The 144,179-nt window shown below is 41.9% G+C and overlaps 3 protein-coding genes across 3 annotated transcripts; 1 reads left to right on the top strand and 2 right to left on the bottom strand.

Annotated features, from left to right (window-relative positions):
• Positions 1-29,150: 29,150 nt before the first annotated feature.
• Positions 29,151-77,756, top strand: lmo3 (LIM domain only 3; the record flags this gene model as incomplete). The annotated part of the gene is made up of 4 exons (XM_083999939.1): positions 29,151-29,214; positions 32,964-33,177; positions 67,740-67,865; positions 77,651-77,756. The coding sequence occupies 4 exons, from the start codon at positions 29,151-29,153 to the stop codon at positions 77,754-77,756; spliced, it is 510 nt and encodes a 169-aa protein (XP_083856065.1).
• A 47,141-nt stretch (positions 77,757-124,897) lies between these two features.
• LOC311006864 (microsomal glutathione S-transferase 1-like) lies at positions 124,898-128,053 on the bottom strand. Its single transcript, XM_083999867.1, has 4 exons — positions 127,987-128,053; positions 127,015-127,145; positions 126,806-126,897; positions 124,898-126,236 (listed from the first exon to the last, which is right to left on the bottom strand). Exons 2-4 carry the CDS (start codon positions 127,138-127,140, stop codon positions 125,996-125,998), a joined length of 459 nt encoding a protein of 152 aa, XP_083855993.1. The 5' UTR covers positions 127,141-127,145; positions 127,987-128,053; the 3' UTR covers positions 124,898-125,995.
• A 773-nt stretch (positions 128,054-128,826) lies between these two features.
• Positions 128,827-132,492, bottom strand: mgst1.2 (microsomal glutathione S-transferase 1.2). The gene is made up of 4 exons (XM_083999868.1): positions 132,420-132,492; positions 131,776-131,913; positions 130,601-130,692; positions 128,827-129,249 (listed from the first exon to the last, which is right to left on the bottom strand). The coding sequence occupies exons 2-4, from the start codon at positions 131,890-131,892 to the stop codon at positions 129,003-129,005; spliced, it is 456 nt and encodes a 151-aa protein (XP_083855994.1). The 5' UTR covers positions 131,893-131,913; positions 132,420-132,492; the 3' UTR covers positions 128,827-129,002.
• Between the last annotated feature and the right edge of the window lie 11,687 nt (positions 132,493-144,179).

The following is a 144,179-nucleotide window of genomic DNA, read 5'->3' as shown; positions in this document are numbered from 1 at the left end:
ACATGGCATAACCTTTTTGCCAACTATTATATTTCTGTTGTATTTTTTTTTCTTCTTCTTGTAACCAGGACATGCTTATTGTTAGAACACGCAAACCTTATGAAACCTTTGTCCAAACGGCACCAACATGTGTCACGGCCAATTAAAGCATTTCTTCCAGCCTACAGTAGCTTACTAGGCTCTCCCTGTCAAGGTCTAATCAGACAAATTCCATCAGTAGCAGGTTATTGTGCCCTGGAACTGCAGAATTTAAAGGCCTGTCCTCAGCATATACTGCCCCTCCGCCCGTTATTTTCTCACCATTACTGCAGATCAGTAATGTTAGAAATTTACAGCTTGTTTTTATCATGTCACTGATACCAAACAACAGATGCTGGGAAGAAGAGTGACAGAGCCTGCAGCCGTTGTGAAATGAAGTGATTAGCCATCTTAATTAGCTGTCGTCTTTGGCCCTGGCCTTCTCTGCATGATGGAAAGTTGTGCTCTGGGGATCAATAGGGAGTAAAACAACAGCCACCCACAAGCCTCTTCTTAATCAACCGTTCCTCTTCTTGGAAACTGAAAAAAAAGAGGAGAAAGCGAGGGTAGGCAGGCTGTTTAGGATAGAGGACACAGTGTGCCCTCTCTATTGGCATGTGCTCACCTCATTATTCATCCAGTCAATACGTGCTACCCTTCCTGCTTCTTACATCAACTATTGTTGAACTCAACACCTTTGACCCCCTCACTATGAATCAATATGAAAGGAAACTATTCTGTAATGGGTTGATCCCCTTTTACCGACCCCACCTAACCTAATACCACCGCCAGGCCACCAGTTCCCCTCAATGCAACGTTTACCAGTCATATAGGCAGACGCCGTGGAAGCTGCTCACTTCATTCGCGCTCCTTTGAGAGATAAACACATTTAAAGGGATACGCCAACATTTATTTTTTCATGTTTTGCCTCACTCCCGAGTCCATGACAAGCAGATAGACACCATCCTTTCGACTGTGCGTGCAGTAACAAGGGAGATAGAGCCGTATCGCCCGTAATTAGCTTAGCTCAAACACTGGAAGTGTATAGGTAGTGTTAGCCTGCCTCCTACCCGAGCTGAAATCAGCAGTCAGAAGCTGATTTCATTTTAGCTCTAAACTCTGTAAATATATCACTTCATCAACATTTAGGCGAGAAAGTAGCCGTTTAGATCAGCAGTGTGTCGTTAATTTGTCTAAATACCAGCTGTTTACAATTTTGTTCGGACGAATTTGGCGCTACTCAAGCTAGCCATTGTGACCAACGCACTTGCGTTTACTTTCACAAAATAAAACACCCGTTGCCCTTTACATACAGAAAACCATGACGATAGAATTAGTGCTTTTACTTTGAAATAGGAAGCTAACCTACCCTTGATGTAGCTAGCTTGAACCAAATTAAACCGTCTTTGCTTGAATCCTCCATTTTGACCGATCTCGTCCTGTTACCGGCATTTGACCGCTCAAGATGCCTTACCGGAGAGTTTTGTCAGCTCTGAGACGAAGATCGGCCCGCCGGTTTCCGTTTAGAGTTGCTGAAGAGTTTCTCTGATGACTTTAGGTGGAGGCAGGCTAACACTACCTATACACTTCCAGCGTTTGAGCTAAGCTAATTATGGGCGATACGGGCTCTATCTCCCTTGTTACTGCACGCACAGTCGAAAGGATGGTGTCTATCTGCTTGTCATGGACTCGGGAGTGAGGCAAGACACATAAAGAAAATGTTGGCATATCCCTTTAAATCAACAGACTGCAAAGTCATGCGGTCAAATATCAGTACAAACAAAGTGTAGTGAGTGTAAAAGGGAATCAGTTTTACTAAGCAATTAAGCTGTTCATTTAATTAAGGCACAATAAGGTTTCCAGCGCGTGCCACAGGCTGCGGCAGTAAAAGAAGGTAATGCTGATGAGCTTAAAGTTGTAAATAAAGTTGCACAGAGTTGTAAATTGTAATTTGGTACTAGTCTCCAGACACCAATACCAATTACTGACTGGTGTCAAAAATAATGAGTCATAGTTTCTCTCCAAAAGATTGCTTGAAGACTGACATCTACTGAGAGTACTTACCTAAAGCTCTCTCTCTCTCTCTCTCTCTCTCTCTCTCTCTCTCTCTCTCTCTGTTTTCTTGAGCCTTTAACAAAAATGTCATTTGCCACTTACTCCATACACCTCCAAGGCTTGTGGCACTCGTGTCAAGAGGGATGTGGGACTGCATGTTGAAGCAGACGGCTCTTTGATGTGGCGTGTCTTGGATTGTGATTAATTTGTGTGTTGCTTTGAAGAAAAGCTTCTTCCAAATTAATTAATGTAAAATTGAAATATAAACATTAAACAATGGACTAATTGACTAATAATTCATATTCAGTAACTGAGGATAACATAAAGGAGGAGTTGGTCAAAAACAAGTAACCCCCCATCACTATTAGGCCTACTATTTATATAATACTCGTACTTGTTTCTTTACAGTGATGGGGGGCAATGTGAGGATGAAGGGGGTATAATGTATTGCTTGTGCATTTGTAGGCTATACCATGTTGAACTTTTCTGGTCAGCTAACCATAGGATGACACTAATTCTGAAGGTTTGTGTGCTGTAGTCAAATTACAGCAGAACTGCATGAATCATATTTTTTCAGCTTTGCAAGATAATGTGATTTTTGTGTGTGTGTGAATGTTCTGCCCATGGCTTGGAATAATGCCATGGAAAATTATCACATAATAAGTTTTTTCTATTTTGTCATAATGTAATTTTAGCAAATTGCATGTTCCAAAGAACAAGTGTTGTTTAACTCTTGCTTCAAATTGTAGTCATGCTGTTATTAATCTGGTAAAGATTGATTTTACAGCCAATTACCGCCTATTGCTCCATAAAAAGCTGTTCCACTCATGCAGTTCATGCTACCTACCTGCAGAAAGTGTGAGTTTGACATTGTTTTGCTGCCACTGCAGTTTCTCTGTTGGGGTCAGTTGTGCACAGTCTCTCAGGAATTGTTGGCCACTCTGCTAAAGTCGTATAGGTCTGATGCACTATTTAAGGCAAGTTTTAGATCTATATATTGCAGAGGTGACACCAGAGAGACTGGGGCTGAAAGCTCAGTTTGTGAAAATTCTGATGCTAATTGCAAATTTGTTCAGTGCATTAGCATGCTAACTACATAACTTAAACATCTTCTGAGTAGGGTCACATGTTTGGTGCTATTGTCTAAAAACAAAGGCTGAAACTACCTTGATATTATATTATATTAGCTTTTGATTGCTAACAGGTCAACCTTTGTTCTCATTATCAGGGCATGGATTTGAATGGATGTGAGAAGCTAATGAAAGGTTGCGATTCAAACCCATATTGGTTAGAAATTAAATGATGATTTTGCAAAGTGGACATGGTTATGAGGGAATCACACAATGAGCTCTTGTAAAATGTTTTGTTACAATATCTGTCATAACTTTTACTGTAAATGTAGATCTTTTCTAGAATGTGGCATCAACAAAATAAAAGTTGTTGAAGGATTGAATGTATCAGTATCACACAAAGTCATGGACTGATTGTCTTACACAACCTGCAGACAGTTCCTCTCTGATACCCTCACAGATTTGAACACAGTGTACTCTGTTTCATCATAAATCAGTATCTATTTTATTTTATATAGCCTACCTCTTGTTTACCTTAGCAACCATCAACTCAACAAGCTTTAAACTACACTCTCAGACTGACACAGTGGCAAGAAAGTGTGTGACCTCTTTGGGACAAACTGGTTTGCTGCATTAATAGGTAATAAAATGTGTTCTGATCTTCAACTTTATTGAACGCAGCTATAAAACATTCACTGTTCTGGAAAAAGTTAAGTGACTCCTTGGACTTAATAACTGTCAAACCTCCTTTGACACCATCAAACAGTCATTCAGCGTGTTTACATGCACTGCTAAGTCAAGCAGCTCGAGTTGGGCATCTCAATAATTGACAGAAACATGTCTACCCCCCCCCAACAGAGAGTTAAAGCAGAAGTAAGCGATCCGGTCGTTTTGGCTAACTTCCTGTCAGCCGATGGAGTTAGCAGTCCCCGCCCTCGTCATGGATCTATTGGTCCTCGTCCCTACGTCACCTTCACGCGCATCCTTTGGCTGCACACACAGCCCTTTGTGCCGTTCTCTCTCCTCATTGGATAAAGGTTGTAGGATACAAGGAAATAAAATAAAAGTTTTCTCCTCGGCTTACAGCAGAGCAGAGTGACTGACAGACCCGTGTTTCAGACCAAACACTCTATGTAAGTGATTGCCGTCGGAAGATATAACTATTTAAGACTTATTAACACAAATATTCCGCTTACTTCTGCTTTAATACAGACCCCTTTCCGTCAACTATTTAAAAACCAAGAGTTCTTAAAGACCCCCTCCCATGAAAATCGTGTTTTTCGGTGTAGCTGTCAAGGTATAACAGGTATAGCTCACCTGGTTGAGCAGCTTTCACCGGGAGCAAGGACTATGTTCCAGTCTGGGATTGAATCCCAGTGTGCAGTTTTATGCTAAACGCGCGGGGGGGTGGCTGGGCAGGGCAGTGCAGTCTCCGCCCACCCTCCAGAGGTGCATTGCTAATGAGCTGCTGGTTTTAAAATAACCAAAAAGGGTCGCGGGAGGGGGACTTTAATGGGCCACCAGGCTGGGTTTGGTCCGTAAATATCAATATTTTTTATAAAACACACGATGAGATCTGAGATGCACTAAATCAGGGCTGATGCATCAGGCCAGGCGCTTTTTTTTGGCCAGATTCGGACCAACAAAGACATAAGAATCTTTATTGATCCCACGTGTGGGGAATTATCTTGTAAGAGTAGCAAAGAGTACAGGGTGCGTAAAGAAATAAGGAATAAAATATATTTAAAAAAAAACAGATATGTACTGCTATGTACAAAAATATTTAAGTAGAAAAATATATATACATGTTGTTTGGTCAAAGATATTGCACAGAGTGGGTGGCCATGAATAACAAGTAAAAGTATGGCTTGTATGAGTGAACAAGGTAAAAATACACAAGAATAAATTATGCAGAAAAGGGAAAAAAAGACGTTGCGACACTTTGTGCTGTCTCTACTGTTGTGCAGCATCCACACATGCATTGTCCAGTTTCAGTCAGATTAAGGCGTAGCTACACATGCAAAAAAAAAAATGGATTCCAATCACAGTCGGATCTGGAGAAATCCAGTCTCAGTCGGACTAATGAGTTCACATGCACTCGCACTTTAGTTGTCCAGTTATAGACCTATTGAGTTATGTTTTTTAGCGTCATGTAAACGTAGTGAGTAGCTGCTTCTCTGCACAATGTCCAGGAGGAAGTTTGGACCATTTTGTCTTATTGAGCTTCATCACCCAACATCTGCTCACCTTCTGACCCTGACGTTGTCCTGTGAGATACATTTTATTACCTCCTTCACATTTGTGGTGATGTTATCATGCTGGCATGCAGTCATCCTTTTACATCATACATAGTGCTGCATGTTGCTTCCAAACAATTCCACCTCAGTTTCAAACATTTTTCTATCTGTTTTGTGGAGAGTCAAGCTGCTTTTTAACAAACTATAGTAAGGGATTTTGTTTTTTGGAGATGCAATTTAATTTGTGTATCGCAGCCTCATGAACACAGACGTTAACCACTGTTGATTCCTTTATGCCTTTAGCTGTTACTCTAATATTCTTCAAGTTACCGAGCCTTTAGAGTCGTATAAACAAGTTGCCCACATCTTGGCAGAGTAGCCACAGAAACTAAATCAGTTCCTCCGTCTATAAACAGTTCATCTGAGGACGAACTGTCTACAAACTGTCTGTGGACAGATGAAGATCTAATCTCTTTGGGATGACTTTGCAACCCTTTCAGCTTCATGCAAATTAGCAGTTCTTGATCATAAGTCTTCTGACATCTCCCTTTTGTGAGGAAATGTTTGATATCGGCAGCAAAAATCGGAACGTTTGATTTCATTTTCATGACTGATTATGAACCCACTTCTCCAACCTGGATTCCAGGTTTGCTGACTGAACAAAGGGGGATCATCCCTATGTTCCCCAGGTCCTATGTTCCCCAATATGGGACCGGGGAACATACACTATGTTCCCCGCTTTTCCCCAAAAGGGTCCTATGCAATTTTTGTAGTGGAGTTGTGAGTGATTTAGCATATTTTTGCCTATTTTTGAGTGAGAAGTTGAGTTGTGAATTTGAGTGAGAAGTGTAATTGTCCCATTGGTTGGGTTTAGGCAATGACGAAAGGAGTTGGTTAAGTTTAGTAAAAAGACCAGGTAGAAGCTAGACAGGCCAGATAGATAGAGAGAGTCCAGATAAGTAGAGAGAGTCCATTGACCAGCAACAGCGGGGAACATAGGACCCTTTTTGGGAAAAACGGGGAACATAGGACCCTTTTTCAAAAAGAGGGTCCTATATTCCCTGATCGGGGAACACTGGACCCAGGGAACATAGGTACGCTCCCACACGGAAAGAACCTATAGGTTTGAATATGACATACATAAAATTGGCCGTTTTCATACGCATATATGCTAAATATATGATGCATATATGGTGCATATATGCGTATATATGCACCATAAATGCAGCATATATGCACAGATAAATGGCATATAGGTTTCATATGTGCGCATATGAAACCTATATGCAGTTTATCTGTGCATATATGCTGCATATATGCATCATATAGCATATACATATATGCACCATATATGCATCATATATATATAGCATATATGCGTATATATGAAAATGACCAATTTTATGTATGTCACATATAGTCCAACCTGCATATTAAAACCTATAGGTTCTTTCCGTGTGGGCTCCCACAAAGGGTTCATCTATTGGACAATTTGGATTTGTGTGTCACTCCTTAAAACAGTTTGTGTTTGCTCATTATTTTAAGATGCATTACGACAATCTGAGGACAAAATTACACACAAATGAAGATACCTTCTAAAGGGTCCACTTACTGTTTCTTGCCTGATCATCAGTGTCAAGTATCTTTCTGAACTTTTCAAACCCTCAGACTTAAAACACTGAGGCTTAAAATAACCACCTGGTACATTAGTCTGCTTTGATTATCAAACAAGGCTATCATCGGCCTGACACACTTTGTGTAACACTATACTCCAGTCTGGAGGAGTTAGTCTGAAGCCTAGAATCCTTTCTTCTTTAAATTGTGTAAGTTTTTCCTGGATGGTGCTTTCTACACAGCTGCAAGTGTCATCCTCACGCCAAACACACACACACACACTGAGTTTTGGCTACTCAAACCACTGGGTGAAATGTCCCTGGCTTGCTCTGTCTTGTTCTCCGTAGTGATGTTCTGCTTGACCGTGGCTCAGCTGTGCTTCCCTCCAGGGGGGCTCATTTGTAAGACTCCCTCCCTGCGCTACTCTAAAGCAAGAACTACTTGCTTACATATGGCCCTCAATTAGTTTGGTTACTGTGGGGCTCAGAGAGACTGCGCCAGAAAGAAAAAAAAGAAGTACTACAGCGAAATGACTGACACGTTATTCTTCATAGCCAGAGGAGATTGTGACTGTTGTTATTGTCCTCTCATTAGCGCTGTGAATATAGAGAAATCACTGCATGACGATAATCTAGCACGCTGCCGAGCTCAGGCTGCTGGAACTAATGCCGAGCCGAGTGTGGCAAGACAACTGCAGTTGGTTAACAACACAAATGACTGTTTCATAATTGATAATCCACATTTATCTGCACTGAGTTCACTTTCTCAAAAGTCTGCACACGGTCTTTCTTATGCAGCCGGGAACCAGAGTCAAACATCACAAAGTGCAATAATTCAGGAAAAACACTTCATACTCATGTCTGGATCCAGTGGTGTCGCCCAAAGGGAATGTTTTTCATTCATAACACACTGGTCGAACAAAACTGCAAACAACAGGTAGAACAGGAATCAGCGTGGTCTTTGAAAAATCATTTATTTACTCGGCATAAACCAAGATTCCATTACAACACTCTACCTCGCACTCTCAAAATAAACTGCGGTTGACATTATCTAGAACCAACAAACCAAACAGAGCAAAGGGGGGATTAGTGTTTCCTCTACATTTAAATACATTTTTAATTACTATGTTCTCTTTTTAATTTTCATCATCAATCATCCAAAGACAGCAAATGACAACTACAAACAAACTTACAAACATAAACTCACTCACAAAATAGAACACAATTTTATTTCATTATTTAGAACACTGATTTTTGAAGTTGGTATGGTACATTTTTACATAGTTGATTTTTTTTATCAGTATTTTTTTTTTTTTTTTTGTAAAAGTACCAAAGTTCACATTTAGATCTTTTTTTCTTTTTTCTTTTTTTTTTGCAATTGATAATGTGCAGTCTATGGAAGCCCTGAAACACAAGTGAAAATGAGTTTTCAAAGGATCATTTTTTCTAAAAACTAATTGTTTCCATCAATGTAAAAACCCCCAGAGAGGCAAGTCTTTTTTTTTTTTTTTTTAGAGGGGATTGTAGGGGATAGAATATGACCCCCATCCCAAAAATGAGTGCAACGATCGCTGAAGATGATCAATTGGAAGTTGGAAAAAAAGATATTTTCAATCAAAACAAAGTGTTTGAATTCCAAAAAATATTTGAGACCCAAAACATTGTGCTTAAACCCTTTTTTTTCTTTGATTGAAAAGGTTTTTTTTATTGAAGTGAGTTATTATTTTTGTTTAAATCAACTTTTTTTTGATTGAATAATAAAGACACAAATGTATCTCCATAGAATTAGTGATTTCTGCTTCCGCATAAGCCAAGTGAGTATGAATGAAAAGGATTGGACATGTACAGTAAAAAACACAAACAAATCTCAATGATCCTCTCGTGTAAACAGATCAACTATGACACCGTTGAATGAAGTGAAACAATTCCACAGAAATACACATAGGTCCTGCTGCTTAGTGTACCGGTAATGTGTGCACTGTGCCAGCCTGTGCCTATTGTACAAAGAGTGGTTATCTAAGTTACCCTATAGCCAACCAGTCTGTTGGTTCTCTCCTCTCCGTATTCAAATCCCTGGAGATCAGCAGTTTCAGAAACTCTCAAACCGGCCGAACATTCCTCAGTCCAAGTCCCTGACATCACATTTTTACCATTTTATTGTTTACATCAAGCAGAACTCCTGAACTGTATCTGCAGGATTTTATTCGCTGCACTTCTGCGTCGTGATTGGCTGATTGGATAATTGCACGAATAAGCGAGTGTACAGGTGTTCCAAATAACTTGTATATAAATGCTAATTAACTTGCTACTTAGCCAGTGCACTAAACCTAATTAAAATCAGTGTCTGCAGGTGTTTGTCTTTTGGCTTCAACAACCTCTGGTAATGACCAAATGCAACCACTTAATTGTTTTCTTTCCACATGGCCAGTCTTTCAACATAGTTTATTGTAAATCCATTCTTATTTCTGAGACTCACTACGTCAGACAAAACCATTTAAACATATGTATCTCATGTTTATTGTCATTTTGATCATTTTTTAACTTATTTTTTAAAACATAGATTTGTCCCTGAGGTAGATTTACTGTGGTTTGACTTCTTCCAGGGTGAGGTAATTGGTAGTGTGCAAAGTTGTGCTTTCAAAGTAGCTTCTCCAGTGCGGCCTATGCACAACAGATGGCTGAATGTCTGAGGTACACTGAATATTTTACAGATTTCTGTTCATATTTAAATCTTTAATCCAGAGTGAGATTTGTCAAAATGTGAAAAAAGAGTGTCTTGGAACACTTTCTGTCTAATTTGTAAACAGATATTTCAGCAAACTGTGTGTGTGGGTGTGTGTGTCTTGACTGCAGTGTTTTCAGTCGGCATTAAGGAGGAAAAACTGAGACCAATAAGAAGTTTGAATGTTTTTCCTGAGGTTATTCTCACCAACACAGCTGGGCTACGCTAAAGGCTAAAAGCTGGAGATATAAGACTTTTCTATCATTGATCCTTATGAGGAATATCAACTATCACATGTGATGAACTGGAGGCACCAATTAAGAAGCACCAAACATATTGTAAATGTATTTTCATAGGTTGACCTGGTTAAAGGACAACACTCTGAACTGTAGAGTTTTCACTGCAGTGCCAGCAGACGGAGACACCAGGGCAAGTGGGAAGAGAGAAGGTGGAGGATGGTTCTGCTTGTGAACAATAGATGGTGCAGATCTGCAGATATTGAGCTGTTGGCAGTTGGTGTTAGATCTTATAGCCTAACCTTTACACTGGTTATGTCATCGTCATCATTTTTTATATTCAGCCTCCAGCAGGGCCTGTTGTGTGTGACCTAGGTGGTTATTTTATAAACACTGCACGACCTGGATTTTTGACCTATTGGCATCCACACATATATAGCTACTATATATATATACATAAATGTATTCTAAGTGAAAGCCATTTTGCAGTGTATTGTGCTATTATGATTTGAGTGGGTCAGTGTCTGTTGTTGTCAGAGTATTATGCAAAACAGTTAAGAAGCAAGACACCCCACGATGAGTCAGTTTCCAGTTTCCTCCAATGGGAGAAGTGAATGTGAACACAGATGGTCGATTCTTTCACCCAATAGTCACTGAAGTAAATATTGGACACATTTTTCACAAGCCACATCTCTTATGAACATTTTGACACGGAAATGGACAAATTTCAGATGGACCAATCAGAAAAGACCTGTCTCTGTCTCGACCACACACCCTCGCGAGATTCGGCACAGATCTCCTAGGCAACGTCAACTAACATATACGCGAACACCCACGCTTACTAATTTTTGTAATGCTAAATTTGACTGTGTGTGTAAATAGTTTATGTTATTATAAGAGAATATCAGTGGGTTAAGCAGGCGCCCCAAATGTATAGGTTGCAGTCCTCGCTGTGGCCGGCCCCAGTTCGAATCCCAAATCTGATGGCCCTTTGCTGCATGTCATTCCCCCTCTCTCTGCCTCCCCATTTCCTGTCTCTCTCAACTATCCTATCAATTAAAGGCAAAAAGCCCCAAAAATATATTTTTAAAGCCCCTGTACGGACCTTTTAACTGGATACGCAAAAGTCTCTGGTTTCTGCTGATGTGTCCTACAACAGCAAATGAGCCCATCAGTGTGAAGATATGCTATTTCTAAGTCGAATTCTATACCTCTGGAAGGCATGGTCAGGTCAGACCACTGACAAAACGATACAAATAGATACATGCGACATGCAAAAAAAAAAAAAAAAAAAATCTACACGTGCCGGCCAGACAAACGTCTTCATGACAGTGGGAAATGAATGTCTTCATTCCGCTGCTTTCGTCCACAGGAGCCGCCAAAATCAACACTAAATGAAAAGTCTGTACAGGGGCTTTAAAATAAGAAAATATAAAAAGCTCACTCCTCTATAAATCTATATACACTTTCACAACACGGGGCGGGTGACCACGCCCACTTAGACAGGAGGAGACAGGAAGTGTTTACCATTTCATATCATTGGCACAGCTTGTAATGAGCCATCTTGTCAGAGTAGAGTATCTTTGTTATAATGGTCTATTGCTCTGATGTGGGTGTGGCCTGTTATAAGGGGTGTGGTCTGTTTTCATCACAGGGGGACAGCCAGTTTTCCTTATAAACTGTCATCTGGGTGTATATTAATAAGACCAGACCTACATGTGTTCCCAGCACAAATGATTGGGGTTCAGCTCTTGACAGGGAATTTATTGCTTAACATTTCTGATTTACCAATAATCAGACCAAGTGTTTTCTGTGTGGGGCTGTTGTTTTGAATATAAGGAAGACAAAATTGAAATCCCCCTTCAAAAGATTGAAAGCGCGCCATAAACTGGGCATGGTGTTTGTATGTGTGCGTGTTTGTGTGTGTGTCTTTGTGTGCGCAAGGCCTGTGTGATGACCTTGACCACATCACATTGTGAAGAAGATGTTGGTGAAAGCAATATCCCATCATCAGTGAAGGAAAAAAAAAACTGTACTCGCTATTGTGCTTACTATTCATTCATGTGTATGTAAAGATGGCAACTGCAAATCCAATATAAACGTCCCATTCGAAGCGGCACAGTTTGACTGTCAACTGGAGCTCGGCACTGCAATCAGGGATTGTCGGCAAGAGATTAAAAGATATTTTCCTCTTCAGGCGGAGTAAATTGGTTTTGGATTAAGGATGATTGATTGCTGCTGAGGCATACAGCAGTCTGTTTGAAATGCTCAGTTCTGAACACACAAGTAATTTCAGCCCAAGCTACTCAAGGAAATCACACCGGATGGAACTGATTGATATAATGTAGCAATTACCAGCATTGCATTGTTCAAGGTTATCATTAAAGGCTTGGAGGAATAGTATAGCACTATACATAGTGCCATAGTGATGGTTCTATGTGTGGTAGTATGGGATACAAACAGCAATGGCTGCTGTTGAGATGTTGATGTTGCCAGTGAGTGTGAGTGTGTATCTGTGTGTGCGTGTGTACCTGATTGTTTAATGACATAAAACAAGTGTATGTAATACATATGTATATGTGGTACGCATGTGCTCCACAGGCCAGATAGTCAACAGTAGTGAAAGGTGTCAAAATGGTCAAAAGAGAATAGATGAGATCATCTTTACTCATATTTTTCCTAAATGATCAGAAATAACACCGAAAACAGGCTGGTATTCTCTTTGTAGCAGTATCAAGATAATTAAACAATATCCAGCCGTGTAGAATATTAGATGGATTAGCTGCGTTCTGCCACTTAACTGGAGTTCATGCCCAGAACTCTCAATTTGGCTTTTATTCCTGCTAAACTAATTAAGAGAGAACAAGAAATTAATTTAAAGTTATCTGCCTAAAACTTTCTGTTAATGTTGACAGCTATTGTATATTTAGTCTCATATTAGTCACAAGAAAACCATAAACAGCACAGGAGGTACTGAGTGTTTCCAGTCATTCTAACCCCCTGGACCAGCATTTATATTTGCATTGACTCAAGTAAAGGACAGCTCTAAAGCTTCAGTAAAATATGAGACCTTGGTGTATGTATTGAGCAGTGATGGGAATAATGGTGTTAAAATAAGCAGTCTTACTAACAGGCAGTTAATCCGTGATTGATTACACGTTTTTCAGTAACATGTAATCAAAAAATGTACTGTGTCCCCCGTTACAACGCAGTTATCGTTACTGACAATAAGATGCGCTGTTATCAGCGTTACTTGAAACAAAAAGTACCATCAGAAAATAATACACCGTTTTAAAGAGGAACTATGTAAATCTGGTGCTTTTCCTCTGTGTTGCTAACCCTCCGCCTGGCCATGTGCATTTGTTACAAGCCAACAAAAAATCAATCCATAGATATATAGTTACTTTTCCTGGTAATTAATTACATTTATCATGTAGTAACTCTGTTACTAACTCAGTTACTTTTTGGGGAAAGTGACAAGTAACTGTAACTAATTACTTTTTAAAAGTAACATGCCCAACACTGGTATTGAGTGCCATATGTATTCAATGAGGCGAAATACAAGAACATGAGGTGAAGAAGCGCACTAGAATGGTATAGTGCAACAGTTATGACAATGTCAGGGTGTTTGATGTGTCATGAGAAGTGGAGCCCTCAGAAGAAATGAGTGGACAAGAGAGATTCTTGAAGACAGAGAGGGACGCCCCAGCTCTGATAGCATTTGGTAGGTTGCTCCACCATCACAAAACCACATATGCAGATTCAGACTGGGATGGGCATTCTGGACCAAATGTAAGGGTTTCACAATATGCAAAGAAAAGCAGTGCGATAATGCAAAGCAAGCCAAGGTGAGAGATAACCAAGGTCTGAATCAAAGTGGACCTACCAGGAGATGGATGCAACTTCAGTCAGAGAAGGCGATGTGGTCATCAAACGTAAAATCCAGATTTCAGATCCTTGGTTGGGGTGAAAGATTGACAGGCAATTTTTTTTCACATTGATAGCATGCTGAGGAGACTGATTGTTCTTTATCTTCTTCATTTCATTTCTTGAACTCTAGATTCGACCTAGAATTAAAGAGTCACGTCTCAGCTACTCAATTAGTTTGACAGAAAACTTCAAACAACCAGACTGAAATGATTCGTTGAAGTTTCTTTAAGATAATGTCAAACTGTCCGTTTACTACTTTCCAAAATGAACTTATCAACTATCACTGGCATGTGGGTTTATGAATGAATATTTGGTAAAACTGTGCATGCAAATGAATATATTTCTGCATCTGAACTGCCGTGTTTTGATCATTCCTGTCATCAATTCATTTTCATATTCCTTACCGAAACATCCATGGTATTTAACCGTCATTAAACAGAACCCATCTTAAAACTCAGGTTTGATCTGACCAATCACTGCGAAGAGCTTGTTCAAGAAGTCGTCAAAAACCCCTCTGATGATGATCATGATCAGCCATCAGTTTGTAAAGCAGACAGAGACCTAACCTGTTAAAAGTCAACATTGTTTCTACTCTTCAGTTGTTTGTTGCTGAGCTGATTGTGGAGCCGTCGCTTCATTTTCCTGCAGCTACAATAACGTCTGATGTCTCGACCTTGGTAGGTCTCTTTCTCCATAACATATTCACAAGATTCCACCTCCAGACATTTTATAGGTGCTGTTTTGATGTCCAGTCAATACCATGTACATAACTCTAATTTGAATTTATTAGCTAGAGAGTCACAGGAAGAAGTTGTTGTGTTGTTGTTCCAATCGATGTGACTCTGAATTTCAAATTTGAAGAGAGACGAAATATGTCTTTGTTGTCTGTTAGAATGTGGAAATGTGAATGTGCTGCTTTCTTGCTTTATGTTCAGTAGGGATGTATAAATATAATCAAACCTCAGTCTTTTTCAGGAGTAATATACTGTAAGATGTAATTGACATGATATCAAACTGAGCCATTTGATTTTTATGATATTCCTTCATATATGACATTCATTCATCCATTTAATGAGCAGGTCGATCACAAATCATCACGATACCACAGAATAGAAGTAGTGCTGATAAAGAGAGAAATCTTCAGAATCAGAAGAGGCTAATAGGATGTGTTTAGGGTAATATCTTGATGATCCACCCAGCAGTAAAATCATCTCAACAGCTGATTATTCTACTGATAAAATAGCCCCTCTGTAAAACTCCATGCAAGTTGTAGTCAGGTCCAATATCTCTCCTAAAAACTATTTGATCAGATATAGAGACCACCACAGGTAGGAGATAAGATATGTTGCTGTTTTTTGTTTCAGTGAACTAACCATACAAACTCAGACCAAACTTACACTGTAAAAAAAAAAGATGCTCATATCTGTTGCCCATGAAGTTATTTTTTAAAACTCTTTTTATGAAATGATTGTGACAATGTGATTTATTCTTAATTGATAAGATACAGTATGTAATCATTGCACCTGCTCAAAGGTGATTGCTGATGTGTATTAATACGAATAAAAAGAGGAATGTATCTGAAAACAAAATTATTCCCACTTCATGTGCAACAGTGTATGTTCATACAGAATTTCATAAATAATAAAAACATATGTAAATATATATATGGTAAACACATTGACAGTATAGCTAATACAAATGTTTAACTATGGACTTTGTTTAAACTGTAGGCATAAGAAATTGGTGATAAACAAAACATACACAAGCATGTAGAATTATTATTTGTTGGGTTTGTATGCTTTAATAAACCTCCAAACATAAGTGAAATGTAACTCATAAACATGTGATCCTAATGTATACAGTACAAATACATCATATATAGGTATTTTAATATAGGCATACATATACACACTTCACTATTAATAATGATATTTACATTTCTATGTGAGTAAGTTTCAAGGTGACAAGGTGAGGCATGTCAGCTGTTATTAAAGAAAGCTCAGTGTATTGTATATGCGTGCATGATGAATTATTCTATACAGTTTTGAATACAGTGTGAATCAGCAGGTGTGTTGGATACTGAAGATAAGATAGTTCACACAGCTCCCCTAAAAAAAACTACAATTAAAACTCCTCTCTCCACTAATAATTCCCATTACCTCCAGTCCTCCCCCAGTGTCTCCAAAGCGCCAGGTAACTGGGGTAACCATTTTTAATTGCATGTTGTAATTACAATACAGGGATACATTAGGTTGTGATCACCAACATGATGTGATTAAGAGTGGTGTTTCTCTATTTGTAGATCATTACCAGGATCACATTTATGTCTCAATGTGAAGATGATTTGTCAGTAATTATTTAAGCATGTACAATTTGAGTTTAACTGAATCTTACTTACAAAAAATAGTTTGATTAAAAACTCAATTATTTTCTATTTCCGTTATTCTACGTTTTATTTATGGCTCTGCTGTGGGTGGTTACTGTATTGATTCCTGTGACGACAAAATTGCACACCACTGCGTATGAAAACATGGAGATTGTTGGATTATATCCAGAAAAGTTAATTCAGCTTTAAAGAGTCATCATCTGCTCTTGACAGTATATTTGAGATGCTGTAATCATAAGAATTTTCTCTCTACAGGGTTCCAAAACTATAAATGCATCATGACAGGGGAGGACCTTGTCTTTAAAGGGGATAAAAGCAACAAATGTGATTGGCCGTGACTGTGGCAGCCTCTGAGACACCACTTATAATGTATGATAATGTATTCTTTCCGTTATGTGCAAGCCGCGACACAAAAGTATCATGGCCCTCGACACGCTGGACATGGCACCACGTGATTCAAGAAAATAAAGCCCTGAGTTTCCATCCAAGCAAGTACAGTGGATCTGACTGTAGCTGCAACACACACGTGAAGAAAACTGTAGGAAGTTGAACTTTCAAATATTATTCATGGGGTGGTGAGGATTACAAGTTTTTAGGCATGTCACAAGAAAAACAAAAAGACATGCTCACAAGGAAACACATGCATGAGTAGAATCACTCCAGAAGCATTAAGTCAATCTCTGAAGCGATATAGGTGAATCTGAAAGTGTTACGTTATGTGTCAAGCTAAATATTTGGCCTGTTGGTAGACATCTTAAGTTCTCTAAAAGGCTTTCTGAAAGACAATGTGACCTATTGTGGCTTTCCTTAAGGGTGTCAAAGCTGCATGAGTTACAGGAAAGGTAGCCTATAGGTGTTCTTACGAGAATGAAAAAAGAGACATCTCCCTTTTAAAAATTAAAGCAGTACTAAAGAACTTTTTTTTTAAGTTTTGGTTGAGTTTGGCGGCGCCTGTGGACCAAAGCGGTAGTGTTTTGCCTGAAGGAAGACTCCATTTCCCATGAACACTAGCGTGAAGCCCTGTAAATATCCTGCATTAAAATTAACAGAAGACATCAAAACTAAGTTTCTGTTTCCAGTGGATCATTTCAAAGTGAAAACACAAACATAATCCATTGCTAAAGTGCCGTTTTGCCTGTTCCCTCCTTGTTGTGACTCGCAAAGTGAAAGTAAAGTGAGAGCCGGGTTCCTACCATGCTCCTCAAAGCTGCTTAGTGCCAGAGAAAGAGATACAGACCCCCTCAGACCACGACAGAGGTGTCATTCAACTTGTTGTAAGTCGATGTATCATCATAAAAGTTATGAAAATATTTTATGAAGGTTGAAAAGTTACTTAGTGCTGCTTTAAAGTTTACTAAAGGAAAATTCAATTACATCCATCACATCATTCTGTAGAAAATCCATGTGTTCCCTTTTTCGTCGCAACTCTTATCGGAACACTTTAGTTGTTGGTGACATCATTTAAATACTCAAATTAAAAGAGTTTAAACACATAATGCATAGCCTAAAAGTACAAACTATGAAATTCAAAAACTTATGAAACTATTTAACTTAACTCTCATTCATCCATAAACAATGGCTCTTACATGACCCTTAATGGTTTTGTTGTTTTCCTGTTAAAGGTCCCATAGAGAAAAAGCTGCTTTGTGATGATCAAGCAGGTCTAGGTTCTATATTGATGCTGTTAAAGTATCAAAGTCTCAGTCCACAGAGAAATGCTTACAGTCTGTATTCAGAAACTGAGCCTTAAAACCAGCCGTGAGAATTTTTGTAACTTTGTGATGTCACAACAAAACTGTCACCGCTTCCAGTAGTGTCCCAAAGCCCAAGCCAGATTGACACACCATCCAGACTTGCAGGATTTGGTTTCTTATAGTGTTTTGTCCTGTTGAGGCCATTGAACTGCTGCATCAGGTGCAACTACAGAGCAGAGTGTATTTCTACAGATTCACAGGTGAGCTGAGTGAAAGAGGCATTGAATGCTCTGCAGGTGACGTGATTATACATGATTACTACATAGAAAAGGTAAGTTAGGGAAAGGTCTTAATGGTTGAGATACAGTAGCGCTTTTTCTTTTTTTAATCTTAATGACAGTAGCCTATGATTTTTTTTTTTAAATCCTTCCATCTTTTAAAATCTCAAATTTTATATGATGTTGTCTTTGATACACAATTTGTAATATGGAAACCTACAACAAAGCTAATGCAGCATTTTCAATCCTTACAAAAGTTCAAGCAGCAGCCTTCTCTTTGTTTTCATCTTCTACTTGTCACTGGCCACCGTCTAATATTTCCTGCTCTGAGTCAGAGAGAATAAGACGGCCTTTTACCACACTCTCCGCTCTTTGACTGCAGCTGTTCTCGTTTTATATTCAGACTAAATGAATAGGCGCTGGAATTAAGTAATCTCCATTAACTCTCAGTGGAGTAATAAGAAGGGTCAATACTCTTTGGCCCAGCTATTCTTTGGATTTGGAAGGCTCCCTTCTGACATATTACCAAAGGTGATTCTCCAGACTTTTTGCAGAGAGATGACTCTGGAGCTTAGCGCTGCCACCTCTCCTTTTTGCCAGAAGACAAAATTGGCCTGCTCGGTAAGAGTTGTCATTAAAATTACGTATCCCTTGACCCCACTTGAGGGTTGTATACTGGTAGCAATTACCGAGTGCATGTTTAAGGACAGGCTGTGCTGGTCGTTAGAGTCGACGGTCCCATTGGCTTCATCCTCTTGGGTGAGAGGGGGAAGGTGTGTGTGTGTGTGTGAAGGGCTGGAGGATCATAGTGCATTATCCAGTCCTTAAGTTTTTGAATTGCTTCAGATGACTCCACTGTAGACGGACGACAGCAGTGAGGGACTGGAGTGTCCTCCAGTAAATGTCAAAACCCTCGCTGGAGAAATTCTCTTAGAAGGACAGAGATCTGAAACGTTACTGTCGGAACAAAACGCTCACATTTATCATGACGGCTCCATATCAGTATTCTATTCTTTCACCACCAGAAGCCTGTTCATGAAAACCTTTACATCACCTGCTGTAAACAGCTGATATCTGAGAGGGTTTTCTCCTTTGAGTCATGTGATAGTTAGGGTTAGCCCATTTATACTAACATGAATATTTTACATATTTCATACAATAATACTACTACCCCACTGCATTTCGTGTATAAATGCTCTTTCCTCCTCAAGCAGCAGGATTGCAAGGCACAGCAACATGATATGCAGATGTCAAATGGGAAAATTACAGAATAAAAAGTTGGTTGTAAATTGGTTGTATGTGGACAACTTCAGCTATAGGCTTTCATTTTTGCTATCTTCTCAAGTGTTGAACATAGATAAAGGGGGGCAGTTAAGATGATCCATGACCACCAGGGTTTCCTCGTGTTTGTTTTCATGTTTCCAAAAAAAATCTGTGTCAAGGCTGCAGGGGTCAGCCTGCTTGGTTTCCTCTCCTTTTAAGATCTGCATAAACATGAATCTTCAGTGATCCCATCATAAGGGGTCACACTGAGCACGTCTCATACCTGCCTTATAACTTGTCTTCAGTGACCACTTCTGATCAGATCTTACTTCCCTGCTTCATATGCAACCAGTCAAAAGTTTGGACACACCTTCTAATTTATTTGTTTTTATTCATCTTCTGCATTGTAGATTCATACTTAAGACATCAAAACTATGAAGGCACACATGTTGTAAACACAGATGTGTTAATTAAAACAAAAGTGTTACCTGTCACCTGACTTAAAAAGGGATAGTTCAATATTTTGGCAAATTGGCCCATTGCCATAATCACTATAGCCTTAGCATTAGGTTTGTTACTTTTAATTGTTGGTGTAAGATGTTTTTAGAACGGCGGAGCAGAGCCGCGAGCTGCTCAGAGCTACGCTACGGAGGCTAATGGGATTTCTTGGTTTCCCTCATCAAACTCATCAAATACACAATCCAACAACTCCAAAACGCTCTGATGGACAAGTTGTGACCTGCACATTCACCACGCTATGAGATAATACTGGAAAGTTACGAGACAGAGTTGTCATGCAGAGACTGCTTGCCGAAAAACTGCCCCCGATGGAGATCCGCATCACTTGTTTTGCATGAATTTACCTCGAAAACAACTCTGTTTCGTAACGCTGTGTTATTATCTCATAGCGTAGTGAATGTGCAGGTCACAACTTGTCCACCAGAGCGTTTTGGAGTTGTTGGATTGTGTATTTGATGAGTTTGATGAGGGAAACCAAGAAATCCCATTAGCCTCTGTAGCGTAGTGCTGAGCAGCTAGCGGCTCTGCTCCGCCGTTCTGAAAATAGCTTGCACCGACAAATAAAGGTAACGAACCTACTGCTATGACTATAGGGATTATGGCAATGGGTCAATTTGCCAAAATGTTGAACTATCCCTTTAACCCGACTGAGAGGGGTTGGGATGAGTGGGTTATACTGTAAATGGGAGACAACACGCTCAACTCACATGAACAAAAACTGGGTGCTTAATTTCTAATGAGGTATAAAGTTTTTTTTTTTTAAATGCCACATAGATGTTTTGGGTTGAGTAGGACCACAGAGTGCTCAGCACCTCTGGGAACTCTGGGAATGAAGCTGATGACAGAATGTCGGGAGTTTGAAAAGCTGCAATCAAAGCAAAAGGTGTGTTCCTTTAAAGTTTTGGTGTCTTAAGTAGAGAGTAATTAAAAATAAAAGAAAACCATTGACTCAGAAGGTGTGCCCAAACCTTTGGCTGGTAGTGTAAACGTTATTGCAGTCTATTACAATCTGACACCTTTATTCAGAGCTGTGCACTTGTGCTCAGATCACCTGAGAGGGATGTTAGTAGCAGGTCTGAACAGGGGCCTTGAACACATCCTAGTGAATCTGTGTCTGGTGAGACTGCAGCGGACCGTTAATGAAAGCCCTGTGAATATATTAATGCTAACTTTTCATACTTATTACTTTCACTGATGCTAATTTGCAGCACTGAAAGTTCATGAATTGCAGCTCATATGCCAGAGATTGCATAGACATGGCGTGGGACCATTTGGACCAGATTTGTGTGGTGCATTGCTGTTCTGAATGTCCGCTGCCTTCCGGTGCTTATTAACACTACAGGAGAGAAGCTCTGATAGGTCAGGAAAGATAGTATGAAGAGTGAGTGTAGGCCACATAGGGAGGAGGTTGTGATGGATGAATGGGTCAAGCTTTTTGACTTTTCCCCAGGAGACCTCGGTTCAACTTCAGTGTGAATCAAAAGCTGGTATTTATTTACTTTTAGACAGAGTTGACTCACCTTGTTTTTCTGTATGATATTAAGTTCAGCTATAGGTTCATACACCAAGACTACTTGGTTTGGGTTAGGAAAAAAGATCATGGTTCCACATTTTCATAACATTATACACACCAAAGAAAACCTTAAACTTCTCCCATTTAATCCAGCATGTAAAGAGTCAAAATCTGTGGTCTTCTGCCTCCCATGGGTGTCACCAGAGAACATCAGGGAAGATGTATAAAATAAAGAATAAATAAACCAGGAATACATAGCACTAAACACTTGGTTAGCTTAACTCAGGTATCAGTGGCCACATTTTTAGCAGCTATAGGGCCTAGTCTATAATGTTAATTCCTCTTTACATCACATGCCCACATATATACAGTGGCATGCAAATGTTTGGCCACCCCTGGTCAAGATTTCTGTTAATGTGAACAGTTAAGCAAGTGGAAGATGAAATGATCTCCAGAAGGCATAAAGTTACAGATGACACATTCCTTTTACATTTTAAACAATATTTTTTTCTTTTCTTTTCATCATTTACATTTTGACAGAAAAGGAAAAGGGCCTGCAGCAAAGGTTTGGCCACCCTATAGTTAGTACAGTATCTTGGTATAGGTATCTTGTCTGATTCCTTGGTCAAAGTTATCTGAGAGCTCAAGTCTCCTGGGTTTCCCATTCATTTGCAGGCTGCTGCTTTGTTTCCCTTTTTCACTCTAAAATAATACACTGATATTGGTTAAAATATTGCAAAAGAGTGTTTCATGTTTAACTTTTTGCCTTTTGGAGATCATTTCATCTTCCACTTGCTTCACTGTTCACATTAACAGAAACTTTTACCAGGGGTGCCCAAACTTTTGCATGCCACAGTATATTACACTACAAAAACTCAAAATCTTACCAAGAATATTTGTCTTATTTTTGGTCAAAATGTAATTTATAGTCAAAACAAATCTCATTATACTTAAAATAAGACTTATCACATAAAAAAGTAGCTTGTTTTTAGACACGTTTTACTTCTTTCAAGCCTATTTTCACTTGAAATAAGTAGAAAAATCTGATAGTGGATCAAGTTTTTCTTTCTTATTACAAGCACAAAAAACCTGCTTTCACTGGCAGATTTTTCTACTTATTTCAAGTGAAAATTAGTTTGAAACAAATGAAAATTATCTCAAACCAAGTTCATTTTTAGGTGATGAGTCTTATTTTAAGTGAAAAGAGTTTAGTTTTGACTAGAAATTAGACATTTTGAGAAGAAATAAGACAAATATTCTTGGAAAGATTTTGAGTTTTTGCAGTGTACACCCAGTGCAGCAGTGGCAGAAGGCATGAGTCTTTGCTAGTTTTACACTGATGCTGGTGTCACTTTATTGTCCAGTGCCCATGCACGCCATTAAAATAACAAACACACTTGTACTATTATCTGTAATCAAATCACAGTGTCACTGTTATTTTAAGGACACATTATCAAGAGAGTTGTATGTGTTTATAGGCCGGCACACTTTGAACATACACTCTGCTTATTGTGCGATGGTAGTCATATGGATGATTTGAATACAGCCTGAGTGCACCTTTTTTGTCGCATTGTATATCGCAGAACAAAGGCCATGACGTACACAGCTCTGCAGAGAGGAGTTATTTCATAATACACAATAAAACACCTAAAATGTGTCCACAGCTTTACGCACAATGTTGAGACAGTGAATGGAAAGCAGTGATTTCACTTCACTTTGGTGTCTGACTCACTTTGATGTGTCAAATAGTTATTTGACTTAAGTGAAATTTGACTAAAGGGTCTTACAATGTGTATTATGTAATTTTGTTCAAAATGTGATTTGAAAAGAAAAGGTAAAGATGATAAAAAATATATTTTAATAAGATGTTTCAAAGAAATGAAGACCTGCAGTGTACTGAGGGGATGGGAGGACATTTTGAAAACCTACCTTGCACATAGCTGGTTACATTTACCTGGATGTAAACAACATCATATATTGGTGTGCTTTCTCATAATGCTGCCACAAAATGTCAGCGTGTGCTTCAGTACTGTGGCTTGAAAAGCGGGCATTGCAGTAAAAACTGAAACACTTGAAGTACTACTCAGTTAAATGGAATGAGTGCACTTGTTGAGGACTATTTTCTCTGGCGGATTTACCCACATTGAGTGCTCTCGTTAGCATTTCAGGGGGGGCAGGATGGTGTAAACAAGACAGTCATAAATCTATTATGACAGTGTGTTAATGGTAATCATGAAAACCAGTGCATCAGTGTGGTCAACGTGCTGTTAACAGTTTTTGGGGACAGTAATGTGAGTGAAAAATAAGGATCACAGTTTGTAGATAGACACAGATAGATACATAGATACATACTTCCTATAGCAACAATATATACGGTACACTGCAAAAACTCAAAATCTTACCAATAATATTTATCTTATTTCTAGTCAAAACAAATCTCATTATACTTAAAATAAGAAACATCACATAAAAAGTACCTTGTTTTTAGACATGTTTTAACTTATTTCAAGCATATTTTCACTTGAAATAAATAGAACAATCTAATAGTGGGAGAATTTTTTTATTTCTTATTACAAGTACAAAAAACTTTCTTTCACTGGCAGATGTTTCTACTTATTTCAAGAAGATTTGTGAAGATTTGTTTGAAACAAATGAAAATTATCTAAAAACAAGTTCATTTTTAGATGATGAATCAGATTTTAAGTGGAAAGAGTTTAGCTTTTACTAGAAATTAGACATTTTGACAAGATATAAGACAAATTTGGAAGGATTTTGAGGTTTTGCAGTGTACTGATCAGGCTACATGAAGACATACATCCTCCACTCAGGAGCCACAGGGCCTTGTATTACGTCCTATACGGTTTCCACGGTGCTGATGTGTATTGCTGTGCAAACACATCTAAAGCAACACTTCAATCTGGGTCACGCATCCAGACATCCAGAAAAAATTACGCGCAGCAGTACAAACGTGACAACACCAATACATGTGAACATCCCATTCAACACGGCCTGCTCGGTAAAAACACTCGACGACGACACCCCGCCACTGATTTTTCATGCGTCAAGTGCTTTTCTGTTTTAGCAGTCTGGCTAATTAGATGGGTGATAGGAGTGGCACTGATTGGCATTATAAAAAGCTGCACAATCACTATCCATTGGTTCCCAGCAACCCACCCACCCCCTCACCCCCACTGTTCAAAGTTACCATCACAGGAATTATTTAAGATAAAAGACACTATGGAAAAAAAAGATTTTCCCCTGACAGATATTATCATTACAACCATTATGGAAAGTGCTAACTTATTTTCCCCCTCCCTTTCCCTTTCTCTTTCTCTTTCTTTCTCCATCTGTGCCACTCACTCCGTCTCTCTTTCTCTATCTCCGTCTCCCAAAGGGTATAGACAGAGAGAAAGAGAGAGGGGGGAGAAAAAAGAAAGGCAAAGGAGAGAGAGAAAGGAGGAATAGAAGAGTGAGTGAGCTCTGTCAGTTGGAGTCAGTGCACTGCTAAGTCTGGCTACACTACAAAGGTTAGCAGATCTGACTGTCAATAGTGTCTTGTGGGTGGGAGCGAGGGAGGGAGGGAGGGAGGGAGGGGAGGAGACATGGAGGTGAGGTGGTGGGGAGGAGGAGGTGGTGGTGGAGGGAGGAGGGGAGAGGAGGGGAGGGGGGCGGTCGCTTTGAGAGAAAGATACTTTGATATTTCGGAATGTTAGAAGGGTGAGTGTGGAGAGCTGGAGGTTGGGGATCTAATTACCGGGCCATAATTGGGGGCTGGGGAATAGGTTGCCGTCCTCTCAACTCGCTGCAGATCAATTATGTTAAGAGAACATCTGTAAGTAGAGCTTAATGAGGTCCATTAGAGCAACATGCGCTGCCTTCCCTAACGGTGCTTGTCAGCTTCTTGGATGAGCTGGAGTGTGCTGCTGACTGGGGACCTGGTGGAGGGGCTTAAATAGGAGAGGAGGCTCGACTCTCCACCGCTTTTCCCTGCCAGAGAAACCAGGGAGAGACAACGCGAGACAGTGCAGTGCAGGGCGGGTGGGAGAAGAAGGTGAGGAAGCAACAAGGGGGGAGACAGACGCCCTGTGAGCTGTGAGCCGGGTCCGGGACGCGCAGAGAGCCGCGGGGGGTGAAAAAAGAAGACGAAAAAAAAGAAGAAAAAGCGGAGTTTAGTTTGATCTGACATCCCAACAACTTGAGCAGAGAAGAAAACTGTTCCCAACTTCTTCTCGCCAAGTTTTTCTTTTTTTCCTCTCTCCTCCTGTTAGACAATCTGGAGTTTGAAGGAGCTCTGATAAAAACAACAACAACAGAAAGAAGAAAGAAAAAAAGAAAGTTGCCTTCGTGGACACTTTGATCCAAAGTCAGGAGAACGCAGAAGACAGCGTAAACAGGAGGCAGCGGCCGGTTTTTTTTTCGGGGCATCCCTGGCTTCACTTCAAGGTACGTGCCCGGTGCTCGGTGCTCGGTCCTCTTTTGTGTGTTTCTGTGGTTGGGGAGTTCAGAGCGACGGCTGCGCGCGAGGAGCGTCGCGTCGGGCGACATAAACACAGACAGCTGTATGGTCTGCTGCTGAGGAGCGGAAGCATCATCACAGTCTGGCTTCTCTCTCTCCTCTTCTTCTTCTTCCGATCAGGCTCCATCCTCCTCCTCCTCCTTCTTCATCTCCTCCGCCGCCGAGGACGCGGCTGTCGGGTGTCGGTGTGCAGGTCCGCGCGCTGTCATATTTCTCCATTGTAGAGAAGAACCAATATGTGTGTGTGTGTGGTTGAGGTCAGGTATACAAACACATCCAGCGTCTCCTCTCCTTTCCTCTCCCCGTTTGCGCAGATATGACCGCTGGATGGATGTGCGTGTTTCCGTTTATGGATGAATTTGAGGGGGACTCGATCCGCGCCATGTGACGGTCCCCCCCTCCATCCATCCATCCATCCATCCACTTCTCCACCGCTGCCTTTCTGTCTCCATCTTCCATTCAAACGGAGGATGAATAATTCGCGGAACGCAGCGAGTGAAAGGAGAGTGGAAGGGCACCGGGGGTGGAGGGGAGGTGGAGTGGTGCTGGTGGTGGTGGGGGGGGGAGAAGAGAAGAGAGAGAGGTGGCAGCAGCCAGCCTTGCCTCACACACACTATACACACTCTGCAGCAAATTGCATGATTACCAAGATAGGCCGCCTTGAAATAATTCAATCCATGACAAAACCTAATTACTGGCAGGTAATACCCTGTCAACTTTAATGCATCTCATCACTCATAATGGCGCGGAGAGCATTTTATGACCCATCTCATTATCGCCTGCATTTTAGGCTGGAGCCGCATGCCAACCATTAACTTGTCAGGCTGTGGACTGGAACACAGTGAGGTGTGTGTATATGTGTATGCAATGGCAAGTCGTGAGGTAGTAGGTATAGAGGGAGAGAAAAAAAATAAAAAAGGCGGAAGTGAGGTGTGAGGGGGTGGGGGGGGAACATGTGGGCCCTCATCCCGGCCTCGTCCACGCGGCGCAATAACAGGGCGAAGAATAATTCCCTCCTTTAATTACAGGAATGATTTAAATAAAGACTGTGGAGGGGAGATAATCAGTCCGGGCAGCCTCACACAGTTAGTTAGTGGAGCTCGGGACCTCACATGACGCGTGCGTGAGTGCGTGCATGTGTGCGCGCGCGTTATAGGGGGGGGCAAGAATGCCAAGAGGAAACCGGAATCAATGTCCTCAGCAAAAGATTGATTTAGTTGTCCACATTAGATCTGCCTCCTGTTTGCACTCTGATCTTTTTATTTTCTCAGATTAATCTCTCATTGATCCTAATGAAAACACACACACACGCACAACATGGAAACCACAAACACGCGTGATTGACTGCCACAGTCCTCTTGTAAAAGGTGCATGAAGACGCATCAGTCTGCCTGCATGACTGAAATAAACCCATGCCTTCAATCACGCCGCGGTGCCATGTGGTTTTTGGAAGAGCTATGTGTGTGCGCGCCCCTGTGTGTATGTGTGTGTTTTGGGTGCAGCTGTGCACATGCAGATCTGAGCTACCCCTGAATAATCTCTGATGTAATTTGTTAAGGAGCGCTGTCAGTCATATCATATGTCAGAAGCCCCCCCCCCCCCCCCCCCCCCCCTTCTCCTATTAACGAGCCCCTGAAAGCAGCATCTTTAAATCACCACCTTAAATTAAAGCCATCGCGATAACAACTTGTTTGTGACGCTGCCAGCTGCTCCGCGTGCACCTCTAAAACAAACCCACCTGAGTCTGTCTTGTCTGTAGAATGAAAACGAGATCCCCCCCCTAAAGATTGAAGGACGTTGGAATGAAAAAAAAAAAAAGTGGGCGTTCCGGGGGGCGCGCGCGCGTTGCATGCTTCTCAGTTATAGTGGAGCGTCTTGTAATAAATGAATGACCTTATCGTGGCGGTGTAATGGCTCACCGGTGAGGGATTGGGGGGGTTCGGAGATAATAAAGCTTGACTTCCCCCTCGGTATCTCCACACTCAGTCGCTGATGCATGGGGACTGAGCCTCTTCTCTCTGCTCCTCCTGCGCGGATGAACACCTGTAGCTGGGTAGTGGTGGTGGTGCTGGTGCTGGTGGTAGACTACTCTACAACCTCGCTCTCCTCCTGATCCATGTGGAGCTCATTATTTCCATCCTGAAGATCGGCGCGGTGCGAGTGCAACGCGCCATGTCAGTCTGCTAAACTTTTTCTCCTCTTAGAGAGAGAGAGAGAGTTGGGGGGGCGGGGGTCTGGAGCTGGAAACCCGCGGCTGGAGTTGAGACTTCTACTGAACTTGTTGAGAAAGGTGAGCGAGATGAGGACTACTATTGTTATTATGGAATATTTGCATTTGCATATTGTTTCCTGCCTGGCACTATTTAGTTTTAATCTTTTTTTTCTTTCTTTCTTTTTTTTTAAAGGGCAGATTATTTTAATTTCATAGATCTTATATGCAATGTTGTGAAATTGAATAGTGTGTGTGTGAGGGAACTGAGAGTTTTCATGGTGGTGAACAGGTTGAACCGTCCCCTCCTGCCGCTGTGTGTGTGTGTATGCGCGCGCGATGACCGGTGGCACGTCAAAGCGCTAATTAGTGGAGCAGCATGGAGCCTGTGTGTGTATGTGTGTGTGTATGTGAGTGTGTGTGATTAGGTGGCCAGCGCGGATTAGACGGTCTCTGCACCGCGGCGGATGCTCATCATCACCATCATCACCACCACCACCATCATCCTCATCACCACCGTCTCTTTGTCGTCCTGTCATTCGCTGCCTGCATCGCTCCGCACGCGCAGCTCCTCCGCTCCGGACGGTGATGAACGCCGCGTGACGCTGTAGAAGGAAACAGCCCCCCCGTCTGCGATTTTTTTTTCTTTTTTTTTTAGTGTCTGCGCGTGTGTGTGTGTGTGTGTGTTGTTAGCCGGTGCTTCCCCCCTTCTTTTCATTCCTCTCTGGTCGCCGTGCTGGATTGTTCTCTCTCTCTCTCTCTCTCTCTCTCTCTCTCTCTCTCTCTCTCTCTCTCTCTCTCTTTAACAAAGCCCTGATCCCTCCAGTCTTTTCCCTGCGCATAAGCTCCTCTCTCTCTCTCCGGGACCAGGCGGCTCTTCGGGTGGGTTGCATGGTGGTTGGCGCTTCGGCTGCTTCAGCGGCTCAACAAATGCAGAAAAGGGAGAAAAGTTTCGGTAAGACGTCTTCCCCCCCTCCTCTCCTCCTCCTCTTGTTTGCCTCTTCGGGCTACTCGCGTTGTGTGTGTTGTTTTATTATTTTTTTTGCAGTGTGCATGCCCTGCGACGGACAAGTTAGAGCTATAGGACACCACAACACCACATCTCTCTGTGTGACCTGCTGCTGATCCGATCCATCATGTGCTGTTTCCTCTCTGATAAGAAATAACACACACACACACACTCCGGTGTTGTGTTGTGTTATAGTGTGTGATCATACAGCTGATAGGCTATACAGGCGATGTGACCGCGTTCACAACGGAGCCCCGGTCTCTGTTATGTGTGTGTGTGTGTATGTGTGGATGTGTGTGTGTGAGAGAGAGCTGCATGGCAAATTGAGTCTCTGTGTTAAATCCGTTACTGGCCTTTACCAGCAACTCCGCTGCCATGGCAACAGTAATTAAACTGATAGGGTGAAATGTCAGCATCTCGGTGCCGAACAGCTGGGGCTGAAATAGCTGCCTGTCCTCCGCTCCATCCCTCCATCATCATCCTCCACCTCCTCCTCCTCCTCCTCCTCCTCTACCTCCTCCTCCTCTTCCATCCGCTCCGGGGCTCAGATGATGATACATGTGGCTGAGGACGCGCATGCAGCGGCTGCAGCCTGGAACCCCCCCACAATGAGAGAGAAAAAAGGAGGAAAGGGAGGGTACGAGCCAGCGAGCAAATAAAACAGGAATCATTAGGGCTCCGAGCAGCTGTGATTTCCCCTTTTCTTTACGGAAAATGAAGCTTTTGTTCCGCACTGCCCCCCCCGCCCCCACCTCCCTCCTCCTCCTTCTCTAACACCACCACCACCTCCACTACCACCCCCGGCAATCGGAAGAGTGAAGCGGCCGAATTCCTGCCATGCTTGTCTCTCTCCTTCTCCTTCTCCCCCGAGTTGATTGCATAGTAAAAGAAAGAGAGAAAAAAGAGAGAGGGGGGGTGGTGGTGGTTTGGTGGGGTGGGGGGAGTCGAAACTCTTCCTTCCCCTTTTGGTTTGGTAATGAGTATAGCGGGGACTTTGTGGTGGTAACGAGGCTGGACGGATCAGTGCCGCTAAACAGGCGGAGCGGCGGAGAGGAGAGAGCAGCCGTGCGCGCGCCCCGCTCCTCTAAATCCAGCCAATTAACAGATCAACAGCCCCCACCCCCCCCTTACCCTCCCCACCCCCTCAACGCACTGGAACAAATGAGCCTGAGCTGCTCACCGCGCTGCAACCTGTTTGATATTGTCTTTGCAAATGATTTCTCACTAAAAAAAAAAAAAGAGAAGGAAAAAATGCATTAGTTTTAATAGAAAGCGTAGGAGGCGAGGGAAATGAACTATTTTCATGTTAAGTGGCTGGATTTTCAGTTAAAGGACCATGGCTTCAATTTAATCGACTTATTTTTAATCACTGTATCTTATTAGTTTAAAAAAAAAAGTGTTATCTTTTATTTAGTATAAATGTTAACAGTTAAGTTACATTGTCCAGAAACTTAACCTCACCCTAAAGCTGACAGTTGAGTCCAGGTTTTATTAGTGTCCTGTGGTCAGTTTACAACCGCAGTCACACACGCACACACACGCACACACAACAATATAAAATGATTCAAGAGTGTAACTCAGATGGAAACAAGCTCTAAGTTCCCTGGAGTTATCTGTAGTGAAATCACTGTAAACAAGGAAGAGGGAAACATCCAGGAAGTGAAAACACACACACACACACATACAGGCACAGAGACACACACAGCTTAGTGACTGGGTTTAGGAGTTGAAAACGGTGGTGTGTTCGTACTCGGGGGCAGCTGTCAGCGACTGACACGTTGAAGCTAAAGTGATAAATGAGAGTTTCAGTGAATAATTAAAGATAAAACCCCAAACTACAGATGAAACTATACCTTGAGAAATATCGAGCGTGTGTGTGTCGTGAAAGGAGGACAAAGGGGAGTGGGGGTGTGCCTGTCCTCTGGGAATAGTAGGAGAATACTAATTCCAGCCTGGTGCGAAGCCACATTGCCCCCCCTCCCTCCTCCTCCTCCTCCCCAAACTCTGCCCCGCTCCTCCTCCTCCTCCTCCTCCTCCTCCTCCTCCTCCTCCTCAGCCCCAATGGGCCTACAAAGGCTCTCCACAGTCAGCTCAGGCCAAACAATACGGCCGCTGCAAAGCTCCTCGCCTGTAGCCACGCCCCTTTAAATACAGAGAAGGTCAACATGAGAAAGAAAGAAAGAAAAAAGTGTCCAGGAGAAAATGTGAAACTGTGGCTTTGTGTCTGTGTGGGCTGCTTGTTGGTCTCATAACACTTAAACAGTGCTGCTGCTGCTGCTGCTGCTGTGGTGAACTTGTATGAGTCTGAGGCCGGTGTGTGTGACCACTAACCAGCCTCTCCTTTGTCAGTCTCTGAGATTTTACAGAGAGCAGTCACGGCCTGTTTACCCACAGCTGTTAAAACAGCTCTTTGTTCACTTCTTCTACCTCCTCACCGCGGTTCAAATAAGACTTTAAAAGTATTATTATTTATTGCATGTATAGGCAAATTTGCCCCCCTGACAACGCTACGAGTGTTGTGCATCTTTAAACGAAATGACCCCAGACCTGTTTCTGAAAGCTGAAAGTTAAACTGCCTTCAAAACAATAAAATATAGGTCAGAACATTTAATTAAGGTCAGATCGATACAGACTGTTCTCCTCACAAAGCGGAGGGCAGAACACACGCGCGTGTGGGTGTGTGTGTGTCTCCTTGCTCAGCCCTCCTCTCTGAGAAATATGTTAATCAGTGAAATCACCTGTTTCTGTATTTGCATCTCCAGGAGCTATAAACACACAACACCATGTGTCTGCTCTGCAGCACACCGGACTTTATAGTTTTTAATTTAGATGCACTTGGATTGAAGCTTTACCACTGGTGGTGTGTGTTCCTGAACCTTACAGCACACACACACTGTTGTAACACACTTTTGGAGCTGTGTTATCACCCTTTGCAACTTAAAAAAAAAAACATTTTTGCATCTCATCATCATCTATTTCCTTTGTGCATTGCATTGTGGGAAAATAACCCTACCCCTCGGCTGCACACTGTTTTATTTCATTACAAATTATGACTTTTTTTCTTAAAATACTGAATATCATAGCGTTGGAATAACAGTGCATGCTCCACTTCAGTTCTCTGTCTTTCACCGAGTTCGTTTTATGCACCTTTTATACTTTGTCCCTCGTCCAGCGCGAACTCTCTGTCTAAACCTTCTGAGAGTTGTGTCGTGCTGTGTCAAACCCCTCGGCCCTTCATGTGCCAAGGTTTGAGACCCACGGTTTTAAAAGATTTGAATGGGTGTTTTTGTATACATGTGTGGCAGCTGTTGACATTTATTTCCACTCTCAACATGTTGAAAATGTCAGTCGCCTACATACAGTTCCTGGCACAGTTTGCTGTGAAGCTGTCCAGGTACTTCTATTTTTTCTTCTTTTTTTTTTTTACATTTAGATATACGGGAAGTGTGCAAAGCTCATTTCTACTTTTGTCTCATTTTATTTTAGTGATTTAACTAATGAATGTTGTGTCACTTCTGCTTAAATCTCAAAAAGCACAACACAACTGTATCTTCTTTTCCTCGACGTGATAAATGTCAGAATTAATTCTAACTTTTTGTGTGTTTCTTCAGACATTGGAGAAGTGTTTTCCGTCAGTGCGCCGGTGTTCGCCGAGTGTTTCAAAGCTTTCCCTTTTCCCTGTGTTTCTCCCGCAGGTATACAAATGCTCTCCGTCCAGCCGGACACCAAGCCAAAAGGCTGTGCCGGCTGCAACCGGAAGATCAAGGACCGCTACCTGCTGAAGGCCCTCGACAAGTACTGGCACGAGGACTGCCTCAAGTGCGCCTGCTGTGACTGCAGGCTGGGCGAGGTGGGCTCCACGCTCTACACCAAAGCCAACCTCATCCTGTGCCGGAGAGACTACCTACGGTAAGAGAGAGAGAGACAGCTGACTGACTTTCTTTTTTTTTTTTTTCTTTTTTTTGCACAACAGTGTCTGTGTGTGATGTTCAACAAACATGGCTCACCATCCAGAAAACGCACAGTGTCTGGTCACAGTCGTGTGCAGCGGCGTTCCAGACTTAACTCACTGAAATCCACTTTACACACATTTAGAATTCCTGTTGAGCTCCTTTTTTATTTTCAGACACGGAGCACAGCCGGAGTTTTATTTCCTAAAAAAAGAAGAAGAAAAAAAGGTTAGAGCCACCTCTGACCTTGTTTTAAGGCCACAACCCAGCAATTAGCCAGTGACAAATCTGATATGTAAATTACCCAATGAAATTCGTTTCATATTTCCTATTTTTAATTAGTTAATTTCATGTATATTTTCTATTATCTTTTAAATGTATTATTTCCATTATTAGTAAAAATCAAAGGAGCCTTATGTGACCTCATTTCCATAAATTGCATTTCTGCTCTATCTCCATTTATCGGCTTTGGAAAGTTTAATTAGCTTCAGCTATGGTTGTTGTGACACCATTTTTTTTTTCATTCCTGGATAATCAGGGCTGCTTTAAAATGAATAAACATTTGGTGTTTTTAATGGATTATATATACAGGTAGAAAAAAAAACTTCAATTTTAAAATCTGACAGCTCATTACAGAACAGTAATCCAACTAATCAGGGGAATTTGTGGTTTTTAGTGAAAGTGACGGCAACTTAACACACAGAGAGTGGGTCAGTTGTCTTGTTATGTCCCGAATGTGACAAACTCTGCCTCTTTTCTTTCTGTTTCTGAAAGTCAAGTAGAGCAGAAGCTTTTATTTGTATCTTAGCCGAGACAAATCTTTCCGATGGAATCGAGTCCATGCACCTGCCTGACTTTTTAGATTTCAGCGAGCACAGCGTTTTAGAGTCAGTATCAGTTTGCGGATGGGGGGAAGCCTAACTCCTGCTGCTCTCATTTGATTAACATATCTGACTAAATAGGTGGTTTAACCAAACCAAACCAAACCAAACCAAACTACTGTATGTTTTCCAGTGCTGTAATCTTATGGCAACATGGAGATTGGTTTCAGTTTGTGCAACGTGGTCTTTCTGCTCAGAGCCTGTAGTCCTGAGGTGTCTGTGTGAGGCCTCCAGAGAGACAGGCAGCTGCTGCCTTCACACTTGTTTACATAAGACATGAATGCATGTCTGACACATGTAAAGCTGAATACATGCGTCAGGCTTTCATGTCGATGTAGACGCTGGGATCAGTTCACATTTGATACACTGATTTCATATAGACATGATAATATTTAGAAAATATACAGGATTGGATTAGAATTTTGTTTTCAACCCAACAGAATTAAATGTTTAGCTTTGTTTGATATTTGTAAAAAAAAAAATATATATATATACAGTATGTCAGTAAATAGTTAAATCTATTATTTTCTGATGCATTTTTTCATCATCATCTCACATGAATGAATTTCTCATTCATGTCCACGTCTCTTCTCTCTGACTCTGCGTGTGGCTCAGTGCAGCTCATCATTCAGTACACTGTAGCTAATGTATATCAATCTGTGTGTGTGTGTGCGTGTGTGTCTGTGCACCTGCTGTAGTCCCAGACACACACCACTCTGTTTCAGCATTGTCATGCGAGAGCCACTGGAGACTCTAGCCTGCACTCTCTCTCTCTCCAGCTGAGTGTGCATCATTTCACTTTTTATTATCTTGGCATAGAATGTTTTTTTTTTCTTTCTTTCACTCTGAAAAACACGAGCGGAAAAATTAGTGAGCGTGATGTAGCGGTGTTGAAAGCACAGGTTACTCATTAATTGAAAGATTGATGCTTTGGTACCCGGTTCCTCTCGTCCACAACAACAACAACAACACCATGTCCTTGAACAACCCCTGAATTCCTCCTGATGTGTGCGTGAGGGGTGAAAAGTAATCTACACAACACATTTAGTGGACAGCAAGAGAAGGAGCCCTGATGTGGAGGCGCTGACTCTGTGATGCATGCACAGAGGCAGGAGGCTCAGGAGGTCAGGGGACCCCTCTGCTGGAAGTGACAAAGACGTGTGTTGTGGAAGAGTCGGCGCGTTTAGGTCAGAAGTACAGACACGATCCAAACACAACAGTGTGAGACCTTTAATGCTCAGTATCTGCCCTGCAAATCTAATATCTATACACAGTGTATCATAGGTTTCCTACGTCTTTTAACGCAGCTGCAGCGCATGCATGCATTGCGCGCACTTGTCGGGGGTGAATCCAGGGCCGTTGCTAGGAATTCTGGGGCCCCTTAAAGAATACTAAATTGGGCCCCTGACTTTTCCACTTTTTCTCTTAGACTACTTAAGTATTATTATTTTTTATTTAGCCTACTTTGTTTTGATGCTAATGCAGCATTACTATGAGTATTAGTCAGGGTCTTATGCAGAATAAATAAGTCATACAAAGATTTTTTTGTGGGCCCTACTTGGCGTTGGGCCCCTAGAATTATCATCACCTTTCTCCCCTATACAACGGCCCTGGGTGAATCTACTGGGAGAGGAAGCTCTGGAAAAGACTTCCGAGGAAATGTTTCATGTTTTCAGCTTCTGCTTCTCTTTAAGGAAGTGGAATGGTAACTGTTTGGGGCGGTGTTTAGCTCAGTTGGTAGAGCACCCGCCCCATGTGTTGAGGCTGTAGTCCTCACTGCAGGCGGCCCCGGTTCGAATCCCGCATCAAGCGGCCCTATCCTGCGTGTCATACCCCCCCATCTCTGCCTCCTTTTTTCTGTCTCTCTCTCAACTGTCCTATCCATTAAAAAAGGCGAAAAAAGCCCCAAAAATATACTTTTCAAAAAATGGTGGAAAAGAAACAGCAACGGAGGGAAACTCTGACTGTTTTCTGACCTGATCTCAGCCTATAAAGCACAAAGTATCACCGTAGAGAGTCTATCATGTACACAGACGTGATCCAGAGAGCTCACAGCCATTGTGCTGGGTGACATGCTTCATCACAACAGAGATAGACGCTGTCGTTTATTTTGACCTGATCCCACACACTCTGTTCTGTTCTGTTCGCCCACAATAAACCACAGAACGCGTATTAATCTGCCACTGAGATTTCGTCCCAGTAATCCCAGCTGTTATAGGTAATTATTGAGTCTCGGCAGAATGGCATCACATTTATCCATTAGTGCAGCGTTTTTCAACCTTGGGGTCGGGACCCCATGTAGGGTCGCCTGGAATTCAAATGGGGTCGCCTGAAATGTCTAGTAATTGATAAAAAAAAAAAATTTACTGATAAGAATATTTTTTTAACTAATTATTTTTTGTTTTAAAATTATGATTAAAAACACCACACACAATCTTAAACAACTGTATTCTAGGCAAGGCAAGGCAATTTTATTTGTATAGCCCATTTTTACAAACAGTTTGTCTCAAAGGGCTTTACATGGCATCACAACAACATCCTCTGTCCTTAGACCCTCACATCGACTGAGGAAAAACTCCATGGAAAACCCTTTTAACAGGGAAAAATTGGAGAAACCTCAGGGTGAGCAACAGAGGAGTATATAACAGTTTATAACACAGAATGTTGAGAATATAGAAATGTTAACACTCACTTCTTTGAATATAAATCGAGTTCAAATAAAATGTCCAAATGGGGTCACAGGTCAAAAAAGGTTGGGAACCGCTGCATTAGTGCAATATGGTGTGTGTTATTGTCTCATCCACACTCTCCATTCACGACAAGTTGGTCCTCCTCTAGTTATTGTATAGCAAAAGCTCGGTCACTGTCATCGGTGCATCAGCTGTTGTGTGTATTGTTTGCCAGCGCATACAGCGGCGGCGGTGGCGAGGGCCAGGTGAACATATACGTGAGCAGGCGGGCGGGCGGGTGTGTGTGTGCGTGCCGCCGGGGCTGCAGTGAGAGACCAATTCCAACATGTTATCCTTTCATCCTCAAAGTTCAAGGTGATTGAATTGAATTGATGCCCGCTATCGCACGCGTTGGGGAGCCCCCGCCGGCGCCGGCGAATGCGCCCTGACATCTCCTCACTGCCGGCTAATGAATGGCAAATGTAGCAAACCGCAGCAATCCACATCTGATCTGCAGAGCGACAAAGAAAGCCTGAGCTCCATCACTCAGGCAATCGATTGCTGCAACATCACAAAGCAATACAGTTTTACACACACACACACGCGCCCCGTATACACACTCCCTGTACTAAAAAGGCGACCTGGAATATATTATTTCTACTCATGTTTATCTCAGTCTGTCAGCCCAGGTTAGTGACAGGAGGAGAAGAAAATGATGACTTTACATTTAGTCCATTTTTTTTTCTTTTTTACATTGCATTGGGCTTAAAAGTGAATTATTTGGAGCTTCATTATAAACCCCCACATCCTTCTCCAAGTCAATCCTACTCTTCTTAGCAGGGTGGCATGTTATTAGGCCTGGCATAATCAGGGCTAACTGAATTCTTCAGGGGTCTACAACCATGAGCGATGTGATCCCCCCAGCAGAAAATAATAATCCTCACAACACACGGACTGAAAAAATACAGGGAGAAAAAACTTAGAGCTTCAGCAGTCCCTCTGTGATCAAATATGATGTACAGAGAGGCATTTGTGTGTGTGTGTGGAACCGAGCCGTCCCCTCATAAACCTGCAACCACAAACATAATTACAGGTATTATCTACTAGAGCTTGATTTGTGCTTTGCTCTCTCTCTCTCTCTCTCTCTGAATGTGGAGAAATTCAGCGAGAACATTTTATCAACAAATGATCCCTTTGAAACCGGAGCTTCCATTGATGATACTGGTAATGGCGCGACGCCACTGTTTATGCTGATGTGTGATTTTCACGGTACAGAGCGATAAATGTTTGAAAGCCCAGAGGAGGGGAGGAGAGCAGACAGACTGACACATTTAAGTTTAAAAAACGCTGAGAAAATGAAGACTGCGGCACAGTGGCCTGCTGAGTGCCGCTGCACACACACACAGTCACACACATACACACAACACCAGCGTTGGCTCCAAGGCCGGGTTAGAAAAAAAAAAAAAAAAAGCTGTTGGGCATCAGTTAATGAAAAACTGTAAATTCCAGACATCCATTTTAAAGACAGCACTAGGAGAACACTTATTTATTTATCTATCTATTCATTCATTTTTTTTAATCCAACTTCAATTTTCCTCTACAGTGGTTTTACTAAGATTGTAAATGCAAGCAAACTCACAGAGCTGTCAACATGGCTGGATTTATTAACGGAAAGCTGGCTATCAGTGCGAGATAACCAACATGTAGAGCATGGTTCAGTGTAATAACTTACATTTTTCTCCCTTCTTCAGAATCAACTTTGTAGTCCACAGCCACCTTGTATAACCATATATGTAAATGTAAATGAAAAAAATGTATCTTTTTTTTCCATCTCGCAATGCCGCTCATGAAGCATTGTCAGTTTGTGTGTCGGCATCAGGCGTGAATGTGACATCAAGTCAAGCTTTATCTCCGAGGACCGGCTCGGGCTGTCTGAAACTCATCTTTTCTTTTCAGAAATCTCATTTAGATATGTTCTTCCTTATGAACATGTGTCACACCTTTAATGTGAAAAAATAAACCGCTCAGCGCGTGATCACTCGCAAGGTGGTAAAAACATTGTTTTCCTAGATCCAACCATACCTTTGTTTCTTTTCTTCTTTCACACCGTTGGCCACACGGCTTTATTTCCTCAATAAATCGATTAATAGTGATTGATAAATTTGAGGTTGGCTCCTACATTTTCAATGTGAGTACAAGGACGCATTAAAGGTCCCTTATCGTACATAGAGAGAATGTTATGTCTTCTTTGTTTATAATTAGGTTTAGGTTCAACATTTATCCTGTGAAAGTATCAAAGCCTCCACAGAGAAATGTACACAGGAAAATGAGTGTTAAAACGAGCTGTCAAGACTTCTGTTACTTTGTGATGTCACAACAAAGCAGTCATCCATCCAACCATCCAGTCTTACAGAATTGGTTTACCTGCATCTTTTTTTTCTTTTTGTTCAACTCAGAAAACAGTCAGCCAATCAGTAGAGAATTCAGCCAATCTGTCAGTCTCTCCTCTTATTGGCTCACCGGTCAGTTGTGGCAGGCAGGCGTAAGAGTTCAAAAACTTATTTTTGAAAAACTTCAGGTGTAATATATAGATAGATTTTTTGCTCATGTCTCTTAATATTTACTTAATCTCAACTGTAACTTTTCCGTCCTCTGTGTACCTTTAATATTTTTCAGCGTTCAGTTTTAATATCCTAAATGCGCGTTGAGATTGGTGAGGTGCTGGACTGTGCAGTTTATCTTTAATCACCCCCAAACAGCCAATGAACCAAACGCTTTAATGTAGCGAGTTGGCAACATACACAAGTACGTCAGAGTGAGTGTGTGTGTGTGTGTTGTGTGAATGTTTAATGCTCAGCTCCTGACTGTTCCCCTTCTCTTGATGATTTGAAGTCCAAAAGAGTCTCAAGATAAGCACACTTTTTTTTTTTCAGTTGAAACACCTTCAGTGCACATGAATGCATCTTTGCATTTATGTTGCCTTTAGCAAATTCACAACATTGGCCTTAAATGTACCGTCTCTAAAATTAGTTTCACATTCAGTCTCAACACTCCTTGATACTAAAATATATATATACATATATTTTAGTATCCGGCACTCAGCCCCCTGCAGACTGTACGTTTTCCCAGCATGCATTAGTATGAAAATCTCCATAGAAACTTCACCTCTGTTTGCACCTGTGTGTATTACGTTCTACGACAAGCTGAGTTTTGAGGACAGTGTCAATGCAGATGCAACATATTTAACACTAGTTTGAAACAATGACTTTGTGGAACACTGGGCATAAGGACACACAGTGTAAATATATCATTACTGCAGCCACTCGTAACTGACACAAATCCCAACTGACCAGAGACACTATGTAGGACAAAAGTTTTCGCAGCTTCCTCTCAGCAGTGGATTGTTGGCCATTCTTGCCAACGGCACACTGGCCGTGTTATAGCGTCACTGATAATAATTTCAGAGCGGCTTGATACATCACTCAAGTGACTGGTTATAAAAATTGAAATCTCATCCCACAACAGCAGTAGAGAAAAGCAGCTAAAGAGCAGACAGCGGCAGACTGAATAATGAAGTGGTAATTAAATGGCCATTCAGTGTGAATATGGGGCTAAAGAAACAGCTTAGTTCTACCCGAATAAAACGGTCTCTTTCCACAGAGCGGACCGGACTTTCAGCTAAATCACTCATTATTTAAGTGGTGATGGATGGCAAACACCCCCACAAAAAGCTGAAAGCCAGTGATTTCCACTGCAAAAAAAAAACCCTGCTCACTTGATGATAGCCGCGCTCCTGGGAGATTTGCGGTAAAGCTGGGTATAGTTTGTCATAGGCCCTCTCCTCCACGATTCTCTGCAGGCTGAAAGATTCAGGGCAGCTTCTCCTTCTCTAATGACTAACACAGATGTTCAGCTGTTCTCCCAGCTAACACTGTAGGGCACGAGGACATCCTCAGCCGGGCCGCTGTTCAGTGACACCGCAGCTTACTTCCTTACAGAGCAGCACCACTCTCGCTGTAGAGTAGGGTCCACTTAACTTAAAGAGTACAACTATTGTACTTCATACTTTTGTGCTAAAGCATGTAGTAGTGTTACAACTCCCTAAAGGCAACCACGCTGTCTCTAATTTTCATTTAACTTAACTTTATTCTATTGTTCTATAGCTTTATGATCTTCTTCCCCTTCCCTTAACCTAGTCCCAGTTTCTGCCTCTCATTTATTATCATACTTTCAGGCCACGGAGGTAACAGTTCAATAGTTGAGGTGAAAATCGCAGAAGGTCATTTTAAAATACTTACTGTTCCTCCAGAAACCTCAAGGACTCTCTCATCTGGATAAAAATACATTCGGGCGGCTGTCATCCATTTCCCAAACAAAGATGGCAGCCTGCCAGCTACCTGGATAGGAAACACGAGTAACAACTTTGGATTAAAAATCTTTTTTTCTGTGTGTGTGAGTGCGGTGGGCAGAATTTCTTTTCATCCAAAGAGTTAGAAGAGTCTTTGATGATTTCAGAAAAGAAAGAAAAACTAAGTGCCAAGTGTTTTTAAATATATTACTATTTTTATTTGAAGAGTTGATCCACTAGAAGACATATTTGTGGTTTTGAGATTTACTGTAAAAACCAGGTGGGCGGGGCTTGAGGCATGGCTGAGGTCAGTGACTGCTTTGTTGTGACATCACAAAAGTTAGAGAAGTCTTAACAGCTCGTTTCGAGTCTCAGTTTCTGAATACAGGCTGTGCACATTTCTTTATGGTCTGAGGTGCTGGTACTTTGACATATATCAGAAAACACATTGGCATCTACCTGTGCACTATGTGGGACCTTTAAATTATGTTCTGCAAGTAACAGCTTGGTTGAGTTTCGGAAAAGGTTTTAGTTCGGGTAAAGCGCCTTCGTTGCATAGGTTACAATAATAAACATGGGTAAGATTCACTTTGGAAAGACCTGTCTTTAGTCAACTCATCCATTCACTTAAAGCAGATATCAGCTTCACGGCCGTTTCGGCTAATGCTGCGTTCAAGGCAGGCTTTTGAAACCGTAAGTTACAGCTTCAAGTCACAACTACGACTTGGTAGCGTTCCAGGTAACCCGTAGCTCGTGTTTTTACCATCCTGTTGTCTGTGAAAGTTCCCTATAACGGCCACTCGTAACTTCCGACCCGTGAACTCGTACCAGATCGAACTGGTATGACTTCACAGGAAGGAAAAACACAAAGTACGAGTTTCTTTGAACGCACCATGAGTTAGCAGCCCCCGCCCTTGTCAGGCATCAATTGGTCCTCGTGCTACGTCACCACATTCACGCGCATCCCTTGGCTGCACACACAGCCCTTCATGCCGTTCTCTCTCCTCATTGGATAACACTTGTATCCCACAAGGAAAATTTTCTCCTCGGGTTACAGCAGAGCAGAGTGACGGAGAGACTCGTGTTTAGGCTGAAATACTTCATGTAAGTGATTGCTGACGGAAAATAGGACTATTTAGGACTTATATTAACAAAAACATTCCACTGATATCTGCTTTAAACATCTCTTGTCAATTGGCGTTGTAGCATCATATTCTATTCTTCACTTCAGCCACTAGGGGTCGCCTAGAAATAAAATGTAACTATGCGTCGTAGGACAGTCTCCTGAAGCTAACAGTGAGCTATCTTGTCTAAAATAAAGACGTTTGGCCGCAACATGGCAAAGACACAGTGGAAACTAAGCATAACCTGAGAAACCGAGAAGGGAACAGCAGCAGCAGGAGAAGTGTCATGAAAATTGCTCTGTAAATCAAGGACACTTTTAATTTAGTCGTCTGAAGGACCCGTTTAGCTCAATGCGTCCTCCTCACTCCACTGTTTAACAGATGTAAGGTCAACTTCAGCGAGTGTGACATCAAAGATAATGTTTCTTTCTTTCTCTCTTGACTGCACCCATGGCTGTAAGTGTTTCTTTATTTATCTTCTGGAGGAGGAAGAGGAGGACTTTGTGTTTTTTTTGAAGGATGCGGTTCTCGAAAAGGTTACCGTGCCAACTGTGCCAGTGAATGCCACCATCATTACTTACTCTGTCCTTGTGCTTTATCGTGTGTGTTTTTTTTTTCTTCCTCTTCTCCTTTGGCGTGACAGCAAAAGAACGGCGCTCTGCTAATGGCTGTGGTTTAAATTCAAAAGCCCAAGTCAGTCACATAGAGACAGAATAACAGGCTTTACCACGTCCACTTATTGGATTTCTTACATTAAGTGCGTTCCCATTTGTTTAAATCATTCATTATGTTAAATGGCAATACCTTCCTGAAGGTTAAGTTGGTATGTAGAGATCTTCATCCTTAAATCAAAGATTCCTCTGTGAACAAAATGTTTTCCGAGGCCCTCAAAAAGAAGCAGCCTTTATTATTTTTTATTTTTTTTGAATCCCCTGAGCACTTGAGGGGGAGAATTTGCCTGGATGGCGTCGGTTCATTCAGGCGCCAGATTGAATCCTGTCTCCACTGCTTGTTATTACAATAGAGCACTCAGCATGCACAAAGGGCCTCTCCTGCTCGAGCTTTTAATGGGACCTCTAGGTGGAGAATGCAGCGCCGAGTTTGTCAGCCTTGCCACTTTACCTTCTTATTCCTTCATCTCTGCAGACACACACACACACACACACACACACACACACACACACACACACACACACACATACACTCACCGTTCCTCTCCATCTCCCCTCTCAAGTCTCAGCCCTCTTGGCCTTCTTTGATGCCGCTAATCAGACTCTCCATCACTTTAGAGGAGATAGATGATTACCTGATTCTAATTACATACAAGGGGGAAAGTTTGTTTGATGTCTATTGTGCGTCGGCTCTGTGGCTTCCTATAGCTTTCACCCCTGCAGCACACACACACACACACACACACACACATCCCCTCTCCTCTACCCACCCCTCTCCCCTATCCCCCCCGGAGACTCCTCTGTATGAGGCTAGATACACACACACAGTGGCGAGGCGGCCTCAGCGCTACAAGGTGAACTATTCCCCAGCACATGTTATTATTAATAACTGCCAGCGAGAGGGGTCACCTAAGACTACTCCTTGAAAAGAACCCCGGGCAAGGCAAGTAGGCCGCAACTGGCTGTGTTGTAAAACAATACCCCCCCTCCTCCCCTCTCCCCTCTTTCCCTTTGAGGAGACATGCTGCTTAAAGCAAGAATAATGCATGGGGAAGAGAGAGGGGAGAGCCGCATAGCCACATTCTTCAGACGTGAAAAATTAAGATGTCACCACCTGGTGCTTTTAAGCATACCTTTACCACTGAGCTAGGAAGGTATTAGAATATGAGTGTGTTGGGGCTATCATTTCCAACACCCTCTCTCCCCTCGTCTCTCTCTCTCTCTCTCTGCACCCCTGCATTGTCGTTAAACTTCTGATGGCAGTATTAAATTCAAATGGCTGGTGAGTACAGAGCCACAGGGAGGGGCCAGAGGGAAATGGGAGAAATGCTAATCGCCAGTCAAATTATGGGACATCTCTAGTTAGTGGATTTCATAGAGGGGGGTTTTTATGGTGGTTTCAGCTGCTCAGCACAGCAGGTAGTTTGGGTTAAAAAATACACTTGGTGGCTCAGACAAGGTCTTTTTTTTTATCGAAGTGGGAAAGTTGCAGATTCCGAATCTGAATCCCATGTTATTTTATTTAGGTGATGGAGGGAAAATGCAGTCCAGACAAAATGTGTTTCACAGTTGCAATTTATTTTATTCTTTAGCCTCTGTGCTACAGTACATTTAATTTGAAGTTACATCAACATACTGTGCTTCGGTGCGAACTGTTTCACATCAATATAAAGAACTGTGTGTGTGACAGATACAGTATATTAAAGATATAGCTAGTGCGGAATAGTGAGACTTGTTGCGTACGAACTGATGAAGCCCCTTGGATAAGAGGCGAAACATCTTCCCAGACAAATACAAGTCCAGTTGCCTACGAATCAATTTGCCCAGAAAAAAAATAAATAAAAAAAAATTAAAGATATACTGTCCAAAAGTTTTCAATAGTAATTAGACAGAAAAACATAAAGAAAAAAATCAATAATTTCATTCTTTGAAATTATTTTAATTTTCCTTCTTAAATGTAATTTGATTTCTTTTTACGTTTGCATTGTCTTTACTGGACAGGACAGTGTAGAGACACAGGAAATGCAGGGACAGGGACAAAGGGAATGGTATGCAGGAAGAAGTCAAACTGAGGACCAGCTGCTCAGAGCGTTTGCATTCATTTTGTTTGCACCAACCACTTTGTTCTCAGACCTTCAGCTCTTCCTTGTTGTTGGATCTGGTGTTCAGCAGGTGGGAGGCAGCACAGTCAGATGGAGATCGGGTGATTGACACCAGTTGAGTATTTTCAACCTGGTCACCCTGAAAGGCTCTGCGGTTACTTTTGGATTGTTGTGCTTATACTGAATGATGAAATGTCGACCAATGAATTCTGATGTATTTGTCTGAATGTGAGCGCAGGATGCTCCTGTATCCTGATGTATTCATCCTGTTGCTTCTGTCAGCCCAAAGGAACCAAAACCATGTTTGACAGATGAGTCGGTGGTTTCGATTTTTCTGCCACACTTTTTTCCTCTTTCTGCCATTTTTAGAGAGATTTTATTTTTTGTATCCGGTGGCTTGTTCTCAGTTGTTTTGGTGGGTTCAGGGTTCACAGAGTGGCCTGTGTTATTATTTGATCTAATCTGTGCAGAGGAACAGAATGTTGTGATCCTCCCCGCGCAGCTATCACACCTATAGTTTTCTATTTTCATGCCTGGATGCAAAGGCCTAAAAAATTACTGCGTGACTTTCTCCTGCTTGTTTTGGGGATTTGAAGGGAACCGGGATGTGTTCTGCTACAGTGATTCCTCCCACACGGTCAGTGAGAGGAGAGTCTGATGGCTCAGGCTGTTACATGAGAGGGATGATCTCAAAGATTGTCTGAAGAGGAAAACTCCCACATTTTTTTTTATTCTTTTAACTCTTAGAGTCCTGAGAAAGGTAGTTTATTCTCTCTAAGACAGGTGTTTGGTCTTACATTTTAAAATGACTTTTCAGTTCAGAAATTGCATTTTTGTTGATACACTATCACTTAACCCTCATGTTGTCCTCCTGGGTCAAGGAAGGAAGGAAGGAAGGAAGGAAGGAAGGAAGGAAGGAAGGAAGGAAGGAAGGAAGGAAGGAAGGAAGGAAGGAAGGAAGGAAGGAAGGAAGGAAGGAAGGAAGGAAGGAAGGAAGGAAGGAAGGAAGGAAGGAAGGAAGATGGAGGGAAGGAACAGATTAGGTCAAGGAAGGAAGCAGAAGGATGGATGAAGGGAAAGAAGGGAAGGAAGGAAGGAAGAGAAAAAGGATTGTGGAAAGAAGGAAGGGAGAAAGGAAGGAAGGAAAGAAGGAAGGATGGAGGAAAGAAACAGATTGGGTCAATTTGACCCAGAAGGACAACAGGAGGGTTAACTAAACCAAACAGCAACACCACCTTAAGTTAGTTAATTTGACATATGTCTTTTTGTAGTGCGTGGTTTTCCTGTGCTTTGGCATTCCACTAGATGCTCTGTGCAGCTAAAATATACACATATAAAAGTAATATTGGTGTCTATCACCAAGCTGAGATTTGATTCTAATGATGCTGAATGTGAGTAAAAGCTGCGGTAGTGAGGACGGGTCAGTGGGGAGCATGGCAGCTCACAGTAGCTGAGCTGGTGTTTGCTGTAATGCTTCAGCGGTAAAGTGGGCTCAGCTTGTTCAGCTTTCATCCCGTGGCTGTTTTAATTTCTTCTTCATATTCCAGTTTCATAACTTCTCACTCACCATCCAACCACAGCGGTCAAAGACATCTGCGTAGTAATATGGACAATACATATGAAAGGTTAAAGGGCAAATCTTACTTTATTGTGATGCTGTATGCAATCAAATTGAATTAAAAGTGTTTAGGAGGTAAGGAGAGTCATTTCTTATTAAAATGTCACTGAGAAAGATGGATGATACAAATTCAGGTGATGCAACGTAGTTTTGCAAATGTTGCAGTGCACATGTGGTGCAAATAAATTCCTGTCTTGAAATGATTTCAAATACTTATTACATACAAGAATGCAGACTTCAAAATAAATAAATTAAAAGATGGCGGCAAAGAGGAAAAAGCAGAGGGAAGATAGAGCCTCTGAAATGTAGATATCACGTCCCCCTCTGTGTGGCAGTAACTGAGCCACCAGATGATTCATGTAATATCTCAATAAGATACAAACCCCTCTGTATTTCTATTTCATGTGATTCGCTTTTAAATTGTATAACTTGGCTACGGTTTTGTTTGACAGTCACATAATGTGATAATGCAAATTCATTTTCATTCTATTTCACAGCTGACACTCACTCGGCTGATGTACAGTTCTACAGTTTCGTGTGGAAGGAATCTTTAGTTGGTGTGATCAAGTGTCTGGTTCCAGCACAGACACAAAGACATGAAAGGCTCTTGTCATGTTAATTCATGGCCCCATGAATTGAAACAGATTGTTCATTGACAATGCACATGAGAGGCTTCAACTTTAAAGGTCCACTGCTGTACATAGAGAGATCCATGTCTTTTTAATCATAAAGTAGGTCTAGATTCCATATTAATGCTGTGAAAGTATCAAAGCTTAAATTCACAGAGAAATACCCAGGCTGTATTCAGAAACAGAGCCTTAAAATGAGTTAGCAGCACTTCTGTAACTTTATGATGTCACAACAAAGCAGTCACCACTCTCCCACCCACCTGTACCCACCACCCAATGCTGAAATCTGCTAGATTTTTTGTTTGATCAGTCACAAAACAGTCAGCCAATCAAAAGAGAGGCCTAAATCCTCTCTTCTGATTGGCTGACTGAAGAGAGGTTCAGATCCCCTCTTTTGATTGGCTCAACAACCTCTTGTTACTTGAGCCCCATTGAGGAGGCTAGAAGAGAGGAGATGTAAAACTACGCTAAGAATTTTTTTGGTTCTCAAACCCACAAATATGTCTTTTTGTGGATCAAGACTTCAAACAACACAAAAGCAAAGTGTCAGATAAGGGCCCTTTAAACACAGGCTCGTCTTACCCTGCTCTCCGCTACTGCTGATGGATCCTTTGAATCTAATACAATCAGTGTCAGTCTGCGTTTGTAGTTATAGTCTCAGATGACATCTTGGATTTTTTTCCCAATCATTTACAATTGTGCTATTAAAGTTAAATCTATCTGACTGAATCTAATCAGTCAGACTGTGGCCCTGGTCAGTCAGACTGTTTACAGACCCACCTCCTGCCTCAGCCTTGACCGATTGGTATTGATGAGTTGGTGCTCTCTCAGTTTTCCTGTGAAATGAGACGTTTTTAGCGAGATCAAGTTGTGCTCACTTTCAGTTTGACTTGCATTTGAGTATTTTTATAAACTGTTGGCTTGTTCCCAACCTGTCTGATTATCTGACTCATGTTTCCTGACTGGTGATTTCAAATAGAATATCAGCTTTAAAGAGGAACTAGGCAAGATTTGCACCTTAATTAAACAGCTTTGAAATAATTGTGATGGGTAAATGACTTGTTACGGGGAAAATGGAGACTCTCTGCCTTCCACCTAGTGTTTGTTGGCCAGAAAACCAAGTTTGCAAGATCAGCGCCTCCAACCCGGTGTCCCAGATCTCATCTCGTGAGAAACATGGACCGCTTTATGGCACTACGGCACAAACACGCCCTGTAATGCGTAATCTCTTGTTAACGTAACCCACCATGGTAGAAATCACTCCACCGATTCCTTCCCACTGGTTTCATTGAAAACAAATGCACATGGAGGGAGGAGGGTTAGCTGTGAGTCTTTACGACAGTGAAAATATGCACTCCGAAACTGTAGGGGGAGCTCTGTAGAGAAAAAAAAGCGACCAAAACGGTGAAAGAGGGCCGGATTTGCATAGTTTCCCTTTAAATTTAGTGAGTACAATGTTATAAAATAGAATACAAACACACTGAAGTACGTATATCAGCGGTGCTTTCAGAAAAATCACTTTATTTTCATATTGTTGACAACAGGCCAGTGAGCTACTATTTCTTAAAATAGTCAATGCCTCAATGTTGTCATGGAGCTGTCTATAGTATAACAATCATGGTACTGGTTGTGTTTACCTGTACAAACAACTCAAACATCACACTGCATCCCTACTGAGTGTGTGTGAGTGTGTTGCCAGCTGATACACATCCAACCTCCGCTCAGTGTTTCATCAGCGGCCTTAACTAATGCAGTGTCCCAAACATATCAACCAGGGTAATGAAACATTCATTGTGTCAGTTACTTTGTACAATTGAACACATCCATCATCTCCTGATACTTTGTAATATTGTAAATCATGTGACCGTCCCAGCCGCGGACCCCCCACCCCCACACTCTGACCAGGCGGACCTCTTTGTAATGAATATTGACTCGTATTGCGTTAAATTCATTCAAGCAAATCAAGCCTTTTAAATGTATGAAGCCCGTGGTGCCCCACTCTGGTCACAGGCACCAAAGTGTCAGCATTAAATTTCTTTCAAGGTTTTCATTTAATTTTCAAACAGTGTAGAACCTGATGTTGGGAACTCCATTACCTGCTGACTGGACTCTGGCTAAATTTAACTTCCCTCCACAGTGATAGCTCATGTGGATTTCTCTCCTCATCCCAACTATTTGATATCCTCTCTCCTTCCAGATTAACCTTTATGGCCCTAATAAATGGTCTATATTGACATCAAAGGGATGGAAGATGGCGCTATGCCTTATGGGAGAGGGAACACAGGCCCGCTGAAAGAACCCGCGCCCAGCTCCCCTTCTCACCTAACCGTAATCGTGGCTGTCCACTTCGAAATTATGCTCTTCTTTGTCTTTTTAATTAAACTCCAGTGCAGTTTGGAGGCTATTTGACCTTTGCTGCCCCCTCTTCATTGGGAGTGCCGCAGGTCATTTCCATGCATATATTAATGGCCCTTTTCCTCTTAGGCAATGATCCTTGAGGCTTTACAGATTAAGGAGAGGTTTTGGTCTCGAGTATTACCCATTTTTAATCTGTTATGTGGGAAGTTCCATGATAGAGCAAAAGCAAAATGTTTTAGGCTTTGGGTGAGGGGAAGTGTGTTTTAAGTGACTGTTTTGTCCGTAGCCACGATTAACCTCTTGAAGCAGCTTTGAAATTGCTGTTCTCTCTGTCTGCATGTTTTTTTGCACTGCAGTATCTGATGCAAGTGGATAGTATCAGTTATCCATCAAAATGAAGTATTGTAGCAATCACTTAGGGTATATTTTCCATAAATTCCCTATATCTGCAAAAAATTTGGTCCAAGCCGATGAAACGATCTTATTGAGCTTATGGAAAGTCTATTGGCATGCTCATATGTTTTTTTAGAATATAGAAATAGACGTAGCCTCCTTGTGCCATCAGCTAAGAACAGTTTTGAAGAGTGGGCTGCTCCTCTGTCGCCATCTTGGCAGCACACACTCCACCCCTCATCCAAAAATGGGCACAGAGGTGCGGAGTCATACTCTTGTACATCCTCAATCATGAATTTTACGAGTGAGATTCATTCCTCACAGTTGTCAGGGAATTATCTTCAGAGGCTAAAATCATTCTGTACCTGGTGGTAAACATTCATTTCAGATGTAAAATTTACGTTTTTGGATTGTCTTGGCTCAAGTGGTCATTCAAAGAACTACAGTTTTTGACACTTTTCTGGAGGTCTCTTGATAATTACATTTTAAACTTCAGGGAAAATGCAAAATTCCTCTTCATATTGTGAAATAAATCATATTATTTAATATTTTTCCAATATCAGCATGACCTCAAAACTATATAGGAAATGGAAATATAAACTATTCAGCAGTATAAATTTAATCTCCTAAACGCTGTTCCAGTGCCTTTATGGAGGATTTAATTTTTTTAGTGCTTTTACCAGGATTTAATTCTGCAAGTGAAATACTTTACAACAATTTATAGTCTTTGCTGTGTTTTAACTTGATTCTTCATTCTGCAACTGAAGTGGTTGAAAAATCCACCAAATTCCAGGCACAAGACCTAGGGGAACATTTTGGAACGTCGAATTAATCTTGATTGATCCGCTGTGTTTGGTTTTTACGATGACAGAGGAAAAAAAAGAGAGAGATCGGCGGTCAAAAGGCCGTGTGCTCATCATCTGATCATGGAATTCTTTGTTTTAGTTGTGTCACTGCTGAACTGTGGGTTGTCATCATGTTTAATGCCGTGTGTGTGGGTAGAAAAGGCTCCTCTCTGCGGCTGCTGCCCCTCGCTTTGCCTGGAACTCACCACCGGCTGCAGCGCCACCGCCACATAACTTGGCCGCCACCTCTCCTCTGCAGGCATGTGAGCGCATGATAACGGCCCTGTTGTTTGACACACAGTGATATGCGGCACCCTCCCACCTCTCCCCCTCTTCCCCTCTTCCCCTCTCCCCCCTCCGTCTCCTCAGCCCCACAGGCTTTGGCACACATCGGTTTTGTTTTGTTTCGGGGGGCTATGTGTGTTTGGGAATCGTCCACAGTTTTCAGCCTGTATACAATCACACACTCCTAGTCAGTCCAAAAAAAAAAAAATCCTCCTCACCTCTGGAAAGTTGAGTGTGATGGAGGGGCAAGGTGGAACCTGTTTGATGCCCGAAAAGGAACACAACCCTGTCCCCTGTGAACCTGCACTTCGCTCTCTCTTTAACCGCTGATGCTAAATAGCTCCAAGTGACAAAAGCAGGTGTGTTCCGGCAGGCGGGATGCATGCATGATTAATGTGGCCCGGCGGAGCAGATGAAGACAGACAAGGGTCTGGCTTTTTGCCTGCCAGTGAGCGGATGCAGAGAGAAGATGAAGCAGCGGAGGGAGAGATACAAGAGAGGTGGAGGACAAAGAGAAAAAGCACCTGTTAGTTAAACACTCCCCTTCTAGAAGGACCTTTAACCTCTGCGTCTGTGTGTGTGTGTATGTGAGAGTGTCTGTGCAAACACAGTGAGTTACCAGCTCAGTGAAGATCCAAGCAGATGTAGCTGTAGGGGCTGAGAGCAGCTCAGAGACCGGGGCTCTGGTCTGGGATCAGCTGAGGCCGACGAGAAGGCGAGATGAGAACTCCATCTCTCCACCTCCACCCGCTCCGCTCCGAGGCCTCGGTAGGACCTGGATTAGTTTGAACTCCGAACATGTCCAGAGACTAGAAAAGAGAGTGCATGTCAATTTGCAGCAGCGAGTCCAACACGTCAGGAGCATCATGGGTAAATCTGTAAAGTCCAGTGTCACTAAGTGGGTTCACATGGAGCCATATATTCCAACTAGAGAATGCATTTCCTGAAGGAAATATATGGGGGAATGCTGAAAGCTGAATGAGCTGAATAAATTGTTGAAATACTGCTGAATTAAGTGAAGAAAGTGTTGAAGATGAAACAATATCTGAACAGTAAAAGTAAGAAGGAGGCTGCAATCAGTTTAGATGTCCAAACTGAGAGAAAATGCTCCTCAATCAGAATAAACAGGTCCAAACCGAATGGCATTTCATTTGGTTTCACAGGGGGGGAATATCCCTTCTCCCAAACCCATCAAAAGTAAAATTCTATTATGTAAACAGTGAAATGGAACATTGTCTGGTTACGTTCGGCCAAAAAGAAGAGGAAAGGAGGATGACCCAAGTGATTTGGATTTAATTTTGGCCCGAACCCTGGTCATTCAGGGCGGAGACGCCTGTTCAAAACACTCAGCACATGTCACACTGCTGTAAAACATGTAAACAGGTGACATGAAATCTTCATTCAGAATGATTTGTATCAGAATTTTAAAAAAAAGTCTGCATGTAAACTAGGCTATACTGTTAACACTGAAACGTCAGAATAGAGCCAAACTGTAAATTCTCTGCATCACCCAGCAGTTTAAGTTCATCAGTTCATTACAGATAGATAAACATGTTAATAAAAAAGTGAATATTGAAATGAAACAACAGCAGATGACGGCACTGAGGAGATCAGACTTATGTTGGAACACACTGTCCGCTACAAGCAACTACTTCCTGCTCCTTCTCCGACCAGCTCTGTGCAGTGTCTGTAGCCGCCGTCAGTCGTCCTGCAGCCTCCCGGTGTCAGAGGTGGTGTCTCACATTAGGGAGGTCACCTTGTGTTGTTAATGGAAATGTGGGAGCTCTATTATGGAAGCATGAAAGCAGCACGTCCGCATGTGTTACACCGAATCTGAGCCGCAGTCAGTCAGTTCAGCTGACAGGTGGTGGTGGTGTGTGTGTGTGTGTGTGTGTGTGTGTGTGTGTGTGTGTGTGTGTGTGTGTGTGTGTGCATGTGGTGGGCTTCAGCCAGGCCTTCTGTGCCACCCCTGGTTAATGAGGCCTTTATGGAGATGAAGTGGGGGTGCAGGAGAGCAGGATGTGGAGACGGGAGCCATGGCGAGGGAGGCTGGAGCTGGCTGCAGCTGTTAGAACAGTGAGGGGTGGAGTGGGGCAGCGCTGTGGAAAACAGGATTTCAAAATGCTGATTGGTCGGTGTCAGCCCCACTTACAGGCGTTATTTGGATGGTATAGGCAGAGCTGTGAGGCCTGCGCTGAACCCCTGAGCGACTTCTCAATTAGTGGGCGGCCTAGCGGAACTGCCAGACACTATTGTGCGCCCCAACAACCCCCCCACCCCCCCCCACACGCACACACACACACACACACACCCCACCACCCCTCCAACCCTCCAATCCAGCCCTGATCCAGCGGCTGCCTCCCAAGGCTGCATGGAAGCCAGATCTCGACAATGATCAACATTTTTGTTAAGTCATTCAAGTTATTGAAAAGCACTTTTTGCGACTCTTGTTTTTACAGCGCGGAGGCTTGGCGAACATACCACGGTTGGTTTTTGATGTCGCTACCCTCCTTCACGGTAACCACAGAGCTCAGAACGGAGGCGTCTGATGCTCCGCGAACGGGTCAAACCTGAATCTCTGCGATAACGCGCCGCACCGCGCCGCAGCGAGGAAGGAGAGACAGAGCCCCGGCTTGTGTAACCAAGCCGAAGCCATGCTCGTAGTTTGCTGTGCTATGCTTGTGTAAAATGAGATGTAAATGCGGCAATTTTAACAGCCTGATTTATTCATTGGGAAGCAAAAAAAAAAAAAAAAGAAAGAGAAGAATGCTAATTCTACACACCGCTTTGCCCTTGGCCAGGGCACATCGACAAACAAGTCACTCAGCAAAGGAATTAACAACTTCATTAAGTTACCTGACAGCGCTGGCACATCCAGCACCGCATCACTTTGTCTGTGCTGGGCTGATGCAAGAGCTATCTACTGCTACAGAAGGTGTCAGGAATAAATTTTCAGGCTTAATATGACCCAAGAACAGTGTTAGTTTAAACTGCTTTTAAGGCATTATCTCAGGATGTTTGTCCAAGTGATGACCTGACAGCTGGGAGAAATCACTGGCCAAATCCATACAAAGACTCATTATGGAGAACACATCCAATGTATGATTGGTTTTGGGGGAATAAAAAAAAAAAATCAATGTGTTGCAGAGGTCACGTCTGTCTCTGGTATATCTGCTGTGTATCTGCTAGAGAGGGACTGGAGAAGGTAGCAGAGACTGCAGAGAGGCTGCTGCTGCTGCTGCTGCATTGATTGCACCTTCCACTAGTTTTCCATATGCTTTTAATCTGTGAAATGCTAAAGAGGCAATCAAAGGCGTACTGTCAAAGCAGTGTCCAGGTGATTTCTCAGCCACCTACACTGCATTAAGAAACGTCTGATCAACGGGTGGGAGAGCCGTCAGCAGAAGGCCTTCTGCTGACAGAGACAGAGGTGGTGGGCTACAGAAATCATCCTGCCAGCTGGCGTCACAACGTATCACACTGGCCCGAAATAACAAGTCGGCTTTTATTTTCTCTGTGGTGTGAGGATTTGACGTGATGCCCTGTATTGTGTGCTATACTGACCATCACTGATAATGGGATCAGACCATGAGGCCCTGAAAAAAGATCAACAATAATGCTCAGTATTTTATTATGTGGAAATCTTTTTTTTTTTAAGCAATTAGCATTTAAAGGTCCCACATTGTATGTAGTGAAATTTCTGTGTTTATATTTTTATTATTATGAATCATCTCCAGGTTCCATAAATTATTAAAACATCATTCCACAGAGAAATGCACAAATTCAGAAATAGAGCCTTCAAAATTGGCCATCAAAACCTTGGTAACTTTGTGATGTCACAACAGCAGTTATAGCTCATAAACATGCCCCAAGCCCCGCCCACCTGGACTCACCATCTGATCTTGCAGGAATTGTTTTCTCTGAATGTGAATTACCAAAATCTGTTACATTCTTTTAACACTTCAGAAAACAGCCAGCCAATTCAAATTGAGGCTCACAGCATCCTCTCTTCTGATTGGCCAACACCAACCTGTTGTTACTGGAGCTCCAGAGAGAAGCTTAGAAAGGGGATGAAAAATTATAAAACTAAAAAAAAAACACCACAACACTGACCATAAAACATGAAAGATCGAGACAAACTAATTTTTAGTCATTTGTGTAAAAAATGATTTCTAATATTTTTGTTAGAATGGAGTGTGACTGTTTGGAAATTAAACCACAGTAATTATGCTAATTCATTAATATAACACATCTCTTTGGTCTCTGATTCAAGGCTCTCTCTTTGGACTGTTTCTCTGACCAAACAAGCTGTTTGAAAACATTACCTTGGCTTCTGGGAACCAATGATCACAATTTTACACAGTTTTCCAATATTACAATTGAAGCTCAATTGAAAAACAAATTGGGAAATCGGTAATCATGTATTTTTTTAGTATTTTTATCTCTTTTCAGAATAAGAGACAAAAACTAAGTTTACTTTAAGTTTTACTCTTAACTCTAAAACATTAAAAATATAATATTTATTGTTTTCTTAAACTCAGTCTGTGACCAGTTTGAAGTGTTTCCATAGGGACAATCTTTTATGCCTAACAATATTTAAATGCTGCATTTTTTTTGTTCAGTGTCACTGAGGCAGATGACCTATGTCAGAATGTATGATTTGCATTGTGCTGTCTCAGTTGACCTTTACTTTGAAAGAAAAGAAAAAACAGCAATTATCAGGCACTTAGCTTTTACCTCACCTTTGAAAAGACTGTTTAACACTAAAATGTATGAGGTGTCAGGAGGAGCACATTAGGCTGAATTGTAACCTCTTTGAGTCTGGGAGCTCTGCATCTAAATATCATCTCAACTCTGTTCTAAAGACTGAATAAAACATTTATAACCTTGCCAGATGGGCGGAGCAGCATTTTACCAGCCAATGTGTGCGACAGGTAAAGTGTTCAGCACATTACCTGCATAAATGACGTCAAGTGATATGTAAGACATTTAATCAAGTTAATCAACTGTAATGCCTCAGAGCTGCAGTCCAATTTGTTGATGAGTTATTTGAAGTTGGTTCATCTTCTTCAGTCTCGCCACTTTTTGTTGTTCACATTATTATCAAAAAATAAAAACAAACAAAAGCAGCGAGTCTGCTTTAAAAACTAATTAAAACTAGACTGAAATTGAAAAGAAAAAGTCCAAACAAGTTAAAGATAAAAACTGATGAATAATCCGCAACTATTATAACCTTGAATCAGCCACTAAACTGTAGCTGAATGCAGGTTTCCTTCTGAAACGCTTCCCCTTGTCAATTCCTACAGTATAGGTTTCTCTTAACTCACTTGGTTGTGTTAAAAATGAACCAACAGACTGCTGGAGTGATGCTGAGAATGAGATACAGTAGTTTCCACCAATTTCCTTGAATGACAGAATGAGCCGCAGTGTTTATCAAAGAATAACTGTGGGGAGGAAATGTTGACCTTTTTTGATGGCAGGCGGGTTTAGGTGTTTCCTCTGATCTGCAGCAGATAGCATAATAAGAGAATGGGATGAATATGAGAAGATGCTGCTGCTGCTGACAGCTTGTGACAGTTGGCTTGGAGGCAGCGGTGGGAATATTTATAATATTTCCCATCTATGTCAGTGTTTCAGCAACGTGTCAATCAACCGGATTTCACCTGATGGGCCATGTGTCATGCCAGCATCCTGCACACGCTGATTTGGAGGTGTAACAACATGGCTCGGTTTTGTGGGTGCAGGAGAAAAGCTGTTAGCTCCACTGCATTCCTTCCTTTTTGAAAAACAAAAAAAAATATCATTTGAACAGATTTGACCATCACAGGAAGTCACAGCGCCTAATTTTCTTGTTGCACGTTCTTCAACTAAAGTGCAGTAAGTGTAATGTTTGTGAACACATCACTCATTTGTTCTATTTTTCTATCTCTTAAGGGTTCAAATGGCAGACAATATAATACAAAGAAATGTGTGTGTGTGCGTGCACCTCTGCAGCTTCCACCTCAGTTTGCAGTTTAATGAGATGGCACATAGATGTTAAAAGCTCTGAAAGCACACTATAATTGTCATGTTGTGCTTGGGAAAGCTTGGCTGCCATTAACCTCCCAACACCACAATTCTCTTCGCACATCTAGCAATTACCTCACCAATAATGCCCGAGCTCGCAAATGCGTGTGTTCTGAAGTTCTGTAATTAAATTGGGCTTTTCACATGTAATCTGGAAATGCTAAGGGGTCAAACCGGGTGCCGGTAATCACGAGTGATTGAGTCTGAAGGAGGGTCACACATACTGGAGGGTCTGTTTCCATACAGCACTTAATTGTCCTGATGAGAGGGGTCACATTTCCTTAAGTAGAGGTTAAGAGTGGGGGCGCCTTTGTTTTGTCTCCGGAAAGCACAGAGGGAATGTCATTTGATGGGAAAAAATGATGGGCCTTCAATAGCAATATCATTTAGCCTGCATTTGAAGTACAACCTTTATGATTTGGGGAGAAAGCTATTAACCGAAGCTCAGCGGTCTTTTGTCATTTCCAATATCTAAGTGAGGCAGCTCCCCAGTGAATGAATAACTGGAGCCCTCTCAAGGTGATGAACATGGCAGACTAATCCCAAAAAATATGCAGTTATCAGGGTGTTTGGATTCACAATAAGGAAGGGCTTTTACATGAGTGTTACTGAACTGCACTGTAAAAAAAAAAATCTTACAATTACTATCAATTTTCTTTTGTCTGTTTATGGGGGTCTGAAGGGTTTACAAGCACCACTGAAAAAAGTTTAGTATAAGTTTGTGTGATCACATTCAGGCCTAGTCCACACATACCAGGGTGTTTCTGCAAATTGAGTTTTTCCCTCCGTTTAAAAAGAAAATCTGCATCCACACCAGCATAATTTAAAAAAAAAATCCACACCAGCAAGCGGTGATATCATTTTAACTTTTAGAAACACATTGACCAATCATAGCATCTGATCTTTGTTTATTACTTCCATGACTACCGTCAAACTTTGTGTTTTAAGGGGTTGTTTAGATTTAGCATCAAGCGTGCTCACAACCCATAGCAACAACGTAGTGGCGCGCATTCGGTGTGACATGCGTGCAGCAAGTGTACCACAATGTATTATGGTAAGAATTAACCTTAACTCAATCATCTGCCAGTGTCTTGGCAAGCAGCAGTTCACTACCCTGGTCGAAAACCAAAAACTACTACCACTACTACTACTACTACTACTGCCCAGATGGAGGTTTTGAAGATACCAGTTTTTAAGGACCAAAAATAACGCAAGAACACATAGGAAAGTATCCGGTTTCCGTTGTTTGTGTTTACGTGTGGACATGGTCTAAGAGTCGTTTTTGTGGAGGACTTTTGTCCTATTTTAAGAAAAAACTGAGCTTTAGAAAAGTGAAACCTTATACATGTGTGCTGTTTTTTAAAGATTTACAGAAGCTGAATGCTGGGGAGGGAATCAGGGGGTAATAAGAAGTGAACTAATGCTGTTGGTTTTGTTTTTTTCCATTGGATTTCTGTCTGCTGTATATAGAATGACACATCCATTAGCCACCACTTATCCTTTGTGGGTCACTGGATATAGAATAATGCTTCTTTTAAAGGATCGTGACGCTTTTTTCCCCTGTGGTATTTGTTGATTCTAGTTCAAGAAGCTGCATAATTATTTCCTGCTTCAACATGCATGTGTGTAGTTCATGTCCAAAAGGAAACGGCGGCATTTTCTGCACTGACACATCTCTGTTGTTGTTTTTTTGTCTCACTGTCCTGGAATAACACGGGCCACCATTTTGTCTCCATGTGGGACACAGCGCTGCTACTTTTCATTTCAACTAAAATGCCTCAGTTCAGTCGCCTGGACACATCATTTTTTTTGGACCGTCCCCTCCAGTTGAGATTAGCTAAATTAGCTGTGAAGAGCAATGACTCGTGGGACTGTGCATGTTTGGTGCAGATAATTGCAGGGCTAGTGTGCTACAGCCTGGCACCCAGCTTGGGATTGCAGGTGGGTTGGCGAAGGGAAGTGCCTATCGAACTGCACATCTGGCCCCTGCGGGGGTCAAAATCTTTCATTACACCCGTTTCCAAAATGGACCGAAACTCAGCACTGCCAAAAAAACAGTCCTGAAAGCCCCTTTTTCTGCTTACTTTGTTTTGAATACACTTAAAAAGAAAAAGAAAAAAAAAGAGTTGTTTTTATTTAAGGACAGAAAAACATGTGTAAATTTTGAGTTTTGAATCATGAGTGATGCTTGGGAGAAGAGGTTAAAGGTTAAAGATAAGGGGTAATCTCCTAATGGGTTAGGGTGGGATTTGCTCGAATTTCAAAAGATTTGTCGATGCACTCACTTTGGATAAAGCTAATATTTGACTATAGTAACACAGGACATGGCTGCCACCAGTAGCTTATCTCCTCTCCTGCACAGTTTCAGAGATGCTGCGTGATGTGCAATGTTTTTCAACCTTTTTCCAAGGAGTTTCTATAGGAGCTAATTAGGCAGCTCTCCACGGCTGCACTTCAGGTTGACAGTTCAGGGGGAGTGTTCCTCGGTATATGGTCGGCAGTCTCTCAAAAAGCGGGCCATAATTCATCATTAGGATATCAGAGTCCAGGTGCAGATGAGAACTGATAGAGCCGGCAGCCAGGCAAGTCGGGGCACTCAAGGAGGAAAATCTTATCCCAGGGACAATTCCCAGGTCATGCCCGCGGTAATTGAAATAATTTTGCCCCTAGAGTTGTTTAATCACTGACAATCACACATGCAGGGAGGACTAAATTGAGCAACGCATGAGTCTGATTACATCTGCCACCCTTAACTGTCTCCTCTCCTCCTCCTCCTCCTCCTCCTCCCCCACCGACCACCACAGCTCCCATCAGCACCTCGGATTTCTGCAGCCTCCACCTTTCAGTTTGTGTTCCCCTGCTCTCGTCAAGATTGTCCCGTAATGAAGCATCGACGGGCAAAATCAAATCAATTATTTCTTGCCTCTCTCGTCCCTTTTGTGGACAAGACTCTTGAAACTTAAGCTCCTCCTCGCTGTGATTAAATTCCGAGCAGGGGACGCCAGCGCGGATAGCTCCAGCCAGGGCGGATCATCAAACGGACAAAGCACAATCCCATTAAAAAAAAAAAAAAAAAAGCCTACGTTGAGATGCAGCAAATCATTTGTCCGTTATTAACCCTGAGCCTGTAATTATGCAGATTGCCATAGATTTTCCCTGGGTGCCTGGAAGTGAGATCCAGGTGTTGTTCTCAGCGTGGCAGGCAGATGAGGGAACGGCCGTGCATTACTGAACTTGCCACATTCATCATGTTGACTGATGGCACAGGGAGTCGGTCCCCAGGTCCCGGTGGTTAATGTAGTGGGTAATTAACTGTCATTTGCCTAGTAATAGGCCGATGATCAATGGTTTATGAGGAAACAAATTCTAATCCAGCGGCTGATAAATGCATGCCGAGGCTGGAGCAATTGAAGTGGTGGGAGAGATGGAGGAGATGGGGCGCGGGTGGGTGGGGGTGGGGGTGGGGATGGTGGGGTTGGGGCCAGGGAGAGGAGAGGAGAGGAGGAGAGCAGAGCGCCACTGTAAATAGGTTTACACACTGGTTCTAAAGTTTCAACAAAGTTTGTTCAAAAGGCAACATTTAACCATTTCATTTTAAAGGGTCAGTCCATCCAAGTTATGAAAATAAAAAAAATTACATTTTCTTTCATCTATCCATTGGTAGCTATCAATTTCTCTTGTTTATACCTTAAAATAATGCAGGTATTAAAGAATGAAAAGCTGCAACATAAATATATAAAGTCGTCATGAAGCAGGAAATTAGCTATAGAGGCCAAATAAACATGTTTTCCCTGTGGAGACTGACTCACTGTTGGAGCCAAAACTCTGGTGGTCATTGGAGGAACTGCAGTTTTTGATACTTGGACTTTGGCTTCATCTTTCAGATTCAGATTTTGTTGCCTGATCTCAACATAGTTTCGAAAACAACTGTGTGCAACGATGTTGTGTTGTGCCACCGAGTGTGTTGTGTTAAGTAAAGAAAAGACACTGCATCATGTGTCAGAGGGAACACTGTAAAAACAAATTTGTTGTAATTTGTAACTCGAGATTGCTCATATTTTTGCATTATTGTTTAAATATTCTATTACAGTTTACAAAAGCGTGCATTTCCAAAAAGTTGACTCTGCTTGAATGTGGGGCACCTTTCCTGCAGTCGGTAGCGGCTGTCAGTAACTCTTCCCACAAAGACAGAGTGTTGTACCCAGTTGTTCATATCCACATCTGTCTACCCTCATATCAAAAGTGTGACAAATATCTGAGTAATAAATGTAATCGAGAGCTAGAGAGAGCAGAGGAAGAATGTCTGGCATCTCTCTCTTTCTCTCACCCCCACACAGCTGGCCACAGCTGGTACGACCGTAGGATCGTCAGTTTGGTTACAGAAAAGGGTCGACACAGACGCCCCCCCTCGTCCACTGTTGGACGGGTTTTGTGTGGGAGGGGGAGGGGCTCAGACACAATCCAACCGTGCAACATGCAATTTGGACAGAGCTCTAATGAGGGTCAAAGGGCAGATTTTTTGCTTATCTCTGAGTGACTTCATTCAGTACTGACTACAGTCAAGATGTTTTATAAGAAATGTGAAATCTCAGCATCACACACACACACACACACACACACACACACACACACATACATATATATATATATATACAAAGAAGAGGCTTTGGAAAATTCTTCCACTATTAGACACGTTTGCCTTGTGCAGTATCTACAGCTCCATGTACAAAGTCAAGGATAATTCACTTCAGGATAATTTATTTCCTACACCCCAGTAATCACCGGGAGGGAGGAGGGGGGTGGTGGTGGTGGTGGTGGAGGGGGGGGGGGGGGGGGTCATTGTATTTTTGAATTAGCCTGACAAAGACGAGAAAAAGCTTTGGCATGACACCACCACTGCTATACACCCCATGCAGGCTGCTGGGGGCGGGGCGGGGTGGAGGCACACACACATACACACTGCACAGTGCACACTCAGATTGGGTTTTGGGGTCCACTGGGCTAAAGCCTTGTGGAATAATTTAATTGGTGTCTGTTTTTCTCTCATCAAATAGGTACCACTGAGCTGTACCAGGCTGTAATGCACAGTCAGTGAATGCCTTTTGACTGAAACAAGGTATCGGGCACTGACTGCATCTATTCTCTTTCAAATTCAGATTTGAGCAAAGCATGAATTTAAATTTCATGTTGTATCTTCAGCCTCTTTAAATATACATGGCGTCTTGTCAGCGATGGATATGAAGTGTATGTCAGGCCCCGCTATTCTACATATGTTATTCTGTTTTGGCTCTTTCACTGCAGCCACAGTTGGATGCAGCAGACAGCTGTACCATTGTCAGCCTGAGAGACATGTTGGAAATGTATATATTTATCACAAATTATAATCCAGGGCTAAAAGCATGGAGTCCCAGGCCTGGGTCTTCTCCACACAAGGCCTCTAAAACCATCATCCTTGAATTGGGTTTTTTGCCGGTGCCTTTGAATTCATTATAACCAAACCGTGCTTAATTTTCCTCCTCCCTCGAGAGCCATTAGCGTCTGTAGCATCAAACTGGCGGAACGATGAAAGACGAGTGGCAGGTACGCTCCATCTATCTTCCCTCCCCACAGGGGCGAGCGAGGGGGCTTCCTGTGTGTGCAGTCGTTTCTTTTTCTTTTTTTTTTTTAAAGAGTGTTTGCCACACAAGAGCCCAGCGAAAAAAGCCAGAGCTGGCTGGATGTGCTCCGGCTTGCCGCAGACGCCGCCGTCGTTTGGGTAAACCTCCGAAGACCGTTATCAGCACTTTTTCAGCGCAGCTTGTCAGAGACACTAGAAAAATTGTTTGATTTGAGGAGGCGATGTAAGTATTCCCATAAGTCAGCACAGGTTAGGAGGTTTAATCATTCAAAGCAGTGGTTAAAGCAGCGCAGGGAGGTGCAGGATGAATTATGCAGCAAACAAGTGGAAGAGAAGCAGAGAGAAGTTTGGAAGTTCTTTTTTTATTGGATGGGCTTCACATGAGCGCACATCATTCCCTTACAAATGTATGTGGTATAGCCTATATACGTATATATTTATAATGTTCAGCTTACATTGAAACTTTTGTTAGTTTAGTTGCATGACAATGAAAGAGTTGAGCTGTATGGTGTTATACAATATGGTGTTTCTGTTATTTAGCCAACCATCACCGATATTAATGGGGTGGAAAAAATACCAGCCTGTATTGTCCAATACAGCAACACAAACTGCTGCCTCTAAAATTATCATTAGGTGTAATATATGTCATAACTTAGACTTTAAGAAGAGGAACATTGGCACAATTTGTGGTTTAGTTTTGGATTATTTTTTATTTTAGTTTTTTTTTTTTTTTTGTATTTTACTTTGTTTGACTGGGACTGATGTGTTGCACAGAGAATTTACGGCTGCTCCTTATTTTCAGTTCTTGTCACCAGGTGGGTTTTTACAGTGTCAACTACAGTGTTAAAGACATGAAAGTAGTAAAGTGAAATATTGAAATACAGGGATTGTGATTTACAGTCTAAAACCAGGCAACAAATGCAAAAAAAAACCTATACAGTCGTCAAACAATAGTGAAAAGTGTAAAAACTGTCATGTTCCTACAGCAGCTACCTGAGTGAGAAATGTACTTCAGTCACCGTGCCATACATCCATAACTTCCAATGAGACTCTAATGTGACTCTGCACACAGCATCAGTGTTACAGGCAAACACACACTGACAGGGGGATAAACCTGTTATCGCAGCTGTGCTAACAGTGGCGTTTTTCATATGAATGACTTCAAATTGTCGCCGCGATGATAAAACATGTCACGGCAGAGTGATGTCTTGTTATTGTAACGTCGTCATTTATATGCTGAGTTGTCCGCGCGGCCCACCTTTCTCATGAAAGTACAGTAGGCGTAGACAGCGGAGCGTGAGAAAGCATCACAACGGAACAACAAAGAGGTTTCTAGTTTTTAGGAAGGTAATGTAATGTAAAGTGTATGTGTTGTCACAGGTTCTACTTATATCCCCGCGTTTCCCCCCTTCTATACAGTGCGGGAGTTCCTGGAGCTGAGTGTGGGCTCTGCTCAGGAGATTATACAAAAGGCAGATTCCAGGTGTTGTCTGGCAGAACTGGGGGATACAACACTGCTTCTGAATTCAGCCCTGTAGAGCAGCTGTCATCGTAGAGATAGAAAACACCCTCTAACCAGCCAGCAAAATAAGAAATAATGAAGCCAACACAGAAGAATGCAGTTCCTCAAATGACCACTAGAGTCTGTTTACAAAAGTGAATGAATCCCCATAGACTACCATTTTTAAAATGTCCAAGTTCACTCAACAGAAATAAACATGTTTACAGCCTGGTGCGAAAAGATGTAAGTGGGAAATTATATAGAATTGATAATTCACTATTGATTTTATTAAAACTTAAAGAAATAGTTCAACATTTTGGCAAATAGGCCCAATGCCATAATCCCTATAGTTTTAGGAGTAGATTTGTTACATTCTCAACGCTATGAAATAATAACGGAATGTTATGAGACAGAGTTGTTTTCGAGGCAAATGCAGAGACTGCTTGCCAGAAAACTGCCCCCGACAGGAAAAAACAACTCTGTCTGGTAACGTTCTGTTATTATCTCATAGCGTGGTGAATGTGCAGGTCACAACTTGTCCACAAGAGCATTTTGGAGTTGTTGGATTGTGTATTTGATGTTTGATGAGGGAAACCAAGAAATCCCATTAGCCTCCGTAGCGTAGCTCTGAGCAGCTCACGGCTCTGCTCCGCCGTTCTAAAAATAGCTTGCACCGACAATTAAAGGTAACGAACCTACTCCTAACACTATAGGGATTATGGCAATGGGCCAATTTGCCAAAATGTTGAACTATCCCTTTAGGGTTTTGCATAATTGAGGGCCAGGCTACATTGAGTGACAGCTGGGCCACACACCTAAACCAAAGGGTTGTGACCGTTAAATTTAATCCATATTATAATATTATTTTTCTTTTTGCATTTTGTGTTTCTATTTCACGAGCATGGGGAGCCGTACTCAGATTTATCACACCAGTTGCACAAGCAGAGCACAGCTCAGTAAATGTAACGCATAGAAAAGGAAACCAGTTGCAAACACACACACACACACATATGTAAGATGCTTCTTTATCATATGAGCTGGCCTCACTTATTGATTCAAGTGCTCACCGAACAGGAGACACACGCGCACAAGCGCTGGATGTTCGCAGATATACGAGGACTTTCACCCAGAATGCTTCAGAGCAAAGTAGTGTGACAGTCCCTTCTCAGCAGCACAGGCCGGCTTAAATTTGCAAGAGATGAGAGAAGAGCATGGACAGACACGATGAACAGTGAAACAGAACACCATTTTGATTCAAGCTGACAGGCAGAAAGCTTAAAACGTTGCTTTTTTACACAAATGCCCTCCATCATTTATAATCCAGAGCCTTGAGTGTATGCTATCTGAAAATGATTCAGGTTACTGGAAGACAAGGACACTCACCCTCTGCTCAGTGAGAGGTGGCTGCATTATGACTCTTTGTCGCAAGCTACCACATAAAGTGTCGCTGTTATGCTCAAACACTCAAGCTCATTATCTCACACTAAATCTATCATTTCTTGTTCTTTTTTTTTTTCAAAAGATTTTTTTTTTTTTTTAGATCAATTACTCGGCTCTGTAAGGAGAGAAATCATCATTTCATCTAATTCATGTGAAGCGCTTCAGGCAATGCACATTTGTGCAGAAAAAGAGAAAGGACAAGCAGCACCACAAATGTATCTAAATTTAAATTGCTCAAAGGAAAAGGCATAATTCTTTTAATTAAGTCGGCGCTAATCCATCCAATGGGCCCTCTGTGTTTTCACCCACCTACCATGTTACAAGAGATATCCTTCATTGTCTCGTGGTGTGTTGACAGTGGTCCTTAATTCTGTAGGTATTTATGAGGGCACAATCTATCTGCTTCCTTTGCCTCTGGGAAACATACTTTCTGAAGGTTAATAAACAACCCTGCATATCCCAAGCCCTGAGATCATTTATCAGATTGCGATCTCTTACAGACTCTGAGAGTGGCATGCCGTTTTATCATTTTAACAACGACGGCTAAAAGTGCCTCAAGAAGTCCGCCTAATAGGTTATTTTGTTATATGATTTCGTTATCAGATTTTTTTTTCCTTTGCTAGCCTGGTCTAGGTCGCTGTGTAGTAACAGCCCTGAATCCCTAATGAATACTCACATTAATGTCCCCGGAGCAGGCGAAGAAATAATAGGGTCCTCCCAGGGCAGTGGTGCTAGCCATGTCGAATCTATTTCTATGGCACAAGCTGTGGCCCTGCTATTTTTTACCGCGCTACTGTAGCCCGGCTCGGCCCGGCCTATTTTTGTAACTGATTAAGAGACTGTCTCCGTCCAGGCAACGCATGTTAGTGTGTTTATTATGATCACTTTGACAGCTGTCACTCTCGTGCTCAAAGTGGCCAGGAAAGAAGCAGTTGTGATGCTCCTGTTGTTCTGTCTTGATGTATATCCAGGGGTTATGGGAAGCAAAGGTGGGACATAATGATGGGTGGGGTTGGAATTGTTCAAAAGTTCCAATGTGCTGTACATATGTCACAAAGTCTGGCTTGTATAATAATAATAATAATGTGTTTGATGCTGTGGGCCAAAATGCTGAAAATTGTGCCCAAAATATTCATCAGTATAAAAGAGTCCTTGTCATTTTTATTGCTTTTCTTAAAAACTAATAGACTGAGAAATCTCATTAAATCTCATTTTGAAGCCATCAGAATATATCTGACAGCTAAGCACTTATTCATATTAAAGGTTGTATTATGCAATTAGCAGTCAGCGGTAGTCAGTGTACATCTAAGACCACCAAGTTTTCTAAGGCCATTTGATGTGGCAAATGTGTCACTGTCAAATTCCTATGCGTTTAGGATAAAAGGTACAGTCCTTTGTTTCACACAATTTATGGAAAAACTTGCGTTATGCTTGACTGTCTTCTTAGACAAGAATCGGATGAAAAACTTCACCAGCGCACACAAGGAGGGTCTCATTTACACCCACTGTATATATGAACTCACATTTGAAGTGATGTAACTTTTACTTTATATTTGCATGCATGTTGAGCAATACATACAACTCACCTTGCAGCAATATCTTTTAATCTTCAAATTTTTTATTTTTTATTTTTTCAAATCAGACTGATAGTCCCACATTGTTGACTCTGCCTACAAAATAAAAGTGCAATGTTTTTTTTGTTTCTTTGTTTTTCTTCAGAGATGCTGTAGTTAAAGCTATCATAAGCTTTTATTCTGAAAATTTCTGACAGGAAGTTCCAGTGCTATTGTAGCTTGTGTTTAGCCTAGTGAAGCTGCTTTAATTCCACTGGTTGCCACATTTTACTTCTCTTACAGGATTTAATGAACAACATAGAACATATAAATGAAGAACCAATCAAACACACACTTGTGTACAAAGGTTTTTGGAGGAAATAACTTAACATAATGTATTTTCTTTGTGTGTGTGCTTCAGGTTGTTTGGTGTAACGGGAAACTGCGCGGCCTGCAGCAAACTAATCCCAGCCTTCGAGATGGTCATGAGGGCCAAGGAGAACGTCTACCACCTGGACTGCTTCGCATGCCAGCTCTGCAATCAGAGGTGAGTGATTAGACCACACCCCCGCTTCCTCTCACATACCTGCGCCGGGGCGGATGGCCGGTCAGGGAACCAACGCCGCAGCACGGTGAATCCCGAGTGATGCTCATAGTCAAGGAAAAAAATCCCTCAGCTAAGATTTATCGCTCCGACCAGTGACCAAATAGACACATCCCCGGCCTTAAGGACGCCTGCTGGTCCCGGAACAGCGATTACGATGCTCCACTAGTACTGCACCGTGTCGGTCTAGAGCTACAGGCGCAGTTACATGTCCGTACATATGCTTCCCATCAGTCTTCATTACTGGGCCTCCACCTGCATCAGGATGTGGTCAGAGACTTCAGGACACTGCTTCTACACACAGCAGCAGAGAGAGAGAGCAGTTAGAATCCAACCCAGCCGCCATGCAACACATGGCTTATAATATTCACTATTGTTGCATGAATAGAGGTGGCGGGTTGAATTTAAATAGTTGAAGTGCTTTTAACCCTTACAGAAAAACATGTGCTCTACATGGTAACACATGTGGTAGCGTGACCACATGTGTTACCATGTAAAGCACATGTGTAAAACATGTTACCTCATGTGGAAAATGGGTTCACATGGGAATTCACATGTGATTCACATAAAATTGGACCAAAACCACATGTTTTACATGTGCAAAATTTTTCACATGTGAATCACATATTAAGTTCATGTGGTTTTTCTGTAAGGGAATGTTTTGTTCATCCCATTTTAATGTATGAAAATAATATTACATGTTTTGTCTTGATTTATTTAGTATTTAGTATATTATTTATTCCCCCCCCCAAAAAAAAACAAAAAAAAAACAGTGTGAGAGCCAACTCTTAAAGGCACAGTCCCTCACCGACCCACCAGCGTGCTGTCCCAGTGTAAAACCAACAAGTGTATGGTGACTCCCTAGCTGATGCTTTGATACTGTATGTTTGTGATTTACCCATAGATTACAGCATTGTGATGTTAAACACTGGGTTGCCTTGGTTACCGGGGGGCAGGGTAAACAATTGGCGTTTCAGATAAATGTTTAAAATAAACAGATAAATGACAAAAATAGAAGACGAAAGCATGGAAGGAACAAACTCTAATGTCAACACTGGAGCTCTCATAGATTATATAGCATTGTGATGTCAAACACTGGGTTGCCAAGGTTACCAGGGGATGTAAACGATTGGCATAAACAGAAAAATTACAAAGAGAGGCGAGCATAAAGGAACAAAGTCTAATGTCAACATTAAGTAGAGTTAAGTATAATTTGCTCTGGCTTTCTGTAGCATAAACATCCTGTTCCATTATTTGTTGTATGATGATGTGATGTTGGGAGATGCATACATTACACATACACAACAAATAGGGTTTTATCTGTTGAATGCAAATTCAATAGTCCCAAACCAACAACTGTATGCAGCATCCTCTGCTGTTGTCAGAGTAACAGGATTCATCACATATCATTGTCCCTGCAGCCTCTCACACTCAATCACTTGGAAGGAGATGTCAATTTGGCCAGTGAGGGTCCAGGGCTCAGGCCGTAAGCCTCAGGGGAGACGCAGTGAGAGTGTTGGAGTGGTGGATCCTTGGAAAAAGTCAAACATCTGACACTTCGTCCAAGCACATCTAAACACACAGGATCCCTTCATAGCCTCCATCCAAGATCCCCCATGTCCCCCGGCAGTAGTCGTGCCGCTATTACGGCCGCGCTGCAAAGATTTCTTGGGAGCTAACAAACAAATCAGAATGTTAGTAAAGTTTTTTTTTTCTTTCAAGGTTAGAAGAAACAGAGCTGAGCAGAGAGTCTTAGGGGAGCATCGGGAAGGTTACACATTGGCTCGGTTCCTGTGTTTTTCTCTCATCCTTTTCCCCAAAAAAACTCCCACTTCGTTGCAGACACATAGACACAAGCGCACGCACACACACACACACACACATAAACCAGACACATTGTGCATGCTAAAGGCAAAGGACCCCGGTTACGCACAATTAGCACTCGGTTATTGTCTTGCCACTTCAGCCGGCTGCACCAGACAGCCTCTCCTAATGGAAGAAGTCAGCTAATCTTCATCAGCCAGGCCCAGGCAGGCCAACTCTGCTCTCCCACATTAAAACCCATTTAAGCGCGAGCAAATCTTTCTTTTTACATTAGGGCGCCTGCTGGACTGTTGAATAAAATCGACGTCAGTGTGTTTCGCGCGGCCCGCCGCGGCTCGGCCGAGCGCCGTTCAGATGCCCATCACAATTTTCCACCGCGGCCCGGCCAAGATTTATCGCATGGCACCGGCTTTAATTGAAGCTGCTCCCCCTCCACCCCCACCCCCCCGCCCCGCCTCTGGCTTCTGTTTTACCATTTTGTTTGGAAAGATACCTACATCTTTTATGAAATAGGGTTGCAAAGGGGCAGAAAAAATTTCCAGAAACTTTCCATGGGATATTAAGTTGGGGAATTTTGGAAATATTCCAAATTGGAAACCTTCCATGGGAATTATGGGGATTTATGGGAATTATTGGGAATTTATGGGAATTAACTGGAAATTGGGGGTAATTTAAACTGTATCATATCCAAACATAAATTTAAATATTTGGTTTTGTCATAAGCAGACATCCATGCAAAATAATACAATTAAAAAACATGACATTTCAACAGATTAGAACCAACCGAGTAGAACTTTATCAAGTTTTAATTCTTGTATGAACAATCAATTATTTTACTGAACAACAAAAACATGAATGTTGAGTAAAATATTACTCCCCCACCAATGCGTGAATGTGATTGAGGATTAGCATAGATATTCAAGTGTACTTGCATTAAATCTGGTTGTTGTAGCCAAGATTATGCTACAGTATAGTATATTTCCCCAATTATATTTAAGTTCCCCGTTAAGGGCCAACCTTCAATTTTGTAAATTCCGGATTTATTCCAATGTATTCCCGTTTATTCCCATATATTCCCGTTAATTCCCATGAAAAGATTCCAACTTTGAAAATTCCCGGAATTTTGCAACCCTAATCTGAAATAAATTTGAAATAAACTCTTATGTGCAAATGATCTGTGTCTGTAAATGAGACAACAGAAGAAATGAAGCCAACATCTGTGACAGAAGCAGCGCTAGCGTTCACATCACTAAGTGGGTTTCTCAACATTTGTGTCCCTACTAATAGAATGACCTTTTCCAAAATTTTCTCAGCCTCAGCCTGTGATCTATCAGATCTCACTTAAGATTCCCTGAATAGTTTCTCAACATCTTGTTGCAGCCGTGCTGGAAATGGGGCTGCTGTTCTTTGTCTGGCATACCGATCTGCCGCCTTGTTCATCTACACCCGCTCTCACCCCACCTCCTCCCTCCCTCTCTCCATCGCCTTTCTTGTTTCCCAGCCTCAAACAAACATGAAAACCCCGACCCCCCTCCTCCTCCTCCCCAACGGGCCCTTCGATAAAGCAATCTAATCCATCTCACAAATGGCCCAGAGATTTCTCCGCGGAACATTGTCATAAAATGTGAAATCTGATAAACAGAGCAGGCAATCACAAGGTCACCGGGGGTCGCGCCGTGTAATTATCCGCCGCTCCTGCAGGTCAGCCGCAAAACCCGTGTTGACGTTTGAAGGTTGAATTGCTACAATCAAAGTATGAACACACACACGCACACGCAGCCGCTCCCTCCCCTCCACCGCTACACACACACACACACACACACACACACATGTACACATTCGTCCGGTTTTGGATACCTTTCGTTGGCACAACCGTCCTACTGTATCTCAATTCAGATTCCCCTCACTGCAGGACTCTTAATGGTCCTTCCTACAATATGTTCAGCTTTTGCTTAAAATGACAGACTAATTAGTGCGGGGCAGAGGTGAGCGGAGTAGCCGAGATCCTGACCCGCGGCGGCTTCCTTGTTCTCTGTCATCATCACCATCAAATTGTCACCGGTTTCTCTCTTGTCACGACACGAGGCTTCAGAATGAGATGAATGGAACAGCCTAAACAGTTATCTTACTTGTGTATCTGCCAGCCGCCCTTCTCTCTTTCTTCACTTCTGTGCATGACTTTGAAATGGTATCAAGCTGAGGGGAGTGAATAGCTCCTGTCCCTGGTCTATCAGTGAAAATATAGGATCCTACATTGGCTCTGATTGCTCATGTCTGCACCCACTGTGGCCTTACTCTGTTAAACTGGACATAAATCTACCGGCGTGACCTTCCCACCAGTCAGACCTGTTATTTTCCCCTACCTGAGCCGGGGAAGGGAAGCACCGGCAGTGGTCTTAGAGCTGGAAAGGGGGCGGGGATGAGCCGGTTCTGAGGAGGAGGATGAGGAGGTTTTGGCAAGGGTGTGTGTATGTGTGTATGTGTGTGTGTGTGGTGGTGGGGGAATAAGGAAAGTGATATGAGACTCCATCCAGCAAGCAGTTAGCCACAGATCAGCCCTGGGGGACAGCTAATCGATGGGGCTGTCGTCCAGCCTCATCATCTAGCCAGTGCTGGCCCAATTTCCCCCTGATGAGCTGGAGGCCACAGTCTAGGGAGGCTGGAGGAAGGTTAGAGTAGAGGGGAGCAGGATGGGTGACAGTGCAGGGGAAGGTCAGCGCTGATATAGGGAGGAGGCTCCATGCTGGAGCTTTGAAAGGAGAAACTGACACCAATTGGGTTCAGCACAGCTAAGCTCAACCACTGGTGCCTTGTATGTCACGAGTAAGGCTTGTTAGACAGGGGCCTAATAGGCAATAAGGGACACAGTTGTCACTTTGTGTATGATTGGTGTTGAGGACTCGGAGCCTGTGTGCAGCCAGCCTATACTGGAGAACACAATTCAACGATATAATCCGGGCACTATGGGGACAAATCACAAAGTAAAAATGACAAAATTCATACAAATAAATGCCAATTTGTCTCTGTGCATGGAGATAATAGGGAAGTGCTTCAACCCATAGTCAAGTTCATACATTTTCAGATTCTTCTTTCAGTGCCTGCATTTTAAGTCTGAACTCATCATGATGGAACACTGTGCACATTATTAGTTTATATTTAAAGGTCATATATTGCATAATGGTAGATATCATTGTCTTTCCTGTTTATTAAGCAGGTCTAGGTTCTATATTAATACTGTAAAAGTATCAAAGCCAGTGTTCAGAAACTGAGCCTTGGAACTGTCAGATAGAAGAGAGAGATGTAAAACTACATTAGCTTTCATTACTTAGAAAAACATAGATATCATTATATGGATTAACACTTATAAAACAAAACAGTTAAGTAGAACATGGGACTTTAGAATTACATTTTAAAACTGAAATTTGAAGTGGCATTTTTGAATAGGATAGCCTTTTAAATCTGAGGCAGCATTTTTTCGGTGAATTCTCAGGCCAGAATTGTATCTTTTATGTAACTTTAGTTTGTTTTCTGCTTGTAAGCACAAGCTCTGAGCACGATCTTTTGCCACAACTGACTGGAGACTCCTTTATTGCCTATACACCAACACAGCAGGGTCATATTAAGGAGGAAGGTGCACGAGGTCTAACATGACAGCCTCAGAAACACGACATCTGAGCATCATACAGTAGATGAAGAAATGACAGCGATAATAAAACAGCGGAACATTCTGCGGTGGATGTTTAGCGCTAAGTGGAAGCAAAATAAATAAAAATCGACTCTTTTTTACAAATGTGAAATGATATTTTCTTACATTCGCCTCCCTCAAGAAAACCCATCTCCAGCGTGTCCTTGTGCCGCTGTTGTGTCGGTTGCCCGGCAGCAATCTGCCAGGGAAGATTTACAACATACTGTTACAATTAAGCATCAGTGTCGTAGGGCCAAGTGTTTGTGAACCTGTATGCATCCTATCAGTAATTAGATTTGGTGCAGTTGAGACTATTTTCTCTCTTTGACAATCTCCCTGTTTCTTCATTTGAGTGGAAAGTGAATACTCTAGTTAACACGAGCCCCCGAGGCAACTCGCTGGCATCGCAATACATCTTTTAAGTGTGTGCCTGTGGAAGCCATTCTTTCTCTTCCTCCTACAACAATAGGTCTCTAAAGACTCATTAGTCACAGTCACCTCTAAGTAAAGGAACATGGAGGGAAGAAAGTGAAGGCAGCACAGGTACAGGGGGTTGGGGGGGGGGGAGAGACAGCACCAGCAGAAGCCGACTGACTGTAAAAGCAGAAACCGTGATACGACCGCACACTGTATTATTATTATACATGTGATAACAGATGTGATGTTAAGGGAGACCGATAATGAAGGCTGGGCCAGAGCTAGCTCCTGTGATGAGCGCTGAGCAGTAACGTGTGTATAGGTACAGATGGGTGACATAATAAAGGAATATCTATCTGAGCCTGGGTGAAAAGAACAAAAAAAAAAAAAAGTGGAATGTAGCCTATTGATTGTGAAAATGTGAAAAGAATATAAAACATACGCTGTGTTATGTTGTCTCCAGATTACTACCTAATTTCACACCGGTGTTCGATCCGGCAGCGGGCATGTTGTGGCATCTGTGTGCTTCAAATGATCTAGTTCAGAGGATACTGTATGTCTTATGAAGGGATATGTGTGTGTTTGTACTGTATCTGCCTCAGTGGAAGAAGAGTAGGTGAAAAGACTGCCATCATTAACTGAGACACACTTTCAGGAGAGTCTCTCCCCAAAGCAGCCAAGGAGCATGTGAGTCAGCCAGCCTAGATCCAAACCTCAGAGTCACTGCCCACAGCTAAGATCCTTGTGATTTTTTTTTTTTTTTTTTTTTTACATAGATCAGGTATTGTGCTCATTAACGACCATCTCAGCAAGTCTGGAGAGGGAATTGACCAATCACAGCTTTGTGGGTGGAATTAAACACAAGAGGTGTCTGAAATCTCAAGATTTTGCAGCAGAGAAGAAATAACTAACCATAATTTACCATCTTTAATTTTATTTTACAAATGATATCCCCCCAGGCACAACCAAAATAATCTAATTAGTCTGATTACAAGTAGTCTTATAATGGGACTAATCAGAACAAAGCTATAATGCAGGCTCAAGGAGGGTCAGCACATTGATTTGTTAGGCTTTAACCAACAATAAAATTAACTGCATATTTATATTGTATATTTTCCACATCAATATGCATTATATATTTTTTGTAAGATTGCATGCTATTCCTTCATACTCATATTTAAAAATGAGATATGAGTGATAATAAAACCTTAAAATACACTCAGTAAAGCAAATACTGAAATGAAGGTTTCATAGTGATCTGATATCCTGTGTAAATGCTAAGCAAGCACAGTGGGCCTTAACTCAATATCTCTATTCATTCAGGGGAGCTGATGAAAGTTTGAAGTGGATGAAAAGCTCCTCAAAATGTATGAACCAGGCTTCATTGCAGTTTTTATAGGCTTATACCGCTCTATTTAATATAGTGACATTGTATCCTTATTTGTTCTATCAGCAGTGAGCAACACAAACTAGCTGATATTCAGATGTTGATTGAAAGTGTAGCAGCAGCAAACCAATATATCAACAGGCCCTAATAGAGCTGGATAGAAGATGTTACTGCAATTGTTTGCAGGGGAAGTGGAAGTACTAGGGCGTCACAAGGTCTTTTATTAGACATGCCTGTGATGGGCCCAGCGTAATATCCTCATCATAATTGGTGCACATATGTCACATATGCTGTTGACATTTCACCGAGCAGAAACAATTTGGCTGTGTGAAATAAGTGCAGGGCAGGGATAAGAGCTGTGGGAAGAAAGGGAGGAGAAGGGGGGAGGGAGAGAGTGACAAAGAGAGAAAGAGAGAGTGAGTGCTACTAGTGGAGAGGAGGTTTAAAAATATATAAATAAAAGGAGATAAAGCTAAAACGGGAGTGGGCACGGTGTCAGTAAAGACAGACATTAATAGATTGTGGGAGAGAACATGTCATTTAAACAGGACGTTTTTATTAGAGTGAATGACACCGTTTGGTAAAACAGGGCTTTGCCTCTGCTCACTGTGTCACACAGCTCAGATGAATGGACACCAGTTGTCTATACGTCTGCTAATGAAGGAAGAATCTACTGAGAAAAACATAGATATTGATTTCTGGTTGATTTTTTATTGTAACGCACTGAGTCTGCCTTGTGCATGAATGCACTTTATAAATAAAGCTTGAATTTGAATTGATAATCTTGTATTGGATTGATAATAATCTTGTATATACAATTTTATAATCAGTCAAAGTTAATACTTTCAAAGCCATCCATTAAATCCATTCTTGTTGTGCTGTTTTGAATAGGGAGCTTTTAGGACTAGGAATGTCATAGGATCATAGGAGAAGTTAAAAAATCATGTAATGAAAAAAAAATCCTATGGTTTTACTTGTTTTTCATCAGACATAGGATTTGAATCTCTAATTTATTTCTGTGAGCAGCTATTGGGATTTTTCAAGTTTATGTTAGCCATTGCTGAAGTTCAGCTTTAAAACAACAACAAAAAGCTGCAACGTCTGCCTGTCACTGGCCCATGCAGCCATTAATGGGCACGGGTTTAAAAAGAAAAGTTCTTCCTAATGGGATGATTGCGAGTTTCTTTGGACAACGCTTCTAAGAATGAGCGGGAAAAGGCCACTTCATTTAATTCCACTTGTACTGAGAACGTTGGCAGGTTGGTGTCCTTAAAACCAGCAGGAGTTACCCACCCAGATACCTCTACCTTTATACACTTTATCCTCATTTCATCCTTCAGATTCCATCCATTCCTACGCGGAACGTGAAAGCTTTACATCATCTTTCTTTCCAAAAAAAAAAAAAAAAAAATGTCATCTCCTCCTCAGAACATTTGGCTTCATTTCAAGAAAAACACACCATTCTCACACTTTTTAGTATTTTGTGCCAATACCTACGGTGCATTTGAATCCTGCTAATTGGTCCCAGGTGGATGTAACAAATCATGCTCTCAATCTGCCCTGCAGCCCTGAATAAATGCTACAAACAGCCCGGGCTTGTCAGGTAGCAGAGCTGCATCCATTGTGTGCAGCTCCCAGCACTGAACTCAGCAGTCTTGACATCCAGGGAAGTCAAACGGAGGCGAGACTCACTGTCCCTGTGAGTTTCCCCCACCACCACCACCACCACCACCACCACCACCAGCAGCAGCAGCAGCACCAGCAGCAGCAGCCCTGCTCAGCTCCACCACCACCACCACCCCCCCTCCCCGGTAAACACTGGCACCGCTGCGTTTCCGACCTTGTCCAACCTGCACATTGAGAGAGATAAGCAGCCCTCAGGACAATACAGCGGAGAGTTACCACTCTTACGTGTTCAACATAATCTCCACTTGGTGCTGTGCTAAAAGGTCAAGCGTAACTGTGGGCCCCCCCGGCTGGAGCAGGACAGGATTGCCGTGGTCGGTTGGGGGGTTTCTGTTGTACTGTAGCTGCAGGTGGAAAGGAACCCTGGCCCCCGAAACAGAGATAATTCCACTTGTACACACCGGAGCCCCCCCCCTATACCCCTCCACCCCACCCTCCGCTCAAACTAACAGCCAACCCCCAAGCCCTGCATCTCGCCCCTTGTAATTGAGTTGACTGTTTCCTAGAGGAGAAATCCTTGTCTGTAGCGCTGCAGCTGAAGGGGGGGGGTAACACTAGCTACGGCAGAGATTCTGCACTATAGCCGGGGAGCTAGCGCTGCAGCCGGCTGGGCCTGCTAGCCTACAGCTCAGTACTAATGATGAGATTCTACCTTTGATGCTTATGTAAACCCCCCCCCCGCCCCTCCTCACCTCTTTTTTTTTCTCTCTTTCTCTTTGTGTGGTGCAGGTTTTGTGTGGGAGACAAGTTTTTCCTGAAGAACAACATGATCCTGTGCCAGACGGACTACGAGGAGGGGCTGATGAAGGAGGGCTACGCTCCCCAGGTCCGCTGACCCCCCCACCCCACCCCTTACAGACCAGCGCGGAGGAAGAGGAGGAGTGGGAGAAAGGAGAGATACCGAAAGGAGAGCTTGCAATCACACAACAAAAAGCACTATTGCCTCCTTATCCATCTCCTGTCCCCCACATGTACATAACTAAAGCAAGCCTCCCTGGGAGGGGAGGGGACACATTCTGCTGTACAAAATAGCCATAGAGACGCAGGGGAAGGCCATGGAAGCATACAACAACAACAACAAACTACGACTATGAAAAAAAATAGTTTGTCCATTTCTTTGTTTGTGACTGACGGATGCTGCCTCTTCCCTTCTGGCCAACAAACAAACAAACCGGCTTCAGAGCAATTTCTAACCAACAGGTGTTCCTAATTGTTGGGGGGGAAAAAGAACGTTAAAAAAAAAACAGCAAAAAAAAAAAAAAAAAAAAGAACACCCAAAACCCGACTTGTCTCATTTTATCTGACAAGTACAGACACTGTCCCGCCTGACTGCACAGTCCAACAACTTCTACTTGAATCGAAAAATACACTGAGGTATTGTCAATCAATGTAATTTTGCGATGAAGACCTTTTTACTGTATGATATCAGATTAAAAACACGGTGAATGTAAACTGAAGAGCGGCAAAAATAACGCCTTTTTTGGATGATTGATTTGTTGCAGTGTGTGTGTGTGTGTTTGTGTGTGTGTGTGTGTGTGTGTGTGAGCATGTGGATCCCTCTTCAGGATGAGGACTTGTCCGCCCTGCAGTCTCACAAGGCTCGGTCTGGTCCGTGCAGTCCTTACAGTTACCGTACTGTAGGATCCCAAAGCTGATCACATGGGTTGTGGACATGCTGTCACCTCACATTGGCTAACGGGCAAACAATCAGACAGTGTGATATAATCACTGCTTTTTTTTTCTTTAATGGATGGATGAGATCTGTAACCGCTACGTCACCCCAAACACCATCGCGCCATTGTGCTGTTAACCCCATGATGACTCGAGTCGTGCTACATTCTGTACGTTTGTTTTTATTCCATAACTACAAGAATGATCGGCTGTGCAACAAAGAAACCATTTGTTCGCCAATGTGTTGATAGTTCAGGATGTTGTGTTTTCAGCTTGTTCTGCAGCCCCCAAGTGGCCAAAAAAAAAAAAAAATTCAATTAAAGCAGCTTTAAATGTTATGGACCAGACTGCGGCCGTGTGAGACGTCTTTAATGGGGTGAAGAGAGTCAGATCCATTCTTTAAATGCATTCCGTCAGAGCTACTTTCAGCAGTATTTGGGCAACCTTGGGTTTGGACTCGTGGACTCCAGACTCTTGTTCTTGTGAAGGAAGGCTGTGTATTTTTTTGCTGGAAACAGTCTTTCTATTTATTAAAAAAAAAACAAAAAAACATTTGCTTTCACACTGGTCGAAGTTAAAAAACACGGGGAGGTTCTCGTATGGTTGTTGTAGCGATGGTAGGGGGGTGTAGAGATGGGTCTGGGATGGTTGGGGGGTTGGTTACTTTTTGTACACTATTTATTTGATAAGCATTCAGTGTAATCACCAGTTGTCCAAAGTTTGGCATTGTTTGACATGCTGGTTTACTTGAATCCAATTGTTGATTTTTCTCAATCACTGGATCATGATGGCTGTGTAATTTTAACGCTTTTTAGGTTCAGTTAACCCGTTCCTCTCCGACAGGTCGCTCACACGACGACGCGGTGACGCCCTGCTGCAGAGCGGCTCCATCCTTTTCAAATCCAACAAACCATTGATATTTCTATATGAAACGATCAGCAGCTGAGTGTGTGCAACAGCTCGGCAACATTTCTTAGCTGAAAAAGAAAAGATCCTTCTCTAATTTGTAAATTATGGGTGTACATAAAAGAAATATTCATTTTTGCTTGCTATTGTACAATGATTTCTTTTTATGTGTCATCCAGCATGAGATGTTTATTTTTAGGACAACGCTTGTAAATACTGTAATTGTAATAATTTTAAGCACAAATGTAATACAGTTTTATTGTGTTACCAGTGAGTGTGGCGTCCTTTGTCTCTTCCTGTTTTGTTTTTTTAAAGTCTCAAGGCAGAAGTTTACATCTGAGGACACTTTGCACTTTCATATTTTATACATCCATTTAGAAGTCACCATGTTTACTGAAGCAACTAAGGTTAAGCATCAAGCTCAGGAGCGCAGCATCGCATGCAAACCGCCAGCCACCAGAAAGAGCCCGTTCCCCCCCCGTTCATTACCCCAACCAGCAAAGCATGTTGCAGCCTGTGATATATGATTGATCTAAAGTGCAATCATTTCCTCGGTTTATTGTCTCTGCTGCTTGTAAAATGCCCTTTTTGGTTTTGTTAAAATGAAAGGGAGCTCACAAAACATCAGAGTGAAGAGCCTCGGTTCCAGGGTTGAAATCTCCCATTCAAATGAGATCTTCACACATTTTTCAAATCCATCTTTTGTTCGGCTCTAAAAACACAATAGGCTTTCATCTTGTCATAGTAAAAAGTGGATTTTCTATTTTGGTACTGTCATGTGTCACACATGGAACAAGAGGAGAAAAAAAAAAACACTGCAACACTTCATTTATACTTTGCCATTAGCCGACTTCAAGAAGGGGGTGCCATCCATCTCCTCATGGGTTATTTCAACTAATTACCTGGATTTCAATTTAGAATCATCTGGAATGTCGAGGTAAAACATTTGGATTAAAGTTATTGCTCTCATTAGCGAGGTGCTTCTAAAGTGCCCTGTGAAGTTTGTCGACACCACATTACAGAGCATAATATCCAGGCCAATTAAGCTAATTGAATTTCCTTATCCACAGACACAAAGAAGAGAGAGAAACTCTTTGATTAGGCTCAAGCTGTTGAAAGTCCTTTAGTAGATGAAAACACCCAGAGTAGATGGAGATTACAGCCTAGTCAAATTAAAAGAAAGTGTGGCAACCATATGAAGAATCCTCACTAACGGCAGACATGTGTCGTGTGTTATTACGGCTGAGCCACCACCACCCCCCCCAGACTCAGATGTTAAACCCCGAGTCCCGCTGCTGATAATGTGACATCATTACTGCCATGTTGTCTGTGGTCACAGGGATGATGCAACACAATGTGATAGTCATCTGCACCATTACAACGTATACAGCCTAAATGAGGGTGGTGTTTCTGACAACCCAGAGCAAATGTATCTTTGGTCGGCCTGGGAGAAGCTCACTGTGGAATACTTCGCAATGGTGCAATGGACATAATATTTTCATGGCTTGTATATGGCAAGAGGAGTGGGTAATGGAAGCCAGTGCTAACTATTAGATAATAATAATTTTTTGGTTATTCAGAATAATCCAAATATTGTATTTATATGTAATAATATTTATAATAAAATCAACATTACCAAATAATTTGCCATGTATATCAGATGGTGCAACAAACATAATGATAGACCATTTTTTCATGGCTTGTACATGGCAAGAGGAGTGGGTAATGGAAGGCAATGGTAACTATTAGTTAATATGAGCTATTAGATTTATAACAAAATGCCCTTACCTAACCTATATAAGTTCACCCAAATCACAGGGTTTCAAAATATCAACACAAATCTGAATAATAATTTTTTTTAAAGGAGTTCTGTATTGCATTCAAAATATCCACATATTTTTCTGTAAAATGTCCAGGTTACTCTGGATACACAGGACTGAACACATTGCCTGATACAAAAAGAATACCACAGACTTGAACTGAAATGAAGTAACAAACACAGCTGCCACAGTGACTAATCCATAGATCACATTCAGTTGTTATGAGTATTCAACTGTTTTACTGAACAACTGAGCATTATAACATCAATGACATTATTTCATCTCTCATGTCAAAGTCTTCCTGGATTGTACAACACTCCTGTGTTGCGCTAATTACTCTGGCTCAAACATCACTGCCACCTTGTGACCTCCGTTAGCAACTGTACCTAATTATAATTCACACTTAAAACAAATGAAATAATATCTAACCTCTTTAGAGGAATGAATTCATGTAATCAGAGACGTAACCTTTGCCTCCTTCTATGAAGAGAGTGCAATTGAATTTGCAAAGATATAGAACTTGATATAGTCCCATCTGAATTGTGCATGGAGACACCGGTTCCTTGATCAGCACAGTATCTGACATAGCATCTTCTTTCCTGGACCAGATCTTCCTCCTGTTCAGGGGTTTCTCCAGTATGGGCAGATCAGGGGCCTGGATTATGTTCCTTTTTCCCATAGATACCGGGAATTGGGAGTCACGCAGCATTCTCTACCTATGGGGATCTTTGAGGATTGACTGGCATCATGAAAAGATTTAGGTAAGACAAAGAGGACATTCTGCCACTTGCAAATTAGGCCAATGTCCAGAAGATAAGGTTCTTCTTGTCCATTGGTGGGTGCTCTTCAACATGACAGCTCCTCAATGGTCAAGAAAAGCTTTGCCATTGTTTTTCCCGGACTTCTTCACTGATTGGTCCAGGCTCTCTCAAAATCCTCTCCATCAAGATGTTGACCTCTTGACACTTCTTTGAGAACAACCTTTGAGAAATGTAAGGGGTTAATCAACTTGTTTGGAGGCTTGAGGAGTGAGGCTGACAGGGCCATGGGTCACACTATAGGTGGACAATGCTATGCCCTCTGGTCTCTTGGTCTTGACAAAAAGTGGACCTGCAAAGTCTTCCCATCATTTCAATGGAAGATGATTCTGTTTTGTCAGGCTTGAGGGATTCAGTATTTGTCTCCTAGTTGCCACGATTAGTGTCTCTGATACCTGAACACATCACCTGGTCATGACTATGAGAAGAGTCTTTGATTGGATGGCAGGATCCATGGACGCTTCACGTTGAAAGTAAAGTCTGAATGTTCCTTCTTTCCTCCCACACTAGACTAAACAATCATTTTTCATTTAGAGACACCGTCTTGTCTCCGTCTTTCTGAGTGCTTTGTACAGTTTTTATTGCACTCATTCTTCTTTGGAAACCTTGATTTTGTGTTTACAAAATCTGTTGTCTTTCAGCTTCTGACAGCTCCTCAGCTGTCAGCTCCACCAGCCTCCTTTCTTCTTTTTTAGAGCAGGAGCTGTTGATAAATTGTTTGATCTAGGCTGTGACTCTGAATGCAGTTTTCAGTTCACTGTAACTCCCCAGCTTGAGTAAAGCACCTGGTGATGTCTCCTCTGTGGTTTTCAGCTGGACCGTCTGGGACATTTCTTGACCTAAACCCGGCCTTTATCTCCTCTTAACCGAGCGCTTCATCAGATCACTGGCTACACAGTTGAATTCCATAGTACAGGCTTGATCACCATGGCTCCTCTTCTTTCAGTTTTGAGGTTGTCTCACCTCTTCTGATGAGATCAGCTGGGTAAACCTTCCACTATCAGGTGACCAGATCTCTGGTGCAGTAAGTGACTTTATCTCCATCACTCTATTAACGACAAACCATTTCTATTTCAGCACCTAGTTATAGTTATAATGATGATTCCGACAGAATGAAGTTTTAGTTTGACTACATGTTCAGTGTCTTTACCAGTTTGTTCTCCTAACTACAACCAAACCCACATTAAAGGGATAGTTCAACATTTTTGGCAAATTGGCCCATTGCCATAATCCCTATAGTCTTTGGAGTAGTATTGTTACCTTTAATTGTCAGTGCAAGCTATTTTTAGAACGGCAGAGCAGAGTCACTAGCTGCCAGAGCTATGCTACGGAGGCTGATGGGATTTATTGGTTTCCCTCATCGAACTCATCAAATACACAATCCAATGAAAAACTGCCCCCGAGGGGAACACGCATCAGCGGTTTTGTATGAATTGACCTCGAAAACAACTCTGTCTCGCAACGTTTCGTTATTATCTCATAGCGTGGTGAATGTGTAGGTCACAACTTGTCCACCAGAGCGTTTTAGAGTTGTTGTATTTGATGAGTTTGATGAGGGAAACCAAGAAATTCCATGAGCCTCTGTACCGTAGCTCTGAGCAGCTCATGGCTCTTCTCCGCCATTCTAAAAATAGCTTGCACCGACAATTAAAGGTAACGAACCTACTCCCAAGACTATAGGGATTATGGCAATGGGCCAATTTGCCAAAATGTTGAACTATCCCTTTCACTTAAAGTAACTGAGAGAAATTTTGCTGATCAGGAAATAAGCTGTCAGGAGGAGGTGGAGGTTCTTCATGTTCATTAAGCCAGTTCCATCGGTTTTGGGGGTGACTGTTGGATTCATCTGAAACAGGTCTGTACACCACTTTGGCAATAATCATTGAACACACAGTTGTGTACTTCAGGTACAAGTGTGAAGTCAAAATAACCTTAACCCTTGGAATGTGTGGTCCACACATACAGAGGTTCATGTCAACAGTGGACCACCTGGAGATTTGTCTATTAATGTTTCCTGATGGTAACCTCAAACAAGAACAGATGACAGTCAAGGTATGTTTTCCATATTCATTAAGAAATATCTGTAGGAAAGCCCATGTGATGTCTGCAACGAATGCAACTGGATGCAGTCGAATCTTGCTGTGATGGTTGGGACAATGAAGATTTGGACAGGTGTCGTCATGAGAAGAAGCATGGAAAAACGCTCTGGTTGTCAGTTTGTCTTCTCTTATTATAGGATGGTGAAGTATGTAGCGTTTGACATTGCTGCTCTCAGACCCTCCAGTCTTTTCCAATTAATATTCAGATTGTTTTGATGTATCTTAATGATGCATGTGATTGTGCCTCATGTCAGTTTCCTGTACCTAACTGATCTGTCAGTGTCCCCAACCAGTTCCACACCTTTGCAGGGACGCTATTTTCCAGATTATAACTGGTTTGGAATCTGGAAGGTTTTCCTCACTGACATTTTTAATGGATACCTCACTGTCCTGCCTATTATCGTTTGTATGGTGACCAGGGATTCTGACAGTCTCTCTACTCCGACTGACACTATTTTCCAATGTAATTGACAACTTCAGTTCTTCATACTGCCTAAACTTCTAATGAAGGAAGTCATCTTTTCTCTAGCAACTTCTGGGGCTGTTCTCCAGGAAGCTGCATGATGCAGATCTTACTTTCAGCAGAGCACAGCATTTCCAAAGCTTCAGATTATGCTCCTTACTACCACCATTCACCATTCAAGGATTCATTTTACATCTCTGCATGTTAAGTTTTGACTGAGGTTTCATCAGTCAAGTGCATGGCATGCTGTCTGTATTCAACTTCCTGTTGTTGGAAACCAATGTGACCAATCTTTAAATCTGTTTAGCATCATCTTATGTGACCAACTTGAGGACTTGGGGCACATCAAACCTTACATTCTTGTGAATGCAATATATGAAGAACGCCAAGAGGGAAGTTAATTATTTAGCTGAAACATTTACTTGGATTCAAAAATTAACTGGTTGAGTTTGGTGGACAAAGGTCAAGGTCATTGTGACCTCACAAAACAAGGCCATAGCAAAAAAAAATTCAAATGTTAGACTAGTGGCATGAAAAGTGAGGACATTTTACCAAAAAGGTCCAAAAGGTCAAAGGTCAGCTTCGTAATGAAGCTCTTCTCAACATGTCTTCATAAATAAAACAGCTTTCTGGCTGATATTTTGCAGTGCTGTAACTTGAGAACAAAAGTAGAGATGGTGACCATATTTCACATCTCGTGTTCGAGACTTAAAATTGTGGTGATCTTCTGTTCTGGAACGTTTAAGATTAAGATGTGCATGAACCAGCCATGTTTAAGAATTTGTAGGGTTTTTGTAGCATTAGTTAGTTAGTTAGTTCTTCTGTCAGTGAATTTGCGCACTGATCCAGACATCCAGAAAAACAAGAATAACATAGTTTTACAAGTCAAATCAATTTAAAATATAATACAACTTCACAATCCTCTGAATCAAAATGAGGAAGAACTTCAGCCTTAATCTTGACCTTTTTATTGCATTTATCAAGTGTGTACTTATCAATATATTTATCGATTTTATATATTTAGTTCCCTCGTATGTTTTTTTTTTAATGTTGTGTGTGTTGTCTACAATAGGCTGCTCCAAACAAATTGCTCCTTATGGGATTAATAAAGTGGTTTGTATTGTATTGCAGAAACCACACGAAGAGCAACACAGGAGGGATTCAGCTCAAGCTTCTGCTGCTTCCTTCTACAGCCAACATAAATAAATGTGGAATAAGTTTTCTAGTAACAGAAAAAAATACTGGACATTTATTATGAAAATATAATATCTAATAAGAAATGAACACATAGTATTTGTCTGTTTTGGGTTGTCCATCAATGTCTTACCTTAATATAAATTACTGTACTACTAAAATAGATACAACATTCCCTCATCTGTTCTGTTAGCATCACCACTTTATAGTCACTGTACAATCTGTATTTAGCTCAATCACTGCATGACACTTTTATAAAAAAGCCATAATATAACAGATATCGATGCTGCCATCTTATACTGACATCAAGAGCCAGAGTCTGCATAGTAGTGACTGACCAGCATCAAGGTCTCACCCATAAACCCATCAGACCCAATCATGACTCAGTCCCAGCTGATGTCATTGCACTCCTGTTTTATAGCAACACATAACTAATTCAAACTAAACATATTAAACAAGTGACTATTCAGGGTGAAGAACTGAAATTTGTAATTTAAAAAACAAATAGCAGAGCATAGCGTACATAAACCTGGACATGATGCTATAGTGCAGTGAATCATAGCAGCAATATTTCACCTTTAAACTTTTTTAAGCTTTCATGTCACCCATCTTTATAGCCAGCCATTGACATCGTCATATACAGTAGGAAATAGGCTACTGGTAGTACGTTGTTTAGAAATCATAAATTCTTGTTTTACCATGTGCATTGTACCATATTGAACATTTCCTCTACAAGTTACAAGTTACTTGTGTGTGAGCTGAAGCCAGCTTCTTGTTCCCCTGCGTGTGTCTGAAATTTGGGCTATTCCTTCACATAAACACTCAGCTTTACCAAAGGGAAGGCTGAACTGGGAGGCACAACACTGCAAAACTGTGTTTTATTTAAGAGTCTTTATTACAATATAAACCCCTCACAGCTCAGCGGGGCCATGAGCTGTAAGGGGCCGTAAGATGTGTACTCCCCTCCCTCCAGAAGAAAAGAAAAATACATCAAAGTGGAAGAAAAAGCCTGCGAAAAAGTAAAGAAAACGAGAGAGAGAGAGAAACAACTCGGCTGTGTCCCTGGCAGCTACAGCGAACTGACATTGCACAAAGAAAAACAGAGAGCCCGAACTCTCCCACATTAGGGTCCATAGTCATTAAGACCATTTAGAAAAAGCATTAACTGCCAGGCTGTGTATCGTTAGCGTCTTCATTCCTGTGTCACAGCTGACCCTGGAGTAAGCGTTGGGTGTGCAGTTAGCCCTGCTCTCCTATGCCAAACGGCTCCAGGGGCAAAAATAATGATCTTCACAGACATGCCAATGCTATCTGGACCAGATAACACTGCTTTAATGACTCCTTATCCTTTGGCCCTTTCAAGGAGATGGGCGCCCTGGCAAATATATTCCCGTTGTTGGGTCATTAACTCTTTATTGCAGGGATAATGGACTTTTGTATTTTTGGTCTGATTTGAGTGTACTACTCAACAGTAGTACAACCCTCTGAAAGATTACTCAGCCCTCAATAACAATGCACAGCACTCAGGTCACCATTACTGATTCACCAGTCAAAACAAATAATGGCTTTTGCTCTATAAAAAGAAAGAGGCTAACATGAAATCGTTGTATTATTCCTCGGATGGTTATTGTTTGAACCAAAATTATGGCTCTCTGAAGTTGCTGTGAAAGAGCTATCTCGCTAATTACGTAGATGTTCCGTCTGTGGTAGTAATCTGTGGAGCGCATTAAAGCTAGATCCCCTTTAGCGATGTTCAGGGCCGGTCGAAGCCATTTTGGGGCCTTCATCTCAGTCACAATGGAGAGGAATGGGACAAGGAGCAGTAAACTAATTCCGTGTAATGTTCTTTAATTTTTATAGGCAACACTGATAAATATAAACAACAGCTGTGGTATTAGGAATGCAGCTGCTGCCACAGCTCAGTCATGGCTGTCAAAGCTGCTTTCCATCAACTGTCAAAACAGCTGCTTTGACATCCCTCACCAAGGTGTAGAGACATCCCATGCTAAATTTAATATGGGTATTTGTGGTCCCCGCAGAATGTGTCCTACTAAACCTGCTGATGTCTTAAACCTCGTTCCCCCACCACATGACAAACTGCATGACAGGGCATCTTCAAAACTAACGCCTGTATTTATGGGACTTTCTGTGGATATTCATTGTCTATGGGCGATATTGTAGCCTGGTAAATATGGTAGAGCTTGTTTGTGATATACAACGTTGAGTTAATGAATAAATGATAAGGCACCAGAGGATAAACTCTAATCATAATTGATGATTCCTGATTTTTCATTACTGCAGCTGACCAGTATTTGACCTCATTCGCAACAAACAATAAAGCACACTTCCCTTCTTTTCTCACTCATACACACACAACATACCACACACTTCAGACATCATCCTGTATTAATGTTGATAATTTCAGGTGATGTATTTCTTATCTGCTCCATTACAGAAAAAACACATGAACTTCACATGTGGTTTTATACATGTGAAAATATTTGCACATAAACATGTGGTTTTGGCCCAATTCTATGTGAATCACATGTGACATGGTAACACATGTTACCACTTGAAGTTGTTACCACATGTGTTAACATGTAGAGCACATGTGTAAAACATGTTAGCACATGTGGAAAATGGGTTCACGTGTGATTCACATAAAACTGGGCCAAAACCACATGATTCCCATGTGCAAAATTTTTCACAATGTGAACCACATGCGAAGTTTGTGTGGTTTTTCTGTAAGGGAATTGTCTGACATTCATAAATGTAAATGAGAACAACTACCTGTATCTTATCAATTGGGCTGGCCTAAAACACTGTAGAGGTGAACATGAAGAGAGCAGCATGAAGATGGGAAAGAATATACAATACATTGATTTATTGTTATCTCTCCAAAGAGAGGCAATAGACAGTATACAGTCCCACTAGCATGTAAGCAAGCATGTTTGCATGTTCTTGTGAAGAAAGGTGGTTCTTCACTACATGTACGGTTCTAAATATTTTAAAGGAGCGTTATCAATAGTCTCTGGACAGTTGGATAAACCTACAACCAATCAGATCAACAACATGTATGACGTCTCAGGATGGTTGGAAATCTGTCTGAATGGGAGAGGAGGAATAAACACGAGCTCGCTGATTGGTTAGGGTCGCGGTTGGGCTCCTCTTGGTCGCTAACTGGACAGAAAGGTACCATATTCGTGCTCCTCGCTATGACAGGGCAGGGTTATATAAAACCGCATGGTACAATCCAGCTAATATGATCTCTCTGTCTCCTCATTCTGGATCCTCCACTTCTCAGACTTTAGAACTGCACAATGATGCAAATTTGCGTCTCGGAGTTCACCAGAGTTGAACTCAGGAAGAAGCGCGAGGCGAATGATGGCATGACTGAACTCTAAGAATAGCAAAAATCAGTATGTTGTTCACTCTGTCAAACACGTATGTCTAGTAGGCTGTAATGAGCAATGAGCACAGCCTCCCAGGGTTGCCAGAAGAGCCTTAGAATTTTAATTTTCCCCCAAATAGCCTACTTGTGATACCACGCTACATAAACTTGCAAACGTCTATATATTTTTCACCACAGATTGAATTTTTTTGCTTGTTTGTTTTTCTTTATATAATTATCTGGCTAATCTTTATTGTTGTGCTTTACCGTATCGTGCTGTCTCTTCACAAAAAAAAAGCAACCCAGCTGATTATTGACAGTCTAGATAGCAGAAGAAGATGTTGATGTCTCCGAGACAAACAATTAGCACCCCATTGATTGTGTAGCGGCGTCTCAAACACATGTTGGAGTACTAATCTCAGCCAGTCAACTGATCTTCCATTCAGAGAGCAGCATTAGAGCCAGTTATCACCGCTGCAGAATCTGCTTGCCATTAGCCCGGCTGCAGCCAGGAGGGGTTCTGCTGGCATTCAGCTTCCCGGGCCTCAGAAATCTCTTCTTTTGATGTAGCAGGTTAACCTCTAGCAGATGCCCTTTTAGGCCTCTCTCTGCCATTTCAACCATGCAAGGAAAATTACTGCAATTCACCTCCCACACACACCACAGCTGACCAACAGAAGCCATTCGCCGCCATGCTATTTTAAGTGCGGTATACAGCGATAAAAGTCGGCCTCTAGTAGTGCTAAGAGAAATATTAATGCTCTTTTCAGATGGCACCGCTGATGTCAATACCGTCGTATCTCAAACACTGAGAACTCGTTTGTTTGCTCAGATATGATTTATGTTGAATCAAAAGAAGCAGCTGAAGCCGTAGTGTGTTTACTGATCCAGCCACAAATCAAACATCCAATCTGGTCATGCTGCTTCGGGAGGAGGGGTGTGTGGGGTAGGGTGTGTGTGTGTGTGTGTGTGTGTTGGGTGGGTGGGGAGGGGGTTCGCCTTCTCTCCTTCTCCCAGTTAGTAACAGAGATCTGTGGATTTCTGTTTGTTTGTTGCCCTGGTTTCTCCCACTGCCAGTGTCATGGCAATCAAAGCTGGATGCACCCAGAACAGGAGGGGAAACGGTGCCACCCTCTCCATTCCCCCATCGCTGGCATACAGACACTGTGTGTTTACGATGCGCTGTTTCCATATGACCTAATCTCAAACAAATTGGAAAGATGATTGTCATCTGCAGGGGGGCAGGAGCTGCATTATTCTCAACAATAACCTTCAGAAAACCTTTCAGGGGGAAAAAAAAGGAGAGAAAAAAAAATCAAGAAGCGGATTATTCAAAAGGCAATTTTCACCCAGCTCATTTGGTGGAGAAGCATTGTGTGATGAAACGTCTTATTTTGTTGTGTGAAATGGCGGAGGAGACTCAAAGGCACTGCTCCCTCTCTCTCTCCTCCCCTCTCTCTAGAGGATGAGTGTAATCAAACAGGGCAGATGGGGGATCTGAGGAGAAATGTGTGTATCAGCGATAAACGGAGGTGCAGTTTTAGAAAATACAGAAAGCAATAGGCCTCCTACACACACACACACGCTCGCTAACTTTCCAGTCACATGCGTAAGCAGGCAATGACAATCCATCCATCCAATATGTGCAAGAAATCATATATATATATGACAAAATAAGTACACTGGTCAAAAGATTTGAAACACCCCTGTTTTTTTCTGAATCACCAGATTTTAAATCCTAAATGACATCATTTCTTCTTCCCTCTACAAACCTTTCTATCAGACACATGTGAGGGAAAACACAAGCAGACAATCACTATCCCCATGTGGTATCTCTATTGATGCCTGGTAAAGTAAATGTACAGCATTTTTCTTTCAAATGTAGAGGTATAAAGAACCTCAGCGGGGTATTTGAGTGTATGATTTGAAAATAAAGAAGCAAAGCCCTGCTTTCAGGTTTCAAGGTCCAGGTTCATGTGTTCAAGTCAGAGCACCTTGATTACTGGATAAGAAATAACCACTAACCTCATAATTTTCTCTTTTCCCAAAAAGAGAGAAAAAAAACCTATACCTATTTTCTTCTAAGTTCAGTATTATCTTTTTTTTTCTTTTTACTTGGAATAGAGCTGAGGAACCAAAGAACAACCATGACCTTATGGGTTATGAGCGTATTCCAAGCACCTACTTGGGATGAAAGAGATTATTCTGCTTTTAAAACACCCCACCCAAGTCTAAATTCTGTAAGTGAGGTCTCTTCACAATTTGTCCAAATCTTTGAAGTTTCCTGGATTCAATGAGGTGGAGAGATGCATTTTCTGTGGTGGAGCTGAATCATAAAAGCCACGTTCCTCTTTTGTATTTTACCATTATCTGATGTTCACTGATATTTGTTGTCATTTCAAAGTGGTGCCATTTTCCCATTAGTCTGTTTCATGCATGAAGAATTAACATATCTATCCCTGTGCACACAACACGTGAGCCCATAGAGTGTGGAGAATGTCTCACTCCAGGAGGATGAAGGGAACACCCCTCCAGCTTTAGGATGGTTCCCATGGCCTTTGTCCTTACTGACCTGAGCTGTGTCTCAATTCAAATACTTCCATATACTGTCATGTTTGTAGTAGGCCTATACTATGTGCACTATGTACAGTACTTACTTCTATGGTGTGCAAATTCCAACAGTAGTGTTGTCTCAAATCGAATACTGTCTTACCGGAAGTAATGATCACAATGGTTGCCAATGTCTTCTTCTCCTTTTTTGGACCTCTATTGTCGCCCGTCAACACATCTAGTGGCTCATTTTGTTTGTAATTCAATTAGAAATAATGAACACCTTACTCGTACGTTTTTTTTTTTGCTTGTGTGGACCACCTGTTTAGTTCGCTGCCACCGGCACAGGCACCTCGTCAGCAATTGGCCTACCGGTAAGCTGATTTATTATATTCCACTACATAGCCAAGACGGCGATCATTGAGGGTGGGAAGTGTCCATCTTTCCACACTCAACTTTTCAATTTTTTGACCGTTATTAGAGCATCATCCGGGTACTTACTGCATTTTGACATACTTGTCAGTGTGAACACATTTACATACTCAAAATAGTTAGTGTAAGAAAGGAAGTATTCAAATTGGGATACAGCACTGGAGTTACAAAAACTTGAAGATGTGATCTGTTAAAAAGGGGGACAGCCCCTTTTCCAGGCTCTGGCAGGTTGGTGAAAACCTGTACACGAAACTTTCTCAAAGCGTTAGCAGATTGTCATGGATTTCTCTGTCCATATCAGTAGTTCAGTAAAATGTCATGGTAGCACTTGATATGGAGTAGCCTATAGGTAAAGCCAAAGCAGTTATTTCCAACCTGTTTTTGTTTGCTTGGTGTAATATCTTCTTCTTTCCTTTATTGTCCACAATGTGGACATTTGTCTTTGGCTTCACCACATAAAAACACATAAAATAGCACATAAAATCACATGATAACACGCATTAAATAAATAACATGTCATTCAATACACAAAGAAAGAGAGAAAAGGTGATGTATAGCTCTAAAATGTCCTGGAATGCGTTCATGAATTTAATATTGAGCGCTGGTGCAAAAGAACACAAAGTTTCAAAGATATACTTTTCAAAAGGTTGCATACAAACGCTGACTGCTGGACTGGTTTTTGACAGAATGCACCGAAATCATGATATAAATCAGCATAAATGGTGGCAACCTTGCTATCAGCCCAAAAAAAAAAAAAATCTACGTGTTAGAGCATACGACTCAGCTTGTTGAGCAGATGTTCTGGGAGGCATAGCATGCTCTTTCACAACACCTGTTTCACGGGTAACAGTGGAGCCTTGCAGATACTGTGTATCCAGGGGTCTCGTTGCTGAACCATCACAAAAGAGAATCAAATCGGAATTCGGAATGAGAATTTTGCAAATTAAGCCCAGGTGATTTAACTACAGCAACAGATGCCAGCAGACATACGTAACTGGAATGATTTTGATTCAACCAACGAGAGCAGCGTTGCCAGATTTAAAGTGGAGCCCTATGAGCAGAAAACACCTGAGCTGGAAGTAATGGTTTGCCTGATAGGCTGATCCACAAGCAACCTGTCATGTGCCGGGTGTCGCCGAAGTGTATCTGAAAATGCAAACCAGCATAAGGAACAAAGGCTTTTTACACGTAGAGGCCATCACAATGGGGAGGGGGGGGCGACTTCTCAGTTAAGATAGTATTGGCAGCAACAGTTCACAAACAAGCTGGCACAGCACTACAGGAGGCAGTCAAGAAGAATATAAAGCCACAGGGCGGCAATGACGGGCATGCCTCTGAAGCAGAATGCCTGATGTGAAGCCCGCCTTCTCATCTACGTACAGGTGAAAAAGGCATCTTATAGTCTGGCAGGTCCAAGGCTGGTGTTGAACAGTTAGAGCAGCTTTCAAGTCTCTGAATGCAGCTGCCGTTATGTCCGCAGTTCAGTGAGGACAGAGTCAGTCGGAGTGAAGCTGTGAATCCAACTGTGGACGACAATTGCTCATGAAAGAGGACCTTTTCTGCCTTTTTTTGTGTGTGGAGGAGGTGGAGAAAGGAGAAGGTAACCATTTTCCAAAAAAATGTTCACCAGGAAAAGTACCGTAACCCCAGGCTTGGCGAGCGATGCTCCGTGACCTTATCTGGCCTTACGTTACAAGGAGGTCTGTTTTGCAGACTTCCTCTCAAGGGGAGGCCATTAGGAGATCATCAGCATATTGAAGCAACGCGCTTTCAACAGGGGTCATGAGGTCAACAAGCTCTCTCCTCACCACCGCTGCATACATCAGAAGCATCCCCTGGAAATCTCTCCACAGCTCTGTGTCATACACTGCTGACCTTCAGAGATGAAAGCAAAGAGGCACTGGCTATCTGAACGCAACGGAACAGATGCAGCAGAAAGGGAAACTAAACACATCCTTAAAACAAAGTGTCCAAAAAATTGAATCGGATGTTAAGGAGGGAAAAATGGAAGTAACATCAGGTACAATATTAGCCATATTCACAGCGTCGCCATCTTTGCTAAACGTCATCACTCGGGGTGGGAGGACTCAACACCGTCACATAACCGTTGAGCTATTTAATGTTCCGGTGTTCACCACAACATCTGATATCGGCTAAAAATACAAGCTTGTTAGCATCTTCCAGGCTTGAATAACGTGACATGTATCTCGGGTGGGCGTTGACTATCCACAGTTTTACTGCTTTTTTATCTTAACATTACGGCCCATTACGGCATTGCGGCCCTGCTCCATCCGGCGGTCCTGCTCCATCCGGTGGCCCTGCTCCACCTGGCGGCCTTGCTCCATCCGGCGGCCCTGCTCCATCTTTCTTTATTTTTTGTGTCATTGTCATGTGAGCTACTGGACTAATTTGAATTTCCCTCCTAGGGATGAATAAAGTATTCTCTACTCTACTCTATTACATTACAAGCAAGGGTGTCATATCAACATTCACGATACTGTTAGCAGTTGCAGCTAACACAGGCTAATGTATTTTTTTATGAAGACGCCGGCTAACGTAATTGTTTACCCACCCCGAATAGACGTAAGGAAAGATGACGACGCTAGCCTGTGAATATGGTCAATATTCTCAATATAGTTTGTTTGGCCCGCTTCAGGATCGGTCAAGTAGATACATTGGGTTTTTTTGGACTTGCAAGATATGGCTATTCAGGCTGACTGGAGCCTATCCCAGCAGACACTGGGTGCAGGCGACTCTGGATAGGTTGGTGCTCTATCACTGCTCTGACATGTATAGACACACAAACATTCACACTTACATTCGTACCCACTTCAATGGGCCATTTAGAGTTGCCAGTACCCTGCCATGTCTCCGGCTTTCAAAAGGACCCTGCATACGGAGGACCTGAGGTCAGCCGGCCATACTGGGACTTTTGCCGACTCAGGAGGAAGCAAAATCCCTCCAAGTGGAAGTGGCGCACATTGTTCAAGTGAAGAGTCTGAAGCAATCACAATAAGCAGCTACTCAGAGCCAGATAACAAACACAAACAACCCAGTGGGGATGCTAGAGGCGCTCTGCGTGTGTGGTATGTGTGCGTGTGTGTGTCTAACCTGTGAATATTTTATTATCCGCCAGTCAGTATTTATACACTGAGTGGATTACATTACTTTATTACATGTAGATCTGTCTACATCTGTATTACTACCTTCACGTTATAAAAAAAAAGCCGATAAACTCTGGCACAGACTGTTTTTGGTTTTTGGTTCAGATGCAGATGTTTTACACACCGGAAATATAAAATGATATATAAGTACTATATTGTTTCCCTATGGGGACACACTCTATCCACATAAAAAAACATGCATCCTTCAACTAAATCAGCTGGGATGTTTGAACTTACACAGCATAAAACTCACACTCACAAGTTCATAAGTGTCCATGATAATTAATTAATTCATAATTCACAATTTGGTTTAATCTTTTCACATGGATGATGTGTTTGCCTGATTTTCTGTGCAAATATAATTCTATTATTAAATCAAAGTATTTCTGAAATCTAACTAACAATTAATCAATGGGTTTGAAAGTGATTGGGACCCTGCTCCATAATAAAAAATAATCAGGTTCAGTCCTATAAAAGTCATTACAAATCCAATCTATTTTTCTCCATTGTCTGCTTTAACTTGTAATGGGGTATTTATACAGCAGTATTAGTGGTTTTGAAACAAAAAATCTCAATACTTCCTCTTTGTTCTTCACTGTTGACCTCCTCTGCTTATGTTTTTCTGCCTGCTGAGACTGTGATTCAGCTTGGCAAAGTATGAAGTACAGTCTGGATTCAGTCTGGAGACTCTGTCTTTATCTGATCTTTTTTTGGAACTGCTGGACATTAGCGATACAGGGAGAGAGTTTCTAATTTTTCTGTTTCTGGGCACAAAGCCTCAGTATTGTCTTTCACCGGTGACTATGCATGTGAGCAAAAGCTGTTATTTTTAATTTTGCAGCAACCTCAAAGACACGTGGCCGATGGTCCCAGTCTGGCTTTGTTTTTCATAACCCTTCTGTTAGAGTCATCCGCTCTGTCTCTCTGGGGGCAAATGAATCCCCAATTGGTCATTAGCCCTTTGTCTCGCTATTCATATCCAAAGTAAAAGGCAAGACAAAATACTCCCCTCTTTCTTTTGTATTTGATTAAGTGTAACTGCCAGATTGGATTAGTGGAGCATTACCACCATTCTTATGAAAACATTAACCAGGAAAATTCAATACTTTCCTCAGTAGAGTGAACACACAGGCTGGATGATAAGATAGAAAACAATCGCAAAATTAACACAGACTTTCCTCTAATATTCACGGCTGCCTCCATATAACAAACACTTGTAAACTCAGAAGTACAACTGTCAGAATATAATCATTTGAATTTGTACTTCAGTGATTTTTATTACTATGAAAATGTTCTGATTTTCACAGACCTGGGGCCTTTGTGGTGGAGTTGTCATGTTCTCCCTGTCCCTGAATGGGTTCCCCTTGGGCTCTCCAGCTTCTCACCAGTGTCCAAAGACATTCACAGTGCACTGGCATAGGTGTGAATGTGAGTGAGTGTGTGTGTGTTGTTCATCTCACTCCTGTGATGGACTGACCTGCCCTCAGCCTATGTGAGCTGGTCAGCTCCTTTAAAATCACTAAAGTCAAACTGGAATTAAAGGGATAGTTCAACATTTTGGCAAATTGGCCCATTGCCATAATCCCTATAGTTTTAGCAGTAGGTTCGTTACCTTTGATTGTCGGTGCAAGCTATTTTTAGAACAGCGGAGCAGAGCCGCGAGCTGCTCAGAGCTACGCTACGGAGGCTTATGGGATTTTTTGGTTTCCCTCATCAAACTCATCAAATACACAATCCAAAAACTCCAAAACGCTCTGGTGGACAAGTTGTGACCTGCACATTCACCACACTATGACATAATAATGGCACGTTACGACATGGAGCCGTTTGCGAGGTAAATGCAGAGATTGCTTGCTAAAAAACTGCCCCTGAACGCGCATCAGCGGTTTTGCATGAATTTGCCTCTAAAACAACTCTGTCTCGTAACGTTACGTTATTATCTCATAGCGTGGTGAATGTGCAGGTCACACCTTGTCCACCAGAGCGTTTGAGTTGTTGGATTGTGTATTTAATGAGTTTGATGAGGGAAACCAAGAAATCCCATTAGCCTCCGTAGCGTAGCTCTGAGAAGCTCATGGCTCTACTCCGCCATTCTAAAAATAGCTTGCACCGACAATTAAAGGTAACAAACCTACTGCTATGACTATAGTGATTATGGCAATGGGCCAATTTGCCAAAATGTTGAACTATCCCTTTAATAGTTGTATGCAAACAAAGTCTCCTACTTTTCATTCAAATCCAGCTGGTGCATATGATGCTATCAGCGTCATCATCACCTTCTTACTCATAAAGGACTGTTTCCACTTTGCATAACTGATAAGACCTTGTCACCTCTCCTACATGGAGGTAGCAGGGTGTAAATGCTTTAAATGCTTGTGTCACACATTTCTCTATCAATCATACACACAACTGATCTATGATGTATATTTTATAGAAATAAAATCTACAGATTGTAGAAATAATTATATCGAAAAACCCGTTTCCCATACAGGCAGAAACCTTTGCTGATAATCTGCTTTTGAACTGCCGACATATCGTTCCTCACACTGCAAAGCCAGGGACTGGGATGGCATCATGACAAAGTATGAAGCTGATCATCACCACAGAGGACACATTAGCTAGAAGCTCCAACACACACACACACACACACACACACACACACACACACCTCACTCTCTTTCTCTCTCCTTTACTCTTTTGCTGTGGGTGGTATTTTTGGACGCTTTTAAATTCTTCCTACTCTGATTCTTAGACCTCATGATGAGGTCATATCTTACTTACAGATCAGTGATGGATGAGTGTAGGAATAAAAATAAAGTATAACAGTGCAGTGGATGTACCCTGAGGTTCCTGAAAACATATTAGATTAATGGAGGCAGCAATTACATAAAACAAACAGAACGTTCGGTGCAGTTGGAGACTTAAGTTAAATGATTGAATAAATGAATGTGAATTCAATAACTGTGGATTCTTTGCTGCTCTTAATGTCCTCAACCAGTCTCTGTCGGGGTTATGTCACAAATCAGATGCAGGGTGTACATCCTGCAGGAGCTTGTCACAAACAATTCAATGTCTAAGTAGTTTACAATATATTATTGTAACGTGATTCACCCTGCCAATGAAAAATAAACTAGATGACACAATTTTTGCTTTTCCATTCCTTTAAAGGGATAGTTCACCCAAAATTGAAATTTCATTATCTACTCACCCTACGGAGCTACGGAACAAGGAAAGAAAATATACCCCCAGGGTAGCCCGAGAGGGGGGGAGGATGAGCAACCCAGCCGGACAGATACAAGGTTAACGACCAACAGCAATGAACAAACGTTGACGAGTAGTGAGTGCTTGTGCGGAAAGATCTGCAAGAATGAGAAGGGCCTGAAGATCCATCAGGGACGGATGAAATGCAAGGAGCGACTGCAAGCATCACAATGCACAGGTCTAGTACCTGGTGAGACAGAGGAGGAGCCGAGCCGGGAAGCACCCCACAGAGCTCAGAGCCTCCAAGTGGTGCGGACAGTCCCTTCAACCAGGCAGTCCGAGAAGAGAAGGATCAGATGGCCCCAAGCCTCCAAAACAGCAGAGTGGCAGAAGTTTGATGAGGATGCAGATAAGGTGCTGGAAGCAACAGCCAAAGGGGATGTTGAGAGGAGGCTTCAGACCATGACGACCATCATAGTGAGCATGGCAGCAGAAAGGTTTGGAGTTGAGGAGGAAAGGAGACCTAAGCAGCCTTACACCAAGAACCAGAGGGCGGTCAAAATCCACAACATCAGGAAAGAGCTGAAAGCCTTGAAGAAACAACATAAAGAAGCCAGTGAAGAGGAGAGGGGACCACTGGCAGAGCTCCGTCACATGCTCAGGAAGAGGCTCCTAGTCCTGCGCAGAGCTGAACAACACAGGAGACGGAGAAGAGAGAGGGCTAGAAAGCGGGCTGCTTTCATCAACAACCCCTTTGGCTTTGTTAAGGAGCTCCTTGGACAGAGACGCAGTGGACGCCTGGTTTGTTCAAAGGAGGAAGTCGACCAGCACCTCCATAGCACCTTCAGTGACCCTTCACGACACCAAGAGTTAGGGCAGTGCAAGGCGGTAATATCACCACCAGAACCTGCCGAGGCCTTCGATCTGAGGGAGCCACTCCTGAAAGAAGTTCAGGAGGTGGTGCGAAAAGCAAGGTCCAGGTCAGCACCAGGACCGAGCGGTACACCCTACAAGGTCTACAAGCACTGCCCTAAGCTTTTACATCGGCTATGGAAGATCCTGAAGGTCATCTGGAGAAGGGGAAGAACAGCGCAGCAGTGGCGATTCGCGGAGGGAGTGTGGATCCCAAAAGAGGAGGACTCCAAGAACATCAGTCAGTTCCGTATCATCTCGCTGCTCAGTGTTGAAGGGAAGATTTTCTTTAGCATTGTAGCTAAGCGACTGGCGGAGTTCCTCCTCAAGAACGGGTACATCGACACTTCAGTGCAGAAAGGTGGCATCCCCGGGGTACCAGGCTGTTTAGAGCATACAGGTGTGGTCACTCAGCTCCTCAGAGAGGCAAGGGAAAACAAAGGTGACCTGGTGGTCCTGTGGCTGGACCTGGCCAATGCCTACGGCTCAATGCCCCACAAGCTGGTCCTCGAAGCACTGGAGAGGCACCATGTTCCAGCTGCAGTAAGAGACCTCATACTGGATTACTACAGCGATTTCAGCCTGAGAGTCTCGGCAGGATCAACAACATCTGAGTGGCACAGATTAGAGGTGGGAATCATCACAGGCTGTACCATCTCAGTGATCCTGTTTGCACTAGCGATGAACATGTTGGTGAAATCTGCTGAACCAGAATGCCGAGGCCCCAAGACCAAGACTGGGATCCGCCAACCACCCATCCGTGCCTTCATGGATGACCTGACGGTGACCACAGAGTCAGTGCCTGGAGGCAGATGGATCCTGACAGGGCTCGAGAAGTTGATTGGTTGGGCCAGAATGTCATTCAAGCCGACGAAATCAAGATCCTTGGTTCTGAAGAAGGGCAGAGTGGCAGACAAGTTCCGCTTCTCCATCGCAGGAACACCAATCCCCACCATCTCTGAGAAGCCGATAAAGAGCTTGGGGAAGTTCTTCGACAGCAGCCTGAGGGACACAGCTTCCATCAAGAGCACCTGCGATGAGTTGGAGGGATGGCTCAAGGATGTGGACAAGTCTGGCCTGCCAGGAAAATTCAAGGCGTGGATTTACCAGCATGGGATACTGCCAAGGGTACTGTGGCCACTGCTCCTCTATGAGTTTCCGATCACCACCATCGCAGATCTGGAAAGGAGAGTCAGCCGCTACCTGAGGAGATGGTTAGGACTGCCAAGGAGTTTGAGCGGCATCGCCCTCTATGGGAACACCTGCAAGCTGACACTCCCCTTGAAGTCCATTGAGGAGGAGTTTAAAGTCTTGCGAGCAAGGGAGGTGCTTCAACTCCGGGAATCATCAGACCCCAAAGTCTCCGGGGCAGGGGTAGCAGTCAAAACAGGCAGGAAGTGGAGAGCAGAGGCCGCAGTGGAGCAGGCAGAGTCACGGCTACGCCATGGAGTCCTGGTGGGGACAGTGGCCAGAGGAAGAGCTGGACTGGGAACCACCGCTCCCCCTCGTTTTGACAAAGCCCGAGGGAAGGAGCGGAGGAAACTGGTCCAGAATGAGGTGAGAGCAGCAGTTGAGGAGGAGCGGTCCAGCAGAGCAGTGGGAATGAGACAGCAAGGTGCCTGGACCAGATGGGAGCAAGCTATGGAGAGGAAAATCACGTGGACTGACCTCTGGCGGTCAGAGCCTCACCGCATCAAATTCCTGGTCCAGGCTGTCTATGATGTCCTTCCCAGTCCATCCAACCTGCACTGCTGGGGATTGGCCGACACACCAGCATGCCCGCTCTGCCAAAAGAAGGGGACTCTTGAGCACATACTGAGCTGCTGCTCAAAAGCTCTGGGGGAAGGCCGATACCGATGGCGACATGACCAGGTGCTCAAGACCATTGCAGAGAGCATCTGCAGCGCCATCACCACCTGCAGGAAGGCAAGACCCATGAAGTACAACATCAACTTCATCAGAGCTGGGGAGAAGCCGAAAACAACATCGAGGGCAACAACAGGGCTCCTCAACACTGCACAGGACTGGCAGCTGTTAGTGGACCTGGGCAGCCAGCTCAAGTTCCCCCAGCATGTTGCCAAGACCACCCTCAGGCCTGACATCGTCCTGGTGTCAGAGGCAACAAAGAGCATTGTCTTGCTGGAGCTCACTGTGCCATGGGAAGAGCGCATGGAAGAAGCTTTTGAACGCAAGAGGGCGAAATACGACAGCCTGGTGAGCGACTGCCACAGCCAAGGCTGGAAGGCAAGGTGCATGCCTGTGGAGGTTGGGTGCAGGGGCTTTGCAGGGCAGTCTCTCTGCAGAGCGTACACTGCACTCGGCATTACAGGCGAGAGGAGGAGGAGAGCCATCAACAACAGCACAGAGGCGGCAGAGAAAGCCTCTAGGTGGCTTTGGATAAAGAGGGCGGATCCGTGGTCAAGCGCTGCTAGGGCACAAGCTGAGGCCTGATCAACCTCAGCTGGGTCGCCTGAGGGAGGGTGTCTGATGTTCGTGAGACCCGAAACACCCAATGATCTCAGGATACATCACTGAAGATGTGCCCTAGCTTGCATCAGAGGATGTTTCACTACAACCCTCATGTCGGCTAAGGGCTGGGAGTTTCAGAGTCCTCCGTGGCTTCTCTGAGTTACAGGGGGTCTCGGCGTAGCAGTGCATGTCCATATAACGGTTGCAAATGGATACCAACTGTCTTCGTAACAAAAAGACACACCAAAAAACATCCAAATACCTCCATGCTGCTCATATGTAATGTCCGTCTTGTATTGAAGCTCCGAAATGCGAAATTGTCCCGAAAAAAAAATTTAATAAGTCTATATTTCAAGCTTGTTTGTAGCGGAAGCTCCTCTTCCCGGTTCGTCAAATTTGGACGAACCAGGGTCCGTCCTTTTCCCAGTTCGTCCAAATTTGACGAACTGGGAAGAGGAGCTTCGAGAAGCTTCCGCTACAAAACAAGCTTGAAATATAGACTTATTTAATTTTTTTCTGGACAATTTTGCTTTTCGGAGCTTCAATACAAGACGGACATTACATGCGAGCAGCATGGAGGTATTTGGATGTTTTTTGGTGTGTCTTTTTGTCACGAAGACAATTGGTATCCATTTGCAACCGTTATATGGACATGCACTGCTACGCCGAGACCCCCTGTAACTCAGAGAAGCCACGGAGGACTCTGAAACTTCTCCCAGCCCTTAGTCGACATGAGGGTGAGTAGATAATGAGTGAAATTAGAATTTTGGGTGAACTATCACACATATTTCCTGTTGATCCATAAGTGGATATATTTATAGTTTTACTACCACAATATATACAGTATAACAGGTCAGCGAGCCAATCAATGGGCAGGCTCTCATCCTCTCTCTTGATTGACCTCTCTTGTATTTCCTGACTGACTGGATGAAAATGTAGCAGACTGCAGGTAAACACTCAGATAAACCAAAGTCTGGCGACTGCTTTGCTGTGACATCACAAAGTGACAGAGGTCCCGACGGCTGGTTTTAAGGCTCCATATCTGAATACAGGCTGTGTGCAATTCCCTGTAGACTGAAGCTTTGATACTTTTGCTGTATTGATATAGAACATTAAACCTACTTTATATTCAAAAACGGACATGGAAATCTACATTTACATTGCATTGCATAAGGGACCTTTAAACATTCCCTCCCCCACTGGTCTCTATACAAAACTACAATGAGGACAAGGTCATATTCTCCTCTTTGAATAAGAAAGAGTAATTCTAGTAACAATAGCTCACAGTAAACAAAACTTAGACACTACAACCTTCACAACTGGAGTTATTGCCAATCCAACAATGACTCATTAATGTCCCATACAGTTCAGTCAATTACATCCCACATAGATATTCTCATATATCTTGTATTTTCATGTAAACATCATTAGAATGGCATTATGTAAGCAAACAATGATAAGAGAACTCCCTCAGTAAACTATCCTGAAGATGCTCAGATTGTGCTCTGTACTGAATGTTAACACCAACTATCCTTATTAAAAAGCTTGCAGACTTGTTGTTTGTTTTTTCTGGAACAGGTCCAGTGCACCACAAGGTCAGGATCTCTCTCTACCAATCAGGTCTTATGTAACATCACATGGAAACTGTAACCCCCCCCATCATTAACTCACCCTGCACGTCTCAACCTGCTGACTGCTGGTCTGCTAGCTCTCGCTACTGAGTGCGTCATTAAGGAGGCTGTGGACTGAGGAGACGCTAACAACAGCGGTGAGCTCCTCAAATGAGTGGGCCTAGCTGTAATTGCGCAGCGGATGTGCACAGGGGTTGGCTTGATCAGGACACCGGGCCTCTGTCCTAATGGGTCCTCTGGAGACTCGGGGGCTGGTGCTCCTCCTGCCAATACAGCGCTGTCCTCTTGACACCGGGGGATCTTGACGGGGACCGGGGCCTTGCTGTAATTACTGCTCACCATCCCGTCATAGAACCTGACACCCCTAATACCCTGGCAAGCCCCAGCCTGAAAGGCCAAGGTGGCCCGCAGAGGCCTGCAGAGGCTGGCGGAGCTTCATTTCTAATCCGTCAAAAAAGCAGCAACAGAAGAAAGACAGGTTGGATTGTGAGGCTGCCACAGAAATCACCCGCTAACAGAAACTGCACTGTCTGCTGTACAGTATTAGCACTTGAAACAACATTTGGGAGTTACTGTATAATAAATATGCTTAGATTACATGATACTTTTCATACTTTTTCATGCTGCTGTTCCCTGCATGACTCTCACCATGTCCCTCTTCTCTTTGGTGAGATGTATTTGCATCGTCGGAATCATGAAAGACATCTTTTGGACGCCTCCGCCACTGAATCCTTGACCCTACTTGCACATTTTTGAAAGAGCACGCCCACATGCAGCACTTGTAGGGTGTAAATCACTTTGGGTTGAATACGTGGGCAGAGCGGGAGAGAAACAGAATTTGAGAGAAAGAAGAGGAGAGAGACAAAGTAGCTGCTGATGGAGACTGGAGTGCTTGTATTTATCTCTAAAGATGGAGTGGGCCAGTTGAGCAGGACTGTCTCTGGAGAGCGGCTGGGCCAAAGCCATAGCCCAAGGCTCTACCCCAGGGCTTCTCAGCCCCATACAATACTACTGAGGCTTCAGTCCTTACTCGGGACTGCCTGCAGGGACAACAAAGACACCAAAACTATAAGTATGATTATCAATACGTGCCACTTTTTAAAAAATACAGCATCTCAGCATCTCTTACTTCAATAGGTTGCAGAAAGGATCTTATTATTTTCAATGCTCAAGACGGTTAAAGCACTAAACCATTTACACTTCAATACTTATGAGAATTTTTTTTTAAAATACACGTTTGCATGTTTTGATTTGTTTATTTAATTACAGCTGTCAAAATACTTTTGAGTGTATTTTTTGTTATTTCTGCTGTTGACCTCTGGAATCACTTAGACTCCAGCAGACGATCATTGCATACTGTATCTTGTTGTCATGGAAAATTTGTTTTACATACATGAAATCAGGTTTCACCTTATTTGAAGGGCCCCAACCTTCAAATTGCTTTACGATCCATTACATTTGTTTTTGCTGGGTACAGATTAAACACATGTAGGTATGGTTGGACTAATGCATGTAGCCGATGTGAAAACTGCTGTAAACAAGTGACATCATCATGTCATATTCATTTTCTGCCAAGTGTCAGCTGGTTTCAGCTTGTCATCTCTTCCTCTCCTACTCTCTGGTCTCGTATATACAGTATTCCAATTAAAATTCTCAATAAAGCTGTTCTGATTTACATGTTTTTCAGTTTCTATTGTTGAACAAGTCAGAAACAGCCTGACCAGCAGCAGCCTGGATGTTCACACCAGAAGTCCATCTCCCCCGTGCCAGACAACATGCAACAGCCAGCACAGAGATCCTCTGCTCTCCTTTTTTTTTAATCCTACTTAAAGCTGATCTTTATAATAACCTCATGAATTTATAACTTGGAGCTTTTTCATGTGTTCCTGGATAAGCAGGGTGTTGCATCTTCTGCAGCAATGTAGTTAAAAGGACCATCGCCTTGTGTGATGATCTGCCAGGATGGACTTCTCTCCTGCCTGTGTGTGTGTGTGTGTGTGTGTGTGTGTGTGTGTGTGTGTGTGTGTGTGTGTGTGTGTGTGTGTGTGTGTGTGTGTGTGTGTGTGTGTGTCTGCTCGTCTGTCTCGCTCTCTGTTTGGTCACTCTGACTTGGTTACTTATTAAACTGAGGCATCAGAATATCATAATGAATCATCCCAACCCACTTTAACCCTGCGCTCGCCACTTTTTTCCTACAAAGTAGCAAAGGTTTGTCCCAAAAGTCACAAAAAAAGAAAGAAACAACCATCGTCCGAATGGAAACAGTTTGTTCCTCCTCATTATTTAAACTGGTAAAAATCAGTGGAGTGCCCTCTAAGACAGAGACATTGATGGTTAACCAAACATTACTGTAGTTCAGGTCAGGTGGTGAGTGTGGTTTTATGATCACTAATGGTTACATCAAACTCCTATTTTTCAGAAGACGCTGCACACAAGACCATGAGTTTCCAATGTAAGGCTCTATATCGGCTGTAAAGTCAAAATGTTAAACCTAATTGTTGAACCAATTCTTTTTTTTAAAGGGAGAGCTAGAGAACTAGAATCTTTCATGATGAAAACTCATGCAGCAAATTAAACTACTGTCTATATTTATTATTAATTAATCAGATAACAACTCTGGTTTAGGGCTTAAAATGTCAGAAAATAATGAAAAAATACCCATCACATTTTAAAGAGCCCAAGGTGATGACTTCAAATAACGTTTTGTCAGACCAACAGTTCAAACATATACTGAGAATAAAAGAGAGGACTATGAAAACCAGTATACACAGTTGTGAAGCTGAAACAAGGGAATTTAGATTAATTTAACAATTTGTTCAGAAAATAACTTACTTATAACAAAACTGATTAATTTCCACTGATTAACTAATTATTTTAGCACTTCAAGCTACAACGAGCTACACAATTAGCTTTGCGCTACACACAAAAGAAATGCCAGATATATTTACTTTTCACGACAAAGATGAACAGAGGAGGATGACATGAATATTCTTCTGACAGAACAGTCATCAAGATACTATACATCCTGAACTTTTCTTGTTGCTCATCTGCCAACATACCATGGATACTGTAAACCTGAAACTGTGTCTGGGACTGAGACCGATACCTTTAGATGTAACAACACACTAAGAGCAGTGCTCACTCCTACAGTCCCCTCTGATTAAAACGTTCTGGCTATATTCAGTTGTAACAAACACCTTCTGCACAGTCAGCAACCTGCTCAATTCATTACCATTGCTAATAAAGGTTGAACTGGAACAACTGCTGCAGCTGCTCTCCACCAATAACTGCGCTGTTTTGCATGGCTCTCATTGGAAACACTTGGGTATTTTTGTATTTTAAATTTGGACAGAAGAGGAGTCGTCCCCTAAGACAGCATCCACACCGGTACCCTCAAAGTACCCCAATCAAAGCAACTCCTCCAAGACCTATTTATTGGGGCTGGTTTTAAAAGGTATTCTTTTTTCCCCCTTATGCTCCCCTCCCTAAACTTAATCAAGCAATGGAGTGAGGAAACAAGGGGTAGTACATAAAAGTGTTGGGAATGGTAATGATGCCAAGTAATGATTTCCCTGGAGGAAATCTGATCTATTGCCACAGGGAAGAGATGGAGAAGAAAGACCTGGGGGAGGGTGGGGGGAACCACATCAGCATTTTATGCAGGAGCACCTAAGCCATAGGAGAGGGGAGAGACCAAAATAATGGAGAGGAAAGCTTCATTAGCACCCTCTCCTTCTATTCTCTCTCCCCTCTCCCTCTCCCTATTCTCTTCATCCCTCCTCTGTACTCAGAGCAGATAGCATGCATAAAGACAGAATGCTCAGGGGGAATGAAGGTCTAGCGCAAGGTGAAATTAAACAGCTGAAAGGTATGATTTAACAATGTTCAGCTGAAAGGTATGATTTAACAATGTTCAAAACTCAATAAGTGCAAGGTAAACAATAAATTAGATGTGTCTGTGTCAGGAGGACAGGAAGAGGGGGCAAAAAAATCTCTTTATTGATCCCATCGTCAAAAATGAATCTGCTTCTCTGCTCCTCCCGCAAGGACCGGTGGGCAGTAAAGAAATCAAAGCCGTTAGTGGAGCAGCCCTCATCTGCGCCGCTCTCCCAACACCCCTTTTACCCTCTCATTTTCACCGGGTTAGGGCAGTTTGAGAAGTCTAATCCCGATATTTATTCATCTATTTATTCTCTTTTTTATATTATGTTTAATTTCTGCAGGTATGATTGAATTCAGGCACATCTAGGCATGAACCCCACCTAAATGAAAAAGCAAGGCGTCTATTTATGGGATTACAAGAAAACTGAAGACGATTATTTTGTATTGTGTGTGTGTATCCAAAGGCTGATATTCATCATTTATCATTTTTTTCTCCGTGCTACAGAGCTTATTGTTGTCAAAAAAAAAGAAAAACTATTTAAAAACACATCAATAAGAGTGTTAAAGTGAGTGACATGCTCCATCCTGGGGACTGGGAGAAATCACTGGGGGATTACCCATCACCAGTAATCACCCATGAATAGTGATACCAAATGTCATGGTAATCTGACTCATGCTGCACCAAACTCAGAATGCTGCATTAACAACTGACAACAGGCAGGATGAGACCCATCCTCTGTGTGGGTGAAAATCAAGCCAGGCACCAGAGGCAGCATTTATATTGATTCCCCGAAACCCTTGATTGTTATTAATGATGATTTTCAAATGCTCACAGCTTTGATTTTTATATATGAGAAATTGATCAAATACAAAAGGTTGCAGTGATTAAACCTTTACTTCAAGAGCCCACTACTGTTGATTCAGATGTTTTTGCCAACTAAAGTCCTACATCCATCTTCCTTCTTGATTTGTAAAGTCCTGTTGCACACCCATTATAGGTGATTCTTTGCATATTAATGGTATGTTTAAAGATTTTCAATCAAGATTTAAAGCACAACACAGAAACATCTCGGGTTGAGGTTATCAATGATCTGACAATTAGACTAAATGGACTAAAGTCTGTTTGTTCTGCTAGATCTTAGTGCTGCATTTAACATCAGTGACAATATGATCATGCAGAGTCTTGACATGTTATAACAATTAAAGGACCCTACACTAGATTGGTTTAAGTCACTTTAAGTAGAGCCAGTTTGTTCATGTTAACAGTGACTGTGACATGTACACAAAAGTTAGTCATGGAGTTCATTAAAGGGATAGTTCACCCAAAATTAAAATTTCACTCATTATCCACTCACCCTCATGTGGACTAAGGGCTGGGAGAAGTTTCAGAGTCCTCCGTGGCTTCTCTGAGTTACAGGGGGTCTCGGCGTAGCAGTGCATGTCCATATAACGGTTGCAAATGGATACCAACTGTCTCCTCTTCAGTTCGTCCAAATTTGACGAACTGGGAAGAGGAGCTTCGAGAAGCTTCCGCTACAAAACAAGCTTGAAATATAGATTTATTACATTTTTTTCGGGACAATTTCGCATTTTGGGGCTTCAATACAAGACGGACATTACATACGAGCAGCATGGAGGTATTTGGATGTTTTTTGGTGTGTCTTTTTGTTATGAAGACAGTTGGTATCCATTTGCAACCATTATATGGACATGCACTGCTACGCCGAGACCCCCTGTAACTCAGAGAAGCCACGGAGGACTCTGAAACTTCTCCCAGCCCTTAGTCCACATGAGGGTGAGTAGATAATGAGTGAAATTTCAATTTTGGGTGAACTATCCCTTTAAGCCAACAAGGGCCCACCAGAGGGTGCTAGGGGGTCCTAAGCAAATTGGAAGGGAGATGAGAAAAAAAGCAAATAACAAAATAAAATTTAATGATCATTTTTGGAGAATTATTGTAAAATATAATTTATAGAATTCTTATTTCCCATGCTCATCTTTTTAATTGCCTGCCAGTCAAACTCTCCCCAAACTAGCATGTAGCTAGCTAGTGCTACAAAAATGGACATTTTTGAAAAGGAAAAGATCTGATGAACAGACCAACAGCCTTGATGTCAAAGACTAGTATGAGGCAGCATACACTGAATATGGCTTTCTCGCCACACGGAAAAATTAATGACTGCCCAAAATGCGTCCTCTGCCTACAAGACCCTCTCGAGTGTTTAAAACCTTCAAACTTCAACGTCACTTGAGCATGTGACTGTGAATGTTGTTAAGACAGTGTCTATCAACAGAAAAAAAATCTAAACAAATGTAATAATTATTGCATAAATAAAAGTTGCGGCCAGAAGCTAATGCTATTCAGGGGGCCTTGGCATGGAAAAGTTTCCTTTAGCCAACACAACCAGGAAGCTCCATGTCTTCAGTACTATGCAGATGACATCCAGCTGTTTTTCTCAAGGCCAATGAAACAAATCATGCAGTCAATCTTCAGTTGTGTCCTAAAGATATGAGGTCAAGCCTTGGTGACTTGGTGACTGTATTTTATTACATCAGCAGTTAACTTGCCTAGTACAAATCCTTCACTCCGCACATAAAACATCTGTGCAATGTTGTGAAAATTAGAAACATCCTCTCTCAATAGGATGCTGAAAGACGAGTCGATGCACTGTACAAAAGGATGTCCTCGGATATACTGACAGGGGGGAAAAAATCACATTTCTCCAATATTAGCTCCTCTACCTTAGCTGCCTGTAAAATACAGAATAGAAATCAAACTTCTACACCTTACTTACAAAGCCTTTAATATCCGAGCACCATTGTATCTTAAAGAGCTCGTAGTTCTCCATCATCCTAACAGAACACTCTGCTCTCAAACTGCTAGGTCTGCTTTTGGGTCCTACGTTTCAAGAAGTAGAAAGGGAGGCAGAGCTTTCAGCTATCAGGCTCCTCTCCTGTGGAATCAGCTCCTGAAGTCCTGAACCATCCCTGTCATTGGCCTGGACAGCTAGGGAAACTCCCATGATGCACTGAGCACATCTCTCTTTCTCTTTGTATGTATGTACCAAGTTTACGCAGTTCCCTATCTGTGGTGAACAGGGGAGCATCTTGGAATAAACAGCATATTGATGCTTGAGGTGGATGAGCTACAACAGCAGAAGACTATGCCAGGTCCCATGATGCATCTGGATTCCTGCTGAGGCAGCAGATGTAGGGTCAGAATGAATCCATGGACCCTCCCTGCCTTGTATCACCCGTCCAGGCTGATGGTGGTGTAATGGTGTGGAAAATGTTTTCTTGGTGCACTTTGGGTCCTTAATACCACCCAACCATGGTTTGAATGCCACAGTTTACCATCTTCCAACAGCTTCTTCCAGCAGGTTAATGCTCCATGTCACAAAGCAAAGCTTGTCTCTAACTGCTCTCATGAATATGGCAGTGAGTTCAGCGGACACCTCCATCAACTGCACTTCCATTATTATTTGTTGCAAACATGGCAGCATGAAGCGGAATCTCAAGCAGCTATGACTGTTGTATGAGCCTTTATTAATATGGTAAATATTAGTCTGCTAAGCTGTCAGATAACACTCACACATTAAACAATGTCACTGGTCCAGCATGTGAACTTCTCTACTTCTGCCTTGGAGCTTTGGATCATGGCTGACAGACTCTGACTTTGGGGCAGAGAGACAGAGTTGACTTTTGATTCTTCAGTGCCAAACAAACAAGAGACTAGAATTATCACTGTATAGTTGTCTGACTCCACCACTAAGTGTAGTTTCAGATAACAATAAAGATATTAAACATTTGTGTGTAATTATACAGTGTTGAGGTGTTTTGTGATCTTAACCTTTGACTTTGGACTACTAAAGTCAAATTAGTTCATTGTTATTGTGACGGTATGGCTGGTGATGTATTGTTGTCACAGTTGGTTGTTAAGGCATTTATAGCGCAGCGAGTCCAAGACAAACTTCCCCAAGGACAGACTTTTTGAAGGGCAGGGGCTGAGTATTAGATGTAGATGTTTATAGGTTACATATGTCATATACTTTATGGGTGGACGAACTAAGAGCAGTAGACCAAAAAATACGTGTCTTCCCAGAATAAGTTAGTGGATATGACTCAGGGTTTCTGAAAGACTTTACAGCAGTAATTGACGCTCATTTATCTTGAGAGAATGAGGCCCCAAGATGGTATCCACCTGTTATCCATGCATTACTACAGTATGCATTCCCTATATTAAAGGGATAGTTCACCCAAAATTCAAATTGCACTCATTATCTACTCACCCTCATGTCGACTAAGGGCTGGGAGAAGAGTCCTCCGTGCCTTCTCTGAGTTACAGGGGGTCTCGGCGTAGCAGTGCATGTCCATATAACGGTTGCAAACGGATACCACTTTTCTTCGTAACAAAAAGACACACCAAAAAACATCCAAATACCTCCATGCTGCTCGTATGTAATGTCCGTCTTGTATTGAAGCCCCGAAATGCGAAATTGTTCCGAAAAAAAATTAAATAAATCTATATTTCAAGCTTGTTTGTAGCGGAAGCTCCTCTTCCTAGTTCGTCCAAATTGGACGGACCAGGAAGAGGACGGACCATGGTGGACCCTGATGTTTTTTGGTGTGTCTTTTTGTTACGAAGACAGTTGGTATCCATTTGCAACCGTTATATGGACATGCACTGCTACGCCGAGACCCCCTGTAACTCAGAGAAGCCACGGATAACTCTGAAGTAGATAGAGTAGATAATGAGTGCAATTTGAATTTTGGGTGAACTATCCCTTTAAGAGGAAGTAAGGAAGCTTTTCCTTGTTCATTGTATGGCGCGCTGGTGATAAACCGCTGCTCATATTGAAGTACCTTGAACTTCAGATCTTGAACTCATCTCTTCCCTGACAAATCTTCCACTTCAGAAAAGCATCATTTCACTGAGGTATCTGGTCCATGTCCAAAAGTCTAGTCGTAGAAAACGTAGGCCTGTTTTGACTTATACTAAGGTGACACATGAGCTTTTGGTGAAGCTTATGGTGTTGCTTTAAGTTGCTCTGGGCCTGCATACAAATCCTTGAGAGCAGAATTTCTATTCTCCCATCTCTGAACAGTTCAGCACCACCTTTATCCACAAATACAGCGCGAGAGTCTACCTGCCTCGGCATTTCACACTCTTATTACGGCATAACCACGGTGAAGCAGACTTCGCCACAGGGATGTTGCCAGGATCCAGGACCGGGTAGCTTTTCTAATCTGCGAGATGTGGGATCAGGTCACACCTTTAAGACTTACTGTGACAGTAAGAGAGGCAGAGGGAGCAGACAAATGCTTTTTTACGTTGGGGGGGCCCATGTGAAGCAGTGAGAGAATCCCAGAACAGCAGCTAATGTGTGCACAACTGACAGCGCTCTACATCCATCCTACTGAAAGGAGACAGGTGAGCAAGTCTGGACCATGAGCAGCAATTTATTTTGCCTCCAAATGAGTTTTCGTCTCCATGCTGAGAGTGTACGGTGTGTGTAGTACCTATTATCCTCGCTCCGTTCAATTATTGATTTACAAGTGCCACAGGGTGAAAGCCAAAGCCCACCACGTACAGGCCAAATAAATCTGTTTGCACTTTTTTAGCCTTTGTCTCCATATTTCTCTCTCCCTCACGCCTGCTGTTCCCAGATCCCAGATTTGCTGGCAGGCTCAAACCATCAGCAGCTCCGGTTTTTCCCAAAGTGCAGCGTCGCAGTCCCACCCGCAGCATCAGTGACATCTCTACATCGTACGAGGGATGTTGCCATGACAGATTCCCCCCTCATCCTCACAATCTGATCTGTCAGAGGGGCTGGCAACAACACTAACACACTGACATCATTCTGTGCTCCGTCTTTGCCTTCCAGGAGCAGATTTGTCTCGGGCTCCTCGGCCTTGAAGAAATGCTGAAATGATCACACACAGGCTGCTATAATAGCAATTACATCACTGCAGCACTCACTGAGCAACCAACAGCGATATCATCATGTATTATTCCTCAAGCAAATCTCACTGTAAAATCATTATAAATAGCCTTATATAATATTAAAATTTTAACTGTAAAATAGAAGAAACTGAGTGAAGAAACACAGCAAATTGTCCATATTATTCTACAAATTTTATCTTTGCATATAAACAAACAACGAGACAGATAGAAACTAAACCAATAAGGGATGAGGGTCATCATTCATTGTCCATCACAGCCTCCAAAACAGCTGCTGTGCACCACACCGTCCTCAAGCACCCACAGCTCTATCCTCTCACTCTCTCCCCCTGGCGTCTGCCCTCAGGCTGGCTCATAGTATTTAAGTCACAAAACTGAAATGTTACAACCCATAACTTTTATTTTTCCATTAAAAAAAGAAAAGAATACATATTAGAATTAATAAATAGAGAAAACTCGGGTCTAACAGAGGTTTTCTCTATTTTTTTTCTCTTTTTAGGAAGTACATCTAAAAATAACATTATTTCTGTCTTAGATGGTCTTGACCTATCTGTCCTACCACTGCAATACCAGGCTCCATCTCAGCACTTGAACACTGGCATCCTGGTACCTCACCAGGAAAGCTAATGGATTGGGGTCTGAGTAAATCACCACCAACAAATACACCCCACACTCACTTCAATACACCTCAGGGCTCGATCTCAATATTCTTGTCGATGTTTAGTTTCTTAACAGCATGTCACTGTCCTCACCTGACTGAATGAGGACAGCTCTGATTCCTAACACAGCCACAGCAACAGTGAGCTAAAGTTGGCAGCTTTTAGGACGAGGCTTCTGGAGATAATGACCTCGATCTGACTTTCCTCAGATCACCTTACCTCCTTCTGAGGAACACACTGGTCAGTTCACAGAGTGGTGCAGTAATGGAAGTGAAGTTGGGAACAAACGGTGGTTAAAGCCACACAGAAAGTTTTATTGACATACTATATGAGTACTGAAAATACTCCATAAGCATCTTCGTGACATTCTTTGCTTCACAGATTTGACCTGTGCAATCTTGTCACACATTACTTTTCTAAAGTCAAAATAAAATCTGAATACTCATAATGATATTTTATTTCTTCTAACACAAAACTCATTCAAAAACATCCAAACTAGTCAAAAACAGTTCTTAAATAGTTTCCACAGAAGGTCAACTGTACTTCCATTATTAAAGGGATAGTTCAACATTTTGGCAAATTGGCCCATTGCCATAATCCCTATAGTTTTAGGAGTAGGTTTGTTACCTTTAATTGTCAGTGCAAGCTATTTTTTAACGGCGGAGCAGAGCCGCTCAGGGATACGCAACGGAGACTCATGGAATTTTTTTGGTTTCCCTCATCAAACTCATCAAATACACAATCCAACAACTCCAAAAGGACATGTTGTGACCTGCACATTCATCACACTATGAGATCCCAGCCAGCAATGCTACGTGGCGTCCATATGGGCCCCACTTGGGCTGAAATTGTGGGCCCATATGTGGCTTGCACCCAGGATTCATATACTGTAGGCCCCGTAACGTTCCACCAGAGCATCTTGGAGTTGTTGGATTGTGTATTTGATGAGTTTGATGAGGGAAACCAAGAAATCCCATTAGCCTCCGTAGTGTAGCTCTGAGCAGCTCGGCTACACAGTTCTAAAAATAGCTTGCACCCACAATTAAAGGTAACAAACCTACTCCTAAAACTATAGGGATCATGGGTCAATTTGCCAAAAATTCTGAACTATCCCTTTAAGGCTACAGGAATAAATTATTCGCTTATCCATGCAGGGTTGCTGGGGGCTGTAAATACGGTGAGGAACACCCAGACAGGTCACCAGTCTATCACATTTATATCTATGGGTGCTGTGTATGTTTTTGGAGGAGGAAGCAGGAGAACCTGGAGAGAACGCACACAGGTACATAACAGTGACAACATGCAAACCCCCAGGCCTAGGAATAAAACCTACCGTAGATCATTCTTATAGCAATACAATTCACCTAATTGTACTTCCAATTATGTGATTATATTCTGGCAGTTGTGTTTCAGATTTTACCAACCGTCTTGCTCATATTATATGAATAATTTCTTGGGTTTTCCTAACCCGTCAGAACGTCTGCTGATCTTTGGGATTCTCTGGTAACTGCACGTACTTGCACTTAACATAACCAAGTTTACACAGCTTTCTTCTCAATATGATTTAACTGCATATGTGCCCCCTGCTCTCCTACACGGTGCAGGTGTTGATGCCACATCACATTTTTTTTAAAGAATCCACTCATGAAGGGTAATTGTGATATATTGTGCCAGGGGTGGCCTGGCTGTTATGTGATTTATATATTTTAAAACACTAACCATGTCACTAACTTCCTGCAGGGGTTTTCTCTTTTTAATGAGCTCGCTCTCAGTCCCACCTTTTCTCTCTCTCTCTCTCGTTCATTCTCCTGTGTTTTCCTTTTTATTCTACTAACTGCTTGGCCATGCGTTCTCAACAGAACATTTTGTCTATGAATACGTGTTCAGTCAGTCACATGATGGGCCATCATTGTCCCTTAATATGCTGACAATACAAGGCAAGCCAGCCATGTGTCACTTTAGCATGAGTGTCCTGTGAGAGGAACTGTCATAACATTGATGATCATCATTAGTATTTTGATGCTAATCCAACTGATTTACAGTAGGTGGACCACTATTCATTTGGCACATGTCCCAGTGTAGGCCAACTGTCATTACTCCATGGTTAAATATGCAAAGGCAGCACAGTGACATAAGTGAGTTATACGTTCCTTACAGAAACTAAGCCTTTCAATGAGCCATCAGGATTTCTGTCACTTTGTGATGTCATAACAAAACAGCCACACAGTTGATGAGAATATTCTCCAATACACAGGTTCTTTGAGTGCAAACATGGGATGTTATTAATCACATTTTAAAAAACTCTAAACTCTAATTTCCTGCAGCAACATTTGACCTGGCAGCTTTTATTTCTTTAATTAATAAAGATAGTTAGATTTATCTATTATCAACTTGGCTTGTCATACCGGTGACATTTATGTCTTCCCAAAATGAGGTTGAATGATTAGCAGTTAATTAACCCTCCAGGTTATTGATTTTCCTCCGGCAGAACACATTAACTCCAAACAGGATGCCTGAATGGCATGGTTGCAATTTGCTCCATCCTGCTGCATTCAATGTCTATGTTACTGAATTTTCAGAATGTTATTAATTACATAAATTGATGAATTATTTCATGTGGATGAGAATCAGGAACCTTCATTGCACAGAGTTTGGCTTCTGGTTTCCTTGTAATTACTGCATATAGGATGAGAGGCACAGCTTGCAAATATTTACATACTGAAGTTAAACCACTTTAAAAAATTAATTAAGTTAGGGCCTGAGAAATACCATGGCCTGAGATATAGTATATATATATATATACTGTATAACAAATATGTTTGACTTATTAGTGAACACTGTGTCATTGGTAAGCTCTTTGTTGAAGTGTGAGTCAAATTAAGAGCTCCTCCTCAGAAACTCCCTGTGGTTTATGCCATGCCGAAACAGGAAGTGAGTAATGATACAGAATGCTGGGCAGTTTGTCTCCTGCACTAATCATCACCACAGTGTCACGTGTGTTTTAGCAGCCCAGTCTTCCAGCTGAGGGGAGACCAGAGGATGAAATATGGCAGTTGAGTCTCTCCACAGCCCCAACCCAGCTGCCACTGAGGTGGGGCACCTGACAAGCATAAATTATGTTAATAGAATTTAATAAAAAACACTTTATTCCAAAGGTTTCAGTACTTTGAAATGTCAAGATGATCTAGTGTGCTACCTGGAGAGAATTCTGAAGCTTAAGTTAGAACACTAAAATATTAAAACAAGAAATTGTGATCCCTCATGAGAAATGGCAGCACATAATGAAAAATGGAGAATGCACGAGTGTGTCTCCCAGGTGAAGTTTTCTCCATTTATTAATTGATCGAGTGCTGAATCAAGCCCTCCATTATGGCTTGGTATAATGAAGAAGATATGAAACAGATTTGGGAATATTTTAATGAAAGAATTGCCAGTATCGTTTTTTTTGTCAATCCCACTCTGTGCTTTACAATCACACTGTCCTTGTTATCTAAAAACAGCAAAATTGTAATTAAGCAAAAAAAATTGGGCTTTTGTGTTAAGGTTGGTGATTAGTAATGATGGTCTTTTGAAGAGTGAAATTATCAGAAAATGATTCTTATTAATACAAAAAAAAAAGTTTTCCACTTTCACAATCCCTCTCTAACGTACACACACACACACACACATGCATGCATATACACAATGGAAAAGTAGTGATGGCGAGACTGTAAATTATCCACTGCTGGATGTCAATTGAACATTTCCATTGTTACCATGACAGACCGCCTATTGATTGGCTATTGGTGCTTCCACCTCTTCCCTTGCCCGAGGATACAGGCTGACAGAGAGGCCTACATGTTTAGCATGGAGACTGATGTGAGCAGAGGAGCAACAGAAAAGGGGGCTGAAATAATTAAAGGAGGAGATGAAAAATGCTGGGAAAGAGAGTAAGAAAAACCTAGAATGAAAAAGAGAATCAGGAGGTGGGAGGGTATAGGGGGGTAAAGTTGGGTGCCTGGCCACGGTGTTCAATTACAGCATGCGGGAGGTTAAATCAATAACATTTAAATTGCTTATGGTAATCACCTGCACTCCAATCACTGGGATCAGCATAAGCAATCTGCTGACCCCAGCCATGCTCAGCCAAAGATTGAAACATATGACGAGGAGTCGGCTGGCTGGAAGGGTCAGTCTGGATTGTGCGTGTGTGTATTTGAGTGTGTGTAGGTAGGTATATACAGGGGCGTAGCACCAAATTCTGGGCCCTGTACACTCGTAATGTCAGTGGGCCCCTATCCATGCCAGTGCACGAAGCGTATTGTTTTTGAGGTAAATTTATACAAAGCCGCCAAAGCGCGTTTCCGTCGGGGGCAGTTTTACGGCAAACAGTCTCTTTTCGGCACTATACTGGCTTTGCATTTACCTCGAAAACAACTCGTAACGTTCCGTTATTATCTCATATCATATCTCCACCGATCTAAAAACAGCTTGCACCGACAATTAAAGGTAACAAATCTACTCCTAAAACTGTAGGGATTATGGCCAATTTGCCAAAATGTTGTACTATCCCTTTAACAGCTGCTTTCCCTAATTCTGCCTTCTTTCTTTTTCTGATACTCCGGTTTATGTTTTTGGGTGGCATGATGAAAGCTAGCCTCATTCAATCTGGGCTCACTGACGTTACACTTATCCCTGGCCGCTGTCAATGGGCGGACTAAACCATTTTACGCCTCCAAGAGGGGGCCCCCAGAATGTCTAATATGTTGGGAGGACTTTGACACGGAGTTCATTCTCTTGTGATGTTATCAATATATTTGAAATACATTATGACACCAATTCATTGGGGGTCCCAATTCATTCAAATAAAAACATCACACAAAAAAATAATAATTTCAGGATTTTCATGGGCCCTCTCGGGCCCTGGGTAGTGAGGTCCCCCTTTTCCCCCACTACCACGCCCATGGGTATATACACCCATCCAATAGCTTGGTCTAATGACAGTTTTATAAATGTGTAAGATTTTGTAAATTATTTTCCCCACCAGGAAGTGATAGAGAGGAAACCAGCTAGAAATAGATTGTAGTGGCTCACTGATGTGCTGATGGAAAGTCAAGCTTTGAGGTCAAGGGACCCGAGATAACTGACCCTTAGGACACAGTCTGAGCCTGCTCTAAATTCTCATTTCTGACCATGTGCCTACATTCTCTAGAGTATTGTGAATGATAGTGTCTCCGTCCGACTCCTCAACCATAGACTGACCTAGCCTTACCTGTATCACGTCAGGTTTCTGAAGACTGAAGTGATTCCGTTACCATCTTGTCCCTCACTCTGTCCAACTCCTGGTTACAAAAATGGGCAAAGAGGCAGATTTTGTTCCATGTCAGTTCCCATACACCCTCCCATTAGCATTGATAGCACCACTGGGTGGCTGGGCGTCTTGACTGAAGGCTAATCAAAGGCAAAATTCATTTGCTGGCTAATTAGCTAGTTAATGAGCTAAGCGGTGAGCGCAGACACACAGATACCCCTACCCTCTGAAATAAAATAATACCTGAATTTCATTCATCTGAGAAAGCAGACACACAAACTTTCTCACATTCTGATTCAAGTCAATTAACCGTATGATAATCCAGAAGATGATATCAACACAAACACAGCTGAGAGGTCTGGTAACATTGAACAGCTAGCAAGCGGTTAGCAACTGTGATGGCACCTGTCACTCCAAATGGCCACAGTCTCAATTATGTTTGAGGCCTAGATAAAGATTTACCAACTGGTAGTTAAAAGAAAAACATCCACCCCCCAACATAGCATTTAGTGTTTTTGGGTGGCTGTCCTTCAAATGTAGCTTAATTGCCACACAATTATCTGAGACAGAAAACATTTGTTCGTACAAAATGAAAAAAGTCATTGGGAGAAATCAAATCAAACATCATTATGACAAAAAATAGGTGAAAGGTGAGCAAAATAAGGTAGGAGTATAAGTGTGCAACAGTTTGAATTTCCCATGTCTATAGATGGTCCCATATTGTGCTATAACACACAAAAGGTGTTGCTCCACTTAAAGGGGGTAAGAAGGTCTGAAACCTTCTTGATACACATCCAACCCAAGTTCAGATCTTCCATTAGAGAGGACGTCTCAGTTGCTGTTGACGATATGAAACTCTTTTAAGGTTCACAGTCTTTAGTGTTAAGGTCAGTTTCATATCATAGACTGTGAGTAAAGAGGTTCACGTGCGCAGCATTCAATCGGTTTGTGTACACAACCTATACATTCATGTTTAAGTGTGTGAAATTGCATGTACAGTGCTGAGAGGACAAGCAGAGTCGTAGCCTATAGCCCATGTTCTACCTGTGCTGCCACTGCAGAGACAGCTGGTTGAGTCTAGGATGAAAGCGAGCTCGGGTCTTTATCAGTGAAAAAGCTCAGGAGGACAGCCCGCTGTATCTCCTACAACAGCACAGCGTCTCAACATGGCGAGAAGAAACGGAGTAAAGAAAAACGTGGCCTCAAAACGTCCACCTGGTGTTGCCCAATTGATTCATAATTGTCTTTGCCAGCCTTGAGTCTGATTCCCTCTAACCATTAATTTTTCAGGACCTTGGGTGGCGTTGTATGATATAAATATCTGGCTCACCTCGGCGCCGATGTGCAAGCGCGACTTTGAAGTTGTGCCTAATTAAGCGGCGGTACAGTTAACCAGCTGAACAATAAGGCACGGGGCAGATCTTAGGTATGTGGATGACAGCTAATGAAACGCAGGAGAAGCAAAGCGAGCAGAAGCAACGTCTTCAACCGGAGACACGAGCACATCTAATCAAGAAAGCTCTGTAGGACATACAAATACTGTGTTAGCTGTATGATTGTTTGTGCATCCTTGACAGCCCCGTCTCCAACCAAACATGTTGTAGATGCTTCGTTAAATACATCTTGATGGAGGGAAATCTGACATGTATGTTACGGCGGATGGAGCCTAATGTGTCCTCCTGAAACGCTAGGTTAAGATTAGCAAAAGAACAATTAAAAAGCCTCAACATCTCCCATCTTGTGCCTGCAGATACGATCAATGCTGCTGTCTGATGATCTTGTTAAGAGCACAATCAAGGCTGCATTGGTAATCAAACTGGAATGCAAATCAGTGTCACTTCTCACTAACAGTCTTATTCACACTTGAGGCCATTTTTCTGTGGTTATTTTTCATGGAAGTGGCCAAGTAATGACCTACACCCACAACCCCCAGATGGAATCAAACCAAGAACACTGTAATTACACTTCCCCCAGTCTCACCCGACAAAGCTCTGATTGGTCGGTTGTGTTTCCAGCTGTCAATGCGCACAACCTGTTTGATGAATCTCTGAGACTTTGGCAGTGATTCAGAGGTTGAGGATGTCACAGTGAATGGTTGAACATATGATGCCAACTTAAACAACAGAGCCAAGGTTTTTTGTAGGCTTTGAACCTCTTTTCTGATTGGCTATTGGGTAAACACTTGGAGAAACCAGCTAAGTCCATTTAAGTCATACAAGAAGCACGGCTGAGGCCAGGTAGGGACTCATTTGTGACATCACAACGTTACAGAAGTCCTGACAGCTCAATTTTAGATGTTATCATTGTTAAAGGGATAGTTCACCAAAAATTCAAATTTTAGCACTGCATGTCCATATGACGGTTGCGAACGGAGCTCACTTTTCTTCGTCCAAAAAGACACACCAAAAAACATCCAAATACCTCCATAGTGCTCGTCTGTAATGTCCCTCTTGTATTGAAGCCCCAGCATGAGAAATTGTTCCGAAAAAAATTAAATAAGTCTATATTTTAAGCTTGTTTTGTAGTGGAAGCTGCTCTTCCTGGTCCGTCCTTCCTGGCGTCAGTGCAAATCGCGCAGGATTTGGACTGACCAGGAAGAGCAGTGCTGGGAGCTTCCACTACAAACAAGCTTAAAATATAGACTTATTTAATTTTTTTCAGAACAATTTCTCATGCTGGGGCTTCAATACAAGAGGGACATTACAGACGAGCTGTGTGGAGGTATTTGGATGTTTTTTGGTGTGTCTTTTTGGGCGAAGAAAAGTGAGCTCCGTTCGCAACCGTCATAGGAAATGCAGTGCTGTGCGGAGCCCCGCTGTAACTCAGAGAAGGCACGGAGGACTCTGAAACTTCTCCCAGCCCTTAGTCGACATGAGGGTGAGTAGATAATGAGTGAAATGTGAATTTTGGGTGAACTATCCCTTAACTTTCTGAGCGCTATGAATCAGATGAGTAGATAGATAGATAGATAGATAGATAGATAGATAGATAGATAGATAGATAGATAGATAGATAGATAGATAGATAGATAGATAGAATATTTAGATGGGTTGTGGATAGTTTGACAGCTCTAGTTGCTACAGTTGAAGATGGACAGAATATCCTGTAAAGGAAGTAAACATTTTTGCAAAAAGATTTAATATTAATATTCTTGGAGAAACATTTATTTTTTTTCTTTAAGAAAAATACAGTGCTGGCAGAATCACAAAAACATATTGTGCTAATGCAAAATAGCTGCATATGAGCATATTCACTGGAGAGGTTGTAGACAGAGTCAGGCATACACTTCATGTAGTACGAGTGCGGCTCCTGGGTGTGTCTGACGTTGTTAGTTATGGAAGATGGTCCAGGGTGTTCCTCCCCTTTCCACCCAAGCTGTGAAATGCCTGGCTTGTCTGAGGAATGACAGACCCTGGAGGGCCAAGGGTCCCGAACAAATGAGCTCCTATAAAACTCTTCTCCTTATACAGGGACAGGACACAATGCAGACGAGCAGCCGCCAAAAGCAGCCTTCATGGTAATTTCACTCCACTATTTACAGTGCCCACCCATGGGTTTCACTGCTCGGCGTTGGAGCCAGTCACCTTCATGTGCGGCGCGAGGCATTCATCATCGGCAGCTGACACATCTAAACATGTCAGTACACTTTACTTTCCCGTGCAAGCGAGCGCGAGCGGGAATCCGATGATGACAATTATTCAGTACAAAAATGTTAGCAAATTGGGTTAAATGATACTAAAGCTGTTGCTGTTTCATGCATTTAGTTCAGCACCAAGCCTCTGCATAAATATGTTACACCTGGCAGAGTGTTTAAAAGCTGCATTGTCGGATATGCAGGGGAATGTTTTCAGCAGAGCTAATGAAGTTAATAGCTTGAGCTGAGGCACTTTTATGAGCTGCACCTGGTCCATAAATGACTCCTAATGAGGAGCAACTCGGTTGACTTTTAAAATGCCTCCCTCTAGTGGAAGACACACAGGCCTCCAAAGCATCTCAGTCCCAATCAAGTCTCCAGTCTCCCACAAACACAGCGTGAGGACTATTTATTGTGACTACTTCCCACACTTCTGAATGTGGGAGTGAATAAAAACAGTGACATAATGTGCAGTAATTAACACATTTATTATATAGAGCATAAACTGTGAATTCCAGAAACAGCTCTTTCATCTCACACAGCTTCATTCTTTGTGTTTGTTTTATCATTTGGCAGCACATTATTACACATTATTCATTCTGCCATCAGCTGCTGAACGAATAGAAAAAAAACGATTCATTTTTATCTCTGTTTCAGTCAGTAAAGGAAATGAATAATGAACCGAATGTGTATTTTAATATCAAAAATACAGATAAAACAAGACTCATTGATTCTTAGTCAATTTTCTGCTATAATAATAAAGAATAAATCAAATGTGAGGGACTGTACTGTTCGTGGAAACGTGAAGCTATACCAAGCCACTTTAAATTACAGATGGCAGGATGTGAAATACATGAAGATGCAAATGTGTACAATGTGATTCCCAATTTCTATAACAGTATAATACTGATAAAAGTACCAGTAGCTTCTTTAATAATACTTTGTCTTTTATATTTGGGGGAAGAAAATACAGTGAAGACAAGAAGCAGTTTAATCTTTAGAAACATAATAGATGTTTTCTCAGTATGAGCTACTGAAGAGACAAACTCTTCATGTACTGTACTTCTGTTGTGTCGTTAGTAAAATAAAATAATACATAGAAACTTTCAGTTCAGAATAATCCAAACTCACAGAGTCAGAGTTAAGTAAAAGAAGACATGTGTCATTCATGTGTTGTGTGTCTGTCTGCAGGCTGATTAGAGGAAGAGAGGGAACTGAACTCCAACTGCTGGAAATTTGTTTTAACACAAGTAGAAAATATAGAGAATATATTACCAATGGAAGTAAATGGAATGGAAACAGAAGTATTTTTTAAAAAAATCACTTTTACCTTTACTGTAAATACCTGCTGCTGGATTATATTATATGATTAAAGAAGAATTTTTAAAATCCGGTTAAAAATATGAGTTATTTGAATTGGATAGCAATTTACGGTTTCTGCTGTTTTTGCTTTATCAATATTACTGTGATTTTTATTGATTAAATTTAAAATGTGTTATTATCAGAAGGACAAAATTCAATTTGTTTTGTCATAAAAATGATGATGGTAGAGAATAGACTATACTGTATTTCTCAGGCATTTCTAAAGATTGTTAAATAATGTAAATTACCTGAATATCCTAATAATGTTTGATGATGAGGATGAACAAGTAAACTTGAGAATGCTTCACCTTCATCATCACCACTCGCATATGATGTTTTTACTGTAGATGAATAAATAATCAGCTTTTCAGTGAATTACAGTAAATAATGCAGTTGATGGTTTGTTCGTCTTGATAAATGTTTAGAAATATTACATGAGCTTCATGAACTCCACACATCTCAGGTCTCTTAGTTCATGTCTTTATGATGGTTTACTGTGTTTTCATTATTAGTAACTCACAATACAAATAGACTGAAACGTATACATCTATGACGTATGTGGGTCATCTGATGTCACAATGTACAATAACATAATTCTCATGTGTCTCTTAAAGGAGACATATTATGGAAATATCTCTTTTTGAACGCTCTTTAACATATTTGGGTGTTTGTCTTGCCCCCAAAATGTGAGAATTGACAAAAAATCTGTAATGTGCAGACTACCTATAGGTTGAAATCCATGTGGTTTTACAAGCTGTTCCCTCAGTTGTCTTTCAGTGATGTAACTAGGGACCGGTAGACGTGGCAGGGCAAGCAGTGGTTCATTTGCATTTAAAGGGACAGGCGCAGAAACCAGCCGTTCTGAACAGGGCTGTTTTTAGAGGATGAAAAGAGCTGTGATTTTTTATCCTTGGGATATTTTTGACCAAAGCATGTCACAGACATGTCTTTAAGACACCTGGGAACTATTTTAATTTGTGGAAAGGGGGCAGAATATGTCTCCTTTAAGGGCAACATGGAATTTCAATTCTTTACTTGAAATGAAAACTTATTTCGCTTTAACATTAGTGATATGTTTTAATATTACAAAAGCAAAAAACATTTTTTGAAAAATAAATTCAATGCCAATTCCCTCGATAGTGTTTAGATGTGAGATGTAGCTCAGCAAGATATGAAATAAAGATGTAGTTTAGAGACTAGTTAGCCACTGTTACTACACTTATAACCTTTTTTTGAACAGGAAATTGTCTAAGACTAAGATCCCAAACATCTGTTTTCTTTCCATTCATCTTTGACTGTAGATACTGACAGACTCATTCTAATGTCAGATGGTGAATTCACTTTTATGTTTTCATATCATGTCCTTTAACTTTGTAACATGTGTCGTGAATATTTTTAATATTTTGTTTCGTCTGTGCTATAATACTTGGAGCATGACAAGTCGTACTGTAGGTAAAAAGAATGGATTTCCTACAAAATATTGCATTCACACAAAAAAAAGAGTGTAACACCTAAATGTATTTGTGCAGTTTTGTACATTTATGTGTGAGGAGTCCAGGATTGTCTAGAGACCAGCGCTGAGCACCCTGTAAGCCATGGAGAAGGTGGTCACCATGCCGACTATCCAGGACAGACCCCTGCTGGGCTGAGGCAGGGCACCAACGTAGGCGATGGTGTGGCAGATGCGTGAGCCGGCGAAGACGCGGAAGTGAAGCAGAGCAGAGGAAAGCTCAGGTCCAGTCAGAGTGTAGAGCAGACCAATCACCACGAAGGGAATGATGTTCTCCAGGTCGTTCTGGTGACACCTGCACCACAACACACACAGAGCACTGAAGTTGTTCTTGTACTGGTTGATTGTCATCAGATATTGGTAATAAGTTTCATCATTGCCTCATTCACAGCTGTGGCTAAAGAATAACCTCTACATTTGATGATTCAACCAAGCACTCATACTGTAGATGAAAACAGTTCTTGTAATTACTTATATTTATCTTCTAAGATTGTTCAGTTGAATAATTTTCAGTGGCCAAAAGAAAATATTTCTTCATATTTCTTCTTCACCTTCATTCCAATGACTGAGAGATGAGTCTTGTGACTGATCCCAATGCTTACTATTGTGCATGCAAAATGCATTACAGTACAGTAAGAGATCCATGTGTTCACAGTCATGAATAGGCTACTTGTGTTATAATTTGTCCTGTCTTGGGTTTGAATAGGTCTTCTGATTTTTTTTACACCTATTAAATCTTCCATATATTTATGAACTGGCAGACCAGAACTAACAGAAACAGTACTAGTCCATCACATGTGTGTTTGTTCCTCATTTCAGAGAAGTTCTAAATGTCACTATATACATCAGGTGGTTTATTTATACCTGCGCACTCGCTCCACATCAGGATCTGTGCGGACCAGCTTCTTGTTTTCTGTTGATGAAACAAACTTAGTGTCTTCCAGGTTTGCAAACACCTGAGGAGATAGTAGAGAGGTGGTCAGGTATACAACTCTCTCATACTGTCATTGTGAATGAAGCTACAGTCCACATTGTTGTGTGACAGTTAGGTGATTTAAAACACACACACAGACCTTTCTTGTGAGGCGGAAGTAAGAGGTCAAAGGTGACATGAGCATCATCTTCAAGACCACAATCGTGGCATAAGTGGTGAACGCTTGGAGGACCTGGTTGTCCATCATACTGTGCAGAGATGACATGGTTCCTGTGAGAACAACAGAAATACATATTTAATGTTGCTACACTCACACACTGCTTCCAAACACTACAGCATATCAATTACAACACACTGTACATAGCTGCTGTCTGTGCAACATCAACCCTCAGTACATACACTTCATGTTCAGATTTTTCATATGTACTGTAACACCACATCTGTTTTAATATTCCATCACTTCTGTTCATCACGTATTGTGTCTTTCGGTCTGAGACTCTGTCTAAAAATTGTCCCTGAGGAAGATTGAAGCAGAGTCTTTAACTTGTATTTTAGTATTTCAATTAATTATAGATCTACTTCACATTGTATGTAATGTATTCATCTTATTGTGTTTATTTGATAGAGACAATGCATATTCATGACAATCAGTCCAAAATAAACAACATAAACATGCCAGATTGTAGCAGACATGCTCATTTATATCTATGGTCCACATTACAAGACATGAAAGTAAAGAAATAATAGAAATGTGCAACCCTAAAGTACAGTCTTTATACTAAAGTGTGTCCTTCCTGTATTCTTCACATCCTGTTTCGTTGAAAAAGGGAACATGGTCCAGCACATTAAAGTACATAAACCTGAAACAAACTAGTTTCTTCAATGAAGCAGAGCGACAGATGTGACTGTTGTCACTGAAGCCTTACATGCAACAGAACAAGTTGCAAAGTTGCCTCATAAACATGTCAAGTTTAATAATGTCACACGTTATATGACTACACTCCTAATTACCAAGACATATTTCTGTCAGCAAAAGTTATAACATTGTGAGGAGGAGGCGCGGAAGGTAAAAGTTTATTTAGTTAGCTGTGGAGCCGCATGCGGAGCTTACCTTGATTCTGCAGAGTCACGGTGATCAGCAAAGACAAGTGCAAAGATCAGCTGGAGATGAATGTCTGCGATTCATCCTGAGGTTGTGTAATGAGTGGGAGGAGCCCTGCACTGGAATAACTCTGTGTAATTTTACTGTTATTGCCAATGATGGATGGAACAGCTTTGCCTCAGGTGTATTATACACTGGCACTGCCGCTTTCCAACCATTTTATAATTACTAGTCTTTCTGCCCTTTTTTTTTAACTACATTTAAAGTTCAATCCATATCTGAACATTACACAAGACAAGAAATGTTGTTTTGTCTAAACCAGGGGTGGCCAACACGGTGCCCTCGGAGCGCCATCGTAAAACGTATTTCATTGTGTTGCTGTTCTTTTTCAATCAATAATGTTTGCATTGATGTAGATTTTTAAATGAAAATATTACATTTAAAAATAAAAATAAAAAAATCTTATATGTATAAAATGAACTCTGACTTTGTCTAAGGCCAAAGTTTAATATTGCACACAAAACACACCTCCAACTTACCCATCGTGCAACTCAAAGGTGGCACATTATTATGATTATCATTATTATTATTAAAGGTGAACTGTGTACATGTAACTTTATGTTATTCAGGAAGTTTGCATCAAGAAGTAGTCCTTCATAATATTCAATACCCTTGAAATAGCTCTCAGTTTCAAAAACGTTGGCGACCCCGGTCTAAACTAACCATCAGGAAATATCACTCATTTTACATGAATGCCTTTTTTAACAATAGACCATTTTATGCATGCACTTAGTTAAAGCTGCAGTTTTAGAACCCGATTCATCACCTTGAGAAGTAACTATACAAACACAGAGTTTAATAGAAAGGTTTATTAAAAACATATCTTCCATCTATAGCTCCAGAAAGTCAAAGAAGATGCACAGAATAGACACAAAGGATGTTTAACCATCATGCTCATGGGTAAAAAAGACACATTCAGGTTTCATGTAAGGATGTAAAGAAAGCGAAGGTGTAAAGTATTGTCTCTAAAGCAGGAGAACAGCACTGAGCACCCTGTAAGCCATGGAGAAGGTGGTCACCATGCCGACTACCCAGGACAGACCCCTGCTGGGCTGAGGCAGGGCACCAACGTAGGCGATGGTGTGGCAGAGCCGTGAGCCGGCGAAGACGCGGAAGTGGAGCAGAGCAGAGGAAAGCTCAGGTCCAGTCAGAGTGTAGAGCAGACCAATCACCACGAAGGGAATGATGTTCTCCAGGTCGTTCTGGTGACACCTGCACCACAACACACACAGAATGTAACACACATGTAACTAAGTAGTGGGTCTGATAACAATTTGATTATACTGCAACATCATCTTATGACAATACTATGATAGAGATTTGGTCATACTGTAGGAGCGCTACGTTTTGCTACTACCTAACATTACCATTAACACCTGTTGACTCACCTGTCAGGATGAGACTGTGAATGAATTCTTTAATTTACTAAGAGCTGCTGTCCCCATTGGTTGAACGCAAACCACTTGTTTTAAAGGTTCATGGTTACTTTATATGTACCCATAGTTAAAGGAGCTGTATGTAAAAAAAAAAAAAAAAAGTACAGCAACTAACCATAGAAATCACTCAATATGTCACCAGAGACTAAGGAATCATGTTAATTTGAAATACTAATATAATTGACAACAATGGTACAACCGCATTTAAAAATTGTATTTGCAGCCTGCAAATCATGCTTATGTTTTGATTTTGTGTTTACACCACCCACCGCTCTCTCCCAATCACACAGTCAGTGGCATTTTGGCCTCCGGGTTGCCAGTTACACTACCACTGAGCTGCATCTACGGCTGGGAGAGAAAACGACCTCCAATTGAGATCTGAGTGAGTTTTTGGCCACCATAGCCACAAAACTGGAGCAGGGCAGAGGTTAGCATGTGGCTATCTAGCAACCTCAAGTCTGGGAGTGAAGGGAGGGGAAACAACGCAGTCTTACATACAGCTCCTTTAAATTTGGCAGTGAGTTAACAAACACTTATTAGACAAAGTGAGGACGGTGCTCAAGGCTAAAAGGAAAAGCCATTTTACATTAGCCTCCATTCTAATGGGAGCAGCTGAAACTAAACATTAAGACTTTGGGATTCATAATTTAAAACAGAGCCACTTCAAATGTTTTTGCTTTCATCTCAGTTAGCCTATAACCTGCTATCAATCAATACCAATCAATCAATACAACTTTATTGTCCCTGCAGGGAAATTTGTCATGGACAGTCATGTGCCGCAAGTAACTGCATTATATAAGTACACAAAACAGATAAAAAACCAGTACCAGTATCAAGTAAACCAGTATCTTGGGCCCACATCACCACTCTCTGATACTCAGTGACCACAATATCCTAAAGAAGTAGCACTAGGACGTCATATGAAAATCTCTTGTGGCTGAAGGCCAGTGGCTACGTAGCAAAAGCAATTCCTACAAATGGCTCCTTTATGTTTAGGTATAAAAACAGCATCAGGTTCAGGGAATGATCACCAAAGGGCAAATATTGCCATGGTTACAATGGTAAATATGTGTTTAAGGGTCATAAAAAAGTTTGTCACAGGCAGCAAAATAGCTCAGACATCTCACCTTCGAACACGCTCCACATCTGGATGGGTTCTCAGCATCTTCTTCTTGTCCTCTGCAGACTTTCCGCTCACATCCTCATCATTAGAAAAAGCCTGAATGAGGGAGATAAACATGCATTGAATCAAAGGCTTTGACTTGAGTAGTTACTGTACCTCAGTCCATATTATGTGGAAATGAAGAGAGCATGCAAAACTTTTTAAGGGATAGTTCAACATTTTTGGCAAATTGGCCCATTGCCATAATCCCTATAGTTTTAGGAGTAGGTTTGTTACCCTTAATTGTCAGTGCAAGCTATTTTTAGAATGGCGGAGCAGAGCCGTGAGCTGCTCAGAGCTACGCTACTGAGGCTCATAGAATTTCTTGGTCTCCCTCATCAAACTCATCAAATACACAATCCAACAACTCCAAAACCCCACCACGCTATGAGATAATAACGGAATGTTACGAGACGAGTTGTTTTCGAAGTAAATTCATGCAAAACCACTGTTGCGCCTTCTCATCGGGGGCAGTTTTTCAGCAAGCAGTCTCTGCATTTGCCTCAAAAACGACTCTGTCTCGTAACATTACGTTATTATCCCATAGCGTGGTGAATGTGCAGGTCACAACTTGTCCACCAGAGTTTTGGAGTTGTTGGATTGTGTATTTAATGAGTTTGATGAGGGAAACCAAGAAATCCCATTAGCCTCCGTAGCGTAGCTCTGAGCAGCTTGCAGCTCTGCTCTGCCGTTCTAAAAATAGCTTGCACTGACAATTAAAGGTAACGAACCTAAAGCTATAGGGATTATGGCAATGGGCCAATTTGCCAAAAATGTTGAACTATCCCTTTAAAGCAGTGAATAAAATAATTACATATCATTTTGATTTCTTTTTCAGTTATTGCAATTACAAACTCATTTTTTTTCCATTCTCTTTGTTTGAGTGCATACATGACTTTTCATTTTGCACCTCTGCAGAGTGCAAGACACAGTGAATCTGGGGGTTAGAGTGCATTATCTTGCATCACCTTGCAGCCTGTTTGCCAGGGATGAAAAGCAACACAACTCTTACAGGCTTTGAAGTTGTTAGAAGGCTAATCTAGGCCAAACACACCAAGAGACCTTACATACCCAGAGTGCATTAAAACCATTTTTAAAATGCAAAAAGATCTTGTTTTAACAGATATTGCCGTTACCCACCCCTCTGGTGAAACGGAAGTATCCAGTCATGGGCCCCATCAGCAGCATCTTCACAGTGACAATAGCAGCATAGGTGGCGAAGGCCTTGAACACATCATTTTCCATCAGCTCTTCCATCTCTGCTGCTTTACAGGTTGGCTGAGGGGAACAGGCAGAATGTGGTTTAGCTATTCTCTTTCACATTCACAATTTAAATCAAATCTAGTTTAATTAGGAATGAAAACTGCAGCACATACAGATATTTATAGCCTAGACCAAATGACAGAGAATAGACAGAAAATCAAAAACAAACTGCTGCTAAAAACGTCTTCAAAGCTATTACATAAGTTTGAGCAGTAATAGATATATTACTGTACATATATTATGTAACATCAGAATTTCCTTATCTATACAATTTAGCACGTATCCTATTATTCAGTGTTAGTGACTGTTGAGCCTATGTGTGGAGAGTAAACCTTGTCTGTGAGATAAAAAGACAAAACAAACAGACACAGTCACGCTGACTGATCAGACTAGTTTTAGTTTTAACTGTGAGTGTTACTGAGTCGAAGTCTTTTCTAAAAGCAGTGAATGCTCTCATTAAACAATGTGTGAATGCTCTATCGCAAACTATATACAATAGGTAGTTCAAAAGTTTGACTTACCTCTTGCTGTGACTCTGCAGAAACGGAGAAAGAATGCGTCTCTTATACAAAAACAGTTTGACTTGTGACCCAGAAAGCTGAAGGGGCGGGGCAAGCACAGCCACAGCACAGTGCATGACTTCATGTGAGAGTTACAGTGTTTCTCGGCATGACAGGACCACATTTAAATATAATTTATGCACTTATTAAGACGTCGGATTAAATATTGTGATCTTGAGCATTATTTCAAACTCACACCACATGATTTATTTGATCTCTGCAGCTGAGAGTTAAGATTCCTGCATGTCGGTCATGCAGGAAGAGAAGTCCATTTCCTCATCAAGGAAGGAATTCTTCTTATCTTAACGTTACTGGAGCAGGGGGCATGTGCTTGAATGATTTTTTTCTTTTGTCTAACTTTTGCAGCACCTGCCTCCATAGTGTCATCGTGACTTGCTTGATGTTGATTCCACACCCCCTTGGTAAGAACTGCACCGACCTGAGTTTACCTGGCTGCAAACAGGAAAAATAAATCAGCGCTTTCAAATGATATGAAGTTTATTTCAGTCAATACTGGTGAAAAATAATTAATTGTTTCTGAAAATGTATCTGAAAGTCTTTTTAAACATGTTTAAGCATTTGTCTGAGTTTTAGATGAGGTGTTTATATACAGTAGGCTGCCTGTGCTTTCATGTTGATCGCCTACTCTTCCTCTACCCCAAGGGAAAGTTGGTACTTTTTGGTGTGACCTTTTTATTTTTTTTGGCAGGAGTTTTTGTTTTTTGTTTGGGTAGGGGTGGGGTGCAGCTGCCCACGACTTTGATCAGATAGCAGCAGTATCTTTTCACCCACACTGTATGCCAGAGACAGCGTGGGTGAGTAAAGCAAGAATTTACTGCTTTACTTATTAAAGACTGCAGAGCTGCATTAGGAATCATGCAACCTGTCGTTCTGCGGCTCGTTTTTGTGTGTGAATTTCCTTGTGAGCTAACATGAGTTGGATGGAACCTGATTAAAAAGAAGTTTGCCAAAGTTTGACTGACTTTTTGTTGACTACTCCTCACATGACAAAATAAAAGACTTAAATAAAACACTATGGGCCAGTGGCTCAATGTGAGAAATATGAAACATCAGAGACAAGAGAGAATAAGAGGAGCCCAGAGGAGCGGCTGAACCGTCCATGGTTCTGTGTGTCCATCTTGTCCCTCATGTCTGTCTCAATCTCAAGTTAAAGGGTCTGTTCAGTCCCACTGCTCCATCCTCATGTCTTCATCATGGTTTAAACACTGTAGCAGCAGTGCAGTGTTTTCCATGAATGATGCTGTTAAAGAGACGCAGAGGAGTTTGCTTGTGGTTATAGAAGAGTCTCATATTAATGTGGATGAATCTACGTTTTTCGATAAATATATTGTTTTTTTTGATTATTTTGATATTATTATTTAGTGGTCGACGCGCCAAGCATTTCCAAGTTTCGGTTTCCCGGACGCTGCCCGGCGGGTCATGGGAATAACGCTGCCGGATCGCCAGTTGGTATTGTTTATGGTCGGAACTACGATGGTATCTGATTGTCTTTGAACCTCCGACTTTTGTTCTTGATTGATGAAAACATTCTTGGAAAATGCTTTCGCTTTCGTCCGTCTTGCGCCAGTCCAAGAATTTCACCATGCACGTGGAGGCTCATGGGAAATGTAGTATGAAAACAATTCCGCTTTCCAAAACTCCTCATAGTCCCTTTAAAGGGAAATGAGTGAGTGCATTGTGGTGGTGGGGGTGGTAGTGGGGGGTTACCTACTGTATAGGGTCACCAACTATAATATTGATAATATTAGATATTTCAAATCAGTATATAATGTAAAATATATGAATAATGTATATATGTCACTACTCTCTTATGTACTGTAATTTTACACTATTTGGTATGGTTATGACATTTTTGTTGTTTGTATCATGACAACTTTGTGTGGTTATATATCACATATTAATATGTGTAAATGTAGTGAGAAAACATGTCAGTTTTCCGAAGAAAAAAAAAACATGAACATGGAAATGATTGATGTAGTTTAGTTGTGCATAGCAGCAGTAACTCTGCAGACACCAGACAGGAGGTGCAGAGCAGGAGGGTGGGTTCAGGACCAGTTTTATGAGAAATTCAAATACGCTAATCTAAGCACTCAGAGTCTGTGAGATCAGCTCAGCTCTACAGTGTTTTAGTACAGAAACATCTAAAAGCTGCTAAATCTAAACCTGCCTGCTGCTGTATTTACTGCTGCACTGTCCTATTTGGATTCTAATGTCTCCCTCTGACTCTATCGCAGCCTTTGAGAGCTTTATTGTCTCAGCTGCTTATTCAACATCAGGTTCTGCAGAAACAATAGCCTGTCTGCAGAGTGTGTGTGTTTGTGTTGACCTCACCAGTGGGTCTGTCAATTGAAGCGATATAACGATTTTTTTGGCTGTAACATTTAATTTGTCTGCAATAACAGGTTTACTAGTTGGAATGGATTCTTTTTTTTTTTCTTTTTTTTGTCTGGAGCTGCCAATGATCAATACGTTATGATCACATATCATGACACGGAAGCTAAACGCCTCTAATGGATCTTACATATCTGCAGCCAGACATCGTCCTTTGTGCAGCAGTTTCTCCAAGTAAAATAATGTCTTGTGATTTCCCACAAGGAGTAGTAATGGCAAAAAGCTGCATTGATTTCTCACCAGCCCTGCCAGTAATTGGGATGCTGGCTGCGATATGCTGCCATTGATTTCTTATGGTAGCCAGGTTTTGCTGCTGGTGTAGGACAACAATGACTAAATAACAGCCTGGCCAATGATCTTAATGCCAGAAGCCAAGCACAGCTATTGATTTCATTACAGAATGCCTCCTAGGGTCGAGGCACATACATTTTTTTATTGATCAGCGGCGGTGTCCACATTACTTGAAGCACTGTCACATGCAGCCAATCAATGGCAGCAGAATGCTGAGTGCATGGAATTGCATAGGTACAGTGGGGCGCAATAAATTTGGCAGCATATAATCAGGGTTTGGAAGGTGACAGTGAAGGTGAAGGTGAGAGAATTGATAAGTGTGAGCTTTTTTTTTTCTTTTTCTTTTTTTCCTAGCTGCAACCTGTGGGATAAACTGTAGATACTATGTGATTAACTCGTGCAATAGGGTTTCATTTGACCCTATTCACATCTCTGTGGCCCAAGGGCAGCAAGAAAATAAGAAATCAGACCAGTACCCAGGGAGACGAAAATGCTCTGATAAGGCTGTATTGATGATGGGTGGGTGGGTGTAATTTGTTCAGCCTAAACCCCCCGAAATAGAGGAATCATATCAACTGGATGGACGAACAGCAAAATAATGGATAAAGCTATAATACCAGTAATTGGCTGATTTTTGTTGAACTGGAACCTGATGATACAGTCACAGCCCGACAACTTTCATGGGCTCTATAAGGGGGTGATGGGTGAAATCGCAGGAGGAGGGGTTAGTTTATGGTTTAGGACTTCAAGATGAACACACAGGAATCTAATCAAGTTTAAAATTATTATTAGATCATACATGACTTCCTCATTGATGCAGATATAACTCTGAACACTGTGTCTGACAGCCGTAATATGGACGGGCAGTTATCAGACTTTGTGCCCGGTTTGGAAGTAAAGCAGCTCTTTTAACGGCCAATAGGTTTTTTATCACAGTACTGGAAATGGCTTTTGTTAAAGCCCTTCCAACCCCCTAAAGACTTAGATCAGCCTCATGGGACGTGGAAGTATGTGAGCAAAATGGCAATTATCTTAATGATTGGGTTTAATTGTTTAATGACTAAAATGCTTAAAATGGCCCCGGTTACAAATGTGTTGAACAAAAGAGAGAGAGAGTGACAGAGAAAGAGCGAGTGTGTGTGTATGTGTGTGTGCTGTTGTACTTGAACTTTGTTTCTTGAACCCTCCCTCTTTTTTATCTCTGTGTTTTGTTACGGTGTTTCAAAGAACACCCTTGGGTGATTTTGGCATTAGCCTGAGCTCCATGTCATGATGCCAACCAGCTGGAAAATGGTGCATAAAATGATATAAATATAATATAATAGACATTCATGACAAGCACCTACTGTATGAGAGCAGTGCACTGATTTCTTTCACCCATGACCATGATCACACCCAGTTTTACCTGTATGAGGTAGTAGATCAGAAAACCACTGAAGACCCTGATAACAGACCTGTGTTGTTATGTATTGTGGGGATGATGACTGTAATTGTTGTGAAATACGGTCTGATATTCAGTCCCACAGAACCAAATGTCCTTGGTTCTAAAACATACTGTTACAGTAATGAAAAAAGAAATCAATAGCAGTGTCTCTGGCTGATTCTCTGGGCAGGCAGTGGTCCCAGGAATACAACTGGGCTGTAAAGTGGTTTTGGAGCACGGGCCATGGTCAGAATTGCAGGTAATTTGAGGCACAAGGTTGTAAACAATGATAAAGACAAAGGAATGACTATTTGTATATAACTCTCTTCATCAGAGTGGGTGGGCACCATCTGGAAACATGGAATCCACTTCTCTTAAATGTCCCATACAGTATAAACTATCAGTGAGTGCATATATTATCAGGTCTAAGTTCTGTATTAATACTGTGAAAGTATCAAAGCCTCAATCCACCGAGAAACTCAGCCTCAAAACGAGCCATCAGGATTTCTGTAATGTTGTGATGTCACAACGAAGCAGTCACTCTCAACCATGCTCCAAGCCCCGCCCACCTTGACCCAATACCATTCCTTGTTTGTTTTGAAACTGGCTATACATTTTTCTTTTCTTTTAGATCAGACAGAAGTCAGTCAGCCAATCACAAAAGAGCCTCAGAGCTCTGATTGGCTAACCGACCAGTTGTGTCTAAAGCAGCAGAGAAAAGCCTGAGAGAGGAGATTGAAAAACTACAATGGCGGTTTTTGTCTGTGTGTGTCTAAAAAACACTACTGTATCATGGATCAGCACTTCAAATAAAAACACAAAAGAATGAAATATAGATCATTTAAAACTGTATACTCATGGCTATGGCTCATCTGTTGTTAAAGACACACATTGAAGTTCAGTGTCCAACATGCAGTGATTAATGTTATCGTTTGTTCATTACTACTTCGCACATGATATAAATCCTCGCTGCACTGCTGTGATGCTTTCAACTTCACTGCCAGTACATTTCATATTCAGAGCTTCCATCAAACTAAACACTAAACGCCACTGAAAGTCAAACTACAGGTTATCATATCAGCTCTTTCAAGCTTACATCCTCTCCCAAATACACTGCAGCATTCAAGTGAATTAAAATGAGCAAAAAACGGACGTATCAGTGTTTCTCATTCATTTTTATTTGCTCTGTGGTCAGATAGGATCACACAGAACCTAATATCTAATATTGGAAACTACAGGTTGATTGAAGTGTGAGCAATAGCAGAGAGGATTAAACCTTGCGTTAGGATCTATTGAGTCGAACGTGCACATTGTCCTCACATACACCATGTCATTCCGTAACTAGCGTATTTGTAACAGTTGTCCCTGATGGGGGTATATGTTGCCCTGCTGCTCCAGGTGCTGAGCCTGGCTGTCCACAGGCCTTTCTCCTTCCAAATGGCTCTTAATGAAGAAGCTCATTAAGGATCAGCGGTTGCTCTACACTCTTAATGAGGGCCACACAGCTGCTCATTAGGCTCAGGCCGTTAGGCTTTGTCTCTCCACCAAGCACTGATAGCAGCTCAGCACCTTCTTTACGTCCACCTTTTTAGCAAGTTATACTATTGAGGTGGATGATCAAGCAGGTTAGTACATATAGCTGCATTTCACATTCTTGTCACTGGCTGTTTGAAAAGAGGATGAAGGTTAAACAGCCCTTGAAGCCGCAAGAGGCTCCAATGTTCTCTATATTCTTTTTTTTTTCTTTTTAAAAGGTGCTGGATTGAACAAACGACCCTTTTCTCCTAAAGCATTTTATAGCTATACTTCTTTTTCATTAACATACAAGAAAAAGTTTTTAAAGGGGCTTTTTCTAAGTTTTGCCAATGCTAGGCTACATAGCTAGCATGAGCATTAAAGGGATAGTTCAACATTTTGGCAAATTGGCCCATTGCCATAATCCCTGTAGTCATAGCAGTAGGTTCGTTACCTTTAATTGTCGGTGCAAGCTGTTTTTAGAACAGCGGAGCGGAGCAGCAGGCTGCTCAGAGCTACGCTACAGAGGCTAATGGGATTTCTTGGTTTTCCTCATCAAACTCATCAACAGGCTTGGGGAGTAACGGACTACATGTAACGGCGTTACGTAATCAGGATACAAAAAAAGGGTAACTGTAGTCCGTTACAAGTACAGAAAAAAAACCCGTAATCAGATTACCGGTACATTTGATAAAAACGGAGATTACTTAGGCTATAAAGCGGCCGTAGAAGCCACTCGCCGTCTCGTTGTAGTTTCAGAGGAGAGGCACACAGACAGAGCTGCTCTGCCTCTTCTGCCCGTACGGTGTGTGTGTGGCGGAGCCCCGGAGGCTACGCTGCCTCTTAACGGAACTCTACTGAGTGTGAGCGGCACGTAAGTTCACGTTGCTTTCGTGAATTGTAAACACAGACGGCCCCTCGGTTTTAGCGTCCAGCAGTTTAGCAGCTAATTCAACAGCAGTGATGGATAACTGTACCGGAGAGGCTCAACAACGTAATGAGCTTCATTTGAGGAATAAACGGCAGCTTTTACCTGACGGAGACCGACGCCTGAGCTACGGTAGCTAACAGCTAGCAGCTAGCAGCTAACAGGTTATTTCTCTCTCTCTCCCTCTCTTCTTTACACACCACACACACACGGCGCACGCACGCACGCACACACACACACACACACACACACACACACACACACACACACACACACACACACACACACACACACACACACACACACACACACACACACACACACACACACACACACACACACACACACACACACACACACACCACACAGCTGGTTGTCTGTCATATCTGTTGTAAACCTTGTAATACTAGCTTGTTGAGTACAGTTAACATTATTGTTGCTTCGGTTTGAGTGTGTATTAACTCGTGGTTTGTGCCGCGGCTGTCACTAATGTTGATAAAGTGATGATTTACAATCGAGAGTTTATCCATTGTGTTTTATTTTGAAATTTAGCGGATGCTCGGTGCGTTTCATTTCCTGTTTCTTCTGCGTGGATTGATGCGTGATGGCTGCGTGACTGAATTTGCATGTTTGGTATTAAAGTTATCCAAAAGTAACTAAATGTAATCCGTTACATTACTTTAATTTTGTGGTAATTAGAGTAAGTTACTAATTACATTTTCTAACAGGTAACTTGTAATTGTACTGGAATACATTTTTAAAGTAACCCTCCCAACCCTGCTCATCAAATACACAATCCAACAACTCCAAAACGCTCTGGTGGACAAGTTGTGACCTGCACATTCACCACGCTATGAGATAATAACGGAACGTTACGAAACTGAGCTGTTTTAGAGGTAAATTCATGCAAAACCGCTGATGCGCTTTGCGTTCAGGGACAGTTTTTCAGCAAGCAGACTCTGTATTTACCTCGAAAACGGCTCCGTTTCGTAACGTTCCGTTATAGCGTGGTGATTGTGCAGGTCACAACTTGTCCACTAAAGCGTTTTGGAGTTTTTGGATTTTGTATTTGATGAGTTTGATGAGGGAAACCAAGAAATTCCTTTAGCCTCTGTAGCGTAGCTCTGAGCAGCCTGCCACTCCGCTCCGCCGTTCTAAAAATAGCTTACACCGACAAATAAAGGTAAAGAACCTGCTATGACTATAGCAATTATGGCAATGGGCCAATTTGCCAAAATGTTGAACTATCCCTTTAAAAGTTGTTTACATACCAGTCCAGAACCTAAACTGCCAGTCAAACATGAAACTTAATTTCTTTACCCACCAACAGCTGTCTCCAGAGGTGGAAAGCAATGCCAGTGATAACTACTGTCTCCATCACATCTTTCTTAATAGCTAACTGAAGTTAGCATGCCAAGCAGTTAGCCTTGGCCTAGCCAATCAACACCATTTTCTGGTAAATTGTAGATCCCCAATCTTTCCTGAAGAGATATAAATGTATTATAACCTTTTGTATTGTCGATACAACATTGTCTTATTGTAAAACATCACCACAACCCACTCCTGGCACGAAACCACAGTCAGTGTCAGAGAGAACTTTCAAATAACTCCCTTAATGCATTTTCCGGCAAATTCCCCAAGATGTTCATTTGAATGAATGGGAATGGATTTCATTTGTTTTCCTGCAATATCCACAGTCTGGGTAATGAGGGATCGTTACTGTCAAGTCAGATTCAGTTTGACTTCCTGATAAAGTGCTTAAGATACGTTTGATAAACTGTCGGCTTGTTTCCAGCCTGGACTGATCGTCGCTGCCGACCTATTTCAAGCTCTGTCTTCGAGATCTCAGCAATTACACTGGTGTAAGACTGCAGTGTTGTTCCATAATCAATAGGACTAATAGCCAAAGCTACGAAACTAAAAACCCAAGTTGTAATAAACCGCTTCCCATTAAGCCCCTTATTAACCTCCCGGAATTCATTTTTCTTGATTGGAGCTGATAATCATCAGAGACAATCAGCGAGAGCCTGGGTACAGGTGAGCCGCCGACGGTGAATGTTTGAGCGGAGAGACAGTCGGAGCTGTAATTAGCTGTAACAATGACAACAATGATTTTCTTTTCCCCTAGATGTTTTTCTGATGAGGACATAATAACCGCTCAGTCATCCCTGCTGCCGACAGTCTGAATACAAAGTCACCGGAGTTGTACCCTGTGATTAAATGCTCAAGATAACTGAATTATTTCTAACCCATTTAACGTACATTGTGGGGAGTGCACGCTGATAAGAGGAAAGGCTTCCTGTTCTCACCGGCGTTGCCTTTAAAGAAGGTTGATGGGCTGAAATGAATAGAGAATCTAAATCATTGCTGCTTTAGGTTCTAAGTGATTCTGGATGTGTCATCAAGCCCTCCTTATCTCTGGTTCACTTTGGGCCCTCGGTGAATAATAAGATCTTACTTAGCATTAATAGCTCTGCTGCATGCTGGGAGAGTGCGAGTCTGCTTTTGTGAGCTGGTAGGACGGGCCCACAGATGAATTCCCCGAGTGATCGTGTTTCAGAGCTGATTAGCACTCGGTGACGGTGGTCAGCCAATACTGCAGCAGGCTACTGCTAATGTGTCTCATAGCGTTCACACCGAGCCATTCCTTTCATCTGAGGACGTCTGTTTATAACACTATATATTACTGATGGCCTTGTTACACTTGTTCTGCAGAAACAACCTCAGTCGCACCAAACAAGTTGGAGCAGGACCTGATCCATGCTGTGTTTTCACTTCAGTTCAGTCGGCCATGACGTCCCTCTGCTGTTACATGTTCACATCCATCACATGTAAAGTGTATAGAGTAATGGTAAATTGGCATTAGCCAGTTGTTTAACACAGTATTCAGCTCAGATTTGGTTTATAATGTCAGGAGAAATTAATATTAGCTAAAGACTAAGTTTTATTTTCGCAATTTCGATCTCCAACAGTGCTTCTATTATAAAATCTGCCAGCCCACCCACATTTTCTGAACTGTCAATCATCTGGGATGGATTTCTGTTCGCCAATTCAACATTGTTCACAGGAAGTCTCAGCAAAATATAGCTATATAACTCTCCTGTTTAAATTACATTAAGGCTTTAAGTAGCATAATTGAAGGTGTACTGCTTTGAGTGACAGGTGGGTGCACACACAAACCTGGGAGTCAGGTGGAGTCAGGCTTTAGCAAGATAACGACAATGAGCTTCCAAACTGCTCATCAGAAACCACAGGCTGTGGAACTGGTAGAAGAGTGACCAGGTGACTGGCACACTGCAAAACATCTCAACAATAATGAGTCCTGAAATCGGATTTCCAGAAATGAGAAATCAATCTACATTCACATTAAAGGGGAACTATGCAAGACCGCTCGCTTTTCCGCTGTTCTGGTTATGCTGCTCTCAGCCATGTGCATTTGTGTAATCTTAACCATCATGAACAAAAGATTACGGGTTACAGAGCGCGTTTGTGTAGCGGTGTGCAGAGAGGAGAGCTGGGACACCGGGGAGGCGACCGAGTAACTTACACTGATGTTGCAAGGTTGGTTTTCAGCCGTGAGACGCCAGGTGAAGGCAGAGAGCCTCCGTTCTCACTCATAACAAGTCACAAGTCATGTGGTTAACTATCGCAATTACTCCGGAGATTTTTAATTAAGGCAAAAATGTAGCATAGCCACGGGAGAAATCCTGCTTAGTTCCTCTTTTACATGTTAACATTTTTTAACATTGTTTTTAAGTGAAAATGATCTCCATCCAGGATACTGTCTCAACTTCACATCATAAGTAATCTCATGCTAATGCACCTGAGAGCACATTAGGTAACACTTTACTTGCATAGGTATTCATAAGATTGTCATAACACTGTCATAACCATGACATAACAGCTGTCATAAACATCAATGAATACTTATGACAGCTGTCGTTTAGTGTCATTCGGTAAGTTATGTCACTTTTAATGCAAAGTTGACATTGTTTGAGATGTTTTTGTTCCGACAACTTGACATAAAGACAATCTAAACTGTCATAGCAGACCGAATTGCCAAACTTTAAAAATTATGTCAAGTTCTCATAACAAAAACCTCTCAAATAATGTCAACTTTGCATCAAAAGTGACATAACTTACCGAATGACACTTAACGACAGCTGTCATAAGTATTCATTGATGTTTATGACAGCTGTTATGTCAATCTTATGAATACCTATTCAAGTAAAGTGTTACCGCACATTATCTACATGACAGAGACGGACTTTGTGTTTACTCTCGTCTTCACTCACCGGCCTCATCACCATCACAACCACAAACCATCACAACTACCACTAACACTCACTGAACCAATCACAGGCCGGGGGAAACAGCTGATAATTACAACACATACGAATATAGGCTACAAAATAACAAACTATTAACATATTAACTATAGCCAATGTAACACCCAAACATATCCCAACTTTACAGTATCATCATCATCATCATCATCACTTTAGTTAAAATGTCTCCTTTTCTGCCCATTCAGACTAATCAAGTCTCTGATTTAGGAACTTCAACAGCAGGCAGCATGCCACCAGGTGTAAATGAAGGAAACGTGACTGAAATGTTCTACAATGGATTTAGCGCCAGAACAGTTCTTGACACTTGTACACAGATTTTCCTTTTATTTCAACATATTCATGTGTGTGATGAATCAAACAGGCCTACACTAAGAGATTCACACTGAATTTAAGCGGAGGATGTTACAGAACAGAAAGTGAGAGCATTTTCTAAGCAAATATCATAAGCAGTGTTTTCACTGTGGATTATACTCACAATGAAAGTCAGAAAGTGATCAGTGAAAACAAAAACAACCAGAACTGGCAGCACAAAACAAGCCTTCCCACACAGACGCTAATAAATACGTGAAGTGCATAAAAACTCCTTTGTCTTTGACAGACACTAGAGTTTTCCTCTGGAACGTAGCTGAGCTTTTTCAAAGGTTTCCTCCCAGAATTCACGCTGAACACACGTCCTCAAAGGGGCAAATAATCATATAAAGTTAAAAATGTTAACTCGAAAAACGAAGAACCGAGGTAAAAAAAAAGTCACACCTTAGAAGCTGGAATAGAACATTTTCAATGACCTCTAATGAGTCTTTCAG

Source organism: Trachurus trachurus (genome assembly GCF_905171665.1).
Source record: "Trachurus trachurus genome assembly, chromosome: 23".
NCBI classification, from domain to species: Eukaryota; Metazoa; Chordata; class Actinopteri; order Carangiformes; family Carangidae; genus Trachurus; species Trachurus trachurus.
Note: the sequence above shows the minus strand (reverse complement) of the source record. Positions and strands in the feature narration are given on the sequence as shown.

Coding starts and splice junctions, on each gene's coding strand:
- LOC311006864 (XM_083999867.1), bottom strand. CDS start 127,140: ATGTCATCTCTGCACAGTATGATGGACAACCAGGTCCTCCAAGCGTTC. Junction 126,898..127,014: donor ACTTCCGCCTCACAAGAAAG/GTCTGTGTGTGT, acceptor CTATCTCCTCAG/GTGTTTGCAAACCTGGAAGA. Junction 126,237..126,805: donor GATGTGGAGCGAGTGCGCAG/GTATAAATAAAC, acceptor GTTGTGGTGCAG/GTGTCACCAGAACGACCTGG.
- mgst1.2 (XM_083999868.1), bottom strand. CDS start 131,892: ATGGAAGAGCTGATGGAAAATGATGTGTTCAAGGCCTTCGCCACCTAT. Junction 130,693..131,775: donor ACTTCCGTTTCACCAGAGGG/GTGGGTAACGGC, acceptor TCCCTCATTCAG/GCTTTTTCTAATGATGAGGA. Junction 129,250..130,600: donor GATGTGGAGCGTGTTCGAAG/GTGAGATGTCTG, acceptor GTTGTGGTGCAG/GTGTCACCAGAACGACCTGG.